This window comes from Gobius niger (genome assembly GCF_951799975.1).
Source record: "Gobius niger genome assembly, chromosome: 8".
NCBI classification, from domain to species: Eukaryota; Metazoa; Chordata; class Actinopteri; order Gobiiformes; family Gobiidae; genus Gobius; species Gobius niger.
This window is the reverse complement of record NC_136859.1, coordinates 11,230,163-11,374,341: the sequence shown is the minus strand read 5'-3', so window position 1 is coordinate 11,374,341 and position 144,179 is coordinate 11,230,163. Positions and strand designations below refer to the sequence as shown.

The following is a 144,179-nucleotide window of genomic DNA, read 5'->3' as shown; positions in this document are numbered from 1 at the left end:
ACTCTCTCTCATTCACTCTGGGGAGCAGCGCGCCCCTGCCCAAAATGAACCCAAAAAAGCGAGCCCTTTCCTCCCTAACACTTTATTTAGCTAAAAGTGTCCTGAAATGACTGATTTGCGGCTTGCTGAAGTCTTAAAACGGGCGGACACGAAAATGTGATCAAATATGCGCGCGGGGAATGAGCGAACATTCAGCGCGCACAGCCCTGACCCCCGATCCATCAGGACTGAACCAGGACTGAACCAGGACTGAACCAGGACTAAACCAGCTAAACCAGGACTGAAAGATTACAGCATTAAAGAGGGGGTATTATGCTTTTTTCAATCACATAGCACCAGTCTATATCACACTACAATGATGACGAAACCTTCTGTTGGTCTGTAAATGCAGTAAATTAAAATAACTGCCTTGTATAAAATTGCTCTCTCAAAATGGCTGTAGTGAATGTCTTGAAATAGGCCTCTGTCTCTTTAAGAACCTCTGACCCTTTCCGACACGCCCCCTCCACACGCTGTCTGTGGAATCATTGGGGAGGGGGTTCTGCTGAGGAGCAGTGGTTGGTTACTCGGCTGGTGACGGAAGCTTGGAGGCGTCTCCAGGAGGTGGGGGCGTTCCTAGGAGGACTCAGGCAAACCTATCCCTAAGATGGCTGCCATCAGAGTTATTACAGATTACTCAAAAATATGTGAATGTGCCAAGGCAACACTTCAGGCATGTTTTTAATGAGGGAATGACATAATAACATGATGTATAGCTTGAAAAAGTCGATTTTGCATAATACCCCCCTTTAAGGAAAGCATTAGGCTAATAAGTAGTCATGCACATTTAGTTTATTGTTGCTGCAGACGTTTATAACACAACAATCAGTGAAGACCAAAGCAAGACCGTCAATAAACACTGTGAATTACCTGCCCCTTTCATGATGCCTCCCAAAGCTGCAGGTCGCAGTTTCAGATCCATGTTCCACACGTTTCTGTAGCGACACATCACCTGAAAAATGCGCAAAAAAAAAAGACCAGCTTAATCATTCGCGCGCGCGTCAGATTTTGGATTTCATTTTAGTCACACACCTCAAAACCCAGCCACGAGTATGGAGACACCACATCGTAGAACAGCTCTATGAGTTTCTTGGAGGACATCTTCACACAGTTGAGCTCAATTAAGAGGATATATTGATTTTTAAGGTTGATCTGAACGCCTTTTACAGCAGGAGAGTCTGTGCCTAAAGTCAAACAACTGCACCGCTTCCTGGTCGCGCGGCGTCAGTCAGTGGATTCAAGATTTTTTAATTTATTTTTATTCTCTCTGCTGCTGATTTTTGAAACTTGGCTTAAAAATGTTTAGAAAATTATTAATTAGGGCACAAAACTGGACAGAAAATTGCTTCTGCTTTAGACAAGACGCAACTATTTTGGTTTTGAAAATATGGTTAATACCCCCACCTGGCGGACAAACGGGGGAATTAAACATTTCTTCATCAGTTCGTCAATGTAAAAATGATCAAATAATCATATAAAATAATAACAATATATTAAGAGTCAAGTGCTTCTATAGGGCCTTCACTGTATAGGAAAACATACTGAATAATAATATTTAGAGTATAAAGAAAAGTGGAATTTATCATTTAATTATTTTTTGATTCCTGTCTACTGTAGATCTTATGTGCAGCAGTGTTAATTTCGTCGACTAAAATATTTAGTCTTAATTTTAGTCAAAGTGATATTGACGACTAAAATTGGACTAAAACTAAATTAAAAGTTTCTCATGAGACTAAAACTATGACTAAAATGTCCAGATATTTTAGTCGACTAAAATAAGACTAAATAAAAATGAAAAGGAACTTCTATTGACCGTCTGAAAGAACCTTAGATCATGTAAATTCACTGCCAAAGGATCAGCTCTGAGCTTTATTCATGTGGAGCAGCTCCATTAAGTCGAGGACCTTGATTTAATATGATTATAATGAATATTATATATGCAAAGTCGACTAAATTAGTCTTAATTTTAGTCGACTAAAACTAGACTAAAATTGAAAAGTTATTTTTGACTAAATCTCGACTAAAACTAAATTACATTTTAGTCAAAGGACTAAGACTAAAACTAAAATAAAATATGTTGTCAAAATTAACACTGATGTGCAGCACTTTGGAAATGTTTGTTTATAAAATGCACCAATAAGTAATAATAAATAAAATAAAGTCCTTGTCCATGTCACAAATCTAAGCACTATATTTGGGGGAATAAATAAATAAAATTCTAAATTATTCTTCCCAAATGTAACAGAAACACTGTCAATCAAATCAGTTTTTATTCATTTAATATTTTCTCATAAATGTCACATAATCTGCATTTAGTAGTTTTTATAAATTCAGATTAAAAAAAGGAATAAAGTACGTGCAAATCAGGGCAGCGGTTCGATCTATCTGACATTACCGTTCATCATCACACCATTTCTTTTGTCTATTTACAGCATTAGTGTTGAATTATTACTTGTTGGAAGGCACTATGTCTCAGAAAGCTGCTGGAATCTCACAAGTTGGCAGAGACTTTTTGGGGCTGAGGTCCGAGCCACTTCTCTCCTGAAATAAGAGAACAGCACACTTTATAAGAAAGTATCAAACCGAAAGAATCTACTATTTTCTTTAAAAACTAACAATGTCCTCACCGATGAAGTGAGCCATCAGTTCAAACCGGTCTGATCCGAAAAACATCTCTTTCCCCCCGTTCACGTGACACACAATCATAGGGAAACCAAAGGACTGCAAAAGGAAAAACATGTATTTTATATTTGTATTATGTGTTTCTAAATAAAAGTTAAAGGAATCCTGACCCCGTGTTCGAGAGCTTCTTCTGTTGCCTTTTTTAGCTTTGCTTTGATTTTGTCAGAGGTCGCCATGGCCAGAGCCGCCTCTATGTCCCGGTTGGACAAGCCGGCCTTCAGCGCTGCCTGTCAAAGTGTTTTAGAATTAGACTGGTACTTAAAGAACCGCATGGAGTGTGATGTTTACCTCAGTGAGTGACTCTGGTTTGGTGATGTCTTTGTCTTGGCTCCAGATCCTCATCCACAGCTCACGGGACACACACTCCACCTGTTTGTCTCCCCCGGTCTCTCTCTCCTGAACCGCCGTCACAAAGCGCATGGCAGCCAAAGAACCTGTCGACGGGACAGGGGACAGGGGACACAGACAGAGGTCCAGCCACTAATTATGTAAAATCATCCTTCAAAACTGACACAAATACATGCTGATATAACAGGGTCTGTACAAGTAGCAACAAGTCAAATTAAAAGCACTTTAATGCCAATTGAATGCCTAAATAATATATATTTTAATGCCACAAATGCTGAAATCTGTGCAAACATTCCATCAATGTGAGGGTAACAAAAAAGAAGAAGAAATGCCATCATTTTCTGAGACATGATGACATTTAAGGACTTCATTTTGGATTTTGGCACAATCTAATATATGACTTTTAACCTCTCATCCCCCCGCCTTAACCGTGCGCATTTTCTCCAGTTCAGTTTTACCCAAATCTAAAAGCTTCTCGACTGGAGAGCAACAGTGTGACGCCTCAATTGAAAGCTAAGACCTACAAAACTGATAGTGGCATTTTTTGTTGCTTTTCCATTGTGTTATTGTTGCTTTTCTGGCCTGTTTTTGTTGATCTTTTGCTGCCTTTTTTGGTCACTTTTTTTGTTGTGATTTCATCCTCACTTTTCTTGCTATTTTGAGACTTTTTTTCAAGATGCTTTTAGATTTGGGTAGAGCTAAATTGGAGATAATAGGTCGGTTCAGGCGGGGGTTCAGAGGTTAAAGGGAACCCTGGCCTGTATTAAAGGAATAGGCCAACGTTTTTACATACTGAGATATGCTCTCACCTCACTTTAGCCGAGTTAATATATCCCCGTCTGGTCTTTGTCCGTGCGCTCTGCCAGGCAAACGGAGCACATACGCAGCCTCTCCCACATGTCATATAGCTCCAAAAAAGCTCACGATAGAAGCTACCAAGCTCTTCCACGTGTTCCCTATTTAAATAAAGTTACGTGAAGTGTTTTCATGCAAAGTATATTTACACAGAAATGTAGCATGTCGATTTTATAAGCAGATAAAAAGGGGGACTATATTGTGAGGCGTAATGATACGAGGAGCAAAACGTCCGCGCAGTAACTCCTAAAGGTTATTGACGGAAGTGAGCGGGGGGAAGTCTTTAGGGCACGTAACTTTATTTAAATAGGGAACACGTGGAAGAGCTTGGTAGCTTCTATCGTGAGCATTTTTGGAGCTATATGACATGTGGGAGAGGCTGCGTATGTGCTCCGTTTGCCTGGCAGAGCGCACGGACAAAGACCAGACGGGGATATATTAACTAGGCTAAAGTGAGGTAAGAGCATATCTCAGTGTGTAAAAACGGTGGCCTATTCCTTTAATATTTTTTCAGCATGTCATTAAAATGGTACGATGCTACAGGTGATTTCATATGAGAGACAACAAAAGCCTGGTTCATACTTAGCTTGAACTGAGCTTTGTTATACTATACTGAAATACATTTGTCCAAAAGTCTGAAGAAAGTCACTTCAGATTTCCCCCACCCCCCATTTTTTAGAACAATGTTTTTAGGTCCAAGTAGAAATACAAGGCGGCTACATAAACTTGAGCTTTATCAACAAGTCGAAACAGACCACGATAAGATTGTAATGGCAGCTCATAGAGCCCATCACACATTTTGCTTACTGCATCAAACTCAATTGTTACTCAATAACTTCATTTGTCCCATTTTGATTCTCATTTCTGGAGAATTTTCTGCTGGTCCAGTTGTCGCCACCATATAAAAACAATGTACCTTTATCAAACATTGCCTCAAACGGATCAGATGGAGCCTGTATGGGGACACTGAAGTATTGACCCAAGCGGCTCAAGTCCTTTGTCATGTAGAGGAATTTGTTTGGCACCAGACCAGGAGGCTTGTTACCTGAACACAAATAAAGGAAAAGAGTCTTAAAAGTCTGCAGGACATGGCATGGATGAATCTTGTTTAAAGTCATGCACATTTGGTTTGTTGTTGCTGTAAATGTTTACAACACAACAACTGACTCACCTGCCCCTTTCATGATGCCTCCCAAAAATGCAGGTCGCAGTTTCAGATCTATGTTCCACACGTTTCTGTAGCGACACATCACCTGGAGGGAAAAAAGGCACCAGCATTAATGACCGGCTTTATTCATTTGCACGCGTCAAATTTTGGTAATAAAGTTGAAAAAAAAAAAAAAGTAATTTTAGTAACAAACCTCAAAACCCAGCCACGAGTATGGAGACACCACATCGTAGAACAGCTCTATGACTTTCTTGGAGGACATCTTCACACAGTTGATTCAATTAAATGGAAATAATATTGATTTTAAGGTTGATCTAAAGGCCTTTTAAATGCAGAAGAGTTGCAGAAGTCAGTCAGTCAGTCAGTCAGTCAGTGTGCCAAAGGTCAAAATAACTGCGCCGCTTCTTCCTGGTCGCGTTAGCGCAAACTTTTCACGTCAATGAATTTGAGCAGCTGCAGCTGATCTTTGAAACTTGGCTCAACAATAAAGAAAATGATTAATCTAAGCACAAAACTGCACAGAAAATACTTTCCGCTTTAGACACAACTCTTCTTCGTTTTATTTTGGTTTTTGAAAATATCCACATTGTTATTACCCCCACCTGGCGGACAGATGAGGGAACACACATTTCTTCATCAGTGTAAAAATATTAAAATTACAATAAAAATATGTAACAAAAAAAGAAAAGAAATACGATCCACATATTTAAAAGGAAAGCGCATGTTGAATCAGATTATTTCTATATTACTAACAATAAATTAGCATGTTAATGATGGCCCCGGATAAAGCAGAAGAAAATGGACGGATGGATGGAATAATAATAATATTTAGAGAGAGTCAATATTTAGAGTCTATACAAAAGTTGCTTTGGCACAACAGAACTAATCCAGTCGTGTTAACTACAAATAAAAATGCACTTAGTCTTATCGATGGTTTGCAACTTGTGTTTAATTTGTTTCACTCATTACTCACATAAAAGCTTAAATATTTCTGAATTTACATTACACGTCTATGTAAATAAATTCCTATATTTTACAATTTTACTTTTACAAGCTATTTACATAAAGGTAAAAGAATAGAATGACGACGGCTGCTAGTTCTACAGCGAAGCTCCCAACTCATTTATAGCTTTGAACAGCTTTTTATGTTTCCTCTTGAGGGCTCGGGTGATCTTTAATGTCTGGTCCCAAACCGTCTGAGTTTGTGGACAGAGACGCGGAAGATCTGTCGCTAAAACAACAAAAAGAAACTTGCATTATGGAGTTTTGTTAACATATTTTTCATATTAACCTTACCTTTCTGAGTCTTTCTCTGTCTGTAAAAGGAAAAACATAGAATACAAGATGAATGGAAAAAGTTGTGTTCACAATTTCAGATAGAGGGTGAGAATTCTAGTCTATTTAGGCACATATTTTTACAGGAAAAGGTCCAGCTTAGCTTTTTGTTTCTGTACTACAACATGTAACAATTTGTCTATTCAGGATATAAAGGAAAGAAACTGATTGACAGTGGCATTTTTATGAACTCGTAATCATTGCTCAAGAAGATAACCGTAAAAACACGGCCCCAGAGACGCACGTTTATGTGAAAAAAACAGTGAGTCAGTGTTAGCACGCTACTGGTTAGCATTAAGCTTCAACAGCTCAACTCTGACCTCTCCAAGAGAAAGCCCTGAACCACACTCCAAACCTTGGCTACAACATGTGACAGAGGTCAGAGCTGAGCTGTTACTGTAGAATTTCCTCAGTGTTCATAGATGTGAGCCACACATGTGTTTATCGTGTTGAAGCCATTGAGTTGATTGACAGTTGCTAACCGGTAGCATGCTAACGTCTTGAGCAGCTTAAACACTGACTCAGACTATTGACATGACAAAATGTAAGCTTTTTGTTTCTGTTGTGTTCTATCCTTTGAGATTTTTGCTAATATCAACTTCCCCTTTACCTTGTGTTTCTGTGTTGAACTACCAGCTTTTCGAGGGACACCAAGAGTTTCGAATGAATGACTCCTCACTCTGATGGCTCTCTGATGAATGCCAAACAAATTACAATCAACACAGTCTCGGGATTATGTTGCACTACTCAGAGGAACAACGTACCTTGAAATTCTCAATGAAACCCCCCGTTCCTTCGGTGGAGGCCCTGATCCCGTCGGACTGCGGCAGTGCGGTCAGAGAGGGATCTCCCATCATGCACTGCGATCGCGTGAAGAGCTCGGTGCGCAGGGTCTCTAGCAGTGACGAGCGTGTTCTCAGCTTAAACAAAATGAACAGGATATGGGGACACAAGTAAAATTGATATCAGTCTTCATTGTAATCAGGTTTTGACAACTTTTGATATGATCTTTAGCAGTGTATTTTTCAATATATGTGGCTTTACCTCTAATCTACTAAACTGCTCGGCTTTGTAGCACGATATCTCTGCGTTGATGAGTTTGGTGAGAAGGAATTCCCTCAGTAGCGAGGGCTAAAACCAAGGACAACACAAGCAAAAATGTATTATTACTGGAGACGACAGCTAAAATGTTTGATATTCTTACATCTTTAAATACTGGAGGGTCTGGAAGCACAGGACCAAAATTGGGAACATCATCTCGGGCAGTGACTGAAAGCTACAAATGCAGAAATAGCATTAGTCTAAAGAACAACATCTTTTAAGTTTTTCAAATCTCTTCTAATCTTCTACAAGTTTTCAAATGGCACTGCACAGAAGTGTTTTATTGAGATGGAGGCAAATTGAGACTATTATGGATATGGAAATTTTGTGGTGTGGTAGGATAAATACTGAAATCTACTGGATGATACTAAAGGTGCATAAAGGAACTTTTTGAGTGAAAAAACAAACTTTAAAATGTAATTGCCCTTTTTGTGACCCAATGTCTATATGGGTGGTCAGCATGGCTAAACAACTGATAGTGTAGCATCATAGAGGACACTGTGATGGAAGGTACCCACTGGGCTGCTAAAAGGTCAAATACGCACAAATAAAATCTTTTGTTTTTCACATAAAAAGTTGCATAATGCACCTTTAATGATAGGGTTTAGGGCTGAAACAACTAATCGATTAATCGGCAACTAATCGATTACTAAAATAGTTGTCAACTATTCCAGTAATCGATTAATCGTTTTCTAGTAAACACAGACTAAAATTGAGCAAAAAAGACATGACAATTATGTATTTTGGATGAAAACCTACTTTGTTTTTTAAAGTTAGGGTCTGCAGTGTTTTGTACATCGTAAATTTCATAAATATCTGTCTTTGTCTCGTCCAATCAGAAAGCAGAATTAGCATAAAGAGCCTCCTACAAATGTTTACTTTAAGTTTACTCCATCCACGTGTCCTCAAGCGGTGCCACTTTCGCTTTATGTGATATAAAAATTGAAAAAATTCAATTTCCATGCACCTTTCACAGCCAAGCGATTAATCGATTAATCGTAAAAATAATCGGTCGATTAATCGATTACCAAAATAATCGTTAGTTGCAGCCCTAATAGGGTTAAACATATATTGGAAGTAAGGGTCCGCACAGCAGTGAAAGCTCCCACCCATCCATCCATCCATTTTCTTCCGCTTTATCCGGGAGCAGCAGTCTCAGCAGAGATGCCCAGACTCCCCGATCCACGCATACCTCCTCCAGCTGTTCTGGGGGGACCCCGAGGCGACACCAGGCCAGCTCAGAGACATAGTCCCACCAGTGTCCTGGGTCTTCCACAAGGCCTCCTCCCATGCCTCGACCACCTTGAGGCACCTGCCTTTGACTGCCACCCAGTCCTCTCTGCACGAGATCCCCACGGATCCCTCTGCGGGTGGTGGGCCTGACCACCAGACGCTCGCATTCGAGCCCAAACCCCAGGCCTGGCTCCAGGGTGAGGCCCTGATGCGCCATCCCAGGCGACGTCAGGTTTTATTGTTTCTTACACCCTAGTATGTGACGTTTTTGGCCTCATAGTCTGCTCTAATTTTTTATTTTTTTTATTGTTTATACTTTTTCCCCATAAAGCTTTTTATTCATTGTACATAAGATACCTCTATTTCCTATTTAATTTGCACATTTCCTATCTATTTTGCACACCCTGAGTGTTTCTTGAGAGCTAGTGGAACAAGTGAATTTCTCCATTGTGAGGTCAATAAAGGCTTATCTTATCTTATATGCATGTGGTATTTGCTTGTGGATATTTATAGTCAAGATACTCTATACAATAAGAATACTGACACCTACCCCCATCTCAGAGAGAGGTGGCAATTTGAAAACAACCCATTGGAGAAGCTAAATACATGATATCAGATGCAGGATTACCTGATATGCATGTCCACTGGGGTCATCATTGTCCACTATCCTCCTGACCACCATGAAACAGTGTAAGAAATGTGACTTTATCACGTCGGGGAGAAAAGGCGTCTGTCCTTCTTGATAAACAAGTGCCACTATGTCGTTCCCGATGTGTCTTTTTCTCTGTAACTATATAGTCATCATGCAATAGGTGAATCACTCCAATCATTTAATCCAGAATAATCACTGGCTTAATGTGTCTCAATGGCCTGCCACAATAACACATTTTAAACTGTGATATTGCTGCAAACAATATCACAATAAATGAGCCAGTATTACCATGACCTTAAATGGTAATCCCAGTTAACCCTTGTAGAATTTGGAGGTATCTAGGTTTATTTTTATTTATGTTCAGCTACATTGCATTATAAACGGTTCCATCATTCATGCTGAATTAGAGGTTGATATATAATAATTATCGTGACAGGCCTATTGTCTCATTTGGAAAAGCTTATTGACCTGCTGGGGGTCACTGTCTGTAAAGGGCAGCATAGTCGCAACGTGGAACATGATTTCTCTGCCATGGAAGGACGTGTAGACGGCTTCACTTCCTGTCTGGCCATGACAAATGTCCAGTCCTCCTCTGAACCTGAGAACAACAGTGCAGATGTGACACCATGTTCGAATGCTAAGAAAACTCATTAAACTTACCCAGTGAAACCTTGCAGCTGAACTGTCTCACCCAAAATAGAGAGAAATTCCTTAAATTCATTACTTTCTTCGTTATTACTTAGTATTTCCTCTTCTGTAAACTACAAGTAAACAAAAGTGAACATGTTTTAAGAAAGTATTTTGCAGTAAATGTGGCTAAAGCTCTGGTACCTGTTTGTCTTTTTGGTACAATACACCAAATTTAAAATTAGGAGAAACTCTGTGTTCATCGAAAGTCTGAATAAGGTCAGGGGCCTAAACAGAGAAACTGCTTTTAAGATGAGACAAGTTAACTTTTACAATTGAACATGGGTTTTTTCCAAACATAAGCTGCAGCATACCTTCAGGTAACACACCGCATCAAACTTCGTCACTGTCAATTTGTCACAAAGCATCTGGAACAATAAACAAGAAATATATTTTATATTTTCTATACATGCCTTTCAGTCATGTGACTTTTGTTATTATGGCGGCCATTTTGAATACCGAAATAAAAATATGCAGTACTACAACATATAACAATTTGTCTACTCAGGATATAAAGGAAAGACAACTGATTGACAGTGGCATTTTTATGTACTCGTAATCATTGCTCAAGAAGATAACAGTAAAAACACGGCCCCAGAGACGCACGTTTATGTGAAAAAACCAGTGAGTCGGTGTGTAAGATGCTAGCATGCTACTGGTTAGCATTTAGCTTCAACAGCTCAACTCTGACCTCTCCAAGAGAAAGCCCTGAACCACACTCCAAACCTTGGCTACAACATGTGACAGAGGTCAGAGCTGAGCTGTAGTATTCCCTCAGTGTTCATAGATGTGAGCCACACAGGTGTTAATGCTAACCAGTAGCATGCTAACGTCTTGAGCAGCTTAAACGCTGACTGAGACTGAGACTCTATTGACAATAACATGACAAACTGTAAAAATCACAGAGAAAGGTTTTCTGTTTCTTCTTTGATGGGTTTATTTAGTCTTCAGAGTGAAGCAGATCTTTAGTAAATCCTGCTGTAGCTCGACAGACAGAGCTGCTACATCTGTGCCACATTTGCTGCTTATATCACATAAACGTGCATCTCTGGGGCCGTGTTTTTACTGTTTTCTTCTTGAGCAATGATTACGAGTACATAAAAATGCCACTGTAGATCAGTTGTCTTTCATTTTCATCCTGAGTAGAGATATTGTTATATGTTGTAGTACTGCATAATTCTACTTCGGTATTCAAAATGGCCGCCAGAACTATGTGTGATGTCACTGGAAACGCATGTATTGATTGGATATACTAACTATTTTTGTTAATTTATTTGTGACTGGCAGTTTACAGAACAATACCATTAACAGATTACCTTGGCTAAGTCGACAGTGGACGGGATGTTTGGGAAGAGAGACACAGAGAAAGCTCCGTGTAGGGAACACTCCTTCATCCTGTCACCAAAGACAACTTTGTGTTATTACAATGTTTCAATACAAAAAAGTATATTCTGCGACACTTTCTTTTTACAGGCTTTACCGTAGTATTACTCGCAGTCTGTTCTCCTCCTCCTCCAAACAAACCGACAGTACCAGAGACCCCAGACACGGATCTACAGCTGTGAAAGAGTGATGGTGCTACAGGACACAAAGAGACTAGTCAAAAAAAAAACCTAATTTCATCATTTCAACTAATTAGATTTGAAAAAACAGTTCCTAACTCTTGATCGAAAGACATTGTGGTAGTTTTTGGCCTCTCTGTCTCTCTCCATGATGTCATAACTGTCCAGATCAGCGCCATGGTAACAGGAGGTGGGACTCACATCACTAAGCCTTTCCGAAGGGGGGTCTATCCAGTATCCCCCCGCCTTGGAGGGCAGTATGAGGGGCAGTTGTCCACCTAGCGTTGAAAGCTGAGACTAAAATAGAAACAGTGTAGAGGTGGTTGGCTGCAGTGGAAATGAGAGATTTCATTGTTTGGGGAAAACAAGATATACAGCATTAACTCAAAGGTCAGGATCAGCTCAGTGTCCTTTTAGTAGACAATATGGGAGCACCCAAAACAAGCTCAAGAACAAATATAACTTTAGACTTTAAACTATTAACAGATGAAATGAATCAGATTAACTAAAAAAAAAACATACTCAATCAAACAAAGACTGCCATTAGGACGTTTATAGCTTTTTGAGGCTCTTGTGCTTATGTTTATTGGGGGCCAAACTACACTACAGTAATTCATACTCTAATTACACATTTATTATATGCTCATTAATACATATATTTAGACTTTTTCTAATTCCTACTCGGTTGAGACTAAGTATAGCGCTCTGTTTGCTTGTCTGCTTGTAGCTAGAAAAGGCGTTGAGCAGCACATGGACTATATTTTAACAGATCTTCAGGTATAAGCAGATTGTATGAGCAATATGTACGGCAGTGGTGGAAGAAGTACTCAATATTCTTACCTATGTAAAAGTGCAGATACAGAACCAAAAATGTACTTAAGTAAATGTAAATTTTTTACTTAAGTAAAAGTATAAAAGTATGCATAATACCTGTTTTAAAAAAAAAAAAAAATATTACAAACAATAAAAGAGAGCCACTAAATGAATATGTTGGTCCAAACTCATTCCTAAGTTTTCTAACATATTTGTAATATTGCGACTCTTCACAGGGACGATTTTCAGGTTCATTTTTTAGACTAACTGTCACAGAAATGTTAGAAAACTTAATTGATACAAATGCTTAGTAATTAGATGGACAGTGTTTTTCCCACAAATGTCTGAGTTTACAACATACTAAAGGACAAAACAAAATGTGTTCCACTACTAAAGAAAATTCACTATAGTGCCTTTCTTAGACTATAATACTTTGACTTTATAATAAATGAGTCAGCCCACAGTCTCCCTCCAGGCATTATAAAGCTCTCACATAAATGAACTGAAATAGAAAAATGCAAGAAGTGCATTAACTGCCTCTCAGGGTCAAGAGGCAGTTAGTGTAAACAAAGCTGTACAGCCGTAGTTTTTCATTGTGACATTTACCTTGAGAGGGAGGGGGAACTGGCATCGCTGTTCATCGATCCTGCTGCCCTGATGGACAATTGAAGCTCTTAGCAACAACACACCTGCTCTCAGAGATCAGTGGATACTCGATCAATCATACAGTCACTCACCTGCAGCTTTTCAATGATTTCAAACAGCTCCGTCTCCTGATATGAGCAACAGGCAGTGGGCATAAGCAAGCCGGGGGAAAGTCAAGCAGAGAGAGAGGGAGAGAGAGAGAGAAATGTGGAACAAGGAAGTGGATCAAAACAAATAAAGTGAAAACTGTCAACGTTGATTCCAGGACTTCTATTTGCATATTTACATACTGTACATTTATTTAAACACTTGTGAATATCTTAGACTCTTTAAAAGTGGGGGTATTGTGCTTTTTACCATGTTACAATGTTCTCTCATCAAACACACACCTGGTGTTTCAATTCACTCGCACAACTTTGAGTAATCTTTGAAACCCCCAGGTTGTTGGGAGCTACTGAGGAGGGAGGTTCTATGTATCCAGAATATGCTTGATTCTCTCGCTAAGCTTAAAGGCCCTATACCTGATTTTTGGATTACAAATAATGAAAGAGGAAGTCAGTGGTTCAGTGGTTCAAACTCATTCCTAACTTTTCTAACACATTTGTGGCATACCAATTCTCAAGAGGGACGGGTTTATCGGCACATTTCATAACTTGCAGGGTCACCTTTTAGGGTCAATTTCACGGAAATGCAACAAAACTAGCCTGCAAGTTCATAAGATTGTTCCAAATCTAAATTATTTGTGGAGGCACAATGTTTTTCGCACAAAGGTCTGAGTTTACATACAAAAGGAGGACAAAGCAAATTCGGTTCCATTACTAGAACAAAAGTCAGGTACAGCACCTTTAAGTCTTTCATCGCAAATGTAAAACCTGCGCCATAAAATCACAAGATCCACACAGGCAGGAGATCAAGAGGAGGGGGAGGGAATTGCTTCCGAGGGGGTTCTCGGAACAGGAAGGGAAACCGTTTCTGCTGTTTTAGATCAATATTGTATTTTCTAACAAACAAAGTGTTAGACAGTGGTGAAGATGTGTTTGAGATCATTACCCAATGCTTGCAAAAGCACAATACGCTCTCTTTAAATATTGTATGATGTTGTTTTAAGATGAAAAACATTTTTCAGGAGTTGCGTTTTGTTTCATTCATGCGCATCTGTGTAATCTTGCAAATTCAGTCTGTCTCCTCAAGAGCTCAAAACACTCACAAGTGTTGATTTCATGTCTCCTCTGTGATTTTAGTCCAGGAAACCTTCGAAATTCACTGAACTTGTACCAGCTATGTCAGGGCATTGGTGTCAGAAACCCGTTTTCAAATACTATAATGTTTTAAGTTTTATCACATAAAATCCCAAGGCAAAGGTGTCCAAATGTGCTGTATTTAAAGAAAAAAAATAGCAAAAATAGAGGATCTAACAAGTAAAATAATTTTCCTCACTTCCCTGCCCAAATAAACAGGGCCAGCCCAAGGAAGTATGCCCAGGCCTTGGCCCTACACACAAAATACCCATTGTTGCCAGCTGACCGTCCAAGGACAGGAGTGAAGTGAAGAAGTGCAGTTGTAATAAGGCAATTCTGTAGAGACCCAATGGTAAAGACTTGCAAAGCACTTGGGCTTGACTTGAGCTCTTGAGGAGGAGAACATGAATGAATGAAACCAAACGCTCCTCCAGCTTTTCATTATAGAACACAGAAAAATAGTAATTGAAAGTATAACATTTTAAGCCTTTAAGAAGCTAATTGTTTTTTTTATTGATACCTTCTGATTGCTGCTGGAACAGACTACGGGCTGTTGCTCAACGGGAGAGTCCAGGATGTCCAGTAAAGTCTCCCCCAGAGATTCAGGTCTGCAACAATGGAAAAGGTTAATCTTTACACACAGAACAATAAAGTTAACTTATAAACAGCAATAAATCCAAAACAGCACCTTGACTGGTCCCCACATGATCTGTCCACACTGTTGACATAAAATAGACACAGTTACAATGTGCAATACGTTTCGTTACTGGCATCTGTTACAGTCTCATGGTGTGCCCACTTGTTACTGTGGCTAGTCCTTATCACGTGATATGAGCCGAATAGTGTCTAAATAAAATTATTTGAGTGTCTTATAGGAATTTACAAAGTGTTATTATTGCAGTGTAAAATGTTGCATGGCCATGAAGTTCTATTAACTCAAATCTCTAAGTTTATCTTGAATAAGACAACATTGTGGTTATATCTTAGAATAATTAATGCTAATGGTTTTAGAGTGATGTATGGCTACAATTTGGAAAACTGTACATTTTATAGTATTCTGTTTTTCTATTTTCTTATTCTGATACATTTCTAAACCTAGTGTGGCTGTACATAGAGCATATATATATATATTCTACAGTCTATGAGGCCTACAAATTTCACTAACATCGCTTACCTAATGCAAAATGACTGCATAAAATCCATTACAGAAATCTACCAGCATTTGGCTTTTGCAAATGTCAAGCCTTTTGCATTGAATTTGCTTACCTTCCATAAGCACCAAAAGTCGAACTTCTTTTCCTGGAGAAAGACGTGTCACTCCGTTTGTCTCTCTCCATGGCAGTACTGTCGCTGGTCATGTTTACAGGTGCCACGGAGTAATCAACGCTGGATAAGGTTGGAATATTTCACTCTATCATTCTGTCACCGCTCCTCCTCTCCTCTCTGCCCCCCTGCCTCTTCCTCATTTAAGCTTCTCTCCTGCTGTTATACAGACAGACGCGTTAACCCTCTAATGGTCAAAGGTGGTGTAGCTGATGCCTCTACCTGTGCACATAACATGGTCAGGCTGGAACCATGTGACGGACTGCCATGCTCCAAAAAAGCTCAGTCGCATGTGCGCACTCTGTCTGAGCCTAAAGAAACACTTCAACATAGAAAAAGAATCGAGTGAGACATTTCTCCCAGACCTGTTACCCTTTGAGCAAGTGGGGATCATCAATTATTGACAGTGCTCCGAGTGAGGGCGAGGAGATAGACAGCAGGGGAGGTGGAAAATGTTCTTTATTAGTGCATGGAATAAAAAATGATAGACATATTTAGATTAAACTCAGAGCGTATTAACTGAAGAATTACAATAGTTTAATGGAGGGTTATGCAGTTTAGTGAGTTATCTGACTGGTGATGTATTCAAATTGCCAAGGACATAAGGGTCAAAAGTGTCACTCTGCCAGAAGAAGCTCTGTTTTTGTGATGATCTTTTGTAATTTTGCTCTGTGGCAGCATGTGGAGGTGTTCATGTTCAGATCTAATGGTACACACTCATCTCACAACAATGATGAATGAAATAATTAGATTTGTCTCATTACATTAGGGACCTGTTATCTATATTTTCATATTCTAAACCTAGTTAGTTCCTAATGAGTAAGACTTGCTGATTTGAACTGACATATGCACAATTCTGTATCTGTGTTTGTGCAGGTTCTCATTCGACAAGGAAGAATTAATCATAGGGAAGCTTAAATCATCTACTGGACTAGATTTGGGTGAGTTGAGGATGTTTTGCTTCTATACCGTTCTATACTATACGCATAAGCTTTTTCTTTGCTCTTACATTCTGACCACAAGAGTTAAGAAGAAGCGGAGTATAGAAGCGAAACGGGTGCGTACCTATGTTCCCCCGGTGCGATTTTATATTCGTAGGTTGGTAGAGTTGGTAGAGTTGGTACATCAACCGATTACAAGTCATGAGTAAAACGTCATAAATATATCAATCAGCTTAACACAAAAACTGCCCAAGCCACTAACCTTAAGGATAGTGGACTGGTGCCTAATGTGAATTAATAGTTGTGGGGGAACATAGGTACCGGGGAAGATAGGGCTGACCCCAGCGAAAAGTCCTCAACTCAACCAATCCCAGTCAAGTAGACAATTCAAACTTCACTACGATTTCTGTCTCTAATGAAGCAGTAGTTGCTTTTGGGAATGTTCTCTAAACTCTTTAGTTGAACTTTCTTCAGCACCTTGCATTGACAGCACAATAGTTTTTATGGCATTGATTTAAATGTTTTCATTTTTGTACATGTTACTCAGCAAAAGATATAAATGTACGGAGCTTAATCATCTTACAGAGATTTTGTGTAATATTACTATCATTATTAGGCCCAATATATAAGTCAATAAGGTCAAACTTCAAATCCCTCTCGCCAAAGAGGCTAGTTACTTATTTATAGACCGATGCGTTGGCACAAAATTCAAATTTAATATTGACTTGCCAGTTTTCCAGTAATATTACAGTAGTACGGGAGCTGACAGCTCATTGGCCGCTTGAGATGTCAATCAAAACTCTCCGTCGTTCTGATTGGTCCAAATACAAAACATTGCTCATGCGTTACTCCCGCGGAAGTTGTTTTGCGAAAGTGAACGACAAGATGGGATAAATTTACATAAAATAAGGAACCACATTGACACTGTGCTGTTGTTGAACCTGACCGCATAGATCGAGTTTTGCATAGGCGGATAAGCGAGTGGTAAGTCGTCAGAATGGATCTTTGTGCGATCATAACAAACCGCACGAACGCACAGTGGGGGTAGTTAGCTAGTTAGCGTGTTAGCCAGTAATTAGCTGCAGGACACATTTGACTACAACTCACTCGGACTTCTGCTGTCTTTAGCGTGCTGCACTTGCTTACAGTAGGCAAATTTCCTGTGTTATCAACAGAAACGTCTCTCTTCTCCCTCAGTGACACAATCGGATTATTTATTTGTGTTGTATCGTTATGACTAGTTAACTACTTTATCATTTTGATGTGTCAATTCCATGTCTTGGTAGGCATTTGAACATACAAATGCGCAAATCTTTACGGAAGTTCACGCTTAATCTTATTCACCGAGTCCAACAAAGATTTACATTGTGTTGTCAAGATTGAATTATGGTCAAAGTTTGGTATGGGGTGCGGTTAAACTGTCGTCCTGCTGAGAAAAGAAATACCTCCACTTTGTGTTGCGGATTGTCCCGAGGCATGTCTCGTCTATTGGCATGTCTAGTGTATAGTAACAACCGTCACTTGTGTTGTATTCGCAGTTCATTAAGCCAAAATGCTGGAGTGCGGCATGCTGACGCGCGACAGAAAGGCTCTGCAGCGGTGCTCTGCTGTTCTCTGCAAACAGATGGTGGTGGATGAAGTGCTCATTCAGTCTCTGCAGGCGGACGACATCCTGACAGAGAGCATGGCGGAGAGCGTGATGGTATGTTGACACTGCTGCGCGTATTCAGCGTTTTATTTCAGCCCCCTGGTGTATTGTCTGCAGTGCTATTACACGTTTGTTACTGTAGGCTTGTGTGCGCTCAGTCAACAGAGCATCAGATATAGTGGCTTATCCATCTCTTTTCTTTTGCATTTTTTTCTCTACTATGACAGCAATAAATCCTTCAAAGTTTGTAGCTGAGAAATCTATAGGAGAATTTACTGTTTTTGTTTTTGTACTCAGCCTATCTGCACAGTGTTTGCAGCCCTATAGTTAGTGGACACTTTTGTATTGTTTTATACAATTCTCATATCTTTGCCGGATCTTTCCCTTATCCTTTATCACCAAACACCGAAAGATGGGAGATGTGTTCCTCTAAAAGGGAAATCAAATTAAGTCCTGTATCTACATGAATAAAAAGTGACACAAGATTCTCCTTCTCTGTCAGCACAAATGACTTCCACTAGAAACTTCATAGATTTCAAAGGCAGCTCTGCAATTAAATTTCTCATCTCTCGTCTCTCTCCCTTACAGGCTGAGCCAACGTCTCAAAAACGCAGCTTTCGTTTGCTGTTACTTTTACCAAAGCGAGGACCCAAAGCCTTCAGCAGCTTCTGCTCGGCTTTGAGAGACACAGAGCAAAAGCACTTATGTGACCTACTCACACAATCAGCACCGACAGATTTGAGTGAGGCCCATAGAGAGGTAAGAGGTGCAACTCATGCAGCTAAATGGAATAGATAAGAGATTTGAAGTAAGTTATAGACCAGTAAATACATGAACAGTGAAGCAATAATCACCAGCCTATTGTGAAGCTCCTATATACAACTTTCAAGCAGATACAGCATTCATTTCTTCAAGTTGTGCTAGTTATATTAGACAACTCAGATCTGCTACCACCCCCATGTATATCGCCTAATACAGACACAACACATATTTTTTTATCCTCAAAGCTGATGTAAGACTGACTGGTTTGTATTATAGCTTTCTTTGCTTTTTGTTTTATGTGGGGCTACTTTTTAAGCTGGTAGTTTTAACAAACAATATAAGGATTTTCTTTATCACAGAGAATATTTTTGAGACAGAGCTTGAGGAAAAGTCAGTCACACAAGTCAGTGCATTGTCCACATAAGATTATTAAGTTTGTATTATAACAACAACATTATATTTATTTGAAACAGGCAACCATAGCTCAGCAGAAAAGCAAGGCAAGGGTTGGAAACTTCAGAAAACAGGCTCAGCTCAAAGTCAGGGAGCCCAGGCTGGAGAATACCTGTGAAAATGAGTATTTTAGGATTATCCATAAGGTCTCTGAACAGTTCCATGAAAAAAATATAATTAGGATTTAATTCTTTGCTTGTTTTTGTTATTTGTTAATTCATTATATTTATGTGTTATGCAGAGCCCAGTGAAGACCTCATATCCTCATCCCACACAAGAAGTCATTCCAGCAAAGAGACTTAGATCGTTGGGTGAGTTAAAAAGACTTGGCCCTTTATTAAACATCTGCTGCGTCTGCATTTGCTCTCTGTTGTTTTCTTGTTTTTGTTTCCATAGTGACATTGGGGCGGAGTGTGACATTCACAAAGATAATAATGCTTTAGTCTTAGATTGTGATTTTCTATACAAGTCAGGCACTTACTCCCTCTTCTCAAAAGTGGTAAGCTACTTGCAAAGCCACAGCTGCAGCAGAAATACAAACTGCTAAAAGCAAATGAAAAAAAAACACATGCATTTCAGATGAAAAGAAACAGTGCAGAGTTAATCAAACCACTGTCAAACACTGTTGCTGTTTGGCCAGTTTTTAATGTATACGTACATATTGGTCTGTCTTGTAGATTCTATGGAGGTTAGCCTGGACACCGACAGTCCAATCCTCACTCCTGTCTACCCCTGTTCACATGAGTTTTACCTCTCACACTTAGACCAGGTAAGTAGCTTTTGTCAAATCATCCTAGTTTATGAATGTGTGCCCTACTGACTTTTTCTTCCCTGTTTTCATGCTGGCCTTACAGTCTTATAAAATGAATTCAACGCCGCGGGGTCTAGCCTTGGTGATCAGTAATGTGGCGTTCGATCCTCTCGCTGCTCCAGAACTCGACCTGAGAAAAGGAGGCGAAGTGGACGACGAGGTGCTCAGGAAAGTCTTCACTGAACTGGATTATATGGTCACAGTTCAGAGAAACCTCACTGCTCAGGTAACTTTGGAATACTGCTTTTAGACAAGGACTCAAAACATTACTATGGTCTGAAGAGGCGCGACCGGTTATAATAAGTGTGACAATTGTTTGCATGTTGAAATAATTACCTCTTTATTTAATCATCAATTATTGTCATCTGTGAAAGTGCTGAAAGAAAAAAGACTTCACTCAAAGCAGGTGACATTACTTTTTATGAAAATAAACATGCAACTATCAGGAAATCCTTTCTTATCATTTGTCATGAAATAGATGTGAGGTTTTAAGTAAGTTATAGTCCTTGTTTAATTGGATAAAAAATCTGGATTTTTGACACTTATGCTTCATTACTGTTCGTCTTCATTTATGTTATTTTGGGCCGATATGGCCAAGTAATTTTGGGACCGAGTAGGTATCAAAAATAAGTGATGAGATTTTTTTAAATTTTATATTGTTATTAAAACCTATATATACCAGAAGGTGCTCAGATGAGGCGTCTTTATGTTGACAGGACATGAGGGTGTGCATCGAGAGCTTCTCCAGGCGACCGGAGCACAGAACAGTGGACAGCTGCGTGCTGTGTCTGCTCTCTCATGGAGTGGAAGGAGCTGTGTATGGCACTGATGGACAGCTCCTGCAGGTCAGTATTGATGAGGGCCATGAAGAGGCCGTCATAACTAAGATGAACTGAATTGCATTATTGTGATGTACTGGTTGCACTGACTAACTGAATTGTTTTATATGCATGATTGTACGGCATGTGTGGCAGCTGCGGGCAATGAGCCCAAGACAAATTTCCCCATTGAGGACAATAAAGTTTATCAATCAATCAAAAAAATTTAGTTAATTTTCAGGATTAGGGCCGTGCCAATATTCAGATTCAGTCCTGATCAAATTAATCGTTCATCTCATTTAATAACCTTTTTTATCGGCAGATTTCCAGCTCATGATATTAAAGGTGCATTATGCAACTTTTTATGTGAAAAATAAAAGTTGATATTTGTGCACAATTGACCTTGTAGTGACCCATCATGGCACCTTTACTTTCCATCACAGTGGTCTCTAGGACGCTCCAGGATCAATTGTTTGGAAGGTTTTCGCTGCTGATGGACCCTCTCACCAGAAAACCTATAAAACAATTGATCCTGGACCGTTGAAGAGACCACCATGATCGAAAGTAAAGGCCCCATGCTGACCACTCATTCAGGCGCTGGGTCACCACAAGGTAAAATATGCAAAAATGTCAACTTTTTTTTACACATATAAAGTTGCATAATGCACCTTTAAGTGAGTAGGTTCAGACTTTGAAGTTTTGAGAGTAGGGTCCATGTTATCTATGATAATAAACCATACAAGTAAAAGTCATATTTATTTATTAGTTTATTATTTTTGTTGAAATTGCAATTACGTTTTTGCAAATCATCCGGCTCTATTCAGAGTTCCCTTTGTTTTTTCTGTTTTGTTTCAGCTCGACTGGGTGTTTGAGTCCTTTGATAACGCACACTGTCCGCTACTACAAAATAAACCAAAGATGTTTTTTATCCAAGCATGTAGAGGAGGTAAGCACTTACTCTGATAAGTCCAGTGACTTAGGACAGAAAAGTGATCTCTGGTAACATAAAAAGTGCTTCATGTTTTGTTTTGTAGAGGACATGGACTGTGGAGTGGAGCAGATCGATGGTCCTTCACGGACCTGCTCTCCGAGCTGTGAGCAGCTGGACGCCGGGAGGGAAGGCCAGAGTGATGCAAACCTCAGACAGAGAGACGACCTGGGACGCCCCAGAATCAAACTGCCCCAGAGATCTGACATGATCTGCGGCTTTGCTTCTCTCAAAGGTCAGAACATTTGTAAGTTTTCTTTTCCTCATTTTTTATGTTTTCATCTGAAGTAGGCCCTGCATGCACACAATAAAACACTCAAAACAATAGTAAAGTCAGTAGTAACTGGGAGTATCTGACACCTTTTATTGTGTTTTTGATTTGGTGAAGGCACTGCAGCGATGCGCAACACCAAAAGAGGGTCCTGGTTTGTTCAGGACCTCAACACAGTGCTCCGGCTCCGGGCCAAGGACTCACACCTCGCTGATATGCTTGTGCAGGTAATGCGGACAATCATTTCTGCCATTTTAAAATAACGGGTAATATTTAATTTGAATTGTGTCCATTTAATTGTGCTCTTTCTACAGGTAAATAGTCGCATCAAAGAGCGAGAAGGGCATGCGCCTGGCACTGCCCACCACCGCTGCAAAGAGATGTCCGAGTTCACTAGCTCTCTGTGCAAAGACCTCTACTTCTTCCCCAAACACGAGTCGCACTTCTGAAGGCAAACCACTCTGACCACTCTGACCACTGACCACTGCCACACACTCAGCATTCCTCCTCCTACTCCAGATGTTTGTACTGGATTACTTTACTTGGATGTGCATAGACTGCACTGGTGTTTCAGTACCATTTCTGAGGGTTTGATCCTTTTTAGCCTTTATAGTTTACTTTTTTCAACTAGTGGTTTTTTAAAACTACAATTTTTCCACATTGAATTCTATTTTATACACAGATTTATTTTTCTGTTTCTTATTTTTTAGTAACATTTTTAACTTTTACATTTGTAAGAAGTGATCATGTTTTATTACAGTGACCAATAGGTGGCAGCAAAGACATTTTGAGATCATTGCATTTCATCACATGCTTGTTTTATAATCCATATTATATTTTCATAATAGTTTTTAATGCTGTGTGTTTATTTAAGTAACCGCCTGCTCTGTACTTCAGAGGGCATAGGGTATACTGTGGTACCGCAAATGGAATCCACCCACAGAGCAGCTTCCGAGCCAGCGCTTGTTTAGATGTTTTGTTTGTCTTTGTGTATTTTAGCCTCCGCTTCTGTGAATCAATATTATTATAATTTTCAACATCCACCATAGCGACCTTTCCTTTGTATTATCTGTGTTACAGAAAAGCCTTCATGCTTGTGGGCTGTCAGGGGAATATGGTGCTACTTTTGAGGTCATGTGAAGGCGTGACATAAAGCTATCTCTTACTACTTATGGTGTTTCTGCCAATGGAGCTCCACTGCACTTTGAGCTTTTTTACTGTATTAGCTACAGTATGTACTCCCACTGTCTTCCAATAGAAAGTGAATGCAGATTTCCACAGCGACTGGTGTCATGTAAAGTGACCTGTTCATTTCCTTTGAACCATTGTGCTGCTTTCACACACATTGTATTACTTAAACAGTTTTTGATATCTCCCATGAAAAAAATTGTAAGAGAAGAGAGAAAGTTACAGTGTCGAGCCAGCAACCCCTTTTCTATTCCAGGATTAGTGTCAGGGACACTTCTCACAGAAATTATTTCTCCTACAAGTTTGGTGTAATCAGACTCTAAAGAAAGACACTGGCTGTCAGTCATGTAGGCACTTGGGAACTATAGGGTTAATCTGTTTGTATAGAATAGGAAAAGCATGTAGTCTTGGCTGGCCAGGCTATAAGAAAGTGGGTCCAAACAGTATTGTTTGTAAAACATCCTTTATAAGGATGTGAAGTCATGTGGCCATACATGGGTACATCTCATTAACTACTTCAGGTAAATTGTATTACAAATTTAACACCATGAGAAAAAAGTCTTTGTTGGCAAGTGCCCTTCAAAGGCATAAAATGAAATGTACTGCCAAATATTGTATACAATAAACAGCCTTGGTTTAAGTGTCTCCAATATTGATTTCTAATCCTTGTTTACAGATCTATTTCGAGAGCTGCTGCCCTTTATTAAACGCTGCCTGTTGCTGTGTTTGTGTGTTGTTGCTTGGCGTCTCAGCTTGTCCTCTGTTCACAGGTATAGTATAACAGTATAACCCGTCCATTCTGCTGCGCTCAGGCCTCTGCTACGTTGCCGCTAGGATGCATCTCACTGCACTGGCCGCCGCGCTGATAGTGTATGCTGTGTATCAGATAGGGCCCGAGCAGCTGTCCTCAGTCATTCTCCCCTGACACACACACACAGGCGCAGGCAGGCGATCGGAGCAATGTATTTGTCACTGACTGGCCTCTGATGTGCGCAGAGATTAAGCGGTTATGTGCTGGCGTGTGGACCACAAAGCGGGGAGGAGTTAAGGGGCTCTGAGCAGGTCTTTGTGGTTGACATAATAGTGGCCCGCCTCATCAGCATGTTAAATCAGAGGGGAGACTAAACTATCATATGCTTTAAGTCATATTTACCTCGAGTTGGGAAAAGTCTTTCATCAAATATCAAAATATAACATTTATTGTTCTGTATTATTAAAATACTTTTGGTATTTAATGTTTTATAACTTAGAGAATACATAACATTCCAGGTGCAACTAAACTGCAATAAAACACATCAATAAAAGTCTCCTAATGTTCATCAAGACAGAGCCAATGCTTTATCAAAACAAAGCACTTTGATAAGGACCCAAAGCTGCAACATCTTCATGGAGACGAGCTGGTGCCTCCATATTTTTTTACCAACAAAAACACCCATAATAATTTATGGTGATTATGTTTTATCCTAGTTCATGGAGAAATTATCTGCAGCTTGAATTTAATATATGCAGAGCTGGTTAGAGTGGCCAAAGTTTTTAGGGAAGTAACAGTAATTTTACTCAAGTAGATATGAAACCTGTTTTTCCTGTCTTACGTTTGGTCTCAATGCCTTCTCTTACGAACTTGTTTCAAACAAAGAGATGTGGGAAGTAAACCTTTACTCCAGTAGATGTAGGAAGTAGTGCCCCAAATTATTACACTAGTAAATATATAAGCATAAAAGTCTTTTTTTTATTTACGTTTTAGTGACCTTGAGTAATAGAAACAAAATGCCAAAATAAAAATATATTAAAAGAAATTATTTGAAAGAATAAAGTTCACGAAACACAAACTACATCTATGAAGCTTTTGCCACTTCCTGATTTACTCACAGTGGAACAACCAACTATGGTTACACTTTGTTTTGCACCACCGTGACACATTGTACCTAACCACATTTTGTACAGTGTAATCTGCTTTGTGTAGTGTAATAACTTGTACCTATGTAGTACATACACAATGGAATAATGTGTATTAGTACTTTGGAGGTACTTAATAATAAGACATAAGGGTTAGGGCCTAAGGTTAGGGTTAGAATCTTATGTCTTATTACGTCATGTATTTCCATAATACTAATTCCTATTATTCCAAGTTATTACACATTATTACATTACATTGTTCTAAATGTGGTAGGTACAATATATCTGGGGTAGTGTAAAACAAAGTGTTTACAACTACTCCAAGAAGTACAGGTACTCCAGTACAAGTCTCTGAATACGTATAGTGAAAGTAATTGATCCCTCATTTTTATTTGTGCACATGTGTTGACAGAAATGAGCGTACAGCTAAAATAAGTAGCTGTTCGCGATGGCATGCTTTGTAGCGTAAGCAATGTGAGTGCTGAAATGAATGGAATGAGTCTGAAGGTGAATGGAGCATGACAACCCGTTGGAGGTGAAGAACATCACCCGGTAGAACATCTTTTTGAGCGTGTGAGGAAACAGGTTCAGCAGACGAGTACCTCTATCCAGGGTTGTTTTTCTGCGCGGAGGAGGCTCATTTTGAAACCTGTCGGGGCTGACCACCGGGGCATGTGCGCTGTATGGGGATTGCCTTGCATCATTGGCTGATTAGGTGCGAGCTGTCATAGGGGTGTCATGTGCACCTTCCTGCTCACGTTGCATGGGGCAGCCCTATGGGGGGTGCCCTTCCACATCCAGAGTCCACACGAGCACAGCAGATACACAGTTTAAGGGCGGCTGGCAGGGGCAGGGTGGGCGCTGCTAGGGGCAACAGGTTGTGTGTGTGTGTGTGTGTGTGTGTGTTAGTTATTAGGTGTCTGCAGTTCTAATAAAGGAAACCATCGTGCCCTTCACTGCCTCATCAGACGGCTTTGCTCCGTGTTGTCCGTCTGTCCCGTTTGAGTCTGGCTGTACTGTCTTCGCACCTCTGGATCCTCGACAGGAGAGCATATTAACTTTGAAAATAAAAATCATCTGCCGGACATCTTTCTGTTCAGCCTCGTAGCGTCCTCGAGAATGGGTTACTGAGGTCGGCTTCTGCTCGGTGTGTGTTGATCCGACCCGGTGTAGAGCATGTGCCAGTAGGAGTTGGAGTGAGCGGTTCTCCTCACACCACTGGAAATGCTGGGGTGTCCGGCGAAGTTATTTCTGGATCAGTGACAGCGTGTCAATGGCTGCAGATGAGTCGCAAAGGAAGGCTCTGAGATACCAGCAGACCCTGGTAGGTCTTTCCCCGATCCTGCTTTACCTGTGTGTCTGCTGATATATCCCATGTGCTGTCTTCCTAATATAGGACCTCTTGCTTTTCAAATGTTCTTAGTCATCTACCACCTGCTGCCAAGGTGGTACACAGATTTTTTGAAGAGTCATCATTTTTATTAGTTTTATCTGTGGTGAAGACCAGTTTTAGCCCTGCTTTAGTCTTACTTTAGTCCTTCTTCAAAAAATAGAATAGATAAGATCATGGTTAGCCCAAAGCTGTTGTGATTTGTGCTTTTATGAAAGGAGAGGAAGGTAGATAAGAGGGAGTATATGTAAACTACACACAAAGACGGCAGGTTTGGGAATTAAACCTTCATGCTGCCTATAAGGTTTTACCACTACATCACTGTGCCACCCTGTTTTAGTCCTAGTTACTGCCTGGTTTAGTTTAGTTTAGCTCTGATTTGGTGTAGATGTGGTTTTGGTCTGATTGCTTTAGCTTTGGTTGGACGAACTTGCAGCCCCTGTGATATGTACGGCCTTCAGCTCTTGTTTTCTTCTCAACATTTATTCAATGCTAGCTTCTTTGTCTATTGCAATGTCCTTTATTCTCAACTTTAATTCGTTTTCATCCGGCCAATTGTCTGACCGGCCATTTGATATTTTCGGCACTATCTCAAAGGCCTTAATATGATAGACCCGTCCTGACTCCTGACTCAGCTTAGCCTCCACAATCCTCAATCGTTCTCATTATGTAGCATTTTCTTTCAGAAAAACCTAATAAAACAAAGGTCAAATTCAGCATTGGTTTCTTCATTTAAACTGTTGCCCTCATGACCTGCAGTGCAGTAAAGTAATTTCTGTTTTTTTGTAATGGTGAAGGATAAAAATACTTGTATACAGGGAACTTGAGCGCATTGGAGCAGGTTAGAGGCGCTAGTTGTGATGAAGTCATGTTACTGTATCTTTGGCTTCATCTGTTTAAATGATCAGCCGACATTGAATATTCAGTCCAGTAGCAGCCTGATATGGGCAGCGCGGTTGGCACTCTTGCTTCACAGCAAGAAGGTCCCGGGTTCGATTCCCACCTGGACGGGGCCTTTCTGTGTGGAGTTTGCATGTTCTCCCTGTGCCTGCTCCGGTTTCCCCGACCACTAAAAAAACATGCACAATATTCCAAGATGAATGATGTGTGTGTGTGAGTGAATGGTGCAGATGTGTGTCAGTCTCCCCTAAGGGAAAACTTACCACCACCCAGTATGGAGTGAATGTAAAATTCTCTCATGTAAAGTGCTTTGTAACCATGTCTGCGAAAGGCGCTATATAAATAAAGATCTTCTTCTTCTTCTTGATATCTAACACGCCGCATGAGCTGTAACTGTCAATAAGAGATGTGACGAGTTTAGGAAAATACCTAATTGAGAGTATTTAAGATAAGATTTTATATTCTATAACACTAATCCTTGCAGCATTTGTTGTTTATATGGCAATTTTGATTTGTGTGGACTTGCAGCCAATAATAATAATAATACCGAATTAGTCTTATATTGCGCTTTTCCAGATCACTCCAGTTGCTTTTCTGTGCATTACTAATTTACTCCATACTTGCATACTTGGTCGTGGTAAGTTAGTGGGGTAGGCTGCCTATCTGCGCCATCGGCCTCTCCGAACACAACCAACCACTCGCTCACAAACATTCATCCAAAGACTTTGACAAACATAACCCAACACCTCCACTCCACTGTAAGCCATTCCCGTTTCCAACAGAGAATGGACTGAAAGTGAATACTTTACCCTACTACTTTACCCTACTACCCTACATTAACATCAGATATGCATTTGCAAAAACGATATAAGAAGTAAAGAATAGGCCCGTGGAACAGCTCAATGGTGTGTCAAACCCTTGAGCATCAGAATACTTCTGAGTGGATGGTAACTTGAGTGTGGCATTTAAAAATCCCCATAGGTTTAACATTACACTATCTGGGAATTTGATGCAGTTACGATGACACAATCCCAATCTCTATCCATGGATCCAGAGTGATGAAATATGAGGACTGTGGCTATAAAGAATTCAAAACAACATACTATACCTACCTAAAGTCAAAGTGAAGCTGTTCATGGGTCCCCTTTTAGGCTGGAGGCAACATTTTTTAGGATATTCACTATTTTTTGAAAGAATAATCCAACAGAGAAAGTTGACAATGAAAGACTCCACTTTTTGATGAGTACTGTGAAAAAAAGGATTTCATCTTTGGTTCATTTGTGCTGACAGAGAAGACGCTGAATCCTGCTCCATTTTTTGTCAGTAATTAAGTAATCATACACAATTTCTATCCAAGAATTCTAGCCTGTCCTCAATGTTGAACTCTGTAAGCTTCCATTCCCAAGCCCCTGACCCAACACACAAAGCAACTTAAGACTGGATAAGTACCGTATGAAAATCAAAAATGTAATTAATCATGATGTTTGCTGGCTAAATCAGGCCTCCCTCAGGTGTAAAAGCTGTAATGGCCTGTGTTTGCATGTGTGTGGAAATAAGAGCCTCGGGGGATTTAAGGAGTTTATGTGTGGAGCTGTGAATAGATCCTGGTCGTATAATTTATTCACTGCTCAGTAACATTAGTGGGTATATATATATATGGTTTTATTAAGTGTATCAGTGCTGTGTGACATAAGTGGTTTGCTTTGATGCATGCAAGCTTCGGTTTAAGTAGTCCTTTCCTGGTATTTTGTATATTACCCAATAGTTTTGTATAATTTAGACTCCACTGAACTGGACTAGAAAAGAATAAAATAGAAAAATGTTACTGTCTACCATGTGTGATGATGGCAGAAGTTTGCCTTTGGCTAAGTCACACATTCACAAGTTCATTTGTCCCGGAAATATGATATAACACATAACAACAAATCTGGTGTCTACGTTTTCCGAGCTGATTTAAGACAATTTTGATGCAGTGTTTCCCAACCAGGGGTACGGGGACCTGGGGGGTACTCCAGGACCTAGCAGGGGGTGCTTGGAACTACTTCAGATTTCAAAAAGTGGGAAATTGAACATCATTTTCATAGGAAAATCTATATTTTGCAGTAAGATGTGCTGCTTTGGGAGAATTTTAGGTTTATTTTTACGACAACATAGTCCTTTTTCTTACAAATACCACTTTAAGTAATTACATTCTATATAAACTGCAACACCCTTGGGGTAGAGGGTACACGGACGACCACTGAAAAGCCCAAGGGGTGCGCAAGATATTAAAGGTTGGGAACCACTGTTTTGATGTACTGAATCCACATCACATTAGTTCAGGTCAATTTTTTACCGCTCGGACAAATTTTGCCGAAGGGTATTGTATTTATTATGTCTCCCGTCCTGGCGCCTGTCTGTCCATCACAATTAGGTGGTGACAGGGGGTTGATTGTAACATAATTTGCATTTGTGCATATATTTTGGAACACAAAATCTTATTTCAAATGAAAACTACTAAAATAATGGCAACCCCCAACATAAAAATGTATCAGATTTAGGGGAAAGTAGATTAAAAAAAAACTACTTAGCACAAAGCCTGACCTGATGCAGAAAAATGTATGTCATTTTCAGATTCTGCGTTGCAAAATTTTTCTTAAATCAGTTAAAAAATAAATCACACACCAAACACACCAAAGTATTTGTAACCCAGTGTATATCTAAGCAGATTCACCTCATCAAATGGAGCAGACTGAGCAACATTAGGGGTTGCAGCTTATTCAGCTCCCTGATGGCACATTTATTTTGGCACAGGGAAGTCTGTATCTCTGCCCTGATGGAAGGAGCTCAAAGTGGATGAATGGTTATCGTCATCTATGATCTTATGACTGAGGCGATGCATTGCTTCACTGTGATGCTGCGACTCTTTAGTCTGTGGTTGGCCTGTGATTTGACTGCCTTGTTTAACAACTCTGCCGAGTTCAGCTTTGGTTTTTGACAGTTAAGTGGCCAAACCAAGAGACTGTGTTAAATATTCCATTATTATTTATCACCGTTCTCCTCTCTTTAAAGGAACAGGACACCGTCTTTACATACTGAAATATGTTCTTACCTGAGATTAGACAAGTTGATAGACGTACCTGTCTGGTCTTTGTGTGTGTGCTCAGTCACGCACAACGACCAAAGATGTTGTTAGCATTTGGCCTCTCCCAGTATATTCCTATAGCTCCAAACGGGGGTGAAGTTAGAAGCGACCGAGCTCTTCCACGGGCACAAAGACCAAACAGGTACAGATCAACTCGTCTAAACTCAGGTAAGAACAATCTCAGTATGGAAAAAACGTGGCCTGTTTCTTTAAATTAGGGCTTACAGTATAAGCTTGGTCATTTCATTGGGACATGTTAAAGTGACCGTCATTCAAGTTCTCTGAAACAGGGTAAGAGAAAACAAACAGCTACAGAGGGCTAAACAATGGAAGAGAAAATAGGCGTTTTAATACTGGAGAACGGGTCAAATGCAGGGAATGAATTTCCTTTCGGGGATCAATAAAGTATACCTTAACCCTACTCCCATCTTTGACCTGCTAATGGCCAGATGGATGTTCACAGGGTTTGCAAACCTGTGTAAATTACTTCCAAGTCACACAGAAGCTCTTGACCTTTGACCTTAGCGTGAAGGAGCAGCCTTAGTGGGATCGCTCCTTTGACACTTCAGCAGTGCAGCCCGTCAGTGCCGTCGGCTTTGGCTCTTACTAATTTATTATCACTGGCCAACATTTAACTGTATATTTTTTAATTGCTGCATGTTGTCAATGTTACTGAGCCGAGATATGAACAGGCCAACAAATTTAAGGATATAGACGTTATTTATTATTGGATCAAAAGAGGGTTAATTCCCCGAGGCATTTCCTGCATCAACCGCTGAAGGGACCAATCATCAACAATCTGAATTTGTGAACACCATACACGGCAGGCAAACCCGCAAAACCAACACACTTCACCACAAGCTTTGGTTATTTCAAATAGCACCGCAATTAAATCCACACAGCAAACGATCAGACTGTCGAACATTCTACCGGAAGCGGCGATGAGTACTAGGTACGGGGAAGTGACCAAAAACATGTAAACAAAACATACAAAAATAAGAAAAAAGAAATAAAACGAGTTAGTCCGTCCTAACAACTCCAAGGCTAAAACAGGCCACCGAGCGAACGGACTAACTCAAAACTCAAAACAAAACAAACAAGGACAGCAGGAAACAATGATCACTGTGTGTCGTAGCCACCACACACACAGTCTGGCTCGACACCACCACACCACGGGTTAGCCGTCTAGCTTAAAAACTCCGTGTGGTCCAACAAAACCCACAACCACGCACGGCGTGGGCCCAGCAATCACTCTGGCCTCCCACGGAAACTGGCACCTCACGGGAAAACACGCCCTTCCTATTACATCCTTTGTGGTCTGTGAGGCAGCAGCGACCCCTTGAGGTACCACCATTACATCCCTCCCCAACAAGGAGCATCATCGACCCGATGATGTACAAATGTCCCCCAAACACATAAAATGCTATGCTGCTAGTCTAGTTTCCAGTACAGGTTGTGGCAGCCTATGGGGATTTGAGTGTTGTCCTGCAGTTTTCCTTGCTGATCTCCGCGGCTCAGCAACTAAGGGGGTGCCAGTTTCCTTAGTGGGATTTTGGCCTGAGAGAGGCTGGATGTCAGACAACACTTCATCCGCAACATTCGCACCATCACAGTTTAACTCTCGTCCTGACTGTGGGTTGACCAAGTCACCCACTTCATCATTCACATCACAGTTAGTTGGTGTGCATTCTGCACTGGGACAACTCGAGGCATCAGCCTCAGTCCTACTCTCAGGAACACTCCTTAACTCAGTCCTATGCAATCGACGGAGGGGGCCCTCCTGACCTACTGGAGCAACTGCATATACAACTCCTCTTGAGGGCGGGGGGCAAACTACCTGGTAAGGTGTGGGGTCCCAAAAATCCTGGATTTTATTCCTCCCTCTGACGGAATGGTTTCTTGTGTAAACCAAATCTCCCTCCTCAAAATCCGCAGCCATCCCTTGGTCATTTTCTCTCACTTCTCTCTCTGCTCTTTTCTTGTCAAGTTGCTTCTGTACAGTTTCGTACGCTACATTTAGAGATCTCTGATGTTCCTCCACCCACTCTTCCACGGTCAGGTCTGGCTCCGACTCATCTACTCCAACCAAAATATCTACCGGCAACCTTGGCTCCCTCCCAAACATTAAAAAGTAAGGGGACCTGCCGGTCGACTGATGCACTGTGGTGTTATATGCGTAAGTTACCTGAGATAAGTGTCTGGGCCACCTACGCTTTTGTTCTGGTGGAAGAGCCCTTAACAGGTCATGTAAAGTACGATTAAATCTTTCACACTGACCGTTTCCCTGAGGGTGGTAAGGCGTGGTGCGACTTTTGTCAATATTGTAGACCTTACAGAGTTGCTGAACCAGGCCACTTTCAAAATTGCGCCCTTGGTCAGAATGGATACGGCTCGGTGGGCCGAATAACTGAAACCAATGCTTAACCAAGACATCTGCGACTGTACTAGCACGCTGATCTTTGGTGGCCACAGTCTGCGTATATTTTGAAAAAACATCCGTCATAACAAGAACATTTTCTTTTCCATCTGTCGAGGGCTCCAACACTGTAAAATCTATAGCCAATATTTCGTGAGGTCGGGATGCTTTGACTGTGCCTGTATAGGTCTTAACTTTGGGCAGCAAGGCTTTAGAAAGCACACACCTCTCACAGTTCCTACACCAATTCTCAACATCACTGTACCTGTTGGGCCAGTAGTACCTGGAGCGAACCAATTGTAAAGTACGTTCTATGCCCTGATGACCATGCTCATCATGGAGGAAGCGGAGGACACGCTCCTGTAAACACTGAGGTAACACCAGCTGCTGGACCTCCCCTCCCCCATCAGGCCTATGAATGGACCGATAAAGTACAGACTCCCTCTTTCTGAGACGGGACCATTGACGAACCAGCTCTCTCGCACCCTTGGCAAGCTCTTGTCTCTCTTTAGCATTAGGCATCAGACCCACCTCCCAATACTTCAAAAGACTGCCAATAATAGGATCTTGGACTTGCAATGTAGATATGTCCGACAGTCCTGGTAACACACTTATCTCTGCCTGTATCCCGGAAAACCCCTCTTCCTCACTCAAAGAGTCCCCATCTGGGAAGTGTAGACGGGACAGTGCATCTGCGTTTGCATTTTGGGAACCCGGGCGGTACCTAATGGTCAAATCAAATGCTGCCAACTCAGAGACCCATCTCTGCTCTGTAGCGCCTAATTTTGCTGTTGCCAAATGGCTTAGAGGATTGTTGTCCGTGAAAACAGTACATTGATTCCCAAGTAGATATTCCCTGAACTTTTCCGTAACTGCCCATTTAAGACCTACAAGTTCAAGCTTCATAGAGCTGTAGTTATTCATATTGCGCTCTGTTGGCTTTAAACTCCGACTCGCAAAAGCAATGGGTCTCAACTTACCCCCATGCTCTTGTGATAGAACTGCACCCAGACCCCCATGGCTTGCGTCTACCTCCAAGACAAATGGCTTCTGGAAATCTGCATAAGCGAGAACAGGAGTTGTTATTAAGGCCATTTTGAGCTTGAGAAAACTTTCTTCACACTCAGGATCCCAAAACTCAACCAATGGCTTCCTTGGCGTTTTGCCCTTCCTTCCTGGTGGAAGAAGCTTTGCAACTAACCGATTCAAAGGGCCTGCCATTTTCGAGAATCCAGCAATAAATCGTCTGTAGTAAGAGGCAAAACCCAAGAATGATCGTAAGTCAGCCAAATTGTTGGGCTGTTTCCAGTCCTTCACTACTGCCACCTTTTCTGGATCTGTGGAAACCCCTTCTGCAGATACAACATGACCCAAATACTTGACTCGCTTTTGAAAAAAATTACATTTAGAGAACTTCACCTTTAAACCCTGAGTCTCTAGACGTGAAAAAATCTGCTCTAACCTTTCAAGATGCTGTTGCACAGAAGAAGAAAAAACTATTACATCGTCCAAGTACAACAGTACCGATTGGTAGCGGCAATCACCAAAAAGACGCTCCATGAGCCGCTGGAAAGTTCCTGGCGCGTTGCATAAACCAAAAGGCATACGATTGAACTCAAATAAGCCAAAGGGTGTACAGAATGCTGTCTTTGATTTATCCTTTTCTGCCATTTCCACTTGGCTATAGCCACTAGCTAAATCAAGGGTAGAAAACCACTGGGCTCCAGCCAAAGCATCCAACGACTCCTCTATTCTAGGAAGAGGGAAGGCATCTTTTCTCGTTTTTGCATTTAATAGTCTGTAATCAACGCACATGCGCAATGTACCATCCTTTTTTAGTACCAAGACTATTGGCGAAGAATATGGACTGCTGCTTTCACGAATTATTTGACTTTGCAACAATTGCTTAATATGATTGCGGGCCAATTCATACTGTGAAGGAGGGATTCTCCTATAAGCCTGACGCACCGGAGTGTCATCCAACAGTGGAATTTCATGGGTTATTAAATTTGTACACCCAACATCCAGATCACTTTTGGCAAACACTGTACTGTACTTTGTTAACAGGGCCCTTGCTTGTTGCCTCTCTTCCTCTCCCAAGTTTTCAAACTCTGGTACAGCCAGCTCATTTTCGTTTGGTGTCGAATCTTGACTCACAATAAACGCTGTACAAGTTTGAGAATCTACAGAAAATTGTATTTGTGACTGCTCCCCCAATACAACCTCAGCTGTTTGAACAGTTGCAATTATCCTACGAGGTGTTAACCAAACATCTGATGTGCCTACATTAGTAACTGGTACAAACGCCCTACCGCGTTCTGCCTTTACCAAGGAAGGTGAGACCAACAATCCATCCGGCAGTGCGTTATGTTCAGGCCCCAGAGGTTCAACCATGAGATCTATGAGTTGATGCTGGGGCGCCTGGGGGCAACTCACGGGGACATACTTAAGACTTCCAGCTGGAATACAAAGTGGTCTCTTACCCTGGACTCTCACTAGATGGGGGTCTGGGGAACTGGTCATGGTCTCCATCACTTGGCAGTATCTTAGGACTCTCCTTAGCCCAGGCGGTGCAGACTGGACAACTGGTGCTTCCCATAAGTCGGGTCCATGTTGCTTCAACAGTTCGGAATAGAGAGGATTAAACACGTTCATTCCCAACACACCAGGTACAGCGTTTTTTTTCTGTTTCATGTAGTGATCGGAAGAGTCTTTCACAACTAGTACACCCCGGCGGGGGAGAGACACCCCCAGGATGTGCAAGTCCAGCTCCATGTACCCCAAATAAGGAATGTTTAAACCATTTGCCGCTTTTAACCCAAGCCAACCACAATCCCTCAAACCCTCAGACAGATGAGAGAAGTTGCCGTGAAAAAAACTTTCTGTTACAGTTGTTACCATAGAGCCACTGTCCAATAGGCAAGGTACACTGACCCCAGCAAAATTTACCTCTGCCTCAAAACACTCCCCCACCAGACGGTTTATGTCAGAATCAACATTAACAGCCATATCTTTGGAGCCTTGTAATCCCCCCACCAGTGTTTGACTCTGCACACTGGCGGGTTCTAGTTTCCCGAAGGCTTGGGCTGATTTTGAGTTGTTGAGTCTATGGTTTCATTTTTGCCATTCGTTGGGCAGTTTCGTGCAATATGACCCGCCTGCTCACACTTAAAACAAATGGGCTTTCCGTCATTGGTTCGTCTGGGCCTATTGTATGGTGTTCGTGCTGGAGGCAAATGCTGTTGGGCCAGTGCCTTCATAACCAAATCCAACTGTGTCTGCTGGGCTTTCAAAAGCGACATAAATTCATTATATTGGGATGAACCAGAAAAAGCACTATCACAAGAGGCAACAGTTTCATTAGATGCCAAGCTGTATTCACTCCTCTGTTTGGGCGGACCCCCACATTGAGCCATCCACCGAGTGGCTTCAGCTCTAGCCTCACGGATAGTCCAGTTAGGGTTAACATTAACCAAGTCCCTTAACCTCATTTTTAAACTTGGGTCTCTAACCCCATCACAAAACTGGTCACGCAGATCTCTTGAGGCAGCTATAGAGGCAGCCTGTGCATCAGATTTACATATAGTGCTCATCAAGTCCATAAGGGAATGAGAAAAATCAATCAAAGACTCACCGTCCTGTTGTCTACGGTTGTAAAATTTTCGCTGTAATGCTACATGAGTATGCATGCATCCATAGACCTCTTTCAAAGTTTTAAAGATTGACTCCATACATTCCCTTTCAACTGTTGGTAAGAACTTTATCTCTGTGCGCGCAGCGCCCTCTAAATGGTTCAAAACAATTTGTGCACGCTCCTTCTCAGTTGCACCTCTAATTTGTGCAAAATGTCTTATTTGTTCGATCCACTCATCCAAAGTCCACAAGTCCTTGCCATCAACTTTGCCGGAGAATAATGGCAGCGTTCTGTCCTGTTGCACGTATATAACCGGGGCGTGCGGCTGTGGAGCAGAATGTCCTGTAGCTCCGGATGTAGATGGACTTTCCACGTCCCTGGCTCTCAGTGTCGCGAGCTCCGTTTCCAGTTCTTTAATGCGCAGTGACATGGCCCGCTGCTCAGCTTCATCCATAGCTGCACGACTGAGTCCACTGCAATACCACTGTCACCAGCGCGTGGTCCAATCCCACTGCTCCTGCTGTCCTTGAACTAATTTACCAAAAAAAATAAATGGTCACTTCCCCAATTGTTTGTCGACAACGCCAAATGTTACTGAGCCGAGATATGAACAGGCCAACAAATTTAAGGATATAGACGTTATTTATTATTGGATCAAAAGAGGGTTAATTCCCCGAGGCATTTCCTGCATCAACCGCTGAAGGGACCAATCATCAACAATCTGAATTTGTGAACACCATACACGGCAGGCAAACCCGCAAAACCAACACACTTCACCACAAGCTTTGGTTATTTCAAATAGCACCGCAATTAAATCCACACAGCAAACGATCAGACTGTCGAACATTCTACCGGAAGCGGCGATGAGTACTAGGTACGGGGAAGTGACCAAAAACATGTAAACAAAACATACAAAAATAAGAAAAAAGAAATAAAACGAGTTAGTCCGTCCTAACAACTCCAAGGCTAAAACAGGCCACCGAGCGAACGGACTAACTCAAAACTCAAAACAAAACAAACAAGGACAGCAGGAAACAATGATCACTGTGTGTCGTAGCCACCACACACACAGTCTGGCTCGACACCACCACACCACGGGTTAGCCGTCTAGCTTAAAAACTCCGTGTGGTCCAACAAAACCCACAACCACGCACGGCGTGGGCCCAGCAATCACTCTGGCCTCCCACGGAAACTGGCACCTCACGGGAAAACACGCCCTTCCTATTACATCCTTTGTGGTCTGTGAGGCAGCAGCGACCCCTTGAGGTACCACCATTACATCATCTCAAGATATGTTTGAATACATGTATTTTATTAAAGTTCCTCAATTCATCACAGAAGTATAGGACTGGTATAACCACATCTGCTGTGCATCTGAACCAGTGATCATTCCAATTACCAGTACACAAATCACAAATTCAACCAGAGTTCATTTCGTCAACTATAATATTTAGTCTTAATTTGAGACAAAGTGATATTCTTGCCCACTAAAATTGGACTAAAACTAAATTAAAAGTTTTTCATGAGACTAAAACTATGACTAAAATGTCCAGATATTTTAGTCGACTAAAATAAGACTAAATGAAAAGGAGAGACTGAAATCATCCAAACTTCTATTGACAGTCTGAAAGCCTCATATCATGTAAATTCACTGCCAAAGGAAAACTCTTTGTTCATGTGGGAGCAGCTCCATGAAGCAGAAGAACAAGATTAAATATGATTATAATGAATATTATAAATGCAAAGTCGACTAAATTTGTCTTAAATTCAATCGACTAAATTTACTTGCAATTTTTTGACTAAATCTAAAATTTAAACCTAAATTAAAATATGTTGTCAAAATTAACACTGAATTCAACATGGGTAAAGAGTCTTGCCCAAGAACATAACCAAACCACTAATGAGGGCTGGGCTATTCATCGAAATTCAATCGAAAGCGGAATCTCTACTTTGGTCAATCTCAATAATCGTCATGGGACTTTAAAATCATCAGGTTTACAGACATTTCTTTGCCAAAAACAGCACCCAGTTCAGCAAAAGACAATGGAACATTTTTGTAGGTTAAATTATAATGGAGGGAAAGCTTTTGTTTGAGCTAAAAGGTCTGTCTAGGTTCATGAATCAGCCAGATTGATTATTTTCTAGCATGAAATTATAAAATCAAGATCGATCAAAATAAGAAAAAAAAATAAAATCGTCATTAATTTTTTGCCATATCGTCCAACCCGACCGCGAACCTTCCATGTTATAATAAAACTGTGTTGACTTTTCTACCTCTGACCATAATGAACGATAACAGCACAACAACCTCTAGTTAAAATCTGTGCATAAAACGCAAGTGGTCAAAATACCTGGCAATAGTACAAAGTGTCATGAGCCAAAACAGAAATCTACACGCATCTGGCTCACATCCTCATGTTTGTTCTCACTTTGATACAGCTGGTCGCATGTTACAAACGATTTGATGGATGCTGTAGAAAAGCGAGGTTGCGCAAGGAGACAATTTTTGATCTGCGGAGTGTCAACAGCCATGAAACCGATCTCACAAGTCTCCAATGTTACAGACTACTAAAAGGGATAGAGTTTACCTGCCAAATGTTTTGCAGACAGGAATGACCGGGACGTAGACGATCGAGCCATTAAATTTCATCTGATATAACTGTCACTTGATGTGGCTTTCAAATTACAGTGTGACCCTCATGTAGTAATTAAACTATTAGCTGTTACATCAATAGCTACAAGCTGAGAGCAGTGTGAACGCAGCAAGAGTGTCAATTAGATGTCTCTATTGGAAAGAAGCTCCGTGTAGAGCAGGGGTGTCCAAGCAATGGCCAAGCAAGGGTCTCCTACAGGGGTCCAAATCACTTTCCCAAATTGCCTTGATTAGATAATTCTACTTATATATACACCATTGTAACATTTTAAACGAATAATTTGCTATCTTAATTTATATTATAGAAACTATACATTTCCTTATGACTAACATCACCTCCTAAGAACTGAGAAGAAACGATGATTTACTTGGTTTGTTACTGTGCTTTGAATTATTGAGACTATTAAGATTATTGAGATCATTGATAACATTTTATAGCTGTCATGATTATTGTCACTCATACAATTATTGGTTACCATAGTTACTTACTTCTATTGTATGGTAATGGTACTGAATAATTTCCTTCTACTTCTCATTTCATTTGACCTGTGGCCTTTTCGCAGTCGGCGTAGTGTTGCATCAATAGAGATTTTAAAATGTAGTCTTCTGAAGATAAGGTGTGTTAGGAGTAAGTGACCCAGCAGTGAACAAAGTCGTTTTGTATGGTTTTGTGTAAACGTATATTGTCAAACCTGGTGCACCTTCTTAATCATAATATTTCATGTAAGTATCAGGTCCAGCATAATTCTACAAGGCAGGCTGCACAATTGCATCTGCCATTATATAATACAGCTCACGATTATGGATATCATGGAGCTAAAGTGTGGAGCAGACTTATCTTCTGGGTTCATACATAACATTCTCCATGTATAAAAACAAACTTAAAAACAGAAGTTGGCAGAGTTTACTCAAACTGAAGTACAATATACTTCAGACAGTAAATAATGATAATGATAATGTCTGTGTATTGTTTTTCTGATACTTTGTATTTGTATGTATTGACTTGGCATAATGGTAACCTAGATATAAAACTATAAGATTATACTTGAACTACCTCTCCCATGTACACGTTATTTCTTTTTCATATCTAAACTTGATGAGCTGTTTTTATGTTCTTTCCCCCCCAGTCTCATTGAAATAGTTTCTCTAACAGTGCGAAGTTAAATATTTCTATAATATTTTGGCTAATGTTACTCCAAAGACATAGTTGTCTTTTACCAACTATGTAACAGATTTTGTCGTAACTTTTAATTTATAGCATTCAATCCTAAACATTTTGTTTATGAAATACACATCCAAAATATTGTTACTTTTGAAATTCTTTTCTAAAAATAGTAGGATGCAGTTATGACATCTATGATCACAATTAGCCGTTAATCACTAAAGCCTGTCCATCTCTGCCAGAGGAAAGGACGGCCGTGGAGACACCAATGTCCCGGAGCGAGTGTGAGGTGTGCAGAAGTGTGCCAGTGAACATTGGGTCACACAGTGGCTAAATTTATCCCGAGTTGGGTTTCTCTTCCGCGGTGGGGGTTGGACGGAGGGGGACAAGGGGCGCATGGTGAGAGGGAACACTTTAGGGCACGGGAAAAAGGTTAAAGGCTGCGACGAGGTTTATGTAAAGGTGAGATACACAAGAGTGAAGAAATCAAGAAGTTTAGTTATTAAAAAGAAATTTCACCTAGGAGGCAAATCAGCAATTTAACATCACGGTGAAATATTAGAAGCTGGGGCTGGGGAAAAAAATCAATTCGATTTAAAAATCGAGTTAGTAGGTCAATTTCAACAACAACAAAAAATATATATTTCTTTTCTTTTTTAACCTCACTGCCCTCTGCTCAGAGGAAGAACGTCCTGTTGTACAAATGTGTCAAGAAGAAGAAAACTTAAGCTGCCTTCTTTAAGAAAGCAGCACCTGCATCACAGTCCCACCAGTCAGTAAAGGACAAAATCTAATCAAATTTAATCGTAAGTTCAGTTTTTTATTTAAAAAAATGTGCAAAAAAAAAAGCTACTTTGTTTTGCACATACATAACAGTGTATGCCACTGCAGTGCAACAGGGACAGTCAGCTCAAATCCTTCACCCACTGCATCACTGTGCCTTCTGTAATTATTGGGGGGATGTTGCATACTGCAATAGATCACAGATAGCTAATAATGAATGTAAAAAATACTGCAGTGTATCCTGTTCAGCGTCAGACATGTGGAAAAAGGGGACAACTGCTCAGAGTCTGCAGCAAGTAATAAACAATTAGCCTGGTGCAGGATAACAGCTGTAAACATAAATATTGCTTTGCTCCCTGAATGATGTGAAACATGCTTATAAAGTAACCTCGGCAAATAATCAGTATGTTTGGAATCCATGAGTAATGTTAGGAATACGTTAAACTGAACTACTAAATTAAACTACTTAAACTTTACTAACTTTTTGGTTTGAAAACAGGAACAAGGGGAGAGTAAATATATGACTATTGTGTCAATCGGCTGCTCCCTTCATTTTGCCATGGCAAACCAGTTGCATGGTGATTTATATAGACCCAAATTCTGTCAAATACATTTCCAAATACCAGAAATGAACACCATGTGTAACCTACTCTAATCTTTATTTAACCAGGATAGCTCCACTGAGATTTGGAATCTTGTACAGGGCAGTCCCAGAGGAGCGCCTCACTGTAGTCTCCATGACCCGTCGAAGCCTAAGCAGCTTGGCTCTGTGCAGTTGGACATAGTACGGCAGGCACTCGGTGAAGCTTAATTAAAAAGCGGTCTGGTGTGGTGAATGGGCGCAGTTGTGTCTTTGACAGACGAGTGAATAATGTGGTTCGTGTGTACAGTGCGGTGGGACTGAAAACCAGCAGCAGCTTTCCCCAAGGACAAGCATCACATGAGAACAATGTAGTTCAGACACTGACCCATTTAGGCCCTACAGCAGCTACAGCCCACACTGTGCAAACGGACTTACAGAGCAAGTAACAGGTTTATGTGCTGGGTTCACGCAGCTATCATTATAGGGTCGAAAGGTTAGTTGAAATTGTAGACTCCGCTAACTCTTACAAAACCTTCTAGCTTTCAAGTTCAGACCTCTATATAACAAAAGTGAAATTAATGTGATTCTTGTATTACTTGTTTAAAGGGACTATACAGAGTTTAAAAATGTTAAAATTCTGTATTTTCCTCCCCTACATGTTCCAGCAATGTCCTAATGTGTAGAATGAGCCCAGACCTGTTCACCACAACTGCCTCTAAAATCCTGCACTGTCACTTAAAAAGGTGTTAATTCGGGTCCGAAGTGCCGTCATGCACAAGCTTTATATAGAAGGTGCAGTTACATGTATGACCTGAGGTGGCAGTAGCGAGCATAAAACTGAGAGCTTCCATACAGCCCCTTTAATTGTCAATATTTCAGTGTTCACTCAAATGTTAAAGCTCCCAGATGTTTACAAGGCGCAAGCTGTCTTGATTTCCAACATACATTTCACAAACCTAATCAGAATCACATTTGTAAAAAAATAGTAGAAGAATAGTAATGATAATACAAATAATACAAATTTTTCGCTAAAAGTAAATGGTACAGGGAGGGTCATCTATTCACAGTTCTCTATGGAGGCAGAGGGGTGTTGGGCAGTGAGATGAGGGGCAGTGCCAACTAATTTCTTATAAAGCACTTAAGAGATTACATTCTCTGAAGTCAACTAGAAGAGCTGGTGCTTAAGACAAGAGTCTTAGTCTATAAAGTTAAAAAAAGACATCCTTTTTAACGACCATCGGCTTCATTAGTGAACGTTGTCATGTTTGCACATCTGATTCAGCCGTTTTTACTGTCACACACGTTTGTACATCGCGTTAGAATGTGTATCCTTGACTTTGACCTTGACATATTAACATTTGGTAACATTTGGATTCTAGTGTTGCCAGCCACACAAAACATGCACCTTTGACCAGCTAAACACATAATGTTTGCAGTGGGTAATCAAAAAAAGGTGTGGATGAGGATCTAACCTATTTAAATCTCATATACAGTATACATCTCCATGGAGACAAGCAGGAGACGTCCCAGCTCCCTTCAGATAGGTGAGCCGCTCACAGCAAAGCCCATTTTTTTAAGGTATATGACGATTAAAATCTCTGTAATAAAATAAATGCTTGTATTTGATTATATTTAAAGGAGCTATACCTGATTGTACAAAGAAACAGGGTCACTCAAATTTCAAATTGCTATATTCTGGTCCAAACTCATCTCAAACTTTCCTAAGGCATTTAAAACATCAAAATTCGTCACAGGCACTGAGTTTAAACCAGGTTTCACAACTTTCAGGGAGGAAAACTGTCACTTCACTGTAAACTATGCCTGCTAGCCTGACTGTTTAAAAGGCTTTAAAACCAGTATTTTTTAGATAAATATCTGCTTTTATCATATACTATAGGACAAAACAAATTTTATTCCAACAACAGAAAATGAAAAAAATCAAGGATAACTCCTTTAATGAGTAAAGTGTAAGGCGGTGTGGCTTTAAGTTCACCCTAAATGCTGGCGGTATATTTCAAAAAGAACGCTATGAAAAAAATGTTTCAAAATGCCTTCTCACAAAATACTTATGGCGCTTATTTCAGTACTAACATTCTAACGTCTCCAATAGAAAGCATTGACTCCAATAGAAAGCATTGACTCCAATTGAAAGCATGTCTTGCTAATGGCTGGAAGCACTAAAAATGGCTTTATTTCTTTTTAAATGCTTCGTTGCCTTCTGTAATGGCAGGTTGAGCCCAGGCATCATGTACAGTATGCAGAAAAATAAAGGCTGGAATACTTCTACCTCCTTTACATAAATAAAACAAGTGTAAAGGTTGTCAAAAAGTATTAAAGCTACTATCCAGGATAACATAGGATTCTTGAGAAAAGGGTCTCCCTCAAACAAGCCTTAGCGTGTCGTCCACATGGAAGTAAGTAACCAAACCCATTATCCATGACCCCCTACAGCCTCAGCAAGGTTATGGCGTCCTCTCAGTCAACAGGTATTATTTCCAACAGTATCCTGTATACGGCCTGCTATCATTTATGATCCTGCTGGAATCCGCTGCACTGGAGGATCTGGCTTTCTGAATTAAGAGCTGCTGACACTTTATTGTCAAGCCTCAAGTGTCTGTATTAACCTTTGGAGGGGCGTGTGCGGCTGTGCCCGCGCTGCCCGGCCCATACCTGTCATTGAGAGGTCCTCTGTCGTGTTCGGAGGCAAGGAGCAGGTACCGCGCTGCATGTCCGTCACTCTGGCAAAGACAGGGAAGGACAGATGTAAGAAAGATATGTATGCATAGAAGTACAGGATATTAAAGGGAGGGTAAAGGAGTTAGGAACAGCCAAGAACCAACGGAGAAAAGATGATGGAGCGAATCAATACGTCTGAAACAGTGCTTAATATTGATCAGTTTCTGGTAAGGTTCAGTTTTCTATATCAAACATTAGGAGTCAAATTGTCTGTTGTTTTTCTCTAGTTTCACAGACGTTCGTATCTTGCATGTTCTTGTCTTTTTAGAGCTTAAAATCATGGTATAATATTGAATACCATGAAAAACATACCTTTGCGTTGTTCCATCACCTGACGTCATCGGGAACTGTTCCTTTAAACTGTTCCTTTAAATTGCCTTCAAGGATCAGGCCACCGTTCTTCCATACTGTGATATGTTCTTACCTGAGCTTAGACGAGTTGATACGTACCTGTCTGGTCTTTGTGCCCGTGGAAGAGCGTGGTGGCTTCCAACTTCACATCCGTTTGGAGCTATAGGAATATGCTGGGAGAGGCCAAACGCTAACAACATCTTTGGTCACTTGTATGCATCAACTCATCTAAACTCAGGTAAGAACATATCTCAGAATGGAAAACGGTGCCTGTTCCTTTACATTGCTTTCAAATAATTGCCTTCACAAAGCCTTTGTCTTGCAAATAAGTAGCACTGATTGGTTTCACCTTTGCTGGCAACTATGGCATGTCCCCAGAAATGACAAATTACCCTATTCCCACACATATACAGCTGATTATATGGAAGTTGTGACACTAGAAATAGAATGATAGAGTCCATACATTTAAACTTTGGATTTTTTTAGTCTGAATACTGCGTAAGATTGTACCTACATGACTTTTTCTTGCATTGTTTTGCACTTTCTTAGATCCAACCCACCAAGTTTGAAGTGTGTTCTCATACATAATACATGGAAGCGCTGTTTCCCACTGCAGCAACAACATGCCTTAATTAGAATTTGACAGCTCGAGCAGTGTCTGGATCAGGCGTGGAATTGTTATTGTGCCGGGTAATTAGTGTCTGTGTACAGTGACATGGCCCGTGGAATGCCAGCGTGTTAGGGGGGAGGGGGGGAGGTCACAGAGCGAGGGAGAGGGGGTAATCTTCTGATCTATCCGTCAATGAATGGGTCAGATTTTATCGTTATTAACTTTGCGATGTATTTGGAACAGAGGTGTATTGTTGTAAGGCCTCTCCGCACTATTACATAAAAAAGGAGAAGTGTTTTGTTTTCTTTCTTTGTTGTCTTTACCTCTTTAGCTCTTTAGTATACTATAGTTGTCTAAAAAGTACAAATAGTCCAGGTGAATAATGTGTAATATTAGTGGTTTGGGTGTGAGGACTTCAGTGTCTGTATCCAGTATCCTGTATGAATCATGTGGGAATCCAATAGAAGTAGAAAATACATAAATATGATGACTTTCTAACCACTTCTTTATTTATTTACTGTACTTTGGGGGTAATTTTGCTATATAAATATAAACTTGACCTTAACAAGTGGTGTCAGTAGCAATCCATAAAAAAATAACAACAACACAAGAATCATGGACAGTGTAAAAAGGTTAACATACTACTATGGACCTATGACATTTATAATCAATGATCTTACATTTCTTACAACGTAAAAACAACCTGTTGACACAGAAAGGTGCTAAAAGCTACTTCCAAAACACAAACTTCAAAAACACAGAGTACATAGTTATGATGTGAGCAGGCAGCTGTTGAGGAGACAGATGAGCTGCAGACAGGCTGAAACCGCAAGATTACTCAAATTAAATATGCACAAATGAAACCGAACGTACCATCTTTTTTCAGGAGGGAACAACATTATAAAAAAACAAGTTCAAACAAGGGCTTTTTCGCGTCTGCTTTAAGAAGAAATAATTTCCTGTAGCAACACTGCCCACACTCCAACAGACAGCCTGGAGTTCTCACAAACATGTAAATAAAGTGATGAATATGCAGCACGGGCTCTTTCTCAAAGGAGGCCCCGGAATGCGCCATTATTTTTTTTAATTAACTCTCAATGTCACCCTGCCCTTCAACCTCTGCATCTGCTAAAGCGCTCTCTATGACTGAGTGCTCTCTCTCTGTTACTGCGCCTCTTTCTAGAGCACGTTTGTACTTCGAGCTGTTCTTCCTTTATACAGTAGCTGTTTGTAAGTAAATTCAATCTTCGTGATATTTATTTTTAGTGGCCACCTCACCATCCACCTCCAGTTGACTATGGCTGATGTTCCTGCTAGCTGTACCAGTTGTTTACAGATAACATGTTGCAGCTTGTCTCATGTTTTATAGTGGGAAAAGCCTCTCTAATTAGTGAGTTTGTGCACACATACATAATACATACAAAGCACAGAAGTAGTGTATCATAGCGATGACAAATTACAAGTGTCAACAGGAGGGCATGATTTACAGAATGTGAGGGTGAAAGAACTATGCTCTTGCATATTCCACACTTGGTCCACATGAATCAAATACAGGAGGATTTCCTCTGAAAATCAGCCTTGTTGCTTGACCCCGGTGTGCCCTAACCCTTACAGACCAAATAAAGGACTAATAGAAGCCAATAGTCTAAAAATCAGTGTTTGAAACAGGCGTAAAAATGTGGAAAATGTTCAGATTTGTCCTGAATGTAAAAGATAGATCTTATTTAGTGCTTTAATTGTTTAATACAAGTCATAAAACAGTGTATTCCTACAATTCATAAGATAATATCTCACTTTTTGTATTTTCAAACGTGTTCCCATATAGATATGCTCCTGGCTAGTGAATATTTACTTGATTGTGAGTGAGTATAATGTTAAATCTGTAATTTATATACATTTTAGCTGTGAATTACGATCCATGAAACACATTGCTAAAAGGTAGCATTGTATAGCGAGCACACCCCATTAACCTTCACAGTTTTCCTTCGTATTATAACAGCCTCAATGTGCCACTGCTAGTATGGTCCCAAACCATGAGAAAGTTTGGTGGGTTTTCGTCATTGTTAGATTCATTTACAGAACAAGGTTGTTTTTTGACATATTGTAAACATTAGTGAAAGATGGACTTGGCACAACTGTCTCACGCTGTCACAGTGCTATGCAGTAGTGTCAAAGGAGAACCACTGTTTCAAAAACAGAATATCTGGATTTATACATTTTACGTGTCTTTGTGTCACTGCTATGATGCCATTAGGCGACCGATGGATATGGTTATTTAGGGAGTATCGTGTCTGGTAATCACGGTTTCCAGGTTCCGCTGATTACCGCCCTGGTTTTGATGCTGTGGAGCAGAGTGTGTTTGATGCACCGTTGATGGATGGGCCTTTGGTGTTAATGTGTACCCACTGGGGCTGACTTTACTTGGGACAAAACACAGAGAACAGACATGTCCAGGGCGGCTGATGAAGAGCAGGTAAAGACAGCACCTGGAGTCAGAATCTTTGCTCTGGACTAAAAAAAACTATCGTTTTTTTTTTTACTTTTAAATAGAGTTTGACATTTTAGAAGGATGTGTGTGGCTATGACAGTGTTGTTGATTTGAGATTTTGACAGGTTCCTAATCCAGGAGGAGATTAACTGTTCTTTTAAGGTAGTACTGTCTGATTGCTTGTTGTCCTGGGCATTTTGCTTGAATTTAGTTGTGGCACATCTAATGTTGGCTCTTTAGATTAGTATATTTCATGTTTGTTTTTTACTATTAAGATACAATAAATGCAGATCAGGTTTCTTTTAAATCATGTCAGTGTAACAGACCAATTTACTTCATTTATTTCTTTATTTTTTTTAACTTCATTTTACTTATGAGTCGCTCTGAATTTAGTTCAAATTATGATAAAAAACCTTTTTATCCTTTCTGATTTTTGTATCAGGTCTTTTTACAACTATATACACTATATAACTATATAACATTGGATTTAACTCACTGTTATGATTGTTGTGTGCCCAAAGAATGACATCATCTGACTACCTGAACAGCCAGGTTATTCCATCAATGGATTTCTTCTTCTCTGATGGCACGGGCATATTCCAAGATGACAATGCCAGGATTCATTGGGCTCACAATGGATGACATGAGACATCATTTTCACACACTTGGACACTGTAGAGTCCAGACCTTGACCCCATCCAGAATCTTCAAAACCAGATCTTGTTGATAAATGAATACAGCACTGGATCTTTTAGCATTGCAGAAGTTTATTGAAACAACGCCACAGCAAATACGTGCTGTAATCAAAGCTAAAGGCGGTCCAACAGTGTGTGACCTTTTTTGTTATGGCGACTATTTTTTGGGTCAGGCAGTGTATAAAAGGTTTGCATTTTTACACCGTGTCAGTGTAGTTGTGTCTAAGCAGACGGGATAAACAAACTGGCCTTCGCTGCTTTAGCACTTGCACGTAGCAGTAACGGTCTAGCATTGTTTCAGATAAAGGTTTGTGGCTTATGGCATTTAACGCGGTTTAAAATAGCCAACAAGATGATTTAGAGGTATCAAAAGTGTTCATGGGTCTCTCCCCTGTGCAAGTATTGGGCACCTGCCATCTGTTGTGTTCATGCATTAATTATGAATGTCTAAATCAGTCACTTTAGCAGGCTCCTGCAGAGAACCATGTGTCAGAGATTGCTCAGAGTGTGCATTAAGAGCATTTTACAACTCACACATGTATGAACCTTTTACCATTTACTTTGGAGTGAAATGTAGTATAATGGGTAATAATGATCTAACTTTACTAACTGATTTACTTTAACTTCTCTAACACAGAAGAGCATAGTAGATTAGATAGATATCAGCAGTACTATTACTTGTTTTGTTCCCACTGCACATGTGTCACATTATTTCAGTGCCAGTTCTCCCACTTGAGTGCAATTTTTGTCTACCCCTTATTCTGTATATTTGGAACGGGTGCCGCACTCTATGGCCAAGGAGTATAGTCCTTGGTTGGGCCTCTCAGTCATATCTTGCCTGCTCCTCTTTCTTGTGTGAACATGAGACTGAAATGCGTGGCAGCCAGGTCTCCGTATGATTTAGCCCCTTGCTTTGCTGTACACATGTGATCCTGCAGGTTTCGGTGTCACAGCTCTGGTGTGCATACAAAGATAGATATGCCGTGTTTTACAGCCTCCATCATTTTAACAATTTCAATGCCGCCTCTTCACACCAGGTCACGAGGAGTCTTGCTTTCTGCTGCTCTGTGCGTGTAAAGCTTGTGCAAAGTCGGAAGGGGAAGATGAGGCATGCTCTCGCAGGATCTCTTCCGCTGGCTTCACTCCAACACCCCTGCTTCTTCTCCGGGAGGGGTTTTTCCGATCTCTATGCCCATTTTGTCTATTTCTGTCTGCCAGGGTATTCAGGTTGGTGTGTATCCCTTACACACACTGCACCATTGCTTTCTTGTTGCTGTTAAACTGAAGGGAGAAAAAATGGATCTAGTTGTATACCTTTTTAATTCTTAATTTCTACAAGACATTTTATACTCCTGCACCATGAGAAAAATCATTTCAGTTTGTCAAATGGTGCTCCTCTCATTGTTAGTCAGTGCGGTGGAGACTCAATCCAAGATCCGATAAGAGCATTCTGTTGTTTTCCTTAGGCATCAGAGATGAAAGTCAGTCTCACTGTTAAATCCAACATATGAAGATGACACTCAAATCCTCAGTGCAAACAATAAGTTGGGGATCTGACCAGAGTTTGTGAACACCGGAGGAAACAGGGCAGTGAAGAGACAGTGTGATGGGTGCGTGGGATCACCTGCAATGCTGAGGGCTTTCCAGGTGTGACAGGTGGAGTAATTGTCCTGAATGTGCGGGAGAGGGGCACCAATGATCTCAGTTGCTCTCGCTCTGCACTGGAGGCTCCTGCGGCAGGATGCAGAGCACACACTGTACCGCAGAGTGATGCAGCTGTTCAGGGTGCTCGCCATGGTCCCTCTTCATACAGCATATCCCATCATTGCATTTATCGCTTTGTAAATGCAGTGTGTGATTGGAGAGCATTGGAGAAGATCTTTGCTCCAATGCTCTCCAGGGCAGCTGTGGCTAATGAAGAAGCTAACTACTTCTGAGTTTTGAAAATGAATGGCTACTGGCTCATTGTAGCAGACTGAGAAGCGGGTCAACTTTTTAACATGAATTCAAATCACTATCATTATATCATCTTTATCTGTAGAGCCTTGAATTCCATGTTTTCATTGTTGCAGCTGTACGGAGAGTACAGGGAGCAGCTCGGAAACCTCGCCCGTCGAGAGGCTGCACGTTTGCTTACAGAGAGGCAATGGAGGAAAAGAAGAGGAGAAGGCAGCACCTCCAGCGGTCGCAAAGGGCTGGGCCGCAGGCATCACCACCACCACCATCCCACGCTGGAGTCCCATCACAGCCACGCCTCCTCCACCAAGAAACCCCGACCATATTCAAAATGTCAAGGTCAGTGCAAGTACAGTAAGCAAAAAACCTTCCACTGTAACAGATTGGCAGCCTGTAATATCCTATACGATACTCATTATATCACCCTGATTAATATTCTACTAGTACAGTAATTACATGAAATATTACCCCTTTAGACTTTCTGACAGCGCCTAAGAGTCAGTTATTAAAACCAGGTGATAAATGACGTGCTGTTGAATCATTCATTCTCTGTCTCAGATTGTTTGGCCCGAGTGCGGCGGTACATAGTGACCAAGATGGGCGAGGACTGGATTTTCTTGGTCCTCCTCGGCCTCACCATGGCACTGGTCAGCTGGACTATGGACTACGCCAGTGCCAAAAGTCTCCAAGGTACAAGAAATAATGATTGTAACAGGTTCTGTATAATGCATCATTCAGGCTTTTTTACAACGCCTTTGGACACCTTAGATTGATTGGTATGCCATGTGTTGAAAAAGCAAATCCTGACTTGAGGAGATTGGAATTGTAGAACAAAGTAAAAAAAAGAAAAAAATGAATCTGGTGAACGAGTCTGGAGTTAAATACGCAAAAAAACATAACATTAAGTACTTCTATTGTCTTCACTGTGTAATAACTGTTTGTATAAAGCCCTGTATTTTTCATGCTTTTGCAGTCTACAAGTGGATACACGTGGAGCTTAAGGGCAACGTGCCACTGCAGTACCTGGCGTGGGTGACCTATCCAATGATTCTGGTCATGTTTGCATCGCTCTTCTGTCACCTGGTGTCCCCACAGGCCATCGGTAAGCTCTTTAATACCTGACAGCCCTCTCAGCATTTCCGTTTACATAGCATAAATGTGTGTTATTGGAGAGGCAACGGTGGCAGAATGACAGCCACTGAGCATGACGGATTAGTGAATAAATGTTGCTTTAAATTGTTATGTAATATTGTTTTATGCCTACACTTTTGCACATCTTATCGTTTCCTGTATGTATAGTAAAAAGTCATCTTATTCAGCTCTTATTCAAGGAAATGTTGTAATCTCTTACTTTCTTTCCCACATCTGCAGGCTCTGGTATTCCTGAGCTGAAAACTATCTTGAGAGGAGTAGTGCTGAAGGAATATCTAACCCTGAAAGCCTTCGTGGCCAAAGTCATCGGCCTAACAGCTGGTCTGGGCAGCGGCATGCCAGTCGGAAAAGAGGCAAAAACCACCGCTTTACTTCTGTTTATCATTAGAAACCGCATTGCTCACTTCACACTTTCCTTTGCCATCACGCTATTTTTTTTTTTTTTTCAAACTCCACCGTGGGGTATAATAAATCACATTCTGTCACACTTTTCCTCTTAGTGTTCTCACGGGACTCGGGAGAATTATTCAAGTCCTCACTACCACAGCACATTCATTTTCTCCATTACATTAGCGGGGCAACTGTCACATCCAGCAATTATACGTGATTTATATGTCCTGATACGTCATGTCCTAGTTTAGGCTCTTAGCGTTAGACATTGCAGTTGTCATACAGTGTGCAACATTACTGCATCATGCCTTTGTAATTGCAATTGTGAAAGTAACTGTCATACCTTACAATATCCTGTCTCTTTCGCAGGGGCCATTTGTCCACATCGCTAGTATCTGCGCCGCAGTGCTCAGTCGATTCATGTCCATTTTCTCCGGAGTATATGAGGTAAGATGAGACCCTGACCAGATAAAAGAAAGTAAATTACTCCTACAATAAGTCATAGCATCATTTACAAGTATGATAAAAATCACTAAGTAGCCTGACACACTGAATCACTATATCAGTCTTTATAGATTCTTTACAACCTTCTTAACAGAAATCACAGTTTTGTTGATTGAAATATATTGGAAGCCAATGTTATGTTTTTGTAAGTCTGACCCATAGCCCCCCCGCTGCTAGCGCTGACACCCTCCAAACCCCATATGGTTTTGTTTTGGATCGTCCCTCGCACGTTGTCTGTGTTTGTGTCTCACTGTATTAATAGTGTGATGGTAATGTCTGGCATGTCTATTAACAGTGAACTCCCATATCCCCGTCCCTCTTTGTCTGTCCCGCCCTCAACCTCCCCCCCCTTTAACCCTCCGCTGTCTGGCTCATCCCTTCTCCTGGCTGTGTCTCCACCCTGCGGCTTTAACCCCAGAATGGCATCCATAACCAGGACCTGTTGGTGTGTGCGTGTGCGGTGGGAGTGGCCACCTGTTTCGCTGCCCCTGTGGGAGGCAAGTGTCTCCCTCTCTCTTGGCCTCCAGACTGACAGAGGCTGCTCCTTGTGACTGGACACCATACAGACGTGTCCAGCTGAAATGGAAATGAGATAGAACATAAATATTAACTAAATAATATTTTTGGAAAAAAAGATGTAAGCTAGTTTGCAAACAGTGAAGATTAAGTATTTTAATTTGACAAAATATGCTTTTATAAATATATTTATAAACTTATTTTTATAAATACGTTTATGTCCACTCTAAACAAAACTAAATTCTTTAATGAACAAATTTAAGAGAAATTGTATTTAGAAGAAGGGGCGACAGTGGCGCAGAATCTCACCTCCTGAAAGTGCACACTATCGTAGTGTACTTGGGCAAGACACTTCACCCACATTGCCCCCAGTGTCTGTACATTGGTGTATGAATGAGAGTATGAATGGGTGAGTGGATGTAAAGCGCTTTGAGTGCCTAATGTAGGTGGAAAAGCGCTGTACCAAGAAAAACAAAAAACTCCCATCTGTTGACCTCTTGACTTGAAGTACGTAGCTAACCTCCGTCCTCCTTGAACTTGGCTAAACATAACCCGTTCGGGAAAATCCACAGTTACCATGGAGATCCGCCATCTTTGCAGCTGTTAGCAAACATTTTCCATAGGCTAACATCAGCTAAAAACAATATAAAAAGTGGAGAAAAAGGCGGTGGAACAACTCCGTTAGCTGTTTGAGCTACTACTGGTAAATACATTTATTACACTGTAGTGTCCAAGTGTTTTAATGTGAACAATAACTTCAGCATTTTAAAATCTCCATTAGTTTATTATTGGTGCTAATCCCATGATGCTTTGCGGAATGACATCACATTCGTTCATAACCTAAACTTTTAAACTATATTTTGAGATAGCTAATATTATATAAATACTAAAATAGACAGCACGACTGTCATTAAACTCAACTGTTGCAGTTAGCAGGTACTTAGCTAACGTGAAAACATAGCATGTCACGTTTAGCCTAACGTTAGCCTATTAGCTTACATTTACTACAGTACAGAGTATCACGTGGTTTTGATTTCGTTAAAGCATTGGTGTTGGTTTTAATTCAATTTCTCTTTTAATGAACAGTATTTATTCACTTTCCCATGATTTCTTTCTTTTCTCCTCACACTTCACCTGTACCTCTTCGTTACTTCCATCCCTTCTGGGTCCCTCCTCCTGGTGTCCCCTCCTCGGCCCCCGCTGTCCCGCTGTCTCCCTGGGGCCTGGCCGTGTCCTGTTCCCTGTGTCAGTAGAACCCGTACGGGTACAGTGATATTCTGACTGTGGGCTGCGCTGTGGGGGTGGGCTGCTGCTTCGGCACTCCTCTCGGAGGTACAGTACCTGAGCGATAAACTGCTGCAAAATAGGCCTGTCTGATATGGGGGCGCATTGAAATAAGCTCACCAGGCCTTTCTATTGAACATTTTTACATGAACTAATGCAGAACCAACCCTGTGCTCCTTTTTAAGATGTATAATTATGTGGTTTGTTCTTATATTATGAATTATCTAATTGTTAAGCAAAACAGTGTTTGTGTGCTATTCAGTCTTGAAATTATATAGACATATTGGCCTTTTCATAGTACCAATATATGTAGAGAGCTTAACACTTTTTCTTTGTTTTAATTATGCTTATGAAAACTAAGCATTGTAGGAGGAAAGAATAATATTGTTATACACTTAAACATTTATTGAACAACTGTATTATACTTTAGCTGATGTGTTGCCTGAAATGTCCATCTTCTCATGTGGTGTTTGCGTCCCTACACTGTATGCCCCTGTCTGTGTCAGTGCTGCGTTCACTGACTCCCTGTGGTTCTCCAGTTGTGTGTAATTACCCTCTCAGCTTTGAGTGCTTTCAAACATTCGGCATCTTAACTCTCTCTTCTTTTCCTCCCTCCTTCTCAAACTCTTCCAATTCTGCCTCCCCTTCTCCTGGTTTGCCCCATCTCTCTCTCCATCTCCAGGGGTCCTGTTCAGTATTGAGGTCACGTCTACCTACTTTGCGGTGAGGAATTACTGGCGGGGTTATTTTGCTGCCACGTTCAGCGCCTTCATATTCAGAGTGCTCTCGGTTTGGAACAAGGATGCTGGTATGACACATGCATAACTTCTTACTGTACTACTAAAACGTCCCCAAGATCATGTTCAATTGTCTGGAGAATAACATTCAGTAGTAAATGTGTTGAGCGTCTCTCGAACATATGCAGATTTATTTTTCTTAAAGACATATGTAAGATAAGATAAGATAAGCCTTTATTGATCTCACAATGGAGAAATTCACTGCTTACATTCAGCTCTTAGCAACACTCAGGGTGTGCAGAATAGACAGGAAATGTGCAAACAATTATTATTATTATTTTTTTTATTATTTTATTATTTGATAAAGAGGGACAATACATTCACAAATGTAAATATGCCAGATTGTAGTCTTAGGCTAATTTCCATCATGTTAAAACAAACGATAACAACAAGAGTGGACAACAAAGGACAATATAGAAAATAGCAATTAAATAGTAAATAGTAAATATAGCTTATGTACAATGACTACCAAAAACTTTAAGGGGGCAAAAAGTATAAAAAATAAAAAATAAAATAAACAGACAATAATAAAAAATGTCAGTGTTAGCAGTGCAGGTTTACGTGTTATGTGAATATCATCTGGAAAATCTGGCCAGTTTCAATAATAACTGAAATATCTTTTGAGTTGTTTTTGTTATCAAGAGTGAAACTTTGTATTTGACACTTATGGGAAATATTTGCGATAATTACTCTTTTTAGCGGCATACTACATTTCTTTCTGTTGGATTGAAAAATAAAGAAAAGCTCCCGCACATAGTCTCACTCTTTTTGGGGGGGCTTTTATTTTTGCAACGTTTCGGTCACACTGACCTTGATCAGGTTATGTTTGCCAGGCTATAATAGACTATGATCCATGATGAAGGTCAGTGTGACCAAAAGCCCCCCCAAAAAAAGACCATGTGCAGGAGCTTTTCTTTATTTTTCAAGTTAAGTATCCTGTCGCCTTCTTAGGTGTGCAGAGCTTCTATTTATCTTGTATTATTATTGGATTGCAAAAACATACATTGTCTGATAATAATTATTGGCATAATCAACATTTTTCCCACCCTTACAGAAATGTAATGTGTGTCTGCGATGCACAATCTCATTTTTAAACCTTCTTCCTCAGTTACAATCACAGCTCTCTTCAAAACAAACTTCAGGATGGATTTTCCTTTCGATCTACAGGAGCTTCCTGCCTTTGCTATCATAGGGTAAGTGCATTTCTGCAGGCACTACTGTTTGCATTAGCATCGTTTCATGCTGATAAATGTCACTACTCACTATATATTTTTCAGGATTTCATGTGGCTTTCTGGGCGCGTTCTTTGTCTACTTGAACAGACAGGTGGTGCTTTTCATGAGAAGGCCCACCGCTCTCACGCGCTTTCTAACAAAACAGTAAGATTTTCTACACACTAACGCAACAATTAGAGTCATAATGCTGAATGTGTTTCTCGAGCAACAGCAGTCCTGGTAGCACTTGTAGTTATTCTTGGAAACCGTCTGCGTTTAATGCCTCCTAATGTATCTCGGCTCCACTTTCCCATCTCATCAGTCTCACCACACTGGCCCGGGACAGGAGAAAAATCCTTAACAACCTCTCAGCCAGTTATTTCCTCAATAGGAGATTCACTCAGAGAAGAAACAGTCAGGCAACATTAGCCGTCACCATTAGAGAGATGAACAGAGGCAGGAGGGGAGCTGTGGAGTTGTTGTCAGCAGTACTTAGACTCAATCGCACATTTTCGCTCCAAACGGCTGTGCTGATGTTTTAATGTTTATGTCTGTGTGTTCAGTCGACTCATCTATCCCGGTGCAGTAACTCTGATCATCTCCACCTTCACCTTTCCTCCAGGATTTGGACAGTTCATGGCTGGAGAGGTAATAAAAACAACAACTAGACAGTCAAGACAATTTATTATTCCTACATTGCTCAAAATGACTTGACATATTTACTTAGATTTTAGTTGTTTTGACAAATAAATCCATCAATCCATCCAACACACAGATGGACTCACTTGATTAAAAGGCTGATGTTTTTACATGTAGCTGCGGGGCAGGTTACAACTGGTAATCAAGTAGGACCTGCTCTGTTTTGCCTTAATCATGGATTATCTTCCTGGATGTCTGATTAAAAGTCATTTTAAGAGATTTTACATTTTTTTCTGGACATAAATATTAAAGAAATCTGGGAAAGTCTTGTGACCCAATGAAAACAGTTCCGCGACCCACATTTGAGTCTGAACCCACCAGTTGAGAATCACATAAAAGTGTACAATTGTCCCTTAGAATTTAAGACTCTTACCCCCATAGTCCTGAGTTATTCAGGGTTAAAGTTTTGACCACTCATAGAACGAAATGGACATGGGTAATATGTTTCTGCTTATAAAACTGGCACAAAAATTTAAAAAACTTTCATACAATGGCTCCAGGAATAATATGTGAATTTAAATTTTGCCAAATGTGTCCGATAAAACCTTATAATTCTAAGGGGACAAAAGGATAATATTTTTTTTTAAAATTAGTAGTAAACACTAAAGTACTATTTAGGTCTAACAACCCAACTCTAAACAGGACTCATTTGAGAAGTATGTATTTGAATGACTCTGTGTTTGGGACTGATCGGGACTGTGGTGTCAGTCATGTAGAGGAGAACATTAGAAAAACTGCTTTCTGTGATGGACAACAGCGACCACCCCCTGCATGAGCTAGTGATGAGGCAGAAGTAGCCTCTCATTGAAGCAGCCTTCAATGGAGCCTTCAATGAGCAGCTACTGGCTCTCCTGCTCCACTGATAGACTCAGGAAGTCTTCTATTCCCAGAATGATTAGGCTGTATAATACATCCTTGTGTGTTTGCAGCGAAGCAAAAAAAAACTTTGACATTGAGCACGATAGCGCCCCCTTTAGGCTGGAAAAGTAAAACGCATTGGAAGTGAAAGGATTGGGGCAACAGAGAGAGTAGAGTGGGTCGTAATTGTGATCGGAGGGGTCTGTCCTTGTGTCCTTGGGCAAGACACTTCACCCGCATTTCCTCCAGTGTCTGCGTACACTGGTGTATGAATGGGAGTGTGAATGGGTGAATGTGGATCCTTGATGTAAAGCGCTTTGAGGGCCTAAAGCAGGTAGAAAAGGCGCTATATAAAAGTGACCATTTAGTTTCTCAGAAATGGCTCATATTTGGCAGATAACCAACTGTTTATCTGCTGATCTGTTTATCTGTAAGGTGGACATGGAAATTAGAAAGAGCGCCCCCTGCATGTTGGAGCTATTATTCACATGGAAAGAAATGTTGTTTTAATGTTTACTGACAAAGATTATTGGCACATCAGGGCAGGTAATTTTGTAAAGGTTGTAAACCTGAGATACCCTTTTTGGGAAGACCAGAAAGCAGTGCATTACAGTCGTCGATAGTCCTGTTGGCCCGAGAGAGAATGGGGCGGACTCTGGTTATGTTAAAGATGCTAGATGCAAGTAGGCCATTTTATACTCACTACTGCCACCTCAGGCCATACGTGTAAACTGCACCTTCGATATTAAGCTTGTGCATGACGGCAATTCGGACCCGAAGTAACACCTTTTTGAATGACAGTGCCGGACTTTAGAGTCAGTTGTCGTTAATAGGACCCCTTCCGAAACAAGCAGATTGGTAAGAGGTCTTATGCCAAACCGGATGTGCGTCAGCGTCCACCATGATAAAAAGCGTCTGAATCGGTCAGTCAGTTAGGAAGGAGTTAGGAAAAGAAGCCTCAATGCTAACTATCATAGCCACTTTAGCATAGGGACCTCTGATGCTGCTTTTTGTGGTTCAAAGCTCAATAAATCAGGCTGGAACTGTGCACATTTTCTCTAGTTTGGCGAACTTCTTGACTGAAGAGCAACAGTGTAACGCCTCATTTGAAAGCTAAGACCGACAAAAGTGATCGGAACTTTTTTGACACGTTGTTGCCATGTCTTTGTCACATTTTGGAAACGTTTTTGTCGTGTTTTCGCCTCTTTTTCATCATATCTTTGGTTGTGTCTGTGTCGTTTTCGTCGCTACTGAAGAAAATGTGCTCGATTCAGATGGGGGTTAAGAAACCTGGAAAGACTGGAAAGTTTGGCGTCTGTAGCGAAGTGAAGATGTTGTTGCAAGAGTTTAAAGAACTCCAGTCCTACAGTTCTGCAACGTCTTTGCCTGTATATTACTCCTGTCTTTAGCCGCTGCTGTCTCCCAGAACGGAAATGACCATATTTAGATTACAGCATCATCTCGGTCACAGCCTTTCATGCTACACGTGGAAACCAAACCCGCCAGTATGTCTCAAAAGACCCTGTTCACTTATTTGTTTGTCAGTAGTTTGTAAGTAAATAAAAAACACACACTTTTAAATCAACCACTTTTTATTTTTTCACAACCCCAATAAAGCAAAAAGAAAAAACTAAACAAAGATCAATTAGTCTCCTCCGTTTCCTGCTGAACTTCATTATCAATATCATTATTCTACACTTCCCTTGTGCTTGGGCTGAAACGCGTGGATTTTAAAGACATTTTGTGACACTCGGCGGCCACTTCATTAGGTACACCTCGAGAGTGGAAAACAGTAGATGTCACATGATAACAATGTAACAATGTTGAAATCCAGGCACATGACAACGGAAAGTACTTTATCTGCACTCTTGACTTTTACTGTAACTGATAAATTTTATGTTGATGTTTTTATTGATTATATCTGTTTTCTTGTAATTTTATGGAACTGTGAAGCACTTTGAATTGCCTTGTGTATGAGTTGTGCTCTACAAATAAACTTGCCTTCTCTTGCCTTGTTCAAGAATAACTGATCTAACATATTTTTAATGCACAAGTTGTAATGATCAGATCACTTTATGTGAGTTGTTTATATAAATGCTACCTAAAAGCCTATTTTGTAGCCATGGATATGGATATAAAAAGTCCAGTGATCCTTGTTAAATGTACCTAATCATCTGTGACATCATAAGAAAAGATAAAAACTGGAGAAAAGAGAAATATTATTTTTTTCCCTCAGAGAAAGACACTTTTAAGAAAGACTGTTGGTATTGGCTAATATCGGATATTGGCAGATACTCAAACCCTCAGTATTGGTATCGGAAGCACAAAAGCTAGATTGATGCGTCTCTATTTGAAGAGAAAAGACTGAACTTTCTCCCATTTCTCCTTCATTACTTTCATAAATGAATGAAAGTGGCAGCGCCTGACATCTGGAACTGTGGGGCATCAAAAGCTTTCCATGGATTTTTGCTAAGTTTTACGGTTTGTTTGGAGCTAACTGGGAGCAGTGATAGTTGTACTGTACTTGTATTTATTCTCTGCACTGTCCTATTTACTGATTGCCATTTAAGTCTTTTTTTTTATTATAACTTTTTAATCTGTTGCCTTTATGCGTGACTAATGTATGCAGCTAACAAACGGAATTTCCTTCGGGATCAACAAAGTATATTTAATCGTGTCGTAATGGAGATCAGTTGTGATCTAAAGTATATAATTAGCAAAACAAAGTGTTGAATAGTGAGTTCCTTTATGTTTTTATTATTTGAGCAATATATTGAATAATTGAATTTAAGCTAATGTAGATATTCCTTTTGGTAGTGAATATTACAATCATCAAAATCCATTTGTTGCTGTTTGCAGCTCATGCCACGGGAATGCATCAACTCTCTGTTTGACAACCTTACCTGGACCAAACTCTCGGGCTCCCCTCTCCCCCCCGGCCTGGGTCGCGCCACGGCATGGCTGCACCCTGAAGTCAGTGTTTTCGTCATCCTCCTCCTCTTCTTTATCATGAAGGTATTGGTCTCCATTGCTGCACATGCACAGTAACAGCATAGAAAATGTCCTCCAGTCCCTCCTTGATCCCGTTTTTGTGTTGCAGTTCTGGATGTCAGCAGTTTCCACCACGATGCCCATCCCCTCCGGTGCATTTATGCCCGTGTTCATTTTAGGTAAGAGGATTTTGTGACGTGAGAGCTGTATCTCCCGCTGAGCCTCTGTTTGACTTGTTTTTTACCAGCGTGTCTTATCTGCCTCCTCAAGGAGCAGCATTTGGTCGCCTCGTTGGGGAGATCATGGCGACTCTGTTTCCAAATGGAATCCTATTTGATGGGATTGTGTACCGGATACTGCCAGGAGGCTATGCAGTCATTGGTCAGTCCATGCATTTGTACATGTCTCATTCAGTGGCCCAATGTTGTCCACTGTAGCTCTGCTATGCAATATTGATAGCAAACTGTGTTTTTAACTGTGGCACGAGGGTCTTAGTTTAGACCTGGTTTACTATTCTGGCAAAGTGCTAGTTTGGAATTGATTTAGTCCTTTTATAGACCTTGTTTAGAGAAAGTAAGTCCTGTACTGTATTGTCCAAATAGGGAAATATGTATATTTGCAGTCGTGGTCAACTACTAACTAAATTTAGTGCAATGTAATTATGTAATGTAAATGTACTCTGTAACAGTCTGTAATCACTTATACCTATGTAGTAAATACATGATGGAAACGTTTATGTTAGTACTTTGTAAGTACATAATGTAATAGGACACGAGAGCTTTAGGGTTAGGGCTTAAGGTTAGGGTTACAGTTAGAATTATGTCTTATTACATTACGTACCTACAAACTGCAAATACATATTAATCCATTGTGGATCTACCCCATAGGTACAACTTATTACACATTGTTACAGAGCCCATTACATTGTAATAAATTTAGTTTGGTACAATGTATCAAGGGTAGTGTAAAATATAGTGTCAAATGTTGTATTTGTATTTGCTGAAATTGTGTAAATAAAGTCGAAAATACAAATCAGTTTAAATGAGGGTTGTGAATAATAACTTCAATTAACAAATATACAGTAATGCTAAAAGTTCTCTCCTGCAAGACAATACAACAGGGACAGCCCTTCTTCTTTATTGTGAGTCAGTGGCCTTGACTGTGCATGTGTGACAAGCTTTAAGGAATTTACATTTGTAAATGTAAATTTACATTTACATTTTCTACTCCACTATACTGGAGTAGAACATGTAAATGTACTTTTCTACTCCACTATACTTCTGTGAAGTAGAAAATGTTATATTTATCTTTCAAGTGTAGTGGAGTAAAAGAACAAAAAAATAGTCAAGTAAAACGTACTCCCAACACTCCTAATGCATTTCTAACATCCCAATGTTTCACAAGGATGAGTTTATAAGTGCGTTTCACAACTTTCAGGGTCACAGTCACAGTAATGCAAACAAAAATCAGGCAATAAAAATGTCTTATATTTACACCACAGCAAAATTACTTTAATAATTTACTTTATTTGTGTTTTGGGCACAATTTTTAGTGTTGATGGGGCAACTTGTCAGAATCAGTTTATTATATATTTTTTTAGGTATTCTGTTTGCTGCCAACTAAATGACTGCTCGTCTCCCTCATGGGGATTTTACCTTTACATAGTATGCCATTAGCCCAATAACATAAAAGTATAATAATTAGAATTAAGTACCAATTTAGTCTTGATTCTATTTCATGTGATTCTTGTTGGTTAAGAGTTAAAAGCTGTTGGTAAAGAGTTAAAAGCATCCGCACTAAACAAAATAACAAATTAACACCATAGTTTCCCTCCACCAGGAGCAGCAGCTATGACCGGGGCTGTCACACACACCGTCTCCACTGCTGTAATCTGCTTTGAGTTGACTGGTCAGATCTCTCATATCTTACCCATGATGGTGGCGGTGATTCTGGCAAACATGGTCGCTCAGGGCCTCCAGCCGTCCCTCTACGACTCCATCATCCAGGTGAAGAAACTGCCCTACCTGCCTGAGCTGGCCCTCGGGCACATCAGGTAAACAAAAGCCCCACACAGTCGTTAAAACTACCCTACAAGGATACATTGAATGGTTTCATGTCAGTTGCAGTGCAGGCTTGTTTATGTTCTATTATTTTATGTGTGAGTCTCCTCTTTCTCCGCACCCACAGCAAGTATAACATCTTTGTGGAGGATATCATGGTCCGAAAGGTCAAGTTTCTGTCGTCTCAATCCACCTACAGAGAACTAAACCATCTTTTAGATACGACGACGCTCAAAACAATCCCACTGGTCGACTCTAAAGGTAAATTAAAAGTGGAAGTAACAGGTTGTTGGGTCCACGTTCTGTGATCTAGAATTTAATGAGTTATAAAATATCCAATGGTGGACAGAGGCCAATATTTATTTGAGAGTAGCCTGTTGAAAACCCACCAATGTTTGACTTTTTTGTTAGGGATAAAATCATTATTTCTTGTTCATATCTGTTTCTTTTCTTACTACAGTGCTGACAGATACAGATTCCTCCCCCTCAGTTTTAAATTAGACACAACTTATTGATTGAAACTTTCAGTGATTAATACACAATATATGACCTTCCTTGCAGAATCCATGATATTACTCGGCTCCATTGAGAGAACAGAGCTGCAGGCCATCCTCGACTGGTGGCTCTCCCCAGAGCGGAGAGTGTTTGAGAGGGGCCAGAGTTCACCGGACCAGGGCTCCAAAGTCAGCTGGGAGTCTTTCACCTTCGTCGATGAAGAGGGCGGCGAGGAGAACACGGCCAAGGTGCAAAGTAGTAAACAGCCCACTACAGTACATCCAAAAAGCTATTCAGTTTCATCATGCTGCAGCGTTTTTTTAAATATCCAAAATAATAATAAATAAATAAATATTTGCCCTAGAAAACAATGTTCAACCAATCCCAATTTCCTACATTGTGATCTGTACTTTCATTTGAGTTAACCTGGAGTAGGTCATAATTTGGAAAGATATGCACCTCTATTAAAGCCTCTCAGTGGCAGATAAATAAATGGATTATCAAGGTAAAAACCACAGCTATTCGCTCAAGACATTAAAGTTGAAGTGAAGGCAATATGAGTAGTGAAAAACGTGGCCAAAGAATAAGCTCAGACTACCTAAACATCCTGACCATGTTATTCCATCAATGGATTTCTTCTTCCCTAACGACATAGGCATATTCCAAGATGACAATGCCCTGATTAATCGGGCTCACACTGTGAAAGAGTGGTTCAGGGAGCATGAGACATCATTTTCACACACGATTGGCCACTCAGTCCAGATCTTAACTCCATTAACAATATTTGGGATGTAATAGCGAAGGCTTTGCACAGTAATGATCAATCATGGCTCACTCTCCCATCATCAATTCAAGATCTTAGTGAAAAATGAAAGCAGTTAAAAATGAAAGCAGTGCTGGATATAAATAAATCTTTTGACATTGCAGAAGCTTGTTGGAAACAGTGAATGCATGCTGTAATCAAAGTTAAAGGCAGTCCAATAAAGTATTACAGCGTGTGACCCTTTTCTTGTTGCAACCTATTTTATTGTCAGACTGTGTAATGAAGTTGAAAGAGGTGAAGGGGGTTGGAATACTTCATGAATGACTTCCCTGGCTATGACTATATTTAGTTATTTTTTTTGTGTCCATAGACCTCTCCAGCGCTGGAAGAATGTAACGGACCCCTCCCTTCCCCTAAACCTCCAGAGTCCCCCACAAATCACGGAGACTCAGGTGACACACGTGTGGGACGCAGCCTGTCATTCAAATGTCACTCTCTGTTCGACCCTCACTTTCCTTGCTTTGTTGTTGCGCCGGTGTTTAGACAAACGTAGGCTGCCATCTGTCAGGGGGGCATTACATAGGCTCTTCTCCACCATGTCTTCAACGGGACAGTCAGACACTCAGGTAAGAACTGACACCCGAGCACTACATCACTGTCAGCTCCGCGGCTTCAGCCCACAGACGACTGCTGGATAGGTCGTGTTCATTTTATGTCCATGGTTTGATATTGAGGTGGAGGATCGGTCAGGAAAGGTTACATTCACTTTTGAGAGTTTAATGATATGACAAGCTCCGATGGGGAGCAGGGGCCAATGTAGGTCTATGGATAAGACACACTATTTTTACTAGCAAGGACCACGCCACAACAAAACGAGTGATTATTACAGGATTTATTAACAGTGAGTACTTTGGAGACACACACAGAATCAGTGCAAAAGTTAAGACATGAAGGGAGGGAGGGTGAGGTCGAGAGTTCAGACAAACAGTGCTGAATGGGCTTGGCTGCTGTAAAAGGGCATCCGGGTAAGAGGCGTGGTTAGGTGAAGACGTGGCTCTGTTGTCATAGTCACTTGGCCTTTATTACAGCACCATATTGTGAAATATGATCATTTGAGTTGACTGAAATGATGTTAAACTGTTTGGCACATGATTTGTCTCAAGAATGTGACATAGACAACCATGACAAAACATTACAGCCACTTAAAGGTGCATTACGCAACTTTTAATGCAAATAAAAAAGTTGATATTTGTGTGTGTTTGACCATGTAGTGACCCAGCGGTTGTATGAGTGATCAGCATGACGCCTTTACTTTCGATCTCGGTGGTCTCTACAACGCTCCAGGATCAATTGTTTTGGAGGTTTTCTGGTGAGAGGGTCCGTCAGCAGTTATAACCTTCCAAACAATTAATCCTGGAGCGTCCTAGAAATCACTGTGATGGAAAGTAAACGCATCATGCTGAGCACTCATTCAGCCACTGGTCAAATACAAGGTCAGATATGCAGAGATATATCAGCTTTTTTTTCACATAAAAAGTTGCATAATGCACCTTTAAACGCAATGCATGATTAGCAGGGTCTCAAACAAATGAAGAGTTCGCTCAGGATTGCATAAAGGACAGTGAGTTCAAGTTAGGATGTGACTGGAGCAGGTTATAAACACACAGCAGTGATGGTCCATCAGTAACCAAATCCTGAGTTAGCTCTTCATTTGTTTGGGACCCTGCTAATCATGATTCGTAAATATAAAAGATTGGACAGAGGAAGCACAATGCCGATCTTATTGTCCAGGAAGAAATCACGTGGGGCGACTGTGCATATAGCCCATTGTCACGTATTCTGTACGTGTATTCTGTGATATATCTGTAGGCCCTATGCTCAAGGCCCTATGCCTTGAGCATAGGGCCTTGAGCTGTATGCTCAAGGCCATTAATGTATACAATGAACTTATTTCTGACTTAATTAAAGGGTCTCAGAAAGAGAGACCCTTGTGGTTTGTTTGAGGATGGCTGTTAAAAGCAGCTCCATTGGCCCACACAATGCTAGAAACGGCCTTCGGTCACGTGAACGCGACGTATACATTCAGCATACAGACCTGTTAGAGCAGCTCATGTCATGGAGCCACCAGAGGGCACCTCACTGTCTTATTTACTACACTTGTAATGTTTGCCCTCCCCCCTTCAGGAGACTGCAGCCCCTACGTTAACTGACACCATGACTCCAGAAGAGGTAATGCATTACAGAGCACCCTCATAGCTAACAATGAGTCCATCAGGAGTCTCAATCAATAATATCTGTGTCCATTTCTGTGGCTGTGATTGGCTGAGGCAGATCAAAGCCTGGGAAGAGGAAGAGCTGGATAAACCAATCGATATGGAGCAGATTCGCATAGATCCCTCCCCGTTTCAGCTCGTGGAGAGAACGTCTCTGCACAAGGTGATTTGGAATTTATCTTATTTTTTTAGCACTTTAGATGGGTTTTATTTAAAAGCTTGTTTTTATTCATGTTGTGAAAGAGGAAATACAATAGTTCTTATAGAAGACTGAAATTATATTATTATTCATTTACAATGGCTGTTGTGTGGCGGAAAATAACTGGGAAACAGTTCTTCAGCACTGCCAAACACTTGTGACATTAAATGTATTTATTCATTTCCAGGTAACTTTACATACATTTACTTGAATGTCTTCTGAGGCAGATGGTTTTACAGAATACAGTGCAGTCTTGCAAACATTGCAGGAAAAAAGTCAGTCATATGAAGATTTCAATATGAATGGTTGTAATTATTTAGGGCAGTGGTCCCCAAGATGGGGTCCGGGGGGCCCCCTGGTGGGCTTTAGTATAGACATCCTGCAGGGGGGCCCAAAAACTTGTCTACAAACAGGTACACTGGAAAAGTTTGAAAGAAAGTGTTCAAATAAACACTTCCAATCAGGTTTTAGCCAAAGATCATTGCCTTTTTTGTTATTTTATGAAATTGTAAGCAAAACATCTTTTGAATAAGGTAAATTCTTTTTATTGGGGGGCCTCAGTGAAAGGTTGATAACTATATTTGATCTCCACTTAGTTTGTATCAGCTTTGCAAACCCCGCAGGTCAGACCTCTGCCGACAAGTTCTGAAACACATTTTAATCCATTATTTTAGCAGGTCATATTTCAGTCTTCTCTCAAACCTCAAGTGGATGCGTTCATAAATATGCACTATGAACTGGACCTTTATTTTTGAATATTAGCTTTGCAAATCTAGATGAATTCTCAATATCTGTCAGAACAGTTGAATAAAATATAGTCCTTCAGCCATACTTGAGAATGTTCTTTGATGATGGCCCTTGACTCACTCACACACACACCTCTCTCTCTTTTCTGGCAGACACACACTCTCTTCTCGCTGCTGGGCCTCAGTCACGCCTATGTCACCAGTATCGGGAAGCTTGTGGGCGTTGTGGCACTCAAAGAGGTAAAGACAACAATCAACAGCTTCACCTTTTTGTCCTGCTACTTTACATCCTTCTTCTGTTAAGGACTTACATAGTACAGTTCATTATATTGTACTATGTATTAATCGAAGTGGTGTTAAACTAACTATGGTAAAAGTGCATTGATTATGAATCGCAACTTTAAACATATGTAAATTGCAAATCTAATCACTTTTGCAAAGCTTTGTTAGTAAATTTCGGAATTGGATGTTTTTGCGATGTTGTCCAGTCCTACTTGATATTTTTTTGTTTCTGCTCATAGTTACAAAAGGCCATAGAAGGCTCAACTCGCAGCGGCGTGAGGCTACGTCCCCCTCTGGCCAGTTTCCGAGACGCCAGCAGGAAATCCAAGAAGCACCAGCCGCCTTCCACCCCGTCCTCTCCCACGCGGGACAGGGAGCTCTGGGGAGAGGCCGGGAGTCTAGCGGGAGGGGGGGAGATGGTGCGGAGCGTATCTAACCATGACTTCCAGAGAAAAGCTTCGTCATCCAGGCTGACCTCCCTGAGCGACACAGCACCTTCATCACCCGGGAGCATCTCAGCGTCAGGAGGAGCTGAAGGCAGTGCCGAGGAGCAGGTGTCCCCGTCTACCTCCTCTGCACCCTCCTCCCCCCTGACACCCAACGCCCCCGTGCTCTCCCTGTCCTCCCTGCAGGAGGAGAGGGAGAGCGAGGAGTCCGATGAGCCCATTTAGGAGAGGAGTTTTGGAGGATTACAGACTATGCGCGTGTGGGTACGGGCAGCTCGTGGCCTGCTCACAGCATTCACTTCTGACTATTGCAAATGGACTTTGTTTTTTTCTACTCTCGCTGCCGTTTTTTCACTCCTCTGATCTCAGGTGCCTTCCTGCTTCTTCTGAACTGCACACGGACAAGTGTTCAGTGCCGTTTCACTGATCAAAATGCCTTCGATTTCATTTGTGAGACAGAAATGAACGAAATAATAATAATAATTTAAATTGAATTATATTAATGTGTAATGTGGAACCTATTGATGATTTGTGTATGCTTTTATTTAACAAAGGCGACGTCCAATGAAAGGTTAATGCTTTGTCTCCAGTTCCACTGAGCATCTTCAAATTATATTTGCTCAATTATAAATATTCATGTCACCCACTATTAGTCTGTATTTGATTTTTTTTTTTCTTTTCTAGAAAATATTAAAGATTTCAACATGTATTTTATTTCTTGTTTTTGCTTTTTCATTAAATTTCAGGCCAAATTTTTAGCTTGATTCCCCATGAGTTTAAACCAACAGGGAGCTGTGCCACAGAGGCTCGCCTATGAGAATGTGTCGCTTATGTTTCTGTGGCAGGAGAACCCTAAAAGAACTGGGCAGGAGATTTCTTGGAAAAGGGCGACAGGCTGGATTAAGCGTCTGCCAGTTCGTTCAGTGATTTCTGTTTTGTCTGACAGCCACCGATGAGCTGCCCAGAGCCGCTCTGCTGCAGCCAAAACCGTTATATTAAGATCAGTCGCGTGCAGATATGAAGCAGAGGAGATGCGACAGGGAGTGTCATGATGTCGACAAGAACAACAATCATTGAGGCCATACATGATATCCTTATTTCAGATTATTACACTCGACAAATAACAATTTCTGATTTTAAAGCTCAATTGCTTACTTTGTTGGTCATTCAAACATGTTTAATTCTTTATTTGTTGATTTATTTATTAGATATGTTTGTTCTATTGGACAGTACAGTAGCACTTTGTTGCTTCAAAATTAGCCAAAAGCAGTATTTTCATTTTTTCCTTACTCGAAACATGTCCCATACTGGAATTCTCCATTGTAGACAAAGGTTCTGAAGCCATCATATGTACTGGGTTGTTTCAAGGACGTTTTGCCTCTCTCCTCAAGTAGCTTCACCAGTATAAAATCCTTTGAAAATGACTCAGTACAGATGTCAGTTTTGTCTACACAAGCAATGAATGACTAATTTTCAGATGGGAAATGTATTCTTTTTTTTTTAAAGTGTAAGATCCTCTTAATTAATTCATTACTTTGCACTAACCATAAATGACGTCCACGAAGCACATGTACCGTTTGTGTGTTTGTTTATTTGCTCTTTCTCCATCATCAGAGTTAAAATAAAACAGGTGGAGGAGGTTCTGTCGTGCAGGAGAAAGAGGGAAAGGAATAAACGGAGATCTGTTGACAGAAGAGGAACCCAGCGGAAGAACCGTCCCGTGACAGCCGCCCGACAACAGCATGCATAGGTGTGAGTGTTGCTTCAGCTCAGATGACGAGTCGCATTTAGACAAGACAATTTTACAGCCTTTCAAACACACATCCTGAGTAGGTTGCGTTCACGTCATGTCGAGACCCATTAAAGAAAAAAAATCGAGATGGAAGGCGAGACAGAATTAGATAAGATTTGGTGTTATAGTGTCAAAATGCAAATGTTTTATGGTTAATATGCAATTACAGGGCTTACCCAGATGAAACAATACAAGTTTACGTCAAGTGGTGACGTCACAGCTCTACTTCCGGTCCCGAGATGTGCGTGAAGCTACAAAAAACTCTTAAAAACAGTATGTACAATATTTCTGAAACTCAACTGTTGCTGAACATACTTATTTAGAAGGCCTATTAGCCAAAAATGCTGTACCTACTGCTATAAAAGTAATATTTACGCAAATCGGTACATCCAGGTTAACGGAGATAAATGCTAACGACGCAGCAGCTACGCTAACCCCGGAAGTAGTCACTTTAGTAAATATTACTTTTTTAGCAGTAAGTGCGGATTTTTTAGCGAATGAGTCTAATAAATAAGTAGGTTCAGTAACTCCCTGTTGAGTTTCAGAAATATTGATGGCTGATTTGAAGAGTTTTTAATGTTTTTTTCAGCGTATCTGCTTGTACCCGGAAGCGGAAGTCGTGACGTCACACTTAACAACCATAACGTGAACGCAACCTATCGTTCTACTCATGTTACGAGCGTGATTGCCTTTCATTATTTCCCCTTTGGTCGAAAAACCAACATAAAAACAAAACAAAACAGTGATTTCTTTTTTTTACTTTTCCAGGCAGTGATTCTTCCAACAAATCTGCAGAACAGCTATTGCACACGGACAGACAGACAAAGACAGACGCAAGTACAGAGACCAGGTACAGAGAGATAGAAAGAGCTGGAGAAAGGCAGCGGACCAGAAGCATTTGAGCGCCATGCCAGCAGACGAATATGGCAGTAGGAGAGAATCATACAAAAAACAGGAACGTATTTTGCAAATCAGTGCGTTAACAGAGACGTGATCTTCACACCTAAAACATTTACAGAAATATTTGGCTTCTTGTTATTAGTTTCAATCATTCATTCATACATTTTTTCAGCAAAAGAAAATAGTAAGAAATTAACCCACATTGAAGCAGTGTCTTTTCTGGTGTCAAGCTCCAACTGATTGACACTTTGAGGAAACAGTCAAGCCCAAACAATCCAGGTTTTCCAACATAGCAAACAATAATATCTAGATTAGTGAAATTCAGAATATTAAGCTTAATTTGAGTAGTTTTGACTGGGTTCAACTTCAATTCTGGGACCTACACTTGATAGCATTAGCAGTAGCTACGTTAGCAGTAGCTACGTTAGCAGTTAGTTGCGTTAGCAAAAACTATTTTAAAAAGTTAAATAAAAAGATGTTCAGCTGCCAATACGCCTAACACACTAACATTGCTTCTTTGCATTTTAAATCCTCAGTATACTATCTCCAGCTCTATATTTACATTTTCAACACAATGATCTACAAATCGTATGACAGCTGATCTCCATGGCAACGCAGGACTGTCAGCGCCATATTGGAAAATAACAGGCAGCTTTTCATGGACTTAAAGTAGGTAGAAACTAATAAATCACATAATAATTATATGTCCATACACAGTGAAAGTTTCAAACATTTACACAGCATCTTTCAGTCGGCAGTAAAGTTTTTATAATACATTATGTTAGCTTTGTAAGCTAGTCACAGTTGCTAATCATCCGTTAGCATTTTAGACAAAATACTTCAATATATAGCTATTGTTATACTTTAAGATGCATTTTGAGCAGTGCTCTGTGGTCGTAGTAATTCCTGTTGTCTCTCCGTGTCAGTAAAAAAGTGAGAAAGGCAGGATAGATGAACAGTTTGTCAATTCAATGCCATTATTTGCATTAGGAACATTATCCAATATGGCGGCAGGTATGGCATTTTTCTCACGAAAACTTATAAATAGAAATTGAGAACTAGAAAGAGATGTGATGAAAGAAGCTCAATAATCCTAAATAAATGCAAATCTTAAAATGTCAAATTCTCAAATCAAGTCAAATATTCTGAATTCAAGTCATTTTAACTCAGATATTCTTTTTGCAAAGATCTCAACACTTTGAACAAAAAGATTCTGCTTCCAGACGAGTTCATCACGGCCACACGGATAGGCTACTCTCTGTACAAGCTTTCAACTGTTCTCAACCCCCAAAGATAAATGTAAAGAAAATACCTGCCATTGTGTAAAGACATTCTGCACCGTAACAAAAAGGAAAAGAAAATATACATGAGTTAAGAACGCAGATAGTTTTGTTTAAAGCCACACGGCGGAACATTCCCGGTTGTGTGTTGCTACTTCGCAAGAACAATTGAACTGTTGCCTGAACATAAACGGACAAGGAGACCAGCTGCTGATGTCCCGCTCCCACCAGCAAAGTGATCTGAGGGAGGTGAGCTCGCTTACAGACACGTCTTTTTACAGTAAGCTTTCACAATTAAATCTAAATCCGTTAAACCTACTCATAATGATAATAATAATTTTCAAGGCATTTTAACTCATGTATATCCCTTTTTCTGCAGTGTCTTTGCCCTTTTCAGCCCTGGGTTTGTAACATCTGCCGGTTGTAATGGGCTTCTTAAGTTGCTTGGACGGAGAACTCGCCTCCAGGACTGCAAAAGACATGATCCTGTGTTGCGTAAAGTGCTCAAAATGAGAGTAAAACCAGCGCTTTACGAGCCTGACGCCAACTCTAACTAGCTAACTAATCAACTAGCTAACTCAGAAGGGATCTTATCAAGTCAAGTATAAAAATAAACATTGCTCCAACATTGCATAAAGAAGCAATCAATAAATAAATTCATTCAAGTCAATAAGCAGTTTCTGTATTTTAAAAGTTTCTCACACAATCATTGAAGTGAGAGGAGAAGGTGCTCCCCAACAGAAAGCAATGGTTAACGATGGCTGGGTAATGTTCGAGTGGGTCATGCACGAGAGTCCATTGTTTTCTGTCCTTTCCGGGAATTTACCCTCAAAAATGTGAACAAAAATATATCCTTACTCTGATCACTCGCGCACACCAGCAGCTGCTTCACAGTTAGCACGATGCGCAGGAAGACGCCGATCCACTTTTCAGCCTCAAAGTCCTCTGTTCTGTTCCCTGATTCAACTGTCCCCTTTCTAAATAAAAACCCGGACAGTCCTTTCTTGCAGATGGAGTCGCTGGAAAGTTTCTCTATTTACAGCTTTAACATTTGCCCATTTTGATATCCTTTTCATGGATGGTGGCGTGCACAAAAATCAATACAAAATAAAAATAGTTATTGTGATTTTGAATAGAAATGCCAAAAATGATGTGTAAAAAAATCATACTGCAATTGAACAGGTCTCGAGAGGCGATTTTTGATCAACTTAAGAGTATTTACATTTATGTGACAGACCCCAGACTGGAGGGAACCCAGTGCAGCCCGTCTATTGCTGGTTACAATTTAGATATAAATGTTTTGCATGTGTTTGTATGTGTGAAGACGGTGGTGTGAGTAAACCAGCTTTGAATCTGTGACAACTGAAAACAGCTCCTAGTGTCTTTTGATGCTCTACTTCTTTATGATTAAAGATTAATAAAAATATGACTGTGTGGTTGTGAACAGCCCCCGATGTACTGCCCTCTGGCCTCCAGTACATTCAAAAAGTGTTATTGTCTTCATTTTATCGCAGCTCTGTCCATGAAAAAGCATCTGAGGGTTTGTGTTGTTAAGTGGCTCGGTTTTGGTTGTCGTGGTGTGAAAGCTTTGACAAATGGGTCACAACAACAGTCCAAAGGCAGCCTCTGATCTGTTGGATTGCATCAGTGCAAAAAAGATTTGCTTATGCAGCGCTGTCTTTGTTTCCTCTTAACTCTGCCTTCACAGGCCACCGCAGTCATACTATGGTTCAGTGCAAAGTCTATACAGTGCTGTATAGGACAGGTACTCCATAGTACTCTGGAGAAACATGCATACAAAGACAGTAGGAAGCACACTATTGTACAGTACAATCCTCTCTGTGCAGTGACGTGTGCAGTCAGCAGGACAGGCCTGTCCCTGGGTTGTGCCTCAGGCATTCTGGTGCCACGATACAACTTTTCTCCTGGTGCATTTCACTGAAACACACTCTTTTTCAGTGTAATATTGGGTCCTGTTTGAAGTATCCTTTATCTTTTTAACTGGGATAATAATTTGATTAAACACTATCTAATATGTTGAAGTAACAGCTGTAAACAGAGTTTCGTTCTCCCAAAGGAAAACATTTAAATCTTATCATTATACACGTATACACGGATTTTTCTTAGTATTTGTTTGTTGCTTTATTAGAAAATTATTCTTATTATAATGTCCTATAGTGATTTGTTATTATTCGTAGATGGTGACTGGTTTCTTGTCTTCATAAAAGCATGCATGTTTCCATGACCTCTCTGGATCTTTGTGGGATTTCGATCCCTGATGGAGATGCCACAGTCTGGTGGTGTCCTTTCCTTCTGTCTTCGCTGGTGCATCTGCTCTGTTTCCTTTGGGATGTAAGGCTTACAAAGAAATAGTGTCCTTTGCATCATTTCGATTGAGTAAGAGTCAGCGTGTCACCCCCAATGACCAATGAACTGAGTCTTTGATACCTGAAAAGGAACAGATTATAGATATATATGGTATTGTTATGCTTCCTTCAGCCTCAGTTTGTAAAAAGGAGTCTCAGTTGTTTTAGTTGGTCAACCCCTCCCCCTCTGGCTCCGGCTGCTTCAGCAGCATCTGACTGAGGCCACTGACATCACAGACCTGCCGCTCGGCAATTGGCTCGGGTGGTGGTTGTCCCGGGCTACTGCCCCCAGATGCATCGCCTTGCTGTGTGGGCGGGGTCAGTGTGGCGGCCTCTGGCTCCATGCACAGTGTCACATCTTCCTCCTACAAAACAGATGAATAAGTTATATATAAAAGACCATTTAGACACGAACAAAAGAGCTGAACCACTACGTAATAACTGTCAAAAGACTGTCAGAACACATAGTACGTAAGTGCCGTAGTACTTCTGCCCTCACTGTCTCATTGTAAACAGGCACACTCATTATTTCTGTAGCTGAGCATATGTTGACCTTACCTTGACCTCCTCCTCTTCCTCCTGCTGCTCCAGCAGCGGAGAGTGTTCACTACCCACACTTCCCACCAGCTCTTCTCCCGAGGGCACACAGAGACTGGGCTCCACCACCGCAGACACCCCCATGAAGGCCCCCGCCTCAGCCTGGTACGCCTCCATCTGCCCGCTGTTCCACAGGTCGACCAGCGGCGGGTGCACCTGCTGCACCAGGCTGTGGATGGTGCTGTTGGGTGTTGCTTGTAAGGAGTGGTTGGTGCTGTGTAGTCTGTGCTCCAGAGACTGTATTCACAAAGAGAACAGAGGATCAAAACTAAAACAGGATTAGAGCTGAAGAAAGACGTGAGAGAATACACAAGGTAATGCCTCAATAGAAACGGTTGACAAAATGACAGTGTACCATAAACACTGTAAATATTAACGAGTCTATTCTGCAGAAGAAAGATTTGCATAACAGCGACTAGACTCAGTGGTGGTGCTCAGGAGGAATGCTTTTGTGCAGCTGCAGCCATATCGTGAACAGGTTTGTCTGTGAATGCATTTATCTTCACAGCGTTTGCACTGAGCAGGGAGTACCCACCTGTTGTTGCTGATACTGCATTAGTTGCTGTTGCTGGTAGTGCTGTAACTGTTGAAGCTGCTGGAGCTGCTGCAGCTGCTGCTGCTGTGTCATGAATTGCGTGGCCTGGCCCTCGTACGCCTCAGAGCCCATCATGAAGGAAGAGGCTGGAGGAGAGGCCACCGCCGCGGGGTTCGAGTTGATCGGGTCCCAGGCATCTGACGATGACAGGCAGTAATGACCCTGGGAGACGTACGAGTGCGGCCAAACCTCTGCGGCCGTGTGATGCAAGATCGGGTCTGGACAAGGTAAAATAAAGAATTTATTATTTTATTAATCCATTACTTAACCCACAGTGCGGAACATTTAAGGATGTCTATGCAAGCACAAGAAGACACAGGCAAACACATTCAAAACCTTACATCATGAAACAAAAACAAATATACAATATACGTAGCTACACATGTTCAAATCAGAGTTACTTCGACTCCAAGCATTTTAAACTCCAAGATGTTTAATATAATACCAGCCATGGCCAGAAACTATTTTAAATTCTGGCTTGATCACATCTGTTCTGCATAGATGGCTAGTTTGACTCGAGGCTTGAATAAAAATGCCATAGAGACATAATATTTTCAAGTATTATAAGAAGGTAAGATCAAGAAAACGTGCCTACCCCGACACTAGACCATCAGCTTTGCTACAATAGAGTAAATGTTTTTGCTACTCTGCTCATCTCTGGGCAAGAGCACTAACAACTCGGTGCCGTTTTACAACAGAAAAGCATTAGGGTGCATTTTACCCTGACACTTCAGTAGACTCAGCAATAATTTTTGTTTTGTTTTGTTCTCAAGGGAAGAGTATAAATCAAGCTTTAAAAGTACCCACCTCCTCATCCCCTGTTATTACAGCCAGTTAGCTTGAAAATTAGATTATTTTATGCTAATGGCTTAATAAAGCTTCAGAGCCTGTGGAGGCATTGATGCTTAGATCCACAACAACAAAGAGCATTGCACGGCTCATTAAAATCATATGTGCAGAACAGCTAATGCCATAAGGGCTGAGGATTTGCATTGAGGGGACAGGGATAAAAAAGGAAACATACATTGGCTAAGTCTTAAAACAGTCATATTATAAATACTATATGACAAAAATAACATAAACAGATGCACGGCCTGGCTTTACCTTCATTGAGACAAACAATATGTTTGTCCTTCAGCCACAGCAAATTAAAAGGCAAAACCATGTCCTTACTATAAAACCACATAAAACTGGTGTCAGATCCTTGGATAGTTTGCTTCTTGTTTATTTTGTCCTTAAAATGTAGCTTTAAGTGTTAAAATCGCTGTAATACAAAGTGCATTAGTCTCCTAAATGCTTTTCATTGCATAGTCCTATGTCATTTACAACTGTGTTTCCTATGACTCTAGAGCCATGGTTCCTAAGCTTTTCACAATAAGTATCAGCTCATAAAATATTTGACCTATCAGAGTTTGAGAACCACTGCTTTAATAGCCTCCAATCAAAACATGTCACGTTTGCGTTTAGCCAAAAATCTTCCATTATTTAGTTGATCGCTTTATACTGTATATAAAACATGGTGCCCCTAACATTTAGACCCTTAAGGATGTGTTCTGTAATGTGTGTCCTGATATTAGTTAAGCAGTTAAATATTTCAATCTTCTCTCCAGGATAATGTGCACTAAATCATAATTGTAGAACATATCAAATCGCAGCACTAGAAGAATGCTATTCCCTGTGTTTCTCCAAGGTGATGCCTCTGAGGCTCGCTGTGTTTGCCCTTGAGTTGGCCTTACCTCGGCTGGTGATGCTCTCCTGGTTGACCTCGCTGAGATGCGCGACACTGCCCTGATTGGATCCGGAGCAGGGGCTCTCTCCGTCCAAAGACGACCAGGCTAAAAGTGTGGCTTGCGAAATCGCAAACTGCTGCAGGATGCCTAGGATTATAGATTACAGGTCACTGTAAGGAGCACTGTAAGCAACTGCACTGAGAGCATACAAAATACTGTACACAGTGGGTGTAGGATGCATCATGCCCCTCTGTTTAATCCTACGCTTTTATGAAGAAGTCTGAGGCAGTGAACGTTATACAGAGCTTTATGCTGATACAAGTTAAAATATAAGCTGCTTTTTATGAGATGCACAACTCTCTCCCCTTGATAATGTTTTCTATCTTCGTTAAAAAAAAATATATATATAAAAGCTTCCACAAATATAAATCTGTATCATTTTTACATTGGTTGTACAATACATGTGACAATACATTTTGACTTTTATGAACTAAAACGGCACAAATATGATGTTGGGAGCAATGGGAAAGATCTGCACTTGTTATAAAGTAAAATCATTATTCTTTTGAAATATGCTTTTTCAAAAGTTTTTTTTTTTTTTAATGCAGCCATTCCCAGTCCGGGACATTGCAATGATCCGAAATGCTAATTGACTCTATTCAAAGGATTTTTTAATTTATTATTTTACAGCTATGAAAAGCAACAAATAGCAATGACTGTAGGCTAAATACTGGCTTAAAGCGGTGTCTTTTAACAAATCAATTAATTTTCCTAAAAAAAATTTTTTTTTGCAATGCACATTTTGTTTTGTAGACGTGTAATAATAATAATAATACATCAAACTTTTATACCGCTTTTTTGAACACTGAAAGACGCTTTACATGGGTCTGTACTTGCCTAGTGCCTCTGAGGTAGGGTGCCCCGGACCTCACTTTGCGAACCACTGATTTAGGGTAACCAGGGTACATTTTTTATAATTAACAAAAATATATGTATGCTAATGCTCCATATATGACTGACACCTTTAAAAAAAAATCTACTCAAAGCTGGCTTAAGTCCACTCAGCGCTGAACTTGAGCTATGCAGATGTCCTGGTGCATAATACATGTGTTTGAACCATGTCCTATCAACCAACTGCTGCACCTCTTTGTCATGCAGTGCATAGTTGCACACACATACAGTACATGTATCTAGGCAAAGGCATAAATTATCTCTGTGTGTTTCATTTTATGATAATTTGACACTTAATCAGCCTATGTGTTATGTGTCTTCCAATACTCAGATTTGCTGTTACTTCTTATTTACAGCATGTGCATGTGTGAGCGTTTGTGGAGCCGATCATTTTGACTCAATTCTTCTTATTATTAATGTCTTTTATCAATGTCCCCTTCTGTCAGCCGCTGGCACTCTAAGCTTTACTGAGGGACTATGTGCAGTTAGAAGCAGCTTTAGAGCTAATATTCCTGAGGGGAGGAGTTAGTTCGGCCCATGCCTCACTTTTTGGTTTACCTGCTTCAGTTAATTTTGACTTCTTACCCAACAGTTGTGCAAAGCTAAATGGTCACTTTCGGCTCGCTGGCCCAGATCATGATAAATATTCAGAACTGAAGTAAATTTAAGGGCATGTTGCAGCGTAGCAGCAAATGCGCACCTGCAGCAAAGCGCGCCTCCTTCTCCCCGTCGCTGAGGTCGCTGTAGGCGTCGTTCTCTAGCCGCCGCTCCTTCTCGGCCTCCTTGGTGCTGATGCGCGACCCCGGGCCGACTGTGGTCATGCCCCAGTTCTGCCACTCAATCATGTGGGCGACTCTGCCCTGGGCCATGGCCGTGGGCTTGGTGACCCGCTCCTTCATGGTCCTGGAGACTCCTGCAATAGTGGAACGCAGCCGCAGGGAGAGAGGGCAGAAGACAGAGAATGTATTATGATGAAGAATACATTACCAGAGGATGTGGGGGGGGGTGGGGTGGGGGGGTGGGGTGGAGGTGATGGAGAGAAGATATGAATTCAGCATGGGATATGGGAAACTGCTTTGAGGATGTGTGCGTGCCCTTTCTATCTGCATTTGCTTTAGGGGATAATACGCAACGAAGAATGTACAGCCCACTTTTGTAGACATTATCCAATTGCAATTATTCCAGACCAAGATTTGCAATTTATGTTTTTCAGCTTAGAGCGCACGTTTTAAACATTAATCTTTGAGAGAGGACTGAAAAAAAGAACTGCTATACTAATACAAGGATCAGTGGTCTAAACCAAGGGTTCTCAACTGGTGGGTCATGTGACCATTTTCAGTGGGTCGCAGGCCTACAGATACTATAGATACACTCTTTTCAATCATTTTTAATAGAAAACATTTATGCCTAAATCAACTGAATCCTGTAAATAAATACTTTTTTTTTTCTATTAACATGCAAAATATTTTAAGTACAATATAAGTAAAATGTATATTTCTTGGGCGGTTGCTTGTCATGATGTGTTGAAGGTTGGTCCAGAAGCCACACCAGTTGAGAGTCAGTGGTTCTAAACTAGTGGTTCTTAACTGGCTTCAAGACCCAGCATCACTTTAGGATGACAAGCCACTACCCAAATAAGAACTTAATTTTCAATATCTATTGCAAAATTTTCTCATAAGTTATTGTTGAAGAAGCGATTTTTCTGACAAATATTGCGATTCAATTTATATTTGATACATTTAAATGCATAAACTGCTAAAATGATGAGTGACCTTTATTCACCTTATTCCGGGGGCTCGCGTGGGCGCCGCCATGAATTGTGCCCGCCCCTTTTCTCCTATGTGTTATGGGACTGGAGAAGTCCACATAAAATCAGTCACTACACGAAAACAAAGCCGTTTTCAGGCCGCCCAGAGAAACGGTGCAGTGTTGACATGTTGGTGCAAATGAACATTGGCCATTTTACACAAATCAATCGACTAAACATCAGATTTGAGCAGAGAATATTTTCCCTCGTTCTCCGTTAAAATGAACGGGCTTCGCGCTCGACCGGAAGTGACTGGACAACGGAAGTGCAGAGGCAATGCAAAAGTGGCAAAAGTGGGCGGGGCGGAATAAGGTGAATACTGTCACACAGCATATTGTTGCTCAAACTGCCCCAGATTAGAATAATACACAATAATCTACTTTCAAAAAGATTTGGTTTTAAGTGGAAAGCGTCCTCTTCTGGAGGAGTTTGGCTTCCACCTTTCCCCGACATTCAGAGTACCTCGGGGGGACAGCCACGTGACTATAATAAGTCCGGGATGGAGTCACATAGCGGCTATCTAAACCCTTTAGAATCTGCTTTATGGAAACTCAGACCTTTTATCTGTTGCAGCTGAACTTGTGATCAGTTCTGATTGGTGAACATCTATCAAAAGCCAGAGACAGAAAAAATTATTGCAGTTGTCAAAACCTCGTGATTCGATATCGATAAACCTTGCTGTGCTACTAGATAACCTTCGAAAGACGAACACATGATCAAAACAGCTCGATAGCAGTGATTTATAAAGACTTAGGAAGTGCTTCTATCCTTTTTCAGAACATTGAAAGGGAAAGGCTTACGACCCACTGAAAATGTTCCTGCGACCCGACCCACCAGTTGAGAACCACTGGTCTACAGACTCAGAATGTTTTAAAACACCGTTATCTTGATGGTGGCAGAGGATATTGTGCTGCCGATGTTACTGCTGTCATTGAGATTAATTGCACTCATTCAGTTGACAATTTGATTCTATTAATAGTAATTGTGCTCGTATTTTTTTATATATACATAAATTTTTGTATAGATTATGCCTCCTTGGGCAGCTGTTTCGCTTTTCTCTCTCCCTCAAGACCATCCTTATCAGATCTTGTGTGTAATTAACATCATAGACAACCGATACGCAAAGGTATGTTTGATCTGTTTCTACTCGGTCCAAGTTTTTATCCCCCTGTGGAATTGAACTGTTTAAGAGCTGCGATGGGAAATGTAAGGAGCATAGCAATCTTCTTTGTAAAATTGTAGCATATTTCAAACAAAAAACATCCTTATTTTGGTGCTATTTTGGTGTTTGAGCTGGTGTTCAGAGGCTGTTGGGACGGGTTTATAAGCATCCTCATGACTGCGGCAGATTTCAGTCCTCATAAAAGTGTAAAAAGCATCCAATTTGCAATGTCTGCGGAGGTGGCGCTGACGTGGTAAATCGTTGCTAAGTCGTTGCCTGTTTAGAGAGACGGCGGGGAATGGAGGGGGAAAACAGATGCATCTTCTCTGACACAGGTGCATCATGGGAGGGGACAGGTTAATTGGGGTGAGGTGGCCGAGTGGCATGGGTAATGAGAGGTTGGCTTGTTGACATGATTGCTCTCACACCTCTGCTACACTGCACTGGCTCCTTTTCCTGTTTGCCGCCTGCTATATGTAAACACACACTAGGACTGGATTTAATTGCCCAACCAGGCTAATATCCTCAGCTAATTCTTCCAGAGTGAAATGAGCATTACAGTGGCTGAAAGATTTCCTTCCGTTCCTGTCTCACATCAAGAGGGTCTTCGGTTCTACACTGCGTTCCAAATTATAATGCAAATTGTATTTTTGTGTCAAAAAGGTAAAAAAAATAATGAAACTCATGGATGGTATCGTGCCTCAGGGCTCTATGACTGACATTAATCTCAGAGACCTGGGATGATTAGTTTTCAGGTTAAGCTCAGTTAAGGGAAAAACTACTGAAAAAGGGTGTTCCACTTTATTATGCAGATCATCATTTTCAAGCAATATGGTAAAGAAAAAGGGTCTCTCTGCTGATGAAAAGCGTGAAATAGTTGAATGCCTTGGTCTAGGTATAAAAACCTTCGATATTTAATGAAAGATTAAAGGGGCTGGAAGCAAGTTCGCCATTTTTTTGGGGCAAAAAATGGCCAAAAAGCTACAAAAAAGTGACAAAAAAGAGCCGAAAACACGATAAAAATGCAAAAAAAAAGCAATGAAAGAGCAACAAAAAACACAAAAACATGACAAAAAAAGCCACAAAAAAGAGACAAAAACAAACAAAAAAGTTACTATCAGTTTTGTAGATCGTAGCTTTCAAATGAGAAGTCGAGAAGCTTTTAGATTTGGGTAAAGCTTGGTTAAGGCAGTGGATAAGGAGTGTATTCTGAATGTGAGGACTGAGCTAGGTTAAACCAGAGGGATAAAGGGGTCCAGTGGGGTAAATTCATGGTTAACCCTGGTTTTGCCGAACAACAAAGCTGGACAACTTTCTATCAGGGTAGATCTCCATGGAAACTGGAGGCCCTTAGCTCAAAGCCTGCTCTGGACCAGGTTTAGTTCCAGCTTAGGTAAGAAGACAGCTCTAATCCAGGACATGTTCACCCATCTTCGTAGAATAGCTCTCTGCACTAAACCAAGACCTCAAGAACTCTAAATGAGGAGTGAACCAGACTTACCAGACAAACTTAACCACCATTCATGAGATAAATAGCCAAAGAGCAAGAGCTGGGGCTTCAAAGAACCACAAGCTTGACATAAATTTACTGTAATTTCCTGGATGCTTGATTTTCTATGATGGTGGAATATGGAGATGATATTATGAATAAATTATGAGAATAAATCATACGACGATTCAGTTCCACCACTCCACTACACTGCACTAAACTCCACTTCACAAAAAAATACTGTGCAAAACAAAGTCACTGCACTACACTGCACTCAACATGAATTCAAATTGTATAAAGACACAACAAAGACTAAAATCCAACGACATTTCACGGCCACTGAACATGAAAACTACACTCACCTTTTTCACTTAGAGCAACAAGCCGAGTGTGACAATGTGCGACATGTATCGTGTCAGTGATTCTCAAACACCACGGAAAATGTGCACCTTTTCAAACACCATCTCAAACAGTGTGTCTATAATTGACCTAAAACTGGTCTAAAAAAGGCCTAAACCAGATTAAACCAGGACTGTACTGAGACTAAACCACGACGTTACAGTCATGTCTTAGGAAAGCTGTTTATACATTGTTTATACATTTATGAGGAATTGTTCAATGATGAAAATATCTGTCATAAAGTAAATGCTTGTATTTCAGTTTTATTTATTAGGTAAAATTCTACGCGGTGTAGCTTTAAGTAAATTTAAGTATGTACTACTTGCCTCTGAGCAGGACACCAAGTCTAAATAGGGCATAGATTAGGGATTTAACCAGGTTTTCAAGGACTTTTCCACGTCTAAAGCAAACGCTGTCGGTCTAAACTAGCTGAGTGGGAACCAGAAGCAGCCATTCGTCCGCACACCTCCGTTTGAGAACCACTGCACTGCGTCATGTGTTGTACTTGAGGCTGAATTCTTTACATCAATGACTCCGGGAAGGTGCCATTGACGATGTGTGTGTTTTTAGCACAGCAGGGGGGAAAAGGGGGAAGTGAAATTCGAAAAGGGGTGGGAGAAGAGAGGGGGGGGGGGTTAGGGAAGGGAAACCCATTTCCGGGTACCATGCTGACCCGCGTACCTGAGCCAACATGGGGGCGTTTTTTTGTTACCGCTTGAAATGACAGACACACACCTGACACACCTGACAGAGACGACTTAGCCAACGCCCCGATGCCGTAGGCGTTTGAGTTCCTCTTGAGCCGGGGCAGGATCGATGTGGTGTCTTCCATGGAGAGCTGCAGAGGGGGAGAAGTGAAACAAAAAAAAGAACAAGGGATGGAGTGTGGGAGGACGAAGGAGGAGTGAAGGAGCGTATGAAGACATTGAGGCGTGTTAGAAAGAGAGAAAGAGAGAAAGGTGATGTGGATGCAAGGGTTAATCCACCGTCAAAAACATCTTGTATCTACGTTCAGAAAGCCATTACAACTTTTGCTGCGCTCTAGTACTTGTGCCCGCTACTACAACTACTACTACAACTACTGCTACTGCAACGGTAATCGAAAGAGCTGTAGAGCAGAGTCGGTGAGGGTGAGAGAGAGGGAAAGAGCCCAAAGCTACAACCGTGGATCAAATCAATAATAAATCAAAAAAAGTAAAGCGAAAGAAGCTATAGATGAAGGAACGATGCCACGACACTTACATTGATTCCTTCCCATGAAAATTCTGAACGTCCATGCTGAGGAAGAGAAATAGGGATGGGGTTGGAGAGAGTAAGACGAGAGAGCAAACGTCGACGTGCACGGGAGGAGAGGGATGGAGATGATGGGGGAGAGAGAGAAAGAGAGAGAGAGAGGGGGGGGGGGGGGGGAGGCAAGGCGCGGGGATATAAATCATTCGGCATGCAAATGAAAAATGAACAGGGAAAGAAGAAGAGACAGATACTCAGGATTTTCAAGTCGAGAAGTAAAACGTCAAGGCGATTTAAAGCGGGGATCAGTTCAGATTTGCTCGCCGCGGCAAAGTGAATGCGCTGCGGATGATGGATGGGTTTTTATTGGTCGGAAAACGCACTGGGAAAATTCAGAGTGGGAGGAAAAAAAAAAAAAAAGACATATCTAAAGTTTGAGGTTGTTTAGATTTATTCGCTTAGAAGGTGGAGTTGGGGAAAAGGTTTGCGTTCGTGATTTTCTCGCTCATGTCATAATTTCAATTGAAGGGTATAGAGGACGATACAGCTCAATGGGAGAGACACAGTTTCGGAAAGAAGAAACAGAAAATGCTTCAAATGTTTTCCCTGCAAGTGACTGGATCCACAAGCCTGCCACATTCATCTCACGGCTGAAAGTCCTTTCATCTGACGAACATCAAGCGCTTCATTTTGAATATTGTCATCACCTTTTATGACAGTAATTTGACGTTAGCTCAGGGGGGCCACATGAGGGCTGCAACAACGATAACTTGAACTGAATTCTGCTCAACTTTCTCACTTTACAAAATGCACTATATTATATCTGGAACTGGCTTGAGGGTAGATATTGTAGATATTGTTAAAAAAAGACAAAATAACAGACTGTAAAGTGATACTAAGTGATAAATGCAGATACTCTTCTCTCTGCCTCTTTTCATTCAAACTGTTAACAGATTTGTTGTATTATATGCAGGCCACTTTTTTATGAAGAAAATAAACAACATAGAAATATTTGAGCCCTCTCTGGCAGTGTATGGTTATGATGCCACCACACAATTTTGTGTGAAAAATGAAAAATGCCCCAAAAATTATATAAATTATGGAAAGAGAGTTGAGAGCCGGATTGAATTTTTTGGGGGGCCAGATCTGGCCCACGGGCCGCAGTTTGCCCATCTCTGCCTGAGCTCATGTGACAGTTTTTGTTTCATGTGTACTGGTCCAGCCATTACAGAGATATTAACCGTCAACCAAGTCCAAAATTCAGCATTTTGACGGTTACCATAGTTACCACAACAGGACTCTTAGCTGCACCAACTCGATTTTAGATTATGGCTGTTTACAACGATGTGACGTCATGTGAATGAAACCTATATTATCCTACGTCCATGACCTGCCATTCTTTTAAATCTCTTTTATTAATCTTTTGTTTGTAAAGCACTTTTCATATGACACAAGTCACGCAAGGCGTTTGACAAAGGCAATTTTTCATTTTAAGTTATGTACATGTAGCCACAGCTGCCCTGGGGTAGACTGACAGAAGCGCGCCTGCTCACAACTTTACCAACCGACTCTGCGACCATCACTAAGCACTCACTCACTCTCGCGGCACTCATCCAGATGCTACTCCCTCTCAACAGAATGTGCACAGACACAGAGAGAACATGGTCCAAACAGAAATCACACCCGTGACCTTTTTGCAGTGAGGCGCCCAGTGTGTTCAGTTTCCATACAGTATACGATTGCTGATCAACAAACCTCACCTACCAATCTACTCTGCTCAAGGAGTCACAGGACAGAGTCTCCCGAACAAGCAGTATTTCTCAAAACGACTCAAATTGTCTGAATCATATCATTTAAATTTACCTTTATTTAAACATTTTTCCAGATTTCATTTCTCTAAAACTGCTACTTGATTTTAAATTGTTTCAACTTAATTAGAAAGGCACTTTGGTCTCCTGAAGCGCGATCTCTATAAACAAACGTTGATTGATTTATTATTTATTCACTTGCAGTATCTGTTGTTGGGGGAGGTCTGGGCAAACTCGTACATGTGTTCACATGTTACGGGCGCGATAAGCAGCAGCGCCGCCTCCTGTGTCACTCCATCAGCCCGATTGACACGAGCTGAACCAAGGACACTGTTGATTTACACACCCAAGGCCGACAGCGCCATTTATTTCACTGATAAAATAAACACCCGTTTCATCCGGGGAAACCGGACAACAATGCTCTGTTGTTTAACAATCGGCTTAACACTGAAACAATTATATCTCACGATTTGCAAAGAGCAGCAAATTGTCAAACTGTTTTATATAGCACCTTTAAGCTCCACAGCAACATCACTTTGGATAAATATTATATTTTTCTGGCAAGATTGTGATTGTGATTGCAACATTCGGTTCACAGTACATATTTTAAACATCTCAAGATCATCAACATTTGAGAGAAGGCTGAAATATGAACTACTAAACTAATACAAGAATCATTTATAGTTTTATACATAATAACACCCTATGGAGAAAGAGGATAATATACACTGCCTGACCAGTAAATGGTAATGGTCTCAATTTATACAGAGCATTTCCACCTGCATGAGGCACTCACAGCGCTTTACATAAAAGAACCACTCATCCATTCACACTCTCATTCACACACCAACGTACGCAAACTCTGGAGGAAAGGTGGGTGAAGTGTCTTACCCAAGGACAAAACTTTGTGATTTAGACGATTTCTATTCTATTGCGATTAACAGTGCTTAGTTGCATCCCCACTTTTGGGTACCTTAAAAATCCTTTTCATAGTCCCTCTGAGGGTAATACAAGTGTTAATGGGATGATTGGAGGGTCGGAGGCCCCAATACACACTGATAGAATCACGAAGAAGAAGCTAACGGGCTAATGGGCATGGCTAACTGCGGGCTAGCGCCACTTAAACAGTATTTACAGCCAAGTTTGAGTGAAAAAAATGATCTCCATTGTGTAATTGGATGTACAATAACCCTCTATGCCTTTGTCTTTTCTGTCAGCGTAGTATTTACTCTCACGAGTAAAAAAACGCAACTTGCTACGATACCTACAGTGCCGCTTATGGCCTCTAGGGGCATGAGTTACTTAGTATTGCTTTAACTTCCACCTGAACCAAGCACATTTTCTCGCACATTTTGGCTTCTTCTGAAAGCTTCTTGAGAATAAGCACCAAAATAGTGCTGAAAATTAGACGTAAACGAGAATGAAAACACAACAAAAAGGTGACAAATAAAGCAACAAAAACGTGACAAAAAATCAACAAGAAAGTGGTAACAAATGATATAGGCCCCTAGGCTGTGAACTGTCCAGACGAGAAGGTTTTAGTTTTGGGTAAAGCTGAACATGGAGAAAATGTGCTTTGTTAAGGCAGTGGTTAAGAGTTTAATAAATCCGTAGCTTCTGTTAGGCAACAGTGATGTGTGATTGATTCTTGAACAAATCGTTCAAAACTCGTGAGTCACTTTACTGAATCGAGAGTCATGTTTCACCTCCTTCATTAACTCGTTCACTCATTTGATGCTGCTTTAAAACACCACCATTAAGCCTGTATTTTCCTTTATGACTTAACGTTTAGGCCTTCAATAAAAGAGGTGGAATATTTCTGTACAAAACAAGAGTGAGTGCACTCCGGAGTGCTCAGTAAGAGTGGCCGAGTATGAACTGGGAGAACGAATAGATAAATATGATATAATCCCAAGATCGTGGATTATGAATAAAATGCTACTTTAAAACCTCTTAACCCCCGCCTCAACCCAGAGCATTCTCTCCAGTTTGGCTTTACACAAATCTAAAAGCTTCTTGACTGGAGCTTACAGCCTATAGGCCAGTGTAAGGGCTTATTTGAAAGCTAAGACCAGCAAAACTAATGTAAGCTTCTCCTTCGTTGTGATTGTGATGTTTTCAACCTTCAAAGCACAAAAACTTGACAAAAAACAGCAACAAAGACAATTAAAAGCTCCAGTCGAGAAAAAAGATCTGTGTAAAACTAGAGAGAATGCACTTGTTTAAACAAAATGCCACTTTAGTCACTTTCTAATTCTCCAATGGCACCAGATAATAAACATTAATAATAAAATAAAGTCATGTAATCCTGTGTCGGCTTCTGTTTTTCCTTTTCTGAGATTTGCCCGTCCACTGTAACCTTTTCATCGGTTATTTGAACAGTAGTTTACATTAGCCTGACAAATGAAATGACTCAAAACCACTTAACTCAGTAAAAGGAATGGAACTTCACACCACTTTTAGACCAGAGACTTGATCCACCTTGTGAATGTGGTGAGTCAGATTCAAGGTGATCAGAGGCATAAGGTGCAAATTGGTATTCGCACTTCAGCCGACCCCAGGGCGGCTGTGACTTCAGCGCCGCCACCGACTGTGAATATTACGCACTAAATGTGACCAATGCTTCAATAATATATCAGGGCAGCCATTATTCATACAGCTGGATTTAAATCTAGTCACATTATTCCCTCAAAAACAAAAAAACTCCCATCCATTTCAGAAATCCTGTTAATCTGAGCTCCCCGGTGGTGTCAGTATTATGTAAAAATGTTTACCACGATGCGCTGCAAGACAATGTAATCTAATCCTCCACTATAGTGAAGCAGTGGTAAGCTCTGCAGTGTGCATCGAACCGCCATTTATCACAAAGACAGGAGATCGGAGATATTTTTATGATTCAAGCTAATTTGGCACAAGCTACTAAGACTCTGTTCACACGTACTTAGCTATTTTTATAAGTTTACACAGATATTTGTATGTGTTTCCTTCTGGCTACTATTACTTCGGATGTGTTTGCAAATGCTCTGACTACGAAAAGGATTCAAAAAGGTAAACAAGTTACTTTGTATTGCTTTGAGTCTGTGAATACGCCACCGACTCCAGTTTGATGTGGGAATCTTCTGGAGCAGTGGCCTAGTGGCTGGATGTGTGCTGCCTTTGGAGCGCAGTGGACTCGCATGGTTTTGGATCTGACGGACACAAGAACACTTTTGGACACGAGGGACGTCAGTGTTGTCTTTGCACTTCACCAGGAAACACACAGGGACTTTATCCGACTTTTCTTCAGGATATTTGCCAAAGTGGATTCATGCGGTTTGTCTCTGGCACAAGCGGCGAGCTCCTGCTGCACGACACCTTTTTTTGTGGATTGTTTATAGAAAATCTGCTGTAATTAAGTGTGTGCGCTGTGACACACACAAACACAAAAGTGCAGAGCCAAAGCTGACATGCATGTTAGGGCTGGGCCATATCGTATCACATATCATTATCGAGATATCATTTTTTGAGATCGTTGTAATTTTGTATATCGTTTTGGACACGATATAATTGATGCTACGCTCAGCTCCATCAGAGCAGCATAAACACTGACTGTAGAACACGGGGACAGCTGCTTAAAAAGTAAAATGAAATGAAGGCTGTGCTTGAGTAGATCGTATTTAGAAGGAAATTAGTATGTCGTTAAAAAAAAAAAAAAGAATAAATATCACTGAATTAACCTTCCCAATGGGCATAAGGCTGGGATTATTAAGTAATTTGTCAATTGTCAGTTATATCGTCAAATATATCGTTATCGTGATATTTCTTTTTTATATCTTGATATACATTTTAGGCCGTATCGCCCTGCCCTAATGCATGTTGTGTACGCGCAATCAGACATTCGCTTTACCGTTCATAATACTTTACGTAGTACATACATAGTACTTTGATTTATCTTGTTAATGGCTTAGACATTTATCTTTGGTCCACAGCATCAGGGTCATGTCTCAGCCCTGGGGTTTACGCCAAAGCAGCGCTTCTCCATGACGCGATCAGCTGAAATCAGTTTAATTATTTATCTTTGCATTGTACAAAACAAACTCACTTATTTGACTTATATTCTACTAAAACAATGTTGAACTCTATTAGTTTGACCAATAAATGGTGAAATACGTGGTTTATGGAGATGGAACGTTGTGTCATCAGTTCTGCAAAAAAGTATTTCGTGTGGACAGAGATAGTTTTTTATACGGTTGTAGAAAAGTCTGCGTTTGTGGAGACATCAAGATACGCCCAAGTGCCGGAGTGTCCATGAGCAAGTCACTGCTCCCACTGTGAGAAGAAGAATGTCTGCGCCTCTGTCACCAAGCGGGACTGTGTGGACTGGATAAAATATGCATCCGACTGTAAAGCGGCTGTGAGTGCCTAAAGTGCTCAGTGTTATTGAATTAGGCCAGTAGTTATTGCTAATGTCAACATGGCCTTAAAGCTGCTGCATTCGATTTCCTGTTCAGGCCGTGACAGAGGGAGGAAGCCGAATTGGATCCCGATTCTTCACACGCACAAATTTATGTTGTGCAAAGAGGGGGTTACTATGCATAATTGCAACATCAACAACTCCAAACAAATCGGCGCGCTCTTGTGGGCTTGCAATCCAGTGAAATGTTTCGTAACAAGACGCAGACACGGACAAATCACTGCTTTTACAATATACTCGGTGGGGGGTACAAGAATCCTGCCTCCGATTATTAACTGAATTTTAATCTTCGTGTCATTCTCACGTCGCCAGCGGTGTCACAATTATGTCCATTTGTGTAACAGTGTGCGACGCGAAGACTATATGAAATCCAAGCCCACTCTGTAGTGAAGCAGTGGCAGGATAGTATGCACTGCACATCTCCATCACAACTCTATCCAGCTCGCTCATGTTAATCGATAGCAGGCTCTTTCTCTCTCTTCCCGTTCTTTACTTCAATTCCTTTGCTTGTAATTCTACTCTCAGAGCTCACAGCCTCCCTCTCCTCCTGCCATCTCACGCTGTAAAATAATATCCACATGAAAAACTGACTTTAATTTAGGATGTTCAACTTTCTGTTTTAGTTTTGACACGATTTACTGTAGCAAAGGTTTTCAAAAAATGCAAGCCAAAACATATAGTGCCTGAGAGCCAGAGCGAGGGCTACGTGAGATGGTGAAATCGTACGGCATTACCCAATATGATAAATAGCAAGTTGATTTTATTCTTTACCACTAAGCATGCAACACACCCCAGGTCATTACGATTGACAGCTCCAACTCATCCATTAAGGAAGTTTAAGCATTATTTTCCAAACCAGATGCAATCCAGAACTGAATAAACGTCTTGGATGAGAGACAAATCGTCTTCAACTTTCAAGAAGCCCATTAATATGGCAATTCCTTTTTAAACATTTGCTACGCTGCAAAACCACTGGACGACGTTATATATTACTTTTATTGCATAAGCTTGACAGAATAATGTATATTAAAGGGACTAAATGCAAGTCGGTCATTTAATACTCACTACTGCCACCTCAGGTCTTATACGTAATTGCAGGTTCTATATTAAGTTCGTTCATGACGGCAATTTGAACCCGAATTAAGAACTTTTTGAGTGACAGTTCAGGATTTTAGAGGCAATACATAATTTAAACATTTTTAATCTCCATATAGTCCCTTTAAAGCAGTACTAAGTAACTTGTTTACCTTAATAAATCCTTTTCGTAGTCCCTCTGGGGGTAATACAAGTGTTGATGGGATGATTGGGGGGTCTTTCATCTCCCCCTGGTGTCTCCGGCCAGAAAACCTCAATTGCCCCAATATACACTAATGGAATCACGAAGACGAAGCTAAAAGGCTAAAAGGGCAAAGCTAACTGCGGGCTCGTGCCACTTAAACAGTATTCACAAGTTCAAAAAAAAATATCTCCATTGTGTTATTGGATGTACAATATCCCTCTCCCCCTTTGTCTTTTCTGTCAGTGTTGTATTTACTCGCACAGACAATTAATATGTAAAAAAAAAAGAAGCAAAATGCTACGAAACCTGCAGTGGCGCTTACGGCCTCTAGGGGCATGATATGTTACTTAATACTGCTTTAAATAACAAAGCAAAATTCCATGTTACTAGAAATTGACCAATCAAGTGGAACTTCATTCTTTTGTTGGCAAACTATTTGAATCTATTTGGGGAACAGTGGCTCCGCTGGTCGTTTTAAACTTGGGCACTTACATATTTCCTGTTTATGAAAGTGTATGTGAGCATAGACTAGACCAGCGATGGATAAAATTAGGGTTTTAGCCACAGTAAAGCTGCTGCTATTCTTCCTGGGATCATTTGAAAAATACAAAATATACAATTACACAAAGAAAAACAAAGGTGACTTTACCCATAGTGTTCAGCGCAGGCTGACTGAATTCATGAAGAAGATCAAGCAAATTTGTGCTTGAGTGTTAAAACAAAACACATGGAGGTAAGAATAACAAGCCTGTGTTCAATCATGACTTAAAGAGGGACAAAAACGTTTTAATGGAAGGTCCATTACAGCAAGGAACTTCTGGAGCCCGCCCTCATTACCTGTAGCTAATAGCAATGCTGCGTCCATGTTTTTTACAGTGTCACTTCGTACATGAGTGACACGAGACGCCACTACGATCATCGAAGACGCCGTTGGCACAGATTGGCAGCTCTTTTCCATGAGTCAGCCCCAGGACAGATGTAACTGAATACTTAATTACCTCATCACTACTATTAAACACAACTCATAAATATCTTGGAAAAAGCCAAACAACCAATACCCAGATCCAGATACATGCTGTATATGTACTTTGAGTCATTTTCCCTAGCGTTGCTCTTCCTCAGTTTGCACAGGCCGCCCCGCTCCCTCCACAACAGCCCATGCAAGCAAAGAGAGATTTACCACACTTGACTGGTAAAGCTGAGGCCCTCGAAGCAGCTTTTTCTATGCGTTTTCCAATAGCCCTGACAGTCTCAAGATGGCCGTGTATGTGTGTGTGTGTGTGCTGTTTTTTCTACTTGAAGGGCATTCTGGGGCATGATAAATAAATGATGGAATAGGTGCTCGGTGCGGCGCGTTTTAGTCCAAAATGGTTTCCTCTGCTGTGTCTTCGATGGCGCGGATCGGTTTAATTGTAAAAGAAGCAGGAAAGACAAAAGAAAAAAGGGGGAGAGAGAGCGTGCGAAGCAAAGAAATGAATGTCTAGACCTGCTGAAGTGACTTGAATTTGAAATACTAGTCTGAGAGTCGTCAAGATTTGTTTTACTTACGATATTTTTTGCATCAAGATATTTCTGACTGATATTTAAGTGGATTGAAATTCAAAGTCACACAAATAATGTCTATATGAGGGGAGTAGCACAGGTTTTGGGAAGAAAAGTCCAAATATATAATAAACGTCCAAACCTAGATTTTTATTTTAATACAACAAAGTATCAAGAAGTCTATTAAAGTTTGTTAAGAATAGGGCTGGGCACCATTAAACGATACCAGTATGGTGTCAAAACATTTTTTAGGTTCTACTGGTATCGGAAAAAAAAGTATTGAAGGCAGGTACAGAAAATAGATCTCATATCTTTAGATCCAAGGTTTGATGTTGTTGGTCCAGGGATAGAATTACATTTTTTTCACATTTTGCCCAATTTTTTTTAAATTTGTTTTTAAAATTTTACTTTTTTTGCCTAATATTAACCCAGTTTTTCCCATTTTTAAAAACTTTTTTTGTTGTTATTTTTTCTTTCTTCCATTTCCCCCCCCCCCCCCCCCCCCCTAATTTTTGCTAATTTTTTAAACACATTTTTTGCCCAATTTTCACTTTTTTTCCCCAAATTATTCCCCATTTTTCACACATTTTCCTGACATTGGAGATAAACCCGAAATTGTAAATTTGCATATTTTCCAAACATTATTGCTACTGTTTTCTGGTTATAGACGACAAATATTTTAGTGTAGGTATCGGAAAAAGTATTGCTCAGGTATCGATATCGAAAACCAAGTATCGTTAAACTACTGGTATCTAAAAAACAGTATCCAGCCCGAGTTAAGAATTGGGTTTATCAACTTGCCATAACAATCTGGTGTCGCACAGTCTCTTCAACACTCTCAGCTGACAATAATCGTACCTATCAGACTCACAATCACAATGCAATTATTCTGAGTGAAATTACTTAACTTCAGTAATCTAGTCCTGCACCAGTCAAAACTAATCCAGATTAGTTTCCAAATTCAAGACATTTTCACCAATCTAGCGATCCATTTTTGTAGCGTAAGAGCGGATGTTTTGAGAATGGTCGTTAAGCGTGAAGCGATGAGTCAAAAGAATGGGCGACTGTTTGTCCCACTGGGAGACAGTGCAGAGAGAAATACTGATGTTAACATGGCACTTGCTCCTCTGGTAAACTAGCGGACACACTACAGCCGCATGTAGTAGTTTTCCTCACACGGAGGCGGACTTAAAAGCAGCAGCTACATTCCCCCGGGGAGTGGTGAGCCGCCGGGGAATGCCATTTTTCCAGAGCTCCAGAACGCTTTGGAAAAATCCCATGTGTGTAGAGGTTAAACACTGACCTGTTCCCCATCCTTCTGGACTGGCACGCCGTCTGCCGCTGGAAGAGAACACGGAAACAAAGGATTAAAACATAATTATTAACAAACCCCGTTTTTTTATCATCTAATCAAAATCGCAAAGGAGCCCAATAGTCCCGCCTTCCTCAAAACCCATTCATTTTTTCCAGACTTGGGTTGGAAAAACATGTATTTAAAGTTTAAAAGAAAAATGGAAGCAGTTTCTTCGTGATAAATGAAAAAAAAAAAAACAGTGACTACCTGGATCAAACTACCTGTTATGATCTGCTTTTGCTGCAGTTGGTCAGTTCTAGGTTCAGCGACACTATTTTCCCAAAGAATGAGATCAGTTGAACATCCAGAATAACCAGCTTATTCCAATCAATCAATGGATTTCTTCTTCCCTGATGGTACAGGTATATTCCAAGATGACCTTGCCAGGATTTATCGGCCTCAGATTGTGAAACAGTGGTTCATGGAGCATGAGATAGATTGGCAGATTGACAGTCCAAATCTGAACCCCATTGAGAATCTTTGGGATGTGCTGGAGAAGGTTTTACGCAGTGGTCACACTCTCCCATCGTCAATGCAAGATCTTGGTGAAAATCTGAACACAGGCTCTTTTGACATTGCAAGAGCTTATTGAAACAATGCCAGAGTGAATGTGTGCTGTAATCAAAGCTAAAAGCGCTCCAACAAAGTATTAGAGCATGTGATCTTATTTTCTTTTTGGTCAGGCAGTGGAGTAAATATTAATATTATATACAGTATATTAATATGGCGGTTTTCCACCTACCCCTATTGTTTTGTTTGTTTTTCATTTAGAATATTTATATATCCAACACTTTGTAAACTGAAAAGTTATGAAAGCATTGCATATTTTGCAAGAGATGGAAATTGTCTTTCATTTTAAAGGGGCTAGATGCAAGTTAGCCATTTTATACTCACTACTGCCACCTCAGGTCATACATGTAACTGCACCTTCTATATTAAGCTCGTGCATGACCAGACCCGAAGTAACACCTTTTTGAGGTTCAGGATTTTAGAGGCAGTTGTGGTGAATAAGTCTGAGCTCATTCTACACATTAGGACATTGTTGGAACATGTAACATTTTTAAACTCCGTATAGTCCCTTTAAAGAATTACACTACACGCAAGTACAAGCAGTAGCAGATTCATTTTTTTTTCCCGAAAAGTCTATGGGGAAAAGTGAATTGGGAAATTAACTTCAGGGATGAGAGTTCCTAGGTGGGCGGGACAGGCGAGCTCTGTGTGAATGGGGGCAATTAGCAAATCAAAAACGCTGCAAAGTATACTAGTAATGCAACATCCTTGGCAAATGAACTTGAAATCTCTCTCTGGTGGGCCGTATTATAGAAAACCTGCAAACCATAAATTTTAACAAACATGTTCTGAAATGCATCTGTTTTAGTGACGCAGATTTCTCTCAAAAGTTATCTCTCCTGGACGTGTTTAAAACATTCACTATGAAGTATATCACAAATCTAATACGTGCTCATGAATCATTATCAAATAGGAATCATGACACGGGGTCAAATAAATGCATTGATATAAATGATAAAGATATTACAGATGGTTGTTGAAATATATCTCCGGGTATAAGTGCCTGATCTCACTCCTGCTCCTCACGGCAGCTCAAATCCTAATTACAATGTTGGTTTAATTAGAAGTCTGTCCTGGTAATGGAGTTTAAACACAGCGTCGGTCTCTAGGTGCCGCTCGGTATCTGCGGGTCTGTGCTCTGTGTGTGCAGCGCTCTCTAGGGACCTCCTCCTGTAATCAGCACCACACAAAAATGGATATCCGTCGGCTGAAAATGACTTACACTCAGAATGCTGACCTTTTTATGAGAGGTTTTACCTGTATATTTTTCCAAGTGTACGTAAGTATCAGAAAAAAACTTTAAAATTAATATCAATAAAAAAAGAGGAAAAGAAAAGTCTGGATCAAAGTATGGGCAGTCAAACAAAACACTAATAAGAGATGAGGGACCTGTAAAGTTGGGATATTTGAGCAGAAATGTCCTCATCTTTGAGTAAATGTAAACACAAGTAAAACACTTGATGGTTGAAATGATTTACTACAGGAAGTGGAGCTGCTTTTGAAAATAAAGTGAGAGGTTTGCCACGCCTTAAAACATCATTATAAAATAATAAAGTATAGATTAATAAAAGGATAGATCTGCAACATGCTTTGGCGGCACGGAGGCGCAGCGGTTAGTGCTCGTGCTTCACAGCTAGAAAGTCCCGGGTTCGACTCCCACCTGCGTAGGTTTCCTCCGGGTGCTCCTGTTTCCCCTACCACTAAAAAACATGTACATTAGCTTCCCCTCTGGGGCCAGGACTCCCCTGAAAAAGAGATTCTTAATCTCAGTGGGACTATCCGGGTTAAATAAAGGTCAATCAATACATAATAAATAAATAACAAACCCTGATACTAAGGCCACAAATACAACAGAGTTATAGTGGCACTAAGGGAGGCTTCATACACTGCAAAAAGTAATTAACTAGATTAGTATAAACATCTCAATTTGAGCATAATAATCTAAGTTTTTGTTGTTTTGACTAGGTAAATTGTTATTGGGCATTTGTCCTAGATTATTTCACTTGTTCTGAGATGTTTCTGACTCATTTCAATACATTTTGTCCTTATTTCAGGTAATTTTCTTTGCCAATGGGGTAAGAAAATTGGTTTTATCTCATTGGCAATTTTACTTTCTTATTTCAAGCGAGATTTACCTTAGAACCAGTCTGAAATGTCCTCAAACAAGCAAAGTAAACTTGGTCCGATCAGGAAAAATGTCTAAATTAGTGAAAATATATATATTTCCTCAATTCAAGTCATTTAAGTCAATGCTTAATATTTACTTTTTGCAGTATACATGAATTAACTTGTCAAAACACCTCAAAATGAGGAACTAGTGTGATTGCAAGTCATTTTAACTGACTTGACAGATTTCCTTTTTGTAGTGTGTGTGCAGTGCCTTCAGGAGCTCCTCTCTGAGCCTCAGAGGAGGCAGTTGTTGGCCGTGTCCACTGTAGCAATGTGACCCACTGACCCACTGATTCACAAACATCAGCTCAGGCCCGTCTCCCCTGGCTCTAAACGTATTAGGCCTCATAACGCTGACAGCCACATATCAACGTTTATCTAAACACTGAGGATCAAACTGTATTTTGGCTGTGCACCATAAACGTCTGGGTCTGCAGGGGGTAAATAACCAGATGATTCAAAGCCAATAGCAAATACGGGGGGAAACATATACAAGCACAATCTCACCAGTCTATTACCCCCTAACTGTGCAACGCATTCATAAGATTGTGCCAATAGAAAATCAAATGTCACCTTCATTCTGAAACTCTGTTCTCTTGAGAGGTTTCGTCACAGAGCATGAAGTCGAGCAGATGAAAGGAATTACTAACTTTTATCGGTTTTGAACGGTTTGGGGAAAAAGTACTGTAATTGCTGAAACAGCTGCAATTGAAGGTGCACATTACCACGCTCTGGAGCATCAACAATTGAGAGAAAATTGAAATGTGAACTGCTAAACTAAAGAGAATCAAATGCATTTGCGAACAGGTTTGCGGACATCAAAACGGCAAGGTTTTCAGCTTTTACATTTAATAACTCATGGACACAGAATACTATTTAGTTTCTACATTACTGCGGCCCTCGCTAATGGCAAACATTGAAACTGTGGGTTCGACTGCTTTCTTTAGCCCAAGATTCTACAAACACTGCATTGATCGATTGATTTTGGTCAATACTGTACACAAATTACACAAACAATAAACGTCTTGACATAACTTAGAAAAACACAACTTACAAACTCTGCACCATCTGTCATCAAGCATTAGTCAAAACTAATAATGTTACATAAGCTGATGACGATTTATGTCTCATTGGTGGAATTACATTAAGGCTAAACACTGTCCGCCACGGAGCCGTCCTGACCAGACCTTGACCAGTGATTTAACATTTGTCAAGGACACACTCATTGCATTCTGGAGACACTCCAAAACAGGACTTTTATTACTTTGTGAACATTTTATCAAGAGTGCATCCAATTACAGCATTTGTAGGGCATTGTTGGAGCTTTGTATAACCTTCTACTACAACTGCTGCAGCCAAGTGAATGTTAATGTGTGCAATGCACCGTGTACTTTTATTACTTCATATAATGTCGTATTTGCACTCAATCCCAGCGTTGAGGTAAATCAAATAGACTTGAATACCTTTCCTTATCGGGGTGAGTCATGTGTTGACCTTGATAATGATGAAATAAATTATTAAAGCTCCTGCACCTAACTTTATTCCAGTGTAGAGTGCAATCCAGTTCCTTCAGCGAGTGTTTTGTAAAAAGGGCACATTTGGGGGAATTCAGTTTCCTCTCTCGGTTCTCAGTTTGACAATCAGGGAAAGCAGCAAGTTAAAAAGAACAAACTGTGGTGTTAGGCAGTAAGGTGTTAAGTATATGTAACCTGCACCGAAGCTCTTGTGACACTGTTTACGTGAATGCCAGAGCAGCTCTGTTGAATCTAATGGATGTGTGCACCTCTCAGAAGGACAACTCCAGGGCTCACGGTTTCCTGAACACACTCATCGTTTCTCACTTGTCATTTCCGAAACATTTATATTTGAGCAGGACTTTCCCCTGTCAGCGCCGAACCCTGAGTGACCTTTACAGAGTTAGCCGGCTACAGTTCATTTCCTCAAGTGTGTTACCTTGTAGACAGAGGAGGGGTTGCCGCTCGTATCAACTTATACAAAGAGAAAAGGCCCCTTCTATGTATCTGGGTGGGAGACTGCCCCAGATACATGCTCTCTATTTTGGGCAAAAGCTGCAAATGTGAAACATGAATATGCAGTTGATATATGATAATACACAGCAGAGCACTGACACACCCTCGTCTTTGCTCTCCCCCTCGCTCCTCCATCTCATTAGGCCAATTAGATGATAAGCAGTTACTCTCCTCACATGAATCACAGGATAGATAGACCAAGAGTGAACTGCAGCAAATGACCAGGATGCCCTCCAGCCCTCACACTGCAGTGGACCGGAGACATGATGCCTAATGTCTGAGCGAGTCACAATATACTCACAGGAGCAGGAGCAGAAGCAGAAGCAGTGTGCGAGGCGTGTTACAGTTGTTGTTTACGCTTTGAGTGATAAGAGCCGAATGTTAACGAGACTATTTATACGGAGATGGGTGGGTCTGCTGCGCTCTGGAGGTCGAAAAGGATGGTGTGGGCTCTCAGCTGTGTTGTGGCTACGTGTGTAAAATGTGTTCCCGAAGACAGGCAGGGTTCCTCCTTGACGAAACAGCAGCAACAACACAACACAGAGCACATGACCGGGGCTCTGAGCCAGCGCTCCCCTCCCCTGGCACCGCCGCCTCCCCCGCAACGCCGCGGAGAGGCTGAATACACCCCTGCGGCCAAGAGGGAGCCAGCTCAGTCGGAGGCAGAATGAGCGGGAGGATGAGAGGCGGAGGAGAGAGCGTGGGGCAGCCGAGCAGAACGCAGTCACACATCTGCAGCGCCGCACTGTCAGCTCGGAGCGCTGGAGTGGCTGACGCTCGGCTGAAGCGGCAAGCGCTGAGCGTCATGTGCCTTTTCTCTCACAGATTCTCCCGCAGCCCGCAGCACAGGGCCATGTGTTTACTCTGGCAGCTGCGGCCGTGGCACCAGCGACAGCAGGGCCTAATGCAGTGGTATGTGCGGATGAAGGGCGACCAGCAGCACAGGAGCAGTGTCCAGATGGCTCCAAGTGTCTGGGAGTGTGGACGGGAGCTCATATGCAGTAAGTCATGCTCCAGCGCAGGGGGAGCATTATCTCGGCGAGTGGCATTCCCTGCTGAGGTGCCCCTGTCGTTGAAGGCCTGACGTGCCCCATTAATCTGTTTAGACGTGAACGCTCCCGCTCCTCCGCAGGTCTTCAGTCAGTCAGACGGAGAGGAGCAGTCGCCGGAGCAGGACTGTGGTAACTATTAATCCACAAGCACAGTGTCTTGGCACACACTTTCAGCTCAGCATCATCACCCAGGCACTCCCATGTAGCTAATGGCCACAAGTAAAAGACGATCTCAATTTGTGGCAGGGAGACAACACACAACAAGAAAAGGCAACATATCGACCAATATCTCGAACAGCAGATCGTGTCGTCTGAGTGCACCATTCGCTCACATTGTCACTTATGAGGCTGCGGAGATGACTCTCTCTTTGACAGCACTAAGTCTCCACACTCGTGCCGCGCCTCAGTCACGTTGTTTACTGAAAACGCTTGTCATCTGGAGGAGCGCGCGCATAATTTCCGATTTGCCACACACGAATACAACTACTCTACAAGGCCTTATACGAGGATAGAGGATCAATTTACAAAATATAATCAGCCCGCGCTCTCGGGTGCTGCTATCGGGTGACAGGCGACTCGTAATAGCGCACAGGACGCGGAGGCCGTAAAGCTGGATATATGCGCGCGTGCCGTCAGGTTCCGCAGAGGAGTCCTTGGAGCGCCGCAGTCACACACATGAACGTGCTGTGAACAGGCCGGGGTCGCTGGGTCCCCCTCACCGGAGCCACTACATCACCGAGTCTTTCACCTTGAATGTGTTCATGTGGTCGGGACATTTCTCAGCTGGACAGAGGCCAATCAGTCAGGCTCCTCGCAGGCCTGCCAGCGTTTACAGCCCATCTGCATCCGGCAAATACGGCGGAGTCAGTGCTATTGCATCACGGGAGGAAGGTCACAGGGAGGATTCTTGGACCATGTGCGGTTTTTGTGTGAGGAGTTTTGCATCTGGGTATGTCAGATTCCCTATGAACCTACAACAGGGCCAGAACATGCAGGGTAATCTGGATTAAAGACTTCTTAACCCCTTCCTTAACTGAGTGCATTTTCTCCAGTTCAGCTTTACCCAAATCGAAAAGGTCACAGCCTCTAGGCCAGTGTAACACCTCATTTGAAAGCTAAGACCTACAAAACACATAAATGGATCTTTTTCCTCGCGCTGTTGACAGTTTTTTCCATCACATTTTTGTCACTTTTTCATCACGTTTTTGTTACTTTTTTGTTGTATTTTCATCCTTATTTTTGTCTATTTTTTGTTGCTAATTTGACACTTTTCTCAAGAAGCTTTTAGATTTGGGTAAAGCCAAACTTACTACTATAGTACTATAGTAGTGGTTCTCAATTGGTGGGCCGGGACCCAATAAGTGGGTCACAGAAGCACATTTTACCCAAATCCAGGTCATTTAATGTTTGAGAAAAGACTGACATAATGTGAACTGCAAAACCAGGGCTGCCCAAAGTGCGGCCCGGGGCCACATTTTTTATGTTGGCCCCCAGGCTTCTTGCTGAGTTTGTACCTTTCATCAGAAATGGTACTTTTTACTAAATGAATGAACAATTTTACACACTTTCAACCTTAATAACTAACATTTTAGCATTACGCAGAACTGGAAAAAAGTGTTCAGTGTAAACAAACATAGGAAATAAACCCGAGTGAGTGTTTCATCGCGCTGTGGCCCTCTATACATTTCAAAATGCCCCCAATAAAAAAAAAAAGTTTAGATTTCCACTGTTGTAGGATTTCCGTGGAGAGTATGAAAACTATATATTTTTGGAAACCTTGTGGTCAAAGCAATGAGAAAAAATATCTTTATTTTATTCAACCTTTATTTAACCTTTATTTATCCAGGAAAGTCTCATTGAGATTAAAAACCTCTTTTTCAAGGGAGTCCTGGCCAAGAGGCAGCAATAGATTTGCCTTTTATACCATAATGCCATTTTTCCATTATAGTAAAATGGGGAGTTCTGGTCATTGCTACAGTAACTCCATGAAAAATATGACAAGGGATCAAATGGAATTTTCTACGTTTTTTACTCCCCATATACTGTAAATGTTATTATTGCTGTTATCACACCTTTTTTCCACAGAGCAAATGGAAACATTGTTTTTCTGATTGCTTATTTAAGAAAGTTTTGAAAAATGTATAGTTTTGATACTCTCCACAAAAATCCAGTGAATTTACAGAGTGAACCAGACTATACAGGGTTAACAGGGCTTATGCAAAATAAAACCCCACGCAGACAAGATGTGTTGACGCTTTCAAAGAATACTGTAGGACGTAAACAATCTTTACTGGTTTAGATTTTGGTTTGATGTGATTAACTACTCTAATCCAGTTTCCCCATCAGTCAAAAACACGCCAAGAAGATGCAAGCCAGTCCTGACCGAGCTCCTGGCTCCAGAACTGAAGGTGGGTGTGCAAATGCTGGTCACCCACTGCTCCTGACTGGCGTCCCAATGACACTGGTTGAAAGACAGAGGACAAATTCTGCAAAGAACACAATAAAGCGACGTCTACCAAGGGAAGACACGTTTTCGGTGCTGTCAACTGGAAAAGTGTGGTACAGCGTGGGTGTTTGGATTCAGCTAAAACAGGGGGGAATCCTCTCCGAAAGGATAAAGCAACAGTCGAAAGCGCACACAGCTGTGCCAAACACACACAAGAAAAATTAATCCTGCGAGAAAAAAACATGAACGAATTTCCAAGGTAATAACGAATGAGGGTTTTAAAGATTTAGGCAGAGAAACGCACACTGTCTCCATCATTACGCTTAGCCGTGTTGCTTGGGGTTGGTCTTGTCAAGGATTCATAAGTCTCTAAATTACTGGTGACCCCTTTCTTCAACAGCAGGTGCCTGTGGGCTACTTTTCATATTAAAAACTCTCCTCATGCTTTGATGATACTTTAGAAACAAATGGACTTAGGCGGAGCTGTTAATACTTCATCATATTTACCCAAATATAGTTATTGTGTTCAATGTGTGCAAACCTCAATCATTGCTTATGTAGAAATGTAGCAAATATAGGAAGCCTTTAGGGAGCTAGAGCACTTGAAAAGGAGTGAAGGCCTAATGTTTACAGTTCAAAATTATTCAGCCCTTATTTCTGAGAATCCACATCAGCAATGGCTTCCAAGTTTTAACAAGAAATGATTTGTAGTCAAGGCAATTTAAGTATTAAAATGATCAGAATAAGCCTGGTAAAGCTGTGTGGGCTTTAAAGGAATATATCAAGCAAAGTCAACTATTTTTTGGGCTCCTTTAAGGAAACTATAACATTGCTGTTATGTTCTCATATCCAGACCTTTATGTTATTATGTTAAACAGCTGATTTAACCAGTTTTTGGCTCTGTCTTCCAGATTGTAGTAGCAGGCTGACAGCACCATTTGCAGAACTTCTTCAGAACAGTGTCCCAGGTGTGGGAAAGTTGGAACGCCTCCTCACAGTCTGGGGATCTCGACGGCTTCTCTGATTCAACGGTGGTATTTGTTGCTCTCGGTGCTGATAACATGGGCATTGTCCCAATTCATGAGGTGGTTCTCCTTCTTGTAGTGGTCTGATACGATAGGCTTCAGCTGTTCTTATTTTGCTTCTGGCTCGTGTGCACCCTTTTGATGTTTCCCTATCACATTCTGTCCTATGTTCTTTCTTCATGATGTTGAACACTCTTCCGGTTTCTCCCACGTTTAAATCAGCTGACCAGACACGTCACAGCAAGACCATGTGAAAACCTCTGAGGAGTAGCCAAAACTGTCCGGTACGAAATAACATAAAGGTCTGGCTATCAGAATATAATAGCATCATTACTAGAAGACCTAATGAACTTCATTGGAATACTATAGCATTGTTTTGTGTGCAAATCGTGTCCATTACAGCGCCAATGATTTGTTAGCATGCTGTCAGCGGTTAGTGTTAGAAAGTCTACTGTGCTTTTGGATAGGCTTGTCTGAAAATATAAATGACCCTAATCTTAATCTAAATCTTAATTATATATATATATATATATATATATATATATATATATATATATATATATATATATATATATATATATATATATATATATATATATATATATATATATATACATATATATATATGGATATATATCTATTCATAAACTAATGGAAAAACATTTAACAAGGATCACTAGACTTTCGACACTATCCTTTGGACAGGCTATTTTATATTAATAAACAGCTCACATAAAGTCATCTGATCATTACAAATATCTTCAGTTATTCTTTAACAGAATTTCATAAATTAAAATACAAACACTTGGCAGATCCAGCAGTGGCTATTTCATTAGGCTACTTTAGGTATTTCTATCATAGTTTCTGTCCTAGCCCTGGTTATTAGCCGCTAGTTTTAGCATGCTATTGCTAGCACGGCATTTTGAGCGCCGATCAAAAAAACCTTGCGGAAATTAAAGCAATACTAAGTAACTTGTTTACCTTAATAAGTCCTTTTCGTAGTACGGTAATACAAGTGTTAATGGGATGATTGGAGGGCCTTTCATCTCCCCCTGGTGTGTCTGGCCAGAAAACGACAATTGCAACTTGACTGTCACCGGACCGGAGCCACCGAAACACACTAATAGAATCATGAAGATGAAGCTAACAGGCTAACGGACATAGCTAACTGCGGGCTAGAGCCACTTAAACAGTATTTATAGCCAAGTTTGAGTGAATTTTTTTTTTCCATTGTAGAAAGTGGATGTACAATATCCCTCTCTCCCTTCGCCTCTTCTGTCATTGTAGTATTTACTCTCACGGACAATTAATAAGTTAAAAAATCGCAACTTGCTACAACACCTGCAATTGCGCTTATGGCCTCTAGGGGCAAGAGTTACTTAGTACTGCTTTAAAACTAGTTCAGTCAATTCTCCAGGTCCTTTGCTTCAAAATGACATACCTACAGCATGTCCATATTCACTTAGGTTTAGTCGGTGAAAGTTGTGTTTTTAAAGCGGACAGAGACAAAATTGGTTCAGCATCAGATATTTGTAGCCGATATCCGATATAGAATTTTTTTTTAAGTATCGGCACCGATATCAGATTCCAGTATCGGATTGGCGTATCCCTAATCCTAACCCTAACCTTAACCGTATCCCTTTCCCTGGCTTAACCCTTATTTGTGTCATGAAATTTCAAGCTTTCACAGCAGCATTAGCCAAACTAAAATCAGTTATGCGATATTTTTCTATGTTCATGGTTAAGTCCCTGTGCTGCCAGCAGAAGGAAGTCCAAGCAAAAGAACAGTGTGCTAACAAAGCAGAACAGACTACTCAACAGTCTTTTCCCTTTGAACATTATTATTAAAACCCAAAAGCATGTTTGTAAGCCACAATTACGCATTATACGTCCACTTTAAAACCATGGAAGAGCTTAACTATCATGACAGCAGCAGGTGATAGGGTACAGTTTTGTGTTCTGGAGAAGGAGACTGAATATGCAGAACTACTGAAATATGCATAGATGATAAAAAACAGTTTTCCACAGTGCACAACCTTGTATCATGACTAGAAACGCAAAAGGTTCGGTGAAATATGCCCTAACATCACAACAAACAGGCATCTGAATGTCTGCTGCAAACCCCACCGACATGACAACAACTACCGGGCCAATTATTGTTAAGGCATCGAGTAGCTTCCGATAACACGCACTGCTTTCTGGGGGGAAAGTGCTTTGTGATTTAGCAAGAGCTGTGTCAGCACCGATGCCACTGAATCAAATTAAAGGTAACAAACAAGATAAAGCTAAAGCGAAATAGACTACACCGGCAACAGCCAGTATGTCCCACATTCACAAAGTTCCAGTATTGCTGCAGCCCGAACTATAGTAGCAGTGAACACAGTGCCCTAAATTATGCTGTGATTAATGTTTGTAGCGTGAATTCAAGCCAAAAGCATGAGAAAGTGAGCAACGCTTTATGATTATGAACGGCTGGGCACTCGCAACTGCATCCATTGGGTTGTTGGTGGCACATGACAGCACAGTGTTGGCATGGTAATAGGATGGAAATAGCGTGGTAGCTAAACGTGTAATAACATGGTAACAATTATGATTATTACAAGGGTTGATTTATTTCTTTGGATTATAAGGATTGTAGCACTAACCCAGTACAAAGACTGTAAATAACCAGTCATTTCGTGGTAATGATAGATGCAGGGCAGTAAAATGCATTATTCTCGGTTATCCCTGTTTATCATGCTTTTTCCATACATGCTATTGCTGTGAATGCTGAGAGAAACTGAATGCTAGCTTGATCAGATTGCCCCCAAAAAATCTCCACTGATTCACTACGATCAATCTGAGCAGAATCCCAAGGTTAACCGGTCAGCACTTCATGCTCATGTTGCAAGCTGCTATATTTTTACTCATCCCATAGGTACATCTGCTCTCATGTAAGTCTCTACATAACAGATGAAGAATGAGAGGACAAAATCAGGCCTGTTTTCTTTTCCTAATCACTTATTTATTTATTTGGTTGGGACAGTGCCTGTTAATAAAAACACGGGACTTACTCATGTATGTGAACACGCCACGCCGGATTGCAGCCATGGGATAATTTCCATCTGTCCACACTCTCAAACACACTCTCATTTAAAATTTTAGTGGTAGGGGAGCACCGGGAGGAAACCTATGCAGGAACGAGAAGAACATGCGAACTCCTAGGACCTAAAATAAAACTAAAGTAAACGGGCATAAAGTAGAACTCCACTGGGTCAAAACTACACTGGCCAGTAAAGACTACCTCTTTTTCTATTCCAGTGTGGCTAGCTGTCTCTTGCTCGACATAAGATAAGCCTTTTTTAGATAGGACGATATGCAATAGGACTACAAGGTCAAAACCTGGCCTAAGATAGCCTTGTCTACAACGGGACTAAACCTGGTCTGAAACTAGGACTCACTCAGACTAAACCCAGACCCAGGTATTTCAAAATGTCTACGCTGATGGCAGTAGAGCTGCGATGGACACTGACAGCTCATTAAAACTTGTTACAAATGTTGGTGTGGTCGCCATGGAAACATACAAAACCAAACTGCAGGTGCAAAATGGCACAATAATTAAAGCGAAGACGTGTGAAAGGTCATTTGTGAGTCATCATTACGAGCATGACTGTTAAGCATTAATTATGTGCAGATGACATGATCCGGACTGCCAAATCCACTTAGGGCCTTTAAACCTGCTCTACAGTCAGGAGAGTGCGGATTAAAGCAAGGATAAACCCGGACTTAACCAGAGCTAAAGTAACAAGGACTAAACCTGCTCTACACTCAGGAGAGTGCGGATTAAAGCAAGTTTAAAACCGGACTTAACCAGAGCTAAAGTAACAAGGACTAAACCTGCTCTACAGTCAGGAGAGTGCGGTTTAAACCAAGGATAAACCCGGACTTAACCAGAGCTAAAGTAAAATGGACTAAACCTGCTCTACAGTCAGGAGAGTGTGGATTAAAGCAAGTTTAAAACCGGACTTAACCAGAGCTAAAGTAACAAGGACTAAACCTGCTCTACAGTCAGGAGAGTGCGGTTTAAACCAAGGATAAACCCGGACTTAACCAGAGCTAAAGTAAAATGGACTAAACCTGCTCTACAGTCAGGAGAGTGCGGATTAAAGCAAGTTTAAAACCGGACTTAACCAGAGCTAAAGTAACAAGGACTAAACCTGCTCTACACTCAGGAGAGTGCGGATTAAAGCAAGTTTAAAACCGGACTTAACCAGAGCTAAAGTAACAAGGACTAAACCTGCTCTACAGTCAGGAGAGTGCGGTTTAAACCAAGGATAAACCCGGACTTAACCAGAGCTAAAGTAAAATGGACTAAACCTGCTCTACAGTCAGGAGAGTGTGGATTAAAGCAAGTTTAAAACCGGACTTAACCAGAGCTAAAGTAACAAGGACTAAACCTGCTCTACAGTCAGGAGAGTGCGGTTTAAACCAAGGATAAACCCGGACTTAACCAGAGCTAAAGTAACAAGGACTAAACCTGCTCTACAGTCAGGAGAGTGCGGTTTAAACCAAGGATAAACCCGGACTTAACCAGAGCTAAAGTAACAAGGACTAAACCTGCTCTACAGTCAGGAGAGTGCGGTTTAAACCAAGGATAAACCCGGACTTAACCAGAGCTAAAGTAACATGGACTAAACCTGCTGTACAGTCAGGAGAGTGCGGATTAAAGCAAGGATGAACCCGGACTTAACCAGAGCTAAAGTAACATGGACTAAACCTGCTCTACAGTCAGGAGAGTGCGGATTAAACCTAGTTTAAAACCGGACTTAACCAGAGCTAAAGTAACAAGGACTAAACCTGCTCTACAGTCAGGAGAGTGTGGATTAAACCAAGTTTAAACACAGATTTAACCAGAGCTAAAGTAACAAGGACCAAACTTGCTCTACAGTCAGGAGAGTGTGGACTAAACCAAGGATGAACCCGGACTTAACTAGTACTTAAGTAACAAGGACTAAACCTGCTCTACAGTCAGGAGAGTGTGGACTAAACCAAGGATAAACCTGGACTTAACCAGTACTAAACAAGGACTAAACCTGCTCTACAGTCAGGAGAGTAGGGACTAAACCAAGGATAAACCCGGACTTAACCAGAGCTAAAGTAAGAAAGACTAAATCTGGTCTAAAGCAGGGCTAAATAAGGATTAAACAACACTAATCCAGGTCTACACCATGACTAAACCAGGTCTATAAAACCGTTTTTGGGACTAAAATAGAACTCTTTAAATTTAGCCTAGAGCAGGACTAAACTATAGTGTTCTAACATTTTTAAACAAGGACTAAACTGGGACTAAATTAGGCATAGAACAAGATTAAAACAATTATAAACTAGACCTAGACCAGGACTGAAAGCGTCTAAAACAATCACAAGTCAGGGCTGAGTCAGGACTACACCAGCTCTAATCAAGGCTATTACAGGCTACCACAGACAGACTCAGTATTTCTAACCCACTGTGCACACATAAATTGAAGAATACTACAGTGATGTGCGGGCCACTATCAAAGCCTCACTGGGAGCTCACTCTCGCTGCTGGGCGCGATGGGACGGGGGGGATAGTGTTACCAGCAGACAGACACATACATCAGGCCTGCTCCAGTCCAGTGCTGCTGCCCCCATTGGTCTCGGCTTGGCAGGACGCACTGCACTGAGATGGCCAATCAATAGCACACACATTAAAGCTATTCTAACCCAGGACAAACACAACACGCCTTTTGCTGCCGCTCATGCTGTCGCTTTGAAGGAAACAAACGCGGACACATCAGACAAATGGCTGAACGAGGACTGTTTGTTTGTGTTCAATAACAGCAGGTGGAGAACTAGAGTACACGCTGTTCTTATTGACAAAAAAAAAATCTCTTATATCTAGTGTTTAAGTGCAAAAGCGCGGTTTTCATGTTTGTCCAACTATTACAAATCTTTGGTAGGAATTACTAACAAGGCACCAGGACTCGCTCATGGCCCTTATGCACAGTATGGGTTGTTGTTTTGTTTTGTTGTGTCACTTCCTGTGCTTACATCCAATAAGGAAGTAAACTAATACACATCACAAAAAGTTCAAAAAGTAATAGTAAATCTTAAATAAAGTAAACAAAAAGCTATCTTATGAGCTAAACCCTCCAAATTTCTTCTTCTGAAACACTTAAGAGGCATCAAGAGCCCCCACACCTGCAGCACAGTGGAAGCGTCACAAGAGGAAGGAAGGGAAGGGACAAGAGAGGAGGTATCCGGGCGAGACTCACAGCATAGCCACACATTCCTTCTATTGTTCTGGCTAATGGTCGTTCACTGGAGAATAAAACAGATGAACTGCTAAGCTCTTCCCAGAAGATGGTGAAAGATGGTTGTGGAGCGGAGGGAGCTGCGCAGGAGGAAGAGGAAGGAGGAGGTGGAGCTGACCATGGAAGCGCAGTGGTTAGCGCTCTCGTTTCACAGCTCGAAGGTCCCGGGTTCGATTCCCACCTGGACGGGGCCTTTTTGTGTGGAGTTTGCATGTTCTCCTCGTGTCTGCCTCCAGATACTCCGGTTTCCCTTGCCACTAAAAACACGTACAATAGGCCAAGATGAATGATGTCTGTGTGTGAATGATGATGGTGGTCAGAGGGACCGTTGGCGCAGATGGAAACTGAAGATACACAAGTAGTTTACCACCACCGAGTATGGAGAGAATGTAAAATGTCTCAGGTAAAGCGCTTTGTGACCATGTCTGTGAAAGGCGCTATATAAATAATGATCTTCTTCTTCTCCTGACCAGTGCTGGACACCACGCTCTGAAACAGGGACAAACCCAGGAGGCACTGCACCATTTCAGAAGATCAGAGGAGACTGAAGGCAGCCAGTCAGGTTTCCTCCGGGTGCTACGGTTTCCTCTACCTCTAACAACATACTGCCCAGGTTGACCCACAGTGGTGGCGCGGCTCCTAACACCTAAGCACTATTTTGTTACATACTTGTACAATGACAAATAAAGCACTTACTTAAACACACTGTCATTGTATCAACTATGTTCTACTGTTTTCTCTTGTTTTGTTTGTATGAGTAATCCTGCACATTACTCAGTTTGTCTCTTTCTCACACTTTAGCACAAGCACACACAGCTGGCAAAAAAAGGATTTGTTGAAAAAAAAATCAGGGTTAAGTCCACAGGTGCAGCAGTAAGTTATAAGACATTCAGTACCTAAATGCTAAATGGCAAAAGTACTTTCCTAATCCTTTAAGTAAGATTATCTAGTAAGCACTGTCATCTCCACACGTCACAGCAAACTCCCTCAGTTAGTTATAATACATTTGCTTACTCATGAAATTTAGCGTCCACACAAGTATTCAAACATAATAGTAAGTTTGATGTGTTTGCCTGTTGCCTGCATGCCGGAAACATAGCACATCCTCCCATTGTTTATATTATAATTCATGTTCCTATCTTGACACAATCACAATTAGTTACTTTTTTTTTTTTTTTTACAAAATCGTGCAGCTCTGCTCTATTCAAAGGCAACCATTCCCTTCTCATACCTAAAAGGAGCAAAGTGTTAAGAGAGATTACTGTAGCGCACCTCCCAAGCCCTGTCATCTACAAAATTACTTCGAGTGGCTATAGTCAATGGGCTCTTCTCCTCTTAATGACCTTAGTGCTGACAGAGAACCATCTAAATCCCAAATGTCTGCTTTGCTGTCTATTATATGGCAACCCGGACCGCTGCTGTATTGTTATTTCGTTCACACCTACCTCTGCGTGTGTGTCATGTGTCTACTGCACTTAAAATGAGAGATATTTTTAAAAATCCCTCTTCATCAAAAATTTACTGTCACTGGAGGAGACCGGTGGGGAAACACTGGACTCTGTGCCGTCTGAGTGTGATTTCGGAGGGCCTAAAGTGGGGCTCCAAGATTAAGTGCAATCACATTGAAATTGCAACTTTTGCAATCGTCAAATCAAAAGGGTAAGGTAATAATAACGTCCTCTATGAATTCAACAAAATACCTCTCTCTTGACATTCTCGTCTTCTCTCAAATGTCAAAGCTCCTGGACATGATTAAACTGAACTGAACTCCCCTTTACAGAAGACGCTACAAATCTAATCACAATCGAACTACTTTGCAATGAGATACGTCTAAACCCACAGCGATGCAGCTTGTCCAAATGCTGAACATGAAAAGTACCTGATAAATTTTTCACCGCTCGAAGGAGGTCTCTGTAAGTTCATTTTTTCATTTGGGTGAGCCTTCGTGTTCTTGCACCATCAGGTTCTTCATCCCCGCCGCAGTTTGACCGTACAACTCATCTGTGTAGTTATTCATGCGCGCAAGAACCTTCATCTACTCCTAATAATACATGCATTCATCTTAGGTAGCACTTTTTCAGTACACAATGTTACTTCACGTTGCATTTATTATTCACTCTATATACTTTCTGATGGTAGGCCCTGAGTGGAGAAGTGTGGCGGCCAAACTGCTTGAAACTCATAAAACATAACTTAGAACAACTAAAATATAACTTATAAAGTGTATAGAGTGAATGCAATGCAATTCAATCTTATAGTTTGAACTGATACAACCAGACTATCTATGGAACAAGAAGTTTGTTTGGTAAAGAGCTCAAAGGATTGGTTGGTGTACTGTTATTATTAATTTTCTTGTGTATGTTGCGGCGATACCGTAACATATGAATTGCTGAAATGTGACCCAGACACCAAAGTATTGAATGGAGGTTGTGGTGCTATTCAAACAACTACAAACATCTGGCACCATTGACAGACCTGTGGTTGTACCGTACTTGTACATCCTCTCTGTCCAATTGCCTGCAGGATGTAGCTAAACATGTCTTAATGCTGAAGGTCAATACCTGACACAACATGAGGAACGGGATTTTGTTCAAAAGATCAAACACTTGAAACTATTATTATATTATGATGCCAAGACCTTATTTACTTCTGTTCCAGGTGATGGTGCAGTGAGCTGTTTTTTATTTGACCTCTATTCAACCAGGAAAGTCCCACTGAGATTAAGAATCTCTTTTACAGGGGAGTCCCGGCCTATTGTACATGTTTTAGTGGTAGGGGAAACCGGAGTACCCGTAGGAAACCTACGCAGACACAGGGAGAACATGCAAAGGCCCCGTCCCGGTGGAAATCGAACCTGGGACCTTCAAACTGTGAAGCATGAGCACTAACCACTGTACTACGGTATGCCACACTACAGACATGACCCAATGTGAATGACACATGAGTTGTACGACACATCGACTGAGTGATTCTCTGTATTAGCTTACACAAGAAAGGCATAAACAGGAGGTCGGGGGAATCTGCCCGGCCCTTGTTGGGCGTGGATGACTCCACTGCCAGCTGTCGCATACCTGGGATAAAGCCCTGCTGAGGATGCGCCGGACATTATTAACTGGTGGACAGTGCAGTCACAAAAACAGCCATGAGTATGCTCCATGGATGCGGAGTGACCACATGCTTGACTGAGAATTTAGACTGTTTGAATGCAAAAGCGTCTTTCAGTTTCCAAAAAGCGCAATATAAAAGCAATCTATGTATGCACTTTATTTATCTGTCACACAATTTTACTCAAGTGATTCATTCCTGCAGACAGTTTTCGCCAGAGCGGCTTTTCTTAAAGTGTCATCTGTTTGGGGCTTCACCTGAGAACCCCTATCCATCCCACGCAGTCACACAGCACGTACTGGCCCCTCCCTCTCTCCTCTGCTATTTGTCCATCGCTGCACTAAAATTCACGCTCCGCTGTTTTGCTGTCGGACAAACCACAACAAACATGCACAACTAACAATGGCATTATCCCCCCCAGAGCCCTTAGGTTCTTTCCCTCTCTCTGTCCTTTTTCCCCTCATCTTTGGGCCACGCATGCCGGCCTATAAATAAGCATTATCCTAGCATTTCCCTGTGCCTCCTCTCTCCTCCTCCTCCATCCTTGTGTGTGCCTCCTACTCACACGTATACATACTGCCAAACAGCATCATAAATCAAGGATAGTGGGGAGTTAGAGAGAGGGGATGCGGGGTGGGTGGGTGGTGAGGGGGGGGGGGGGGAGTCTCGTGGCGAGGTGGGGGTTGCTATACCTACCACACACACTGCACATTCAAAGACACGTTCCCCACATGACAATCCCTCGCTCAGCCCCGGTCATGCTTCTCCATCCCGTGCTGGAAAAGACTCTCCACAGACCGGCTACGTCCCGTGAACCCCGTGAATTCTTGCCTGCCTGCCTGCCGTAGCCCGCCCCCCCCCCCCCCCCCTCCCTCCTTCCCAGCACCGCCGCCACACACCACATACTGCAGCCCCGCAATGAGGAAAAGCAACAGCAAAAAATAAAAAAAGAAGGCGAGAAAAGACGCGCCGGGCAATGCTTACCCAGTGTCCTGGAGCCGATGCATCCCATGGTGTTTTCACAAAGGCCCTGGATACAAGCGTGGAAGAGTCGCCCAGACGCCGCGCATTCTCCTGCTTCCTCTGTCTATCCTTCTGCTTCTCTCCTCCGTGCTCTCCTGCGCTCCCTCTCTCCTCTCTCTCTCTCTCTCTCTCTCTCTCTCTCCCCCTCCTCTCCTCGCTCTCCCCCTCCATCCATCCTTCTCACTCGCTCCGGTGCAGTGTCTTAGAAGGGATCCGGTTAGTAAGTCAGTATGCCTGGGGGAAATGGATTAAGACTAAATAAAGATCATTGTGAAGGGTTAGTTAAGAAACATTCATATGTCACATGGTTTTGTTATGTTGAAGGAGACGGGCCCGGAGTCGGACTTTTTGGATGTAAAGCACTGATTTAAGTAAGTGATGTTAGGGCTTGATGTTAGGGGACAGAATAAGCATATAATCAAAGGGGATGTTTGTGTGCACAGATCAATGAAGTGTCAGGCTGCCATTGTGGCGGTGAGCTATCTCTGCACTGCCGTAAATGTGTGCGGCTAAAATGGGGGGTTTTCTCCCTCTCCCACCGTCTCCCTCTGTCTCCCTCTCTTGTGCGCGCAACCTAACAATGCACTGCAGCGGTTTCCACGCACCCCTCCCTTTCCCTCGCTCCTCTCCGCTGTCCCGCCCTCTCGTCGGTGATCGCTCCGAGACGTGCACGCGCATACGCCAACACCAAACAAGCCTCAGAAAAAAAAAGAAAAAAAAAATTGAGCAGAGGGCTTTCCTCCACCGTCAGGCTGCTGCTGCCGCCGAGTCTCCTCCTCTCGATGTGTCATCTCTTGGCATCGACCCACCCACAGATACTCCTTCACTTTAGACCTGTCTGTTACATACCAGCTTTTACGGGCAATTTATCAAAACACTGTCCCGCTGTCATGTCCCAATTGTCGCGTGACTGTGGCGGGAGATGACACTTGTGATTCACATGGCATCTCAACGCGCCGTGAGAAACCAATCAACGGCAAAATAATTGTGGCTGGATCAACTTGGATGGCACAAATGCCCTCAAAAAGAGCTGCGTCTAGAGATCTAAAGATGCGCCTAAAGATATATAGAAACTCAAATGATAGGTGAAAGGAAAAGGCAAACTTGGGACAATAACATCTACAGACACATCACTGAAAAGGACAATTATAAGGAATCACTAAACATGCCCTTGAGAACACATTGACAAAGCCTTCTGATGAGGAATATAAGACGAGCAACTGTTTGGAGATCTCGATCTAATCTTGTACAGTATTTGCATCCCGCATCGAGCTCGTCTCTGTGGAGCTATTTTACGCATTTGTGCCCCGTCCAGCTCATCGTCTCATGTTTATCCAGCAAATGATGCAAGCGAGAGAGAGAGAGAGAGAGATGGAGGGAGGGAGAGAGAGAGAGAGAGAGAGAGAGATGAGGGAGGGAGAGAGAGAGAGAGAGAGAGAGAGAGAGAGATGAGGGAGGGAGAGAGAGAGAGAGAGAGAGAGATGGAGGGAGGGAGAGAGAGAGAGAGAGAGAGAGAGAGAGAGATGAGGGAGGGAGAGAGAGAGAGAGAGAGAGAGAGAGATGAGGGAGGGAGAGAGAGAGAGAGAGAGAGAGAGAGAGAGAGAGAGAGATGGAGGGAGGAGGTCTGTCTGCATGAGGAGTGAGTGGTCACTGTTGCTCTGTTGACTTTCTGCTGACAGGATGGAGAGAGGGAGACAAGCGTGACACACAAGGACGCCGAGACTTGGACAGACGGAGGCCGACGCACAGAAAAGTTGAGTCACAACAGGAGGCTTTCGGGTACACGCGCGTCAAAATGTGAAAAAGAAAGAAAAAGAAAATCGACACCGGTGCTGGTGACGTCAAAAGGGTTTCGCAAATTAAAATGAAAAACGAGTTCGAAGACTGTTTGAATTGAGATGTCATTTGTCAAGACCGAGCAAATCTTACCCGATCCAGCTGATCCTCGCTTTGTAGTTTAAATATAGAAGCATGCGAGCTCTCGCCTGGGCTCCCGCTGGACGGAGACACTGCTGCGGGGGTCAGCCTTAGTTGATGCTGTTGAACCAAAAAAGAAAGACGATAATTAAGTACTTTTGACCTGGTTTACCCTTGATTTAGTTCTGGGGTTGACCTGGTTTAGAGTTGGTTTTGTCCAAGTTTCTCACTCGCTCTCACCTTGGTTCGCACTGGGCGATGATACGACCTTGTGTTGAACCAAAAAGAAAACAAAGTAATCTCATGTTTTAGTCCTGTTTAGACTCTGTTATTTCCCCAGTTATAAAACTCAAGAAAACACATAAAAGAGTGGGATTTGTATTGTGTAAACAGTGCTATAGAATAAACTGCACTTCATGAACACACAAAAGCCTCACCGCCGCGGCTGTTATTGACACATTTAACTGTTCAATCCTGAAATGTCAATACAAGCTGTTTGGACGCACTGCACCGGCCACAAAGGCAGGACAAGGTCAAGGAGACCTTGCTTGACCTTGCAGGGGCCGGACACATTTCTTCTTTTTTTTTTTTTACAAAGGAGATCCATTATGTTTAGTTTCCTTCAGACAAAAGAACCTAGTTGAAGAAAGAAACAAAGAAAGCAGTACGCGGTTCATTATTGTTTTTTAGATATGGTTTGATCACGGTTTAGAGCTAGCTTGATCCTGCTCAGGTCCTGGTTTTAATGCTTGTGCTAGCTCTGGTTTGTCCTGTTCAATTTTAATAATGCACAGAGCAGAAGAAATACTTAGGTTTAATCCTAATTGTGTCGCAAGGCCATGCATCAGTGGTAAATACAACACAATAAGGCAGCCCTTCCCGGAGTCAGGCGGGTCACAGCCCCCACAGATAGACCCAATGATCCGTCAGGGTCAATACACATTCACTCTTTTCCAAGAACGTTTCCTTGTTTATTTCTCATAAATTTGCAGAATAATTTAAAATAACATAGATTATAGGATACATTTTTGCTGTAACTAACAAAATACTGTTCACATGAAGTTCACTGAAACGTTGGTGTCACACGTGGCTTCTTCCATGTTCCTTCAATGTGTTTCTTGTTTTCGTTGCCAAGGTGACGCTGATGTGCTGAATTTGACCTTGATTAATCCTGTTATATCAAATGCGCGTTTAAACAATCAGTGACTTTCATGTAGCTGTCACTATCTGTCTGTCAGCTGCCGTGAGAAAGACAGGCTGCGATCCAAGGACTCCACTGAATGAGCCGGCTTTTTCGTTTTTCCGTAGAGGCATTTCGGTTATACAATATGTTCAGAAAGGTTTGTTGATTTGTCTGCATTTTTCAACTCAAGTCCCAATGTCTTTATTTCTTCATCCCTCCGAGCTAATCAAAGGAGATAACATTTTGAATAAAAGGCAGTGTATCCCTTTTTTTGCTGCGTTTCATATCGTGGCCTATTGTAGAATATTTCCTTCTGAATTTCTTAAGCACCAGATATCCTTATCAAGTACAGTGCACGATGAAGTGTGTTTCCACTTCTCTTTCTAGCAGATAAGGGCATACTTGCTAACGACGCAGCAGTCATATGTTAAAATGCATGCTTACCAGATGTCTTTAATTCTGTGAGTGCTGTAAAATCGACACACTGCCTAAGCCCACTGGGTACAGAGGTGGAAGTGAGTGGGCGTTATATGGAAAGCATTGGATTTCAGATGTAAGCAGAGGAAATATGTTAGAGCGATGCACAAACGAATCTACATGAGTTAAAAGGACAGTTCGAAATCTTAGTTTTTGGTTTGTTTGTGTAAGATTTTTGGACTCTCAGTCTTTTTTCGACAGGACAGGTAATGAAGAGTGGGGAGAGACATTCAGCAAATTGTTGAATGCTGTAAGTAAGTAAGTAAGTAGTAAGCGCGTTATTTGTCATTGTCCAATTGTACAACGAAATTGTACTGAGATGTTGGGATAGTCCTGAGCTGCCACCACTGTGGGCCAACCTGACCAGCATGTTTTTGTACATAGGACCTGAGGTATGTATGGAGCATTTTCGGATCATCCATCGCAGAGCTAAGAATGGCTACAAGAGACGATTCAAAGATTACTCAATGATGTGCGAGAGGAGATGGAGTTCTATAATATGAAAGCAACCTATGGAATGGAGCACAACAATCTGTTTGGTCTTTCTACTATTTGATTTACTTTGTTATTTTTTCAAGGGTTTTATTTTTACTTATTTATTCATATGCATGTGTGTGTATAGGTGCGTATGTATATATGTGTATGTGTATATATGTGTATGTTTATATGTGAATGTATACATATGTGTATGTATATATGTGTATGTGTATATATGTGTATGTGTATATATGTGTATGTATATATGTATATGTGCATGTATATATGTATGTGTATGTATATATGTGTATGTATATATGTATATGTGCATGTATATATGTATGTGTATGTATATATGTGTATGTATATATGTCTATGTATACATGTGTATGTGTATATATGTGTATGTATATATGTGAATGTATATGTTTATGTGTATGTATATAAGTGTATATGCATCGGTTTTTATATAGTGCTTTTCTGGACACTCAAAGACGCTTCACATTGCACTGTTCATTCACTCCATACTTGGTGGTGGTAAGCTACTATTGTAGCCACAGCTGCCCTGGGGTAGACTGACGGAAGCGAGGCAACCAGTCTGCCACCGACCACCACCAACCACTCACTCACTCACTACATTCGCTAGGCTTCCTGGTGTTACCAAACGGTCTCCCATCCAAGTACTGACCAGGCCCTTCCCTGCTTAGCTTCCAAGGTCTGACGGGATTGGGCAGAGCATAAGCGGTATGGCCACTATATGTGAATGTATATGTTTATGGGTTTGTATATATGTGTATGTATGTGTATGTATATGTTTATGTGTATGTATATATATGTGTGTGTGTGTGTGTGTGTGTGTGCGTGCGTGCGTGCGTGTGTGTATGTGCATGTATATATATGTATATTTATTTTTGCTGAGATCCCGGGGTTTGTTCGTCTTCAGAGAAAAAGACAATAAAAACATTGCAACATGGTAAAACTCTCTAAAAAGTTTTTTTTCACATTAGAATAGCAATTTTAGTCAACCTCCATCTGTATCAAACAAATAAGCATCTCAAATGATGTGATGTTATCCAGCAGACGTGATGAAACTCAGCAAAAAAAATCTTTATCTTGAGCAGATTGGAGTTTGTTTTTTTAAATTTTGTAGATCTGTGTTAATTAACTTTCTCAAAGAATATTGCTATGCTTCATCTTTCTTTTTTTAGTTGTTACAGTGTAGGGTTGGGAGGAGGGAAGAGAGGGGGGTGAGTTGTTTTTGAGGAGAGGGAAAGGGCGTAGCAGGTGGCGGGCAATGATGAGATATAAATGGCGTTATGAGAATCAGCAGCCTCTAATATAAGCAGAGCTGTGTAATTAGCCTGGTTTAGCCCGTGGTTGATTGGGTTTATGTGTGTGTGGTTAAAGCGTCTCCTCTGGATTCTTGGGTCTCTCTCACTGAGGGTGAAACATTTAGGGCTTCCCAAAACTCCTATATTATTTACAGAATTCTTTCTCTCTTGCAATTACCACACATGCCCCGCCTCTTTCTCCCCCTCTCTCTCTGCATTTTTCATACTTTAAGACCATACAGGCAAGTCACAGATGTGGAGACTTCTATCTATTTCCAATATAATAACCAAGGAAACAAAAGCAGTGGATCTAAACTAAATAAAGAAGGACCAGAGCCAAGTATGGACTAAACTCATTGCCTATTTGAAGGTGGAATAATGCAATAATGGTGGAAGAATGAACACACGAGCAATGCAAGGTTGTGTACATCAGCTGTATACACAGGCCAGAGCTGAGATCTAAATGATAACCACTGGACTGCAGGGCTAGTATTACAATGGCCTAGAGCAGTGGTTCTCAAAGTGGTGGTTGGAACCCCAGGGGGTACGCGAGCGTTTGGCAGGGGGTCCTTGGTATTATTACAGAACAAAAAGATGAAACTGAATTGTATTTCAACATGATTTAAAAAGAAAAGTTATTATTGGTGATATTTGCCTGTACAATGGTTGCATTTAAGGGTGTTTTAGTCTTGTTTTTTAACCCAATATACTACACAATACAAAGTCTAGTTGATCATTTTCTAAATAACTGGCAGCGTCTGTGAGATAAGGAGTATTTTGATTTGAAATGAAAGACTTAACCCCCGCCTTAACTGAGCACATTTTCTCCAGTTCAGCTTTAAGGTTAAAGTTAAAGAGACTAAATGCAAGTTGGTCATTTTATGCTCACTACTGCCACCTCAGGTCTTACGTGTAACTGCAGTCTCTATATTAAGCTCGTGCATGACGGCAACTCCGTATAGTCCCTTTAAGGTATACTTTATTAATCCCCGTAAGGAAATTCATTCTCTGCATTTGACCCATCCTCAATGCTGCCGGGGCGAGCTGTAGGAGCAGTGAGCTGCCAGCGTGGGCCGGCGCTCAGGGACCCATCTCCATGATGTGGAGCCAGGCTAATGGTCAGAAACACCTCGCCAGACATATTGTACATGTTTTTAGAGGTAGGGGAAACCGGAGCACACCTATGCAGACACAGCGAGAACATGCAAACTCCACACATAAAGGCCCCGTGCCGGTGAGAATCGAACCCGGGACCTGAGCTGTGAAGCACGAGCTCTAACCACTGTACTACGGTGCCGCCAAATCCATTTACCCAAATCTAAAAGCTTCTTGACCTGAGAGTTTACAGCCTATAGGCCAGTGTAATGCCGCATTTTCAAAAAATTACAAAAATATGGCAAAAAAATGGTAAATGGACTCAACTTATACAGCGCTCTATTGCCTTTATCAGGCCCAAAGCGCTTTACAGTAAGGAACCACTCACCCATTCACACTCTCATTTATACACCAATGTACGCAGATACTGAAGGCAAGTAGCGTGAAGTGTCTTGCCCAAGGACACAAAAACAGTGTGCATTTGCAGGAGCTGGGATTCAAACCCATGACCTTCCAATCACGAGATGATCCGCTCTACCAAGTGCACCACTGTCACCCTAAAAACCCAACAAAAAATGACAAAAATGACTAACTTAACAACAAATGCAAGGCAGAATATGTGAGTTTTGTAGATCTTAGCTTTCAAATGAGCCATTACATTGGCCTATAGGCTGCAAACTCTCATGTCAGTAAGTTTTTAGATTAATGCAGAGAAAATGTGCTTGGCTACGGTGGGGTTAAGGTTGGGAACCACTGGCCTGTAGGACTAAACCAAGGCTAAATAAGGACTAAGCCATGCCTAAACCGAGACTAAGATGAAACACTAAACCATTGGGTCTAAACCAGGACTAAAACATGTCTAAACTTAACCTAAAACCCACACTCAAACGCTCTAAACCAGGACACGAACTCCAGTTTGTACCAACATGATGGACCTCAGTGCACGGCTGTTTGTATCATCCTCTTCCTAAATAACTCTATCCGTCAAACATCAAGTCGCTCCATCTGCAACTTCCCACATCCCCTTGTCTTTTATCTCATCTGCTGCTGATGTGGAATTGCTCGCTGTCAAGATTGTGGGGAGACAACCCTCAAGGCGTCAGCAATCTGGAGACGCGCCTTTTAATGCAATGAGAATGACACCTGCTGGCCCAAACATCTAACTACACCTATAATGGGCTATAGTGGATGCATTCTTTCCCTTTGGGTGCTGAGTGAAGAGGTAGTTTTTTATCTTGACATGAGCATGACTTTTTATTTCTCTTCTCATCGGCCTGTGGTAAATCCCATCAATTTTCCGTGATAGAGAAAGGTGCAGCCTAACATGGGAGTACTTTCTAAAGCCCACTGCATGTATCTAAAAGGACAAAAATCTGTGCAGAAGGGCAGGTATGAGTCACTTCACCAGTGGGAGGTAGAATGAGAGAAGCGGAAAGACCGACAGGAAGAGGAGCTAAAGTGCATGTGTTTTGTTGGCACGCTGTCAGACGGAGAGATTGACTGGTGAAAATAAAAAAAAGCATTGCCTGTAAACAAAAGGAACAATCTGCATTTGGGGAAAAGGGAAAATAGCAGAGTGGCTGAGCGGGGCTGGAGTGAGGGGGGAGCGGAACCGTTCATTCCGATGCTTGGCTGCATTCCAGGCCGTCTGGCTCTGATTCCGACTGTTGTTTTATTATGGACTTACCTACAAAGCGTGAGGACCCTCGGGCTGCCCGTGCAACTCCTGATGGGATTTTCAAACTTTAAGGCATCACCGAAACAACGTCCACTCCTTGGGAAGGGCACCGGAGCGACAAGCATGTGTCAGTCCATGTCAAACAAATGGGTCTGCTGGAATTTGGAGCCTCAAACAACTCAGGTCCTCTCTGAGCATGAGCACATCACCCCAGGGGGCAGGAGCGCTGTGTGGGTTCAATTTGTAAGGTTACATAAGCAAAGTGAGGAAATCTGATCATTTTTCACTGAGAAAGGGAAGTGGAAACATTCTTTGTTGGACAATAGGTTATCAAAGACCCAAATGACCACTCCCTGTATTTCATAAAACGGCTGTATATGGAAGTACAGGTTACACAACACAGATGTTTCAGGCATCAGCTGAGACTTGCCCATGCACTGACTATACAACACATGATTAAACATTATTTGTCAAGGATTACTGATGTTTACGCAACTCACAATGACTACACTTTTGATTTGACTCATATTAGTAACAGACGATCTTAAACAGTTACGTTTACTCGTCTCTCTTTTGGCTGTGCAATACAGTCTTCTAGGCCAGTGGTTCTAAATGGGTGGGTTAGGACCCAAAAGTGGCGGTTTTGGGTCCTAACCAAGGACCCGGACCCAAAAGTGGTGGTTCCCAGAGCCAGGACTAAACACGGTGAGGCTGCATTTCAGGTTCATGCAGCAAAGGTCTGGAACAGCCTCCGTGAGAACGTGAAACAGCACACTTATAAGCACACCTATTTACTGCTGCCTATGGTAATTGATTGTATTTTGACTAGTATATACATATTTGTAGATATACTTTTATATATTTTTCATGTTTTCATTGTGTTTTTATTGTGTTCATGTGTTTTGGTGTTGCTGTGAGGCACATTGAGGTGCCTTGTGCATGAAATGTGCTATATAAATAAATTTGCCTTGCCTTGTCAAAAGTGGGACGCGGAACCATTTTCAGTGGGTCGCGAGTCGGTCCCTACAGGGAAGATTTCTTTCTTTAATTTATTAACTAAAACATAACAAATATACAAAGTGAGTCTGTTAAAATGACACTGCCCTGTTGTTTCGATCAGGATTTCAGATTTATTGGCCTTTTAATTAGGGCTGAGACGATCCACTTTTGTCACGATCCTACACGTATCACGATACTCAGGGGCCAATCCGATACGTATTGCGATATAGTAAGTAACATGTTTACCTTAAAATGGGGAAAAGGTCATGTGTCTAAAGTTATAAACCTAATGCCATTTGACATTTACTGACGTGTCAAGATTGAAAAGTGCATTAACACAAAAACTGTTAAAAGATCCGATATTGTCCCAGCCCTACTTTTAATGTTTATTTGACAACAATACGTGGAGAAAGCACCATCTAGGCCATATAGAAAACAAAAGTAAGATCAGACAATATGTTGTGTCTACGCATCAGCCCAACATTGTACTTTCTAAATTCATTCTTTACAATTTGCTCGTTAACTAAATGCGTATGTCCACATGAAACAAAAGCCGGCAGAAAGTTCAATGTCTTCCGCACAAATAAACTAAGATGGGACATTGTTTTCAATGCTAAAAAGTGATGTCATTATTTAAACGCACAAACATGACTGATGTTGCAAGGACTTTCAGCCACAAGATTAATAAGGCAAGAATGTAGACCAAAATCACTAACAAACAATGATAAGCTTCAGGATATGTGGATTTTGTGTTATAGAATTCTCAAATGTCGTCAATTAAACCTGTTACTTAGCCCTAATTTCTCCAGTGCATCAAATGCCAGGACCCATTTTCAATTTGTAGGAGGCGATTTTACAGCTGAAGTTGTCTGGACTTTCATTAAGTAAAAAAAAAGAGGAGGAGAATCACGTCATGAAACTAGCAGATGAGGGACAAGCATTTACAGCTCTCGGGATGGAAGAGATAAATATAGAAACAAAATAAAACTCCAGGTATGTATCCATAAGGGAACACTGTGGTTCAAATTAAGCTTTTACTCTTGTAAAAAAAAAAAAAAGTCAGGCTTAAATCTCTCTCTTGGTGAGTATAGTAAAACAAATATACAACATATATCAACAATATCAGTATCAATCTCCATAATGTCCATTGCTCATTACAACAAAAATACATAAAGAGAAAACAAGTTCACCCAACTTTCACATTATGTTGACCATAGAAAGAACCACTAAACTGTGTTGTGACTCAGACAAAAAGTATGTGACAAATGGAAAAGAATATTTCAACTGTTTTCAGCGTCTGCACGTTTAGCGAAACACTTCACCACAGGACGCATAATGTTTTTCCAGTATGTTCATGCGATTGTGTCCGAAAACAAATGCAAAACTAGCCCTTGTTTTCTGTCAGCCGACATGTGTTTCAAATGATGGAACAAAAGCCATCTCGCCTCTACCGCACTCTGCTGCTTGTGTCACTGTAGCCCTGGCTGTGTCTGTATTTAATCAAGCCAGAGCCCTATCTCTCCCTCCCCTGCTCCCTCCATTCCCTCACTCTGACCTTACAAGGAGAGGCAACAGGGTTGATGTCATTGAATGAAGAATGCTGCAAGAATCTAGAGAGAGGGAGAGTGCGGGAGGAGGGTCTGCCCCAACCATTTGTGAGCACACACACCTAACAGAAGGGGGTTAGGAGAGAGAGGAGGGAGAGAGAGACAGAGAGGGGGGAGAGAAGAGAGAGAGAGAGGTGCTGTTTACAGTGTGCAATATACAAGCTCTTAGCCAAAGCCCAACGAGAAAGAACTTGTTTGGAAGAGCAGTGTCATTCCGTTTGGAGAGCAGGAGGAGGATCTGGAACAGAGAAGTGAGTCCACTCTTCAGAACAGTTTGGGAGAAAAGCAGAACTAAAAGGAAAAAAGAGGAAGCTCTACTTTGCAGCATTTTTTTTTTTAACAGGGTAAGTGTTTTGTGATGTTATAAAGGGAGGTGGCTGGTTGTAGGGAACAGAACCCATCATAGTACTCGGAATCTGAGTTTACCTAATAAGGTAAAGACTTTGAGGATCCTCACACGTCTGCACGCTTCACCAACAAAACTATCCATGTGCGTAATCGCTGTTGTCTGCAATCATTGTAACACATTTGAGCTTATTATAGTAGATAGGATATTAGCCGCATACTCAACCTACCATACTTTATTCAGTGGAAGACTTTTGGGTTAAAATATAATGCTTTGAACTTGAGCGTAGAGCGTCCCGATGATAAACCGATAAGGATTGGGCTATGCGGAAGCTGGAACAGGAAGTGTGGCTGAAGTTGACTAAGCTTATGAGGGCTAACTTTACACAGAGCGCACTTCCAGGCAGCATCACAGTCCAGAGGAGCCGGGGCAGCGGTGGCATCAGGGTAAGAGAAATACACGACTTTCATGGGTGCATTTGAGGTGTTACGCTAAAGCGACAAGTTACTGACGTGACGTTGCCGACGCAAAGCCAGGCTGATCTTTACGCACGGCTCCCTGGTAGTAGTAGTAGCAGCAGCAGTCACTGTGCCATTTAGCCATCGTTTTGTACCAACATGACGGTGTCAGTCTGATGTGCGATACGGTTGAAATCTTAATACGTGGACAGCGGCCTCGCCACTGACGATAAACGTGAGTAATATTCGCAGATCGCTATCGAGCCAGGCAGGCTAACAGGGACCGTAGCGCGGCTTTGATTTTGCTGCAATAAGCTACAAAACATAGCAAGGTTACATTTTTAGGTGCTCGATCAATAACGCTGTTTTTTTTTTGTCACAGAAACCCGAAATTGTCATGGTCAGGTTGTTTTGGCATTGCCTTTTGTGTCATATCAATGGGTGAAGTAGGTGAAGCGTTAAGGAATTCAGTGGCATCATGTCTTTTATGGTCTTGTGTTATCTAAATGGCGACGTACTTATTAAATAATTTCATGAGAAAACCTGAAATGATTATGCCCTTTTGAGAGAACAATATGTTTTGTTTTATGCAAAGAAATCTTAGCATGACGTTGTGTGCTGTTGTTAAAGCATCATCTGACTCCAGTGCTTCTTGTTGTGGATTACATTAGGGTTGTGAAAAAATATTTATAATGTGCAATTTTATTCTTATTTTTCAAACTATTCTTATTATTAATAATGGTAATACAGTTGGTATGACAGATACATTACACACAATATAATATGTTAGCCCTATTGTTGCAATTTATATGGAGAAATTCAATTTGAGTTTTAAATGAAGAGTATTAATTATTTGATGACTGTCTTTCATAGCAAATGATGAATGTAGTAAATAGGGCTGGGACGATCCACTTTAGTCATGATCCGATACGTATCACGATACTCAGGGGCTGATCCGATACGTATTGCAATATTGTTAGTAAATATAAGTAATAGGGCTGGGACAAAATATCGGATTTGGATTGCGATACTTTGTGCTGCAATACCAAGTATCGATACTTTTTCAAGTATCGCAAAACTTTCAATACTTGGAGGCATTTTTATCCTGTACTCCCTTTTTTTCCAGTAACGGTTACACGGCACTGTGTCCAAAGTTAATAAACCAAATGCCATTTGACATTTACTGAAGTGTTTAGATTGAAAAGTGCATTAACACAAAAAGTAACAAATTGCTGTGTAATTGTTGCTGGAAAACAAAGGAGTATGTGATAAAAATGCCAACAAACACAAGAAAGTATTGCGATACTTGATCAAATATCGATTCTTGGTATTGCAGCACAAAGTATCGCGATCCAAGTCAGATCCGATAATTTGTCCCAGCCCTAGTAGTAAAATAGATATGTGGCATGTTTATTATCATATGCAATATTGATCTTTGCTTTTTTATGAGAGCGTTGAGTATTACATAAACTATGTGTATTTAAATTGTGAGGTTCCTTGTGTTTACACGCGTCCAATGGAGTTTGGACTGAAGGTTTGCCAGAAGGAAGAATGTTTTATGTCAGATTTTTACTGTTGTCTCGAAAGGGGAACAACATGCGCGCTCCATAGTTGTGAAGTGACCTGTAAGATTGGACTGAAAAGGGTTGTTTGTCCCACTGCGGTGACCCCCGGCCCAGACAGACAGGCTTTCCCAGAAACGAGGTGTTCTATTAACGTCCAAACAATGGAGAGTTTCAGAGGCAGCACACTGATACAATGACAAAGCTAACAGAGTAACTGGAAGTTGTCCGGGTTTCAACTCATGTGGATGCGCTGACTGTATAATTATAGTGTTGCAAGCATTACAATTTATGTACTGTAACATTTCACAGCAGCCAAAGAGACACATGCTGCTATATTCCTATTTAGTTCAGTTATTTGGGTTATTTTATTCTCAGTATCAGCTTTGGCCAGATAAGCTGGTTATGCATAGTCCCACAACATTTAACATTCAAGATAATCCTGAATATCAGCTGGTTAAGCCTGTGTTTTGGTTTCTTAATCTCTGAGCCCCCGCAGTGCATTTTCTCCAGTTCAGCTTCACCCAAATCTAAAATTTAACAGCCTATAGGCCACTGTAACAGTGCTTTTGTTGCATTTTCGTCTCGTTTTTGCTTTTAGATTTGCCAAACTGGAGAAAATGTGATTGGTTCTGGTGGAAGTTAGGAGGTTACATTATAATAAGAAACTTGAAATAAGAAAAAATATATTCTATGAATGTGGTTCATCTATCAGGTCTATATATTTTCTTGTATTTGAAATATTCCTCTGCAAAAAACAAAAGCTAGGAAATTCCCTTACATAAAAAAAAAGACCAGTGAAGAAACAAAGCTCACGTGAAGCCGCACGTTTTATTAAATGGAACTTTCTGATTTCAGTTGCGTTATTTTGCGCAATGGCTCAGTATGTGATTTGTGTACATTTACGTATTCCATTTGGCCTGTGTAAATCTACAAAGATCTATGGTATCCTAATATAGAGATTACCAAATATTTTCCGGACTATAAGTCGCTCCTGAGTATAAGCCGCACCATTGGCACCCTGGGCATGGAGGCGTAACTGCACCGTTTACAAGCCTCTCCCAGCATTAAATTGTTCAAGCTCTCATTTGCAAACTCGTTCCTCTAGCTTTTAGCCCGCGATTACCTTTTTTTCTTTTCTCCATTGCAGTAAGAGCAACCTCTGCTTTTCGCCAGTCCCTCACAAGTTTCTCGCTAACTCTAAACTTTCTTTCTGCTGCTCGATTACCGTTTTTTAAATCCTCAGTGGTTACAGGAGTAGCAGATACTGGTATACAGCGGCTGTCAGTGTGAAAATAACAAACATGTGAAATTATATATTTGGATATATAAGTCGCACCCCCAGCCAAACTCTGAAAAAATACGGTAGTCCTGATTCCTGAACGTCCTCACTGACCCCACTGCCACATGGTCATACTAGTCAGTTGTGTTCTAACTGCTTTGTGTAAATAGTTTGCTTCTTAGTGTAAACAGGACAAGAAACCACTCTAAACACTTTAATTTACCTGATGTTGGTTCATTTTCCTTTAGAGAGCACTGACAGGAACATTCCCTTGTTTGACCTTATTTAAAGGATGCAGCTTTGTTTTTTTTGCTAAATTCAGTTCCTCTGTGACCAGAAGGAAATATACTGCTGCCAAGCTTTCGTACAGTTCAGGTGTTCGATACACGAGTCATAAAAGTAGACAAGGAACTACGTCAGCAGCAAACAGATGTGACTAAATATCACACCTTATGATGACTAGGGCTGGGTGATTGCCAATAACCAACAAATACAATACAATCTCGCGACATGTACTGTGTGTGGGTAATACAATGCCCCAATTTATCCTAAGAAAAAAGGTCTTATTTTACTAAATGGATGTTTTTATTAAGCTGAATAAGTCTCTACAGCAGGGGGAGGCAAGTTTGCGTCCTCGAGGGCCAATTTTCATTTTCATTCCCAAAACACCCAAGGGCCGAACCTCAACATTGTAGCCTAAAGTAAAGAACTATTACTACTATATGTTATTAACTACTATATGTTTTCTATCGGTGGTTCTCAAGTGGCAGGGCTTTGGGACCCACCATTACCCTCGGATGACAAGCTGAAGACCCAAATAAAACTGGTTCTGGGGTATTTTATATATCGTATAAAATATTGTATTTTCCACACAAGTTTTTGTTGAACAAGCAGTAGATATCCCAGACTGAAATTATGATCAAAACAACCCAATAACATTCATTTTAAAAGACACAGTTAGTGTTTCCATGCAGTTTCAGATGGAAAATAATGCATAAAAGTTCCCTAAAGACTCACAACCCACTGAAAATCGGTTCCATGACCCACATTTGGGTCCCGACCCACCAGTAGAGAATCACTGTCTAACATCATTTGACCAAGCGGGATGTTCTGACTAGACATTTTTAAAATACTGACACTATTTCTCGTATTTATAGACTACTTTAACAGGTATTTGATCTCTTATTTGCATAATAATATTTCTCCAAATCATCTTGGGGGCCAGAGGTTCTGTGCTGGAGGGCCGGAATTGGCCCCCGGGCCTGCCTACCCCTGCTCTACAGTCTAGCAAACACACAAAGCATATAGCTATTGCGTATTTGGGCTGCGTACCAAACTACCTCACATCAGGACTGAAGTATATACAATACCTGAAGCTTGATAGACTAGAAAGTATCATAAATAAATGAATAACGATGTTTTGCTGTGTCTTAAATAATAAATCAGCAACACTATGATGTCAGCTGCTCTCGTCTAGTCTCATTCGAGTGAAAAATTACACTAATCTGATCCGAGGGAAGAGAAAGGCAAATAAATGACGTCATGGAGGTGCACTGCCAAAAGTGGTCCTCGGCTCAGGGGCTCTACTCTGAAGGATCGGGTTTCGCCTCGATCGAGTCGAAGCGTGAGAGCAGAGAGCAAAGCTGTTCTTACGGTTATGACTCCTTTGGGGCGATACGAGGAACAGATGGGACCTCGCCACAAGTTATTATCACTCTTGAATAATTGAGGACCATTCGGCATCATCTGTTGGAGACAATGTAGCAACAGCAATGGAAGAATAAATCACAGTGTAGCGGACAAACGTTTGAGAAAAAAATAACGGCAAAAGTATTTATTATCGACTGATGAATACATTTTTGTTGTTACTGACTCTAGTGCAGGGGTAGGCAAAAAAGCAACGAAAAAAAAGATGACAAAGAAATAACGAAAACACGACAAAAAAACTAAAACAAGACAACAACAAAAACACAGAAAATACGACCATGAAAAAAACCAAAAAGCGACCAAAAAAAAGGAAAACACAACAAAAAAACTACCAAAACATGACCAAAAAAAATGAAAATACGACAAAAAAACTACAAAAATACTACCCCAAAAGAACGGAAAAAACGACAAAAGCATGACCAAAAAACTGAAAATACAACAAAAAAACTACTAAAACATGACCACAAAACTGAAAATACAACAAAAAAACTACTAAAACACAACAAAAAAACGACAACCCCCCTGAAAACACAACATAAAACTACAAAAATACGACCCCAAATAAGGGAAAAAAATACAAAATAAATACAAAAACATGCAAAAAACCCCTGAAAATACAACAAAAAAAACAACTAAAACACGGCAAATAAAAACATGAAAACACGACAAAAAAAAAATACAAAAATACGACAAAAAAAATGAAAACACGACCAAAAACCCGACCATGATGCTTCAGGAGACCGCATGTACAAAGATCCGATTTTCTTCACGAAAGGTTAATGTGCAAGAGTGGAATTGATTTTGATCCAGCGAGACGAACACAGCGCATTGGACCAGATGATTAGATTCTTAAGTATAAAGGCCGCAAGCGTGATATAAATCTTATGGCTCAAAGTGTTTGATTTAACTAGCATTGATCATACCTGTGTGGTGTCACTTTCGTGTAATATTATGAGAAAATAATTTGTGCTCTCACAGAAGCATCTGTGTCGCCTGGAAAGACCCAGATATGAACCCTGCACCAGGTCAAAGCATCTGCAAACAAACCCACCCAACCAGAATCCGATCTGTCCCATATATTGTTACGGACCCGTTAACCGTCAATAAATCCATATATTTTACCATTTGGAAGCTGCCCCTCCACACAGGAGACGGGAAACACTAGGAGCAAGTGGATAGTTTTCTCAGCATAACACACGTTTTGTCTTGTTAGAACTTGAGTGTTGCCCATGTCCCAACCAAAATGGAATGAAGATGAGATACTACAGCGCGAGGGCTACGTCATTCTGGGTACTAAGCAGTCATAAGAATGGCTTTGTAAGACTTGACGATACATTTTTTTGCTCAGTGACTAAGTAGACAACTTTTGGAATCTGTTGTAATGTTGTAGTGTAATTTTTAGTAGCCTAGAAAAATAAAATCTCTGTATGAAGAAGATGTTATCAAGTTTACCTGAGGATAATAAATATAATCTTTGCACACATGGCGTCCCATCTTTAAATCCTTATACCTACATCAGGAGTACGTGCTTTACAATACATTGCAAATTATTCTAAATCTTAATTTTAATGGTTAAAGAGACTAGGTGCAAGTTGATCATTGTTATACTCACTACTGCCACCTCAGGTCTTATGCGTAACTGCAGCTTCTATAATAAGCTTGTGCATGACGGCACTTCGGACCGAATTAACACCTTTTTGAGTGACAGTGCAGGGTTTTAGAAACAGCTGTGGTGAACAGGTCTGAGCTCATTCTACTGGAACATGTAGGGGAAAATACTTAATTATAACATTTTTAAACTCCATATAGTCCCTTTTAAGGTCAAGGTATACTTTATTGTCTCCATAGGGAACTTTTAACTTATTTGACCCATCCCTTGATGCTGATGGGGCATAAGGACGTAAGGAGCAGTGGGCAATGGCAGTGCCGCGCCCAGGGTCCCATCTCCATGATGTGGAGCCAGGCGTCAGAATGTGTCAGAATCACCTGGCCGGAGGAGTCACCTATTATACATGATTTTAGTAGTTGAAGTTCAATGTATTGAGTGAGTAAAGTAGCGCGATAAACGATATTATTGACTCTAATGATGCTAGATACTGTCAACCCTCAGGCATAAAAATGACCGTAAACCTTTGTTCTAAAAGTGCATCATCATATCTTAAAATACCACACAAGCTGCAATAAACATAAAATATAATGTAACTCAATTTGATTCACTTAGAAATCAAAGTTTTACAAGAAAAATTTGGGGGGAAATGCTACTAAATGTACAAACAATAAACATCGAGCCCAAAAATGTATAGTTTATCAGTTATTTATTGAACGATAAGTCGGTAAAGTCATTATTGTGACAGCCCTACGAACAACTTAATATGTCCGTGGCATTTACAGTATATCTTTCAGATTCAGATTAATTTTATTGTTTCTCTCCCATGGGAAAAATTTCAACTTGGAGGAGCGTCATCCCTGTAGTTTGGACATGTTCTGATGTGCATGTGATTCTTGTATTAGTTCAGCAGTTTATATTCTGCTCGAGCAACGTGAATTGAATCCTGGGTTTGAAGTATAAACTGTAAATCTCATCTAAATCAATATTGTATTTTGTGAAGCTGAAGTGTGCACTCATACAGAGCAGTCTGTTTTAAAATTCTTGTCAATCCCTGGTTATTTTTCTGACTATTTATCTTTCAGTATCTTCTTGATGTAACCCTGCTGTACCTTTTTATATCATACACTAAAAAAAAGCCGCAATAGTTGAAAGATAGAGCTCTGAAGCCAAAAGAATAGGCTGCATCTCTGTGTGTCTTCGGGGTCAAACAGAAAAGCCGCTCTTTCACTCGAGGTCGCGTTCACTCTGGCGCTTCTTCAGGGGCATGTGTTTGGACTCAGTGAGGAATTTGGTGGAGACGTTGAGGTTAGATCAACATTTGTTAACCACCGTGTGCAATATTTGAGCTCCCCCTTTCCTGACGTCGATTACTGAAAACACTTATGGTCAGTACTGGCCCTCACTCAACGGGATTCTAGCTCAAACCTTATAACCAGCTATTAACATGCTTTCCTATAATCACATTAAGAAATATCTTCTGGAGGTTTGCTTCCTCTATTTCTTTCCTTCAGACTGTCACCATAAAAGAGAATGGACCTTATTTTTTAGCAATTGCCCCTCCTGTTGTAACCACAGGTGCCGAGTCCCTCCACTGACTGAAAGAATATTGTATGGTTTTTAAGTTAAAGAAAACTGTGTGTTATTATCTGAGGTTTATTTGTATTTCAATAAATCTGCACTCAATACAGAAAGGTACAACCTCTGTATGAACTTAAGGACAAAGAATTTACTATCTACTACCTAAAATAACAAGACTGAAATGCCTTTGTCACTGAAATGTTTTCCGTCATATTTTTCCGGACCATAAAAAAACAATACAAAACTTATACAACCTGTCACGAGTTAGACAGTTGTGAGCTCAACACTTACGTATTTAATCCCACCCCCTTTTATGTACTTTTATCTTTGTATCCTGTTCCTTTTTGACTTATTAGGTGATCATTTGAGCTCTGTGCTCAGATGCAAGTTGTCAGGGATATGCAATGCTGCTTATCAATCAGCATCTGGTTTACAACACAACAGCTGAAGCCTGAAAAGTCATGTATTTTCTTCAGATGCAGACCTTTTTTGACATCGATACTTAAACTGTCTGATATTTGGACATTGTTTGAGGTCTACATGCAATTTGTTCCATATTTTAGGACTACAAATGGACACACAGAGAAACATTTCCGGATTTTCCAAACATGGGCAAAAAAGTGTCATGAAGTTTCTCGATGACCAGCATTGTAAACTGTTCTTATTGCTGTTATTTGAAGGATGAATAATGGTGGTAATGTTTTACAATTATTGCCCCAAACTTCAGCACAATAAAACCATGTAATGTGAAAGCAGAGAACAATAGAGTTAGCTTTTGTATCTAAAACAAACATCAGAAATCTATGAGGTTTCTGAACACACTGGATTGTATGTAGTCATTCAAAGTGACGTAGCCTTGTAGTTTGTGATGGTGTGCGATGTCTGGTAACAATTACATGCCGTAAAATGCAGCAGACAGACATGTTTTGTTGATGTGTCACAAGCTAAATGCCTCTGACGCTAACACCACGCAGGAATGCCTGCTCTTTGACCTCTATCGGCTGAACAATGGCGATGCACAGACCGTGTGTCAGATACAAGGAGCTGAATGATTAGCCTAGGCTGGGCTTGACGTGATCTTTTTTGCACGTCTTTCTCCAATCGTTCTAGCCACTTAAAATGATCTAAATGTTTATGTCCTTCCACAGACAAGCACATAAAATGGACAACGGTAGCAGCAAGCCTTTTATGGTGACGTCCTCCTTGAACTTCAAAGTCACCACCCCGTCCTTCTACAACCAGCCAAAGAAGTTCGCCTCTGTGGCTCCTCCGCGACCCAAAAGCCAGACGCCTCCTGAGGCCCATTCACCCACACCAGCCAGCACCGCGGTGATCGGCCGCGTGGGAGATCTGCCCCCTCCACCGCCCTCGTTATGTGACGGTATGCATTTGAGCCTTTGGATTGTTATTGCTGTCAGTGTGTGCATATTAGGAGAGAAAACATTATTTATATTCAGTGTTTATTGAACTACATTCACCCAGTATGTTTCAATCTATTTGCTTCCTCATCAAACTCATAATCATAACTTAAAGAATAACTAAGTAGCTTGTTGCCTTAATAAATCCCAGTCATAGTCCCTCTGGGGGTAATACAATTGTTGATGGGATGACCCCCTAGTGTCTCTGGCCAGAAAACCACAATTGCAACTTTCCTGCCTCCAGGTCGGAGCCACCAGCACACACATGAAATCATAAAGAAGAGGCTGACAGGCTAACGGGAAAAGCTAACTGCGGGCTAGCGCCACTTAAACAGTATTGAAACAAATGATCTCCATTGTGTCATTGGATGAACAATATCCCTCTCTATCTTTGTCTTTTCTGTCAACAATTAATGAGTAAAAAAACGCAACATAATACAACACCTGCAGTGGCGATTATGGCCTCTAGGGGCATGAGTTACTTAGCTAAAACCACTCCATTTATTCTTGTTTTATCCTTGATCAGAAAGAAATACTATGTAAATCTCAACAATATGTATTTGGATTCTTGCGATGTAGCCGTTGTCTCCGCTGATATTACAATAATTATAATTTGGTAATATATTGTGCAGTTTTATTGCTGTGACAACAAAGCCGGGGCAGGAGTGGCTTGAGGGTTGTCGATTTGATGACAACCCCGACCACTGCCGCTACCTATTGTGGTTGCGTCCTTGGGCAAGACACTATATCCACCTTAAATGTGGTGTGTAAAGTATTTCTTGTGGTCGAAAGACACAGATTGGCACAGGATTATTAAATGGATCATATTGTTGGGCATATAAAACCGATGCATTTTTGTAATTGTTTTCTGTTCTTGCCAGACTTTCCACCCCCACCGCCTCCCCCACCTGTGGAGTATGACCTGCCGGCCCCTCCGCCCGAAAGCCACCTCTCGCCCTCAGGAGATGCCCCTGCGTTCCCTGCCCCTCCCCCCGTGGTGGATGACTTGCCCCCTCCAGTGGATGACTTGCCTCCTCCAGCTCTGTTTGAGGACAGTGCACCCGCCTGCCCCTCTCCTCCTCCCCCTCCACCGCCTCCACCTCTCTCTTCATCTGATGCTGCTGTGCCAATCAATGCTGTGCCCCCCCCGGTGAGTCAAAGAACTGACTGTTCGCTCGCCTTTAACAGTCCTCAATTCCTCTTTTCCTCAACAGAGGTGGGTAAAGTAACAAACCTTTAACCTCTTATACCCCGCCTTAACCAAGCACATTTTCTCCAGTTTTACCCAAATCTAAAAGCTTCTCGACCGGAGAGCAACAGTGTTACACCTCATTTAAAAGCTAAGACCTGCAAAACTGATCGTAACTTTTTTGTCACATTGTTGCGTTTTTGTTCTCTGCGTCTTCGTCCTTCTTTTCGTGGCTTTTTTTTTTTTTTTTAAGCTTTTAGATTTGGGTAAAATCAAACTGGAGAAAATTTGCTCGGTTCAGGCGGGAGTTCAGAGGTTAAAACTATTTTACTTTGTAGTAGTTAAAAAATTGTCATCCAAATAATAAATTAAAAATACAAGTATTTGGTGAAAATCCAGAAGAACACCATTAAAAATAAACTGCCTGAACAAAAAAAACAAAAAAAGCTGCCACCTGGATTAAACTAACTGTTATGATCTGAGGTTCAGCAACACTATGAGCCCAAAGAATGAGATCAGCTGAACATCCTGAATTTCTTCTTCCTTGGTGGCACGGGCTTATTCAAAGATGACAATGCCAGGATTCATCAGGCACACATTGTGAAAGAGAAGCTCAGGGAGCAGAAGCCACCACAGTAGAGCCGGCCCGCGGGCCCTCTCCGGTCCCGAGCGGGGGATTTTAAGGCCGTTCGAAGCTTATGTCCTTATGACGCTTATGTCCAGATCTTAAACCCCAGTGAGAATCCAGGGATGTGCTGGAGAAGGCCTTGCACAGTGGTCACACTGATGGAAAATCTTCTGACATTGCAGAAGCTTACTCTACAGCGAATGTGTGCTGTAATCAGAGCTAAAGGTGGTCTAACGAGCATGTTTTTTCTGGTAAGGCAGTGTATAATATAAAAGCAGAAGTGTGAAAGCTTCTCTTAGGGCAATGTCATCAAAAAGTGACTAAATTAAAAGCGATTACTGCCCATCTCTGCTCCTCGGTGAGTGGGACAGTTGAGAAAGGCAAATAAACAAAGATTTTTCATTTCATTTTTTAATTTATTTCATTCATTTAAAAATGCAACAACAGCATTTAGCATGAATGAAAAGGAGCAGAAAGAGGTAAAAACTTATAAATAAGGAATGAATAAGGATTTAGCTATTTGTTCTTATTGTTTATTCACCTTCAGAGAGCCTAAACTGTATTGAGGTTGTAACCATGCTATTGTGTTATACATTCATCAAAAACTGAGCTGGAACACTGTTTTATTAAAGCATCTTTTTGTAATCCTACATAATTCAGTCCACTTCCCTTTTCTGCACTCAAAAGGCCAGCCCACACGAGAGCATCTTGGCTCCTAGGGGTATTTCCAAGACATACATATTATTCTTAGCCATTATAGAAAGAATACCAAGGATAAAGTGTCTGTGAAAGCTTCATATGGGACTTTGAAGTTAAAAAGCGTCCCTAGAATGTGATGTGTGCTCATGTGTCTCCTTCTGTTTGTAATTTCGTTTCAGAAGCCAATAGAGAAACAAACAAGCTTTGATAAACAGCTGGACTCTCTGACCGACTTGTTGTCTGAAATGGAGAACAGGGGACCGTTCAACCCAAAGGTACCGCGCGCCATAATAAGAATAAATCATCTCGGGTAACGCGAAGAGACAGTTTGTACGGAGGAAGTGATTTAGATTTGCAGTAATGAAACAAAGCCAACAGAAGAGAATGAGTCACGCACAGTAAATAATGGAAGTCCGTAGCAATAGAATGAAACGACGCCAGATAGGATTATTTAGCGTGGGTTCATCTGTCCGAGTCTGAATCTCACGCTGTGGAGAAATGAACTGTGTGTAGCATAAAGGCTGGATCGTCTGTGATTCATAGAGAGAGAAGAGACAGTTGCAGAAAAAGTGATGCAAAGGCGAGAGCAGTGCAGTGCAGAGCTGAGACTGAGGGAACAGGCCATAAAAGGAAAGTGTTTTGTCCGACTACGGCTGAATAATAGTGGTTTCCTTCTGCAAAATGATTATCACAAGGACAACATTCTCTGAAACTTATCTACTGTTTGCTTTCATAAAAATAACAAAGTCGACATAACAAATGTGGTCAAACTAACAAAGCATAAATACTCCTTTTTAAAGACCTATGTCGTATTTACAATTACTCAATGTAGTTACACAGGCTTGTTTTTTGTGTGTATTCAGTTCCAAATTGCTAACATGACACAACATAAAAGAAACTCTAAATCAAATTACAAATTGATTATTTCTAAAACAAATGTCTTTTTTAGTTTTGCATCTGCATTTACTAATCACCACATATGTTATTAAATTCACATTAACTGAGGCAACAGGGAAACTCCGGTCGAAACAAGCTTCCTGACTCCCGCACCTGACCAGCTTTTTAGTCAACTTCCGAGCACTTTTCCTACAGTTTGACATTACCCAAATCTAAAAGCTTCTTGAAAAAAGCGTCAAAATATAGTGACAAAAGCGAGAAGAAAACAGGGATGAAAACGCAACAAAAAAGTGGCAAAAATGTGTTGAAAAAGACAAACAAAACGGCAACAACTCAAGGAAAAAGATCAGTTTGGATCAGTTTTGTAGGTCTTTCTAACAGGCCTATTGGCTGTAAGCTCCATTCAAGAAGCTTTTACATTTGGGTAAAGCCGAACTGGAGAAAATGCGCTCGGTTAAGAGATTAAACACTACTGCTACTTTCAGGGTTTAGTGTTGGCTGACATTACTATCGGAGTAACAAAATTGAAGTGATATCAATGCTGGCAAAAAGTAAATTTATGAGATATTTTTTAAAATTTAAAGTACCATTTAGCTCTTGAGATGCTAACAGTGATATAAGATGACATCATAATCCCCACTTTCCAAGATAAAAAGCACCTGAACACAAACCAACTGGGGGCACTGATGTCACATCTTTGGAAAGAGATGTGAATATATATATGTGTGAGAGAGAGATAGATACATTGTATTTGATACAAATCTAATGAAGGATTACTAGTTTACCAAAGTAGTGAAATAAAATCGCAATAATTGCTTAATACTTCATAACCTGTGTATCGGGATACGAATCGTATCACCTGAGACGAGGCAATACACAAGAACATTTTGTATACAATAAAAATCAAAATAATTTTTAAATACATGGCTAACAAGAAATAGGCACGCACATCCAAAGGCAGTGAAACCTGCGATCCAAAAAAAGAATACAGTGATTTTCTTACACCATTAAGTTAGGTATATGTGACGTTTCGGGCCACATGCCCTTCATCAGACAAAGGGGGGTCTGATGAAGGGCATTACCCTTTATTCACTTAATAAAATACATGCCCACATTTAATGGATCTTTTTCCCCTTTGTATTTGCAGTTACCAAACCAGTATTCATCACCACAGGCCCCCAAGCCCGCCGCTCCTCCTCCCACCGCCCCAAAGCCGGTGCTGTCCTTCCTCCCTCCCCCGGAGATGGGAGACCGGCCTCCTCCCGCTCCCTGGGCAGAGGAGCTCAAAGCCAGGACCAACAGACAACCAGGCAACTCCAACTCTGCATCGAACTTCTCCGCCCCAGCCGTAGCACCAAAGTCAGCTTTTGGAGGAAAACCCACCACTTCGTCTGCTTCTTTGGCACAAAAACTGAACCAGAGCCTAAACCAGAACACCAGCCCAGTCAGTAGCATGCACAAAGCCACCAGCTCCTTCCCCCCAGCTCCTGCTGCTCCTCCAGCTGCTCCACCTGCTCCTCCAGCTGCTCCACCTGCTGCTCCAGCCGCTCCACCTGCTCCTCCAGCCGCTCCACCTGCAGTGTCTCCAGCACCGACAAGTCCGTTTAATAAAAATAACACCACTGTCGCCTCCACTAACCCCACTAGAAGTTCTCCGTTTACGAGCCAGTTCAACGCAAACCAGGCTGCTGCTGCTCCCAGTGCTCCTCCAACCAAGACAATGACGCCCCCACCTGCGTCCTTCAACCAGCCGATAACGAAAAGCCGCCCATCAACAACGGTACGTCTACATGGAGGTTTCACTGTTCATTCTGTCTCTGTGTCTCTGTATTGTAAACAGCTCAGATCATAAAATGTCTGCTCATGAGATCAGCACAGAAAACTTCAATTAACATAATAATCTAATATCTTTCAATATTCAACACCTCCACACGTTTCTGGGCAAAAAACGTAATACAGTACAAATGTTGCGTGACTGTTTCGAATCGTTTTGCTCAGTAACATAAATACTGGACTCGCCCTGTTTTCACAGCCCTCTGTGCCGGGGAAAGGTGGAGGTGTCCCTCTCAACATGAAGGAAGTAGAGGAGCTGGAGAGGATGACGCAGGACTTCATGAAAAACATGGACGCACACGCCCCAGTCATCACCTCTCCTCCAACAGGTACAGAGGAGCATGTTTAACCTCTTACCATCTGCCTTAACTTTCTAGTTCAGCTTTACCCAAATCTAAAAGACTGGAGTTTACAGCCCACATTTGAAAGCTCATCTAAATGGATATTTTTCTTGCCTTGATGCCGTGTTGTCACATGTTTTCACATTCTTTCCATCTCATTTCTGCCTCTTTTTTGGGGGGGGAGTTTTTGCTACTTTTTTATGCTCTTGTGGATCGTTAATTCAGTTTTCGTCATATTTTTGCCCCTTTTTTGTTGAGTTGTTCATCACATTTGTTGCTTTCTTTGCCACTTTTTGTTACACTTTCATCGCTTTATTGCCATTACTTTTTTGTCTCGTTGTGGTCACATTTTTGCTACTTTTCTGTGGCTTTTGTGACACTATTTTATTGCCTTGTCTTCCTTGTTGTCTTCTTTCTGACAACAGACTTTTTCAGTTTTTTTGTTGTTTTTTTCAAGAAGCTTTTAGATTTGGGTAAAGCCAAACTGGACAAAATGTGCTCAGTTCAGGTGGGGTTTAACCTCTTCCCCACCCGCCTTAACCAAGCGCTTTTTTTCCACTTCGACTTTACCCAAATCTAAAAGCTTCTCGACTGGAGCTTACAGCCTATAGGCCAAAGTAACGCCTCATTTGAAAGCTAAGACCTACAAAACTGATCTAAACGGTTTTTTTTCCTTGCGGTGTTGCCATGTTGTCGTCACTTTTTTCACTTTCTTTTTCTTCTAATTTTTTTTATCACTGTTTTGTTGCACTTTCATTGCTTTTTTGTCACATTTTTGCCACTTTTTTGTTATGGATGAAACATCCTTGTTTTCTTCTCGTTATTGTTGCTATTTTAATGCTTTTTTCAAGAAGCTTTTAGATTTGGGTAAAGCTGAACTGGAGAAAACACACTTAATTAAAGCGGGGTTTCAGAGGTTACGAGATTAAGTCACCGATGCAATTAAAATAAAATCTCTATATCAACTACGATCTATAACTGCCTTTAAATCTGCCCAACCAAAATGAGTGGCTGGAAATTGCCCTGATTTAGTTTGATCAACAAATATTCACTTTTTTTTTTGTCTTTTCAGAGGTATGTGGGAAATGTGGCGAGGCCCTGTCCCGTACACAGCCGGCAGTGAGGGCTATGGATAAACTCTTTCACTCCAACTGCTTTTGTTGTCTGAGCTGCCATCGCCCCCTGCAGGGCATGCAGTTCTACGACAGGGACGGCGCCCCTGAGTGCGAGGACTGCTACATGGTGAGAGAAACAGCCACTGTGTGTAGAGCTATGGGGAATTATCCAATCTAATCTTCTGTTTTAGAATTTAGATTTAGTTCACAGTGCACAAGTATTTGTAGATATCAGCATAAAGTAATTATCAAAACACTGACATTATTTTGTGTTTGTAGAACTCTCTGGCAGTGTGCTCCAGGTGTGGGGAGAGGATCACAGACCGCGTGCTCAAAGCAGTGGGACAGTGTTTTCATGCCCATTGTTTCCGCTGTAGCACCTGCTCCTGTGTACTGGAGGGGGCGCCTTTCATCACCGACGACAACAACAACCCGTACTGTGTGCAGGATTACCACAGGTGGGTCTCAGGCTTCTGGAAGAGATGGTGCAGTTGCCCTCTGAATTATCTGAACTTGCGTGTAATGTGTTGCAGGCGTTTCTCTCCTCTGTGCGTGAGCTGCAACGAGCCCATTATTCCGGCTCCAGGCAGCGAGGAGACTGTTCGAGTGGTGGCCCTCGACAAAAACTTTCATCTAAAGTGTTATCGTTGTGAGGTATGACTTAATCACATATTTTACAAGACGTTTTACTTTGCATTAAATAATCAGTATAAGCGTATTAAAACAAATAAATACAATGTTTTTTGACACTGGCTTAGTGCTTTGACCATTTGCCAAACACATGAAGGTCAATGGGGCGGAGATTGGCCACTGCAGTAATCTTACCACCACCGAGTGTGAAGTAAACCAGTGTTTCCCAACAAGGGGGACTTGGAATGACCTCAGATTAAAAACAGAAATTGAAACTAAGAAGAATGTCAATATTACTCAAAGAAAAGTTAGTTTCTTGATATTTACAGTAAAAGGTTTGACTTTGAGAGTATGTTGGCTACAGTTTCAACATAGCGCTCTCACTTTGGTAAACCTTTGGCAGGAGTTAGGGGGTAGTCGGAGTATTAATTAATGCCTCAAGGGGTACGAGAGACAGAAAAAGGTTGGGACCCACTGAAGTAAACTATTGTAAAGCAACTTAGTTTGAACACGTGAAACTGTTCAAGACTTGTGCATTATTTATATTGTTTATCGCAATAGATTCAATCCACTCCAGTTTATATCTACATTTTATAAACCCTGTCCGATTCCCAAATGGATGGGGCCTTTCTGTGTGGAGTTTGCATGTTCTCCCCGTGTCTGCGTAGGTTTCCTCCGGGTGCTCCACTAAAAACATGTACAATAGGCCAGGATGAATGAGAGTGTGTTTGAGAGTGTGCGTGTGGGACAACGGATGCAAATTAGCCCAAGGCTACAATTCGGCGTGGTGTGTTTACATGCATGAGACCCATGTATGTTCATTTAAGGGGCTAGATGCAAGTTACCCATTTTATACTCGCTACTGCCACCTCAGGTCATATGTGTAACTGCAGTTTCTATATTAAGCTCGTGCATGACGGCAACCCCCGACCCGAATTAACAACTTTTTGAGTGACAGTGCAGGATTTTAGAGGCAGTTATGGTGAACAGGTCTGAGCTCATTCTACACATTAGGACATGGCTGGAAAATGTCGGGGGAGGAAAATAC

General features: G+C 41.1%; 6 protein-coding genes across 11 annotated transcripts in view; 3 read left to right on the top strand and 3 right to left on the bottom strand.

The window, feature by feature from the left end:
• Positions 1-5,555, bottom strand: part of LOC306966829 (uncharacterized protein) — a 7,642-nt gene extending 2,087 nt beyond the window's left edge. Inside the window, exons 1-9 of the mRNA XM_079561645.1 lie at positions 5,286-5,555; positions 5,096-5,177; positions 4,841-4,969; positions 3,010-3,155; positions 2,832-2,948; positions 2,667-2,760; positions 2,535-2,580; positions 1,072-1,249; positions 910-991 (exon numbers count right to left, since the gene is read on the bottom strand). Coding sequence (XP_079417771.1) covers positions 910-991; positions 1,072-1,249; positions 2,535-2,580; positions 2,667-2,760; positions 2,832-2,948; positions 3,010-3,155; positions 4,841-4,969; positions 5,096-5,177; positions 5,286-5,354 — 943 coding nt within the window. The 5' untranslated portion in view covers positions 5,355-5,555. The remainder of the gene's footprint in view (positions 1-909; positions 992-1,071; positions 1,250-2,534; positions 2,581-2,666; positions 2,761-2,831; positions 2,949-3,009; positions 3,156-4,840; positions 4,970-5,095; positions 5,178-5,285) is intronic.
• A 569-nt stretch (positions 5,556-6,124) lies between these two features.
• Positions 6,125-16,041, bottom strand: rap1gapl (RAP1 GTPase activating protein-like). 2 transcript variants are annotated; one of them, XM_079562114.1, is made up of 20 exons: positions 15,904-16,041; positions 15,625-15,840; positions 15,047-15,076; positions 14,879-14,966; positions 13,213-13,248; positions 13,082-13,129; positions 11,762-11,959; positions 11,581-11,678; positions 11,417-11,495; positions 10,415-10,468; positions 10,245-10,328; positions 10,074-10,174; positions 9,882-10,011; positions 9,390-9,551; positions 7,632-7,703; positions 7,472-7,558; positions 7,192-7,347; positions 7,038-7,118; positions 6,389-6,408; positions 6,125-6,323 (listed from the first exon to the last, which is right to left on the bottom strand). In XM_079562114.1, exons 2-20 carry the CDS (start codon positions 15,714-15,716, stop codon positions 6,236-6,238), a joined length of 1,704 nt encoding a protein of 567 aa, XP_079418240.1. In that variant the 5' UTR covers positions 15,717-15,840; positions 15,904-16,041; the 3' UTR covers positions 6,125-6,235. The 2 variants fall into 2 exon arrangements, with proteins under 2 accessions (XP_079418240.1, XP_079418239.1); XM_079562113.1 differs by lacking the exon at positions 15,904-16,041 and having other exon boundaries at positions 15,625-15,864.
• Positions 16,042-17,470: 1,429 nt separating this feature from the next.
• Positions 17,471-23,734, top strand: casp2 (caspase 2, apoptosis-related cysteine peptidase). 2 transcript variants are annotated; one of them, XM_079562117.1, is made up of 11 exons: positions 17,471-17,606; positions 18,161-18,324; positions 18,859-19,029; positions 19,727-19,796; positions 20,163-20,254; positions 20,340-20,522; positions 21,013-21,141; positions 21,970-22,060; positions 22,149-22,337; positions 22,491-22,600; positions 22,688-23,734. In XM_079562117.1, the coding sequence occupies exons 2-11, from the start codon at positions 18,175-18,177 to the stop codon at positions 22,820-22,822; spliced, it is 1,320 nt and encodes a 439-aa protein (XP_079418243.1). In that variant the 5' UTR covers positions 17,471-17,606; positions 18,161-18,174; the 3' UTR covers positions 22,823-23,734. The 2 variants fall into 2 exon arrangements, with proteins under 2 accessions (XP_079418243.1, XP_079418242.1); XM_079562116.1 differs by having other exon boundaries at positions 22,149-22,349.
• A 2,981-nt stretch (positions 23,735-26,715) lies between these two features.
• LOC306967192 (chloride channel protein 1-like) lies at positions 26,716-70,458 on the top strand. The gene is made up of 23 exons (XM_079562111.1): positions 26,716-26,781; positions 51,055-51,277; positions 51,497-51,628; positions 51,912-52,040; positions 52,310-52,443; positions 52,850-52,927; positions 54,754-54,832; positions 55,467-55,592; positions 56,690-56,774; positions 56,859-56,960; positions 57,359-57,443; positions 61,212-61,367; positions 61,453-61,522; positions 61,614-61,724; positions 63,183-63,396; positions 63,531-63,664; positions 63,965-64,146; positions 65,032-65,113; positions 65,205-65,287; positions 66,846-66,890; positions 66,993-67,097; positions 68,033-68,119; positions 68,401-70,458. Exons 1-23 carry the CDS (start codon positions 26,731-26,733, stop codon positions 68,830-68,832), a joined length of 2,925 nt encoding a protein of 974 aa, XP_079418237.1. The 5' UTR covers positions 26,716-26,730; the 3' UTR covers positions 68,833-70,458.
• A 2,414-nt stretch (positions 70,459-72,872) lies between these two features.
• fam131bb (family with sequence similarity 131 member Bb) lies at positions 72,873-115,193 on the bottom strand. Of its 2 annotated transcripts, XM_079561348.1 has the most exons (9): positions 115,037-115,193; positions 95,291-95,328; positions 84,918-84,953; positions 84,411-84,513; positions 79,519-79,731; positions 77,874-78,014; positions 76,078-76,355; positions 75,504-75,779; positions 72,873-75,310 (listed from the first exon to the last, which is right to left on the bottom strand). In XM_079561348.1, exons 1-9 carry the CDS (start codon positions 115,062-115,064, stop codon positions 75,110-75,112), a joined length of 1,314 nt encoding a protein of 437 aa, XP_079417474.1. In that variant the 5' UTR covers positions 115,065-115,193; the 3' UTR covers positions 72,873-75,109. The 2 variants fall into 2 exon arrangements, with proteins under 2 accessions (XP_079417474.1, XP_079417475.1); XM_079561349.1 differs by lacking the exon at positions 84,918-84,953 and having other exon boundaries at positions 115,037-115,191.
• Positions 115,194-125,961: 10,768 nt separating this feature from the next.
• zyx (zyxin) overlaps positions 125,962-144,179 on the top strand; it is a 19,785-nt gene continuing 1,567 nt past the window's right edge. Inside the window, exons 1-9 of one of the 3 annotated variants that reach the window (XM_079561332.1) lie at positions 125,962-126,189; positions 135,530-135,762; positions 136,681-136,949; positions 138,495-138,590; positions 140,360-140,992; positions 141,245-141,374; positions 142,459-142,628; positions 142,781-142,959; positions 143,035-143,155. In XM_079561332.1, coding sequence (XP_079417458.1) covers positions 135,543-135,762; positions 136,681-136,949; positions 138,495-138,590; positions 140,360-140,992; positions 141,245-141,374; positions 142,459-142,628; positions 142,781-142,959; positions 143,035-143,155 — 1,818 coding nt within the window. In that variant the 5' untranslated portion in view covers positions 125,962-126,189; positions 135,530-135,542. Of the gene's footprint in view, positions 126,190-126,480; positions 126,632-126,700; positions 126,879-135,529; positions 135,763-136,680; positions 136,950-138,494; positions 138,591-140,359; positions 140,993-141,244; positions 141,375-142,458; positions 142,629-142,780; positions 142,960-143,034; positions 143,156-144,179 lie in introns of those variants that run through there. The other 2 variants (XM_079561330.1, XM_079561331.1) reach the window with 2 other exon arrangements.

Bases quoted from the DNA above. Each gene is read 5' to 3' on its own strand.
- rap1gapl (XM_079562114.1), bottom strand. From the start codon at position 15,716: ATGACCAGCGACAGTACTGCCATGGAGAGAGACAAACGGAGTGACACG. The intron at 11,679-11,761 runs GTTAGGAACTGT...TGTGTCCTGTAG, and splicing joins ACAATGTCTTTCGATCAAGA to CACCATCACTCTTTCACAGC. The intron at 6,324-6,388 runs GTAAGGTTAATA...TTGTTGTTTTAG, and splicing joins ACAGAGAAAGACTCAGAAAG to CGACAGATCTTCCGCGTCTC.
- casp2 (XM_079562116.1), top strand. From the start codon at position 18,175: ATGCTGGAGTGCGGCATGCTGACGCGCGACAGAAAGGCTCTGCAGCGG. The intron at 18,325-18,858 runs GTATGTTGACAC...TCTCCCTTACAG, and splicing joins GCATGGCGGAGAGCGTGATG to GCTGAGCCAACGTCTCAAAA. The intron at 20,523-21,012 runs GTAACTTTGGAA...TTATGTTGACAG, and splicing joins AGAGAAACCTCACTGCTCAG to GACATGAGGGTGTGCATCGA.
- LOC306967192 (XM_079562111.1), top strand. From the start codon at position 26,731: ATGGCTGCAGATGAGTCGCAAAGGAAGGCTCTGAGATACCAGCAGACC. The intron at 56,775-56,858 runs GTAAGTGCATTT...TATATTTTTCAG, and splicing joins CCTGCCTTTGCTATCATAGG to GATTTCATGTGGCTTTCTGG. The intron at 63,665-63,964 runs GTAAATTAAAAG...CCTTCCTTGCAG, and splicing joins CCCACTGGTCGACTCTAAAG to AATCCATGATATTACTCGGC.
- fam131bb (XM_079561348.1), bottom strand. From the start codon at position 115,064: ATGGGATGCATCGGCTCCAGGACACTGG. The intron at 84,514-84,917 runs GTAAGTGTCGTG...CCCCCTCTGCAG, and splicing joins TTTCATGGGAAGGAATCAAT to CTCTCCATGGAAGACACCAC. The intron at 75,311-75,503 runs GTAAGGTCAACA...TCTGTTTTGTAG, and splicing joins AGGAAGAGGAGGAGGTCAAG to GAGGAAGATGTGACACTGTG.